The sequence below is a fragment of the Mus caroli genome, unplaced genomic scaffold (assembly GCF_978045245.1).
Source record: "Mus caroli unplaced genomic scaffold, Mus_caroli_1 scaffold_3, whole genome shotgun sequence".
Lineage (NCBI taxonomy): Eukaryota > Metazoa > Chordata > Mammalia > Rodentia > Muridae > Mus > Mus caroli.
In genome coordinates, this window is record NW_028227258.1 from 65012803 (window position 1) to 65154203 (window position 141401).

The 141401-nt window shown below is 44.6% G+C and overlaps 5 protein-coding genes, 1 long non-coding RNA gene and 1 other non-coding gene across 10 annotated transcripts; 2 read left to right on the forward strand and 5 right to left on the reverse strand.

The window, feature by feature from the left end:
* Nucleotides 1–7486: 7486 nt before the first annotated feature.
* Nucleotides 7487–8583, forward strand: Bola1 (bolA family member 1). Its single transcript, XM_021158729.3, has 2 exons — nucleotides 7487–7616; nucleotides 7887–8583. The coding sequence occupies exon 2, from the start codon at nucleotides 7890–7892 to the stop codon at nucleotides 8301–8303; it is 414 nt and encodes a 137-aa protein (XP_021014388.2). The 5' UTR covers nucleotides 7487–7616; nucleotides 7887–7889; the 3' UTR covers nucleotides 8304–8583.
* Nucleotides 8584–10161: 1578 nt separating this feature from the next.
* Nucleotides 10162–24014, reverse strand: Sv2a (synaptic vesicle glycoprotein 2A). The gene is made up of 13 exons (XM_021157958.3): nucleotides 23885–24014; nucleotides 19614–20573; nucleotides 18066–18246; nucleotides 16979–17130; nucleotides 16765–16898; nucleotides 16093–16182; nucleotides 15767–15877; nucleotides 15516–15604; nucleotides 14821–14985; nucleotides 14508–14641; nucleotides 12587–12793; nucleotides 11866–12025; nucleotides 10162–11481 (listed from the first exon to the last, which is right to left on the reverse strand). Exons 2-13 carry the CDS (start codon nucleotides 20233–20235, stop codon nucleotides 11298–11300), a joined length of 2229 nt encoding a protein of 742 aa, XP_021013617.1. The 5' UTR covers nucleotides 20236–20573; nucleotides 23885–24014; the 3' UTR covers nucleotides 10162–11297.
* Nucleotides 24015–27535: 3521 nt separating this feature from the next.
* Nucleotides 27536–32126, reverse strand: Sf3b4 (splicing factor 3b subunit 4). Its single transcript, XM_021157534.3, has 6 exons — nucleotides 32028–32126; nucleotides 31529–31657; nucleotides 30543–31085; nucleotides 30103–30309; nucleotides 28108–28281; nucleotides 27536–27945 (listed from the first exon to the last, which is right to left on the reverse strand). The coding sequence occupies exons 1-6, from the start codon at nucleotides 32059–32061 to the stop codon at nucleotides 27758–27760; spliced, it is 1275 nt and encodes a 424-aa protein (XP_021013193.1). The 5' UTR covers nucleotides 32062–32126; the 3' UTR covers nucleotides 27536–27757.
* Nucleotides 28432–28558, reverse strand: LOC115030721 (small nucleolar RNA SNORA19). Its single transcript, XR_003836319.1, has one exon. It is a non-coding gene; the product is annotated as a small nucleolar RNA SNORA19 (small nucleolar RNA).
* A 782-nt stretch (nucleotides 32127–32908) lies between the features above and the next one.
* Mtmr11 (myotubularin related protein 11) lies at nucleotides 32909–42941 on the reverse strand. The gene is made up of 17 exons (XM_021157532.2): nucleotides 42670–42941; nucleotides 42183–42273; nucleotides 41684–41805; nucleotides 41354–41414; nucleotides 41071–41213; nucleotides 40549–40627; nucleotides 40306–40441; nucleotides 40001–40088; nucleotides 39789–39877; nucleotides 39579–39703; nucleotides 37000–37066; nucleotides 36735–36805; nucleotides 36115–36281; nucleotides 35596–35769; nucleotides 34830–35012; nucleotides 34171–34464; nucleotides 32909–33519 (listed from the first exon to the last, which is right to left on the reverse strand). Exons 1-17 carry the CDS (start codon nucleotides 42733–42735, stop codon nucleotides 33364–33366), a joined length of 2112 nt encoding a protein of 703 aa, XP_021013191.1. The 5' UTR covers nucleotides 42736–42941; the 3' UTR covers nucleotides 32909–33363.
* LOC147005516 (uncharacterized) lies at nucleotides 33518–35842 on the forward strand. The gene is made up of 3 exons (XR_015046693.1): nucleotides 33518–33743; nucleotides 35167–35281; nucleotides 35624–35842. It is a non-coding gene; the product is annotated as an uncharacterized LOC147005516 (long non-coding RNA).
* Nucleotides 42942–43733: 792 nt separating the features above from the next.
* Otud7b (OTU deubiquitinase 7B) lies at nucleotides 43734–102069 on the reverse strand. Of its 4 annotated transcripts, XM_029475043.2 has the most exons (13): nucleotides 101748–102069; nucleotides 97618–97675; nucleotides 69082–69232; nucleotides 64804–64992; nucleotides 63720–63947; nucleotides 61099–61200; nucleotides 60341–60468; nucleotides 54193–54305; nucleotides 53697–53824; nucleotides 53120–53269; nucleotides 52536–52650; nucleotides 51635–51719; nucleotides 43735–50177 (listed from the first exon to the last, which is right to left on the reverse strand). In XM_029475043.2, exons 3-13 carry the CDS (start codon nucleotides 69164–69166, stop codon nucleotides 48969–48971), a joined length of 2532 nt encoding a protein of 843 aa, XP_029330903.1. In that variant the 5' UTR covers nucleotides 69167–69232; nucleotides 97618–97675; nucleotides 101748–102069; the 3' UTR covers nucleotides 43735–48968. The 4 variants fall into 4 exon arrangements, with proteins under 4 accessions (XP_029330904.2, XP_029330903.1, XP_021014036.1 ...); XM_021158377.3 differs by lacking the exon at nucleotides 97618–97675 and having other exon boundaries at nucleotides 101748–102068; XM_029475045.2 differs by lacking the exon at nucleotides 97618–97675 and having other exon boundaries at nucleotides 101939–102062.
* Nucleotides 102070–141401: the final 39332 nt, after the last annotated feature.

The following is a 141401-nucleotide window of genomic DNA, read 5'->3' on the forward strand; positions in this document are numbered from 1 at the left end:
ACAGATTGCAACATAAGTCCTGGGTCCCAGCTCCCGCTGACAGTCCCAGCCACAGAGAAGGCTGAAACAGGAGTTTGATACCTGCCTGAGCAGCATCCCAAACCTCCATCTCCAAAGAGAAAAAGTCAAAGCTCTGAAAGACTAAAATGAGGGGCTAGCCCAGAACTCAAAGGGACTAAACTAAGGGGCTAGCCCAGAGCTCTGAAGGACTAAACTGAGGGGCTAGCCCAGATTAGTGAAGATGAAAAGACAGCAGCTGGCAAGTTTGGGTCAGAGTCATGGAACACTTTCTGATTATTCAGATTGTTATGTAAGAAAATGTCTGGACGTTTTTAATGTATTGGGAGAACACTAGGAACCTCCAGAGAAATAAAGCCACGAGAAGAAAAAGATGGACGAATGGCAGGGTAAGGGATCTACAGGGATCGTTTGTACTGTTTGTATAACCTCGGGTGCACAAACAGAAATTGTTGTTGTCACTTCCATCTCGTGATCTCCCGCCCCAGCCTTGCCTGCTTGCCTCTCGCCATGCCTTATACCCAGAGTGTCTGCCTGCTTCTACCACCTCCTTAGCTCAGAGACGGGACAGATAAACAGGAAAAATTCGGGGAACCTAAGAAAGAAAAGGAATCCCTCACTGAGTCTGGCTCAAGTCTCTCCTGAGAGTGAGGCACTCCAGCCCAGTTGTCAAAACTGTGGGAGGGAAGTTGCCTCCACAGAGGCAACAGTTCTCGTCTGTACAGATGTTTCAAACAAGAATATTGAAATAGTTATGAAGCATGCTATGTCTATGTATGGCTTTTGAATGTGACCTTATTCCTTACCCAGATACAAATCTGAAAATCCAAAAGGTTCTGGACGAGACTCTTTAAAATAAGACTTTAGGGCTGGTGAGATGGCTCAGTGGGTAAGAGCACCCGACTGCTCTTCCGAAGGTCCAGAGTTCAAATCCCAGCAATCACATGGTGGCTCACAACCATCTGCAATGAGATCTGGTGCCCTCTTCTGGAGTGTCTGAAGACAGCTACAGTGTACTTACATATAATAAATAAATCTTTAAAAAAAAAATAAGACTTTAAAACGTTGTTTGCAGTAAAGACACCTTAACTTCTCTGCATCCTACTGTGAAGATGTGATCAGCCGTGATCCTATTCATTACTTCCTAGGCCCCACTCTTTGATCCCCTCCGAGTTCCTTAGCAACCGTGGAATCTAACCTCAAAAGACACCAAAGTCCCGCGTGCATAAGGACACGGGCGTGAAACACTCTAGAGCTCCTGTCCACACCTGCGTGATGATTCCCACTCGGAAATCTCTGCCAATGCCCTTCCTCTGGAACTCCAACTCCCCTTCATACTAGCACATCCTGAAATTCCTTTTTGTGGTGACGCGAAGCTCAGCTGAATCTGAAGGGGGCGCTCTGCAAGGAAGGCAGCCACTGCAAGAAGCCGCAGTGACCTGAGCCCGCTCTCCTGAGGTCATCCTTGCTCACAACTTTGCTCTCAGCTGCTTCCCTGGCTTCCTTGCTCATCTTTTATAATCCATTTTCCACGCTGCAGGCAGTGAGCTCTGCAAAATGGAAATTCGAAGCCAAGTAAGTCCGTGTCTAAAAATTCAGCGCTGGATGGGATGCTGTCTTCTTCCAAAATATCACTGGCTGATAAAGAACATGTTTGGTTTTTTCCCAGTTCTAGGCCAATACCAAATTGCTGACAAGCTTAGTGTCTGGTGAAGGTCAGTTTCTCATAGATGACACTGTCCAGATGTCTTTACTTTGCAAAAGGGCTGAAGGCGTGACTTTGCTTCCTCAAGCCCGTTTCTAAGGCACTAATCTATTCTGAGAGCAGCCCCTTCACAGCCTCACCACTCCTAAAGCCCCACCTCTTAATAGCACTTAATAGTAAGGACTGAGGGACAACATGGCTTTGGAAGACACAGTTGAAGCATGATAAATTCTAAGGAGAGGATTGGGTAAACTGGATTACCAGCTGCACAGTAGACAGGCAGGGTATATGAATCTTTGTTATGTTCAGTGTATAATTGTTGGGAGCTATTAAGACAACTCTTGATCTCTAAATTGGGCCTCTCCCCCCGAGAAGAAAAAGGGGTCAAGTGGGCCATCGACACATGGATTCCGAGAACAACCACGGGATGTTCCAGCCCTAAGTCATTGCCGATGTCCTGACCACACCCTGATACCACCAAGTTCCTGCTTCCCCATGTAGCTGCCAAAAGAAAGAATTTCTATTGCCCCCCCCTCCCATAAGTACTTCTCCTTTTGCTTGTATTGCCCTACCCCTCCCACTGATAAGTATGTGTACTTCCCCTTTTTCTTGTGCATTTAAGCCTTGGACCTTTCTTAATACATTTGGGGCTTTGATGCATTCCAGAACGGTTTCTGTGTCGTTATTCGCACAAGGCCCTCGTCCCTCTCTACCCCCCATTTGGTTCTTAGGAGGAGGTCCCCTCGAGACCCTCGAATAACTGGACCTGCTGGACGGGTCATATAATGGTATTGTAGGACAATAGAGGATAGGTGAGTGTTTATATAGTAGTTAAGGGTCGAATCTTCTGTACCCAAAGGCTGGAGAGATGACTCAATAATTAAGAGCTAGTATTGTTCTTGCAGAGGACCTGGATTTAGTTCCCAGCACCCACATGGTAGCTCACAAGAGTCTGTAATTCCAGTTTCAGGGGATCCTCCAACTGCTGCAAGCCTCCTCAGGCTCTAGGCATGCAGATGGTGCACTTATATATAGTCAGGCAAACACTCAGATACATAATTTTTTTTAATTGCAATTAACTGAAGTGATTCAGCAAAAATAATTATTTTGTCATTATTTTTTGTTTTTGTTCTTGAGACAGAGTTTCTCTGTGTAGCCCTGGCTGTCTTGGAACTCACTTTGTAGACCAGGCTGGCCTCGAACTCAGAAATCCGCCTGCCTATGCCTCCCAAGTGCTGGGATTAAAAGTGTGTGCCACCACACCCGGCTATTTTGTCATTATTAAACACACATTCAATGAGAGATACAAAACAATTCTAGCAAAATGTTGCCAGTGAAAAACAAGGATTGGTTACTGGGACCTGTAATCCCAGCACTTCTAATGCAAGAGAGGTGGGACTCCACGAGCTCAAGGCCAGCCTGGTCTACACACTGAGTTCCAGGCCAGTCAGGACTGCACAGTGTGACTGTCTCAAAACATGAGATTTATAAGGGGCAGGAGTGGGGGACAAAAGGTCAGTGGAGCTAGGTAAAAGGTAGATACGTTGTCTGCTGTTATGACAATACTGCAATTCTCCTGCACATCTTAGATGTCTCAGAGGCTAGGGAAGATGTCATTTTGTGTTAACTATCTTGAGTCTGACGATCAGTGTTATGGCTGTATAGCAAATTATATATAAACATAAAATTAAAATTATATAACATCTAGGAAAAGTCTCCTCTTGTTGCATCTCTAACTAAAAGTAGTTTTCAGCTGCTGCCTAGGGTCTGGAGAGAGAAAGTCATGTAAGAAAGTCACCCATAATTAGCAGGATCTGGCCCTTGCCTCTTCTGCCCACTCCCAATTGTTCCTTCTGGTCAAGAAGATGAAATCTTTGTTGTAGGTGGAACCTTAATGTTCCAAGCTACTCAAAACATGAATTATCCAGTCATTCAACCACTTGGACTGGGTGAGACACGTATACCCTTAGAAAGCCAAGCACATCCAGGCAGTGATGATGCATGCCTTTAATCCAAGCACTGGGAGGCAAGTGGATCTCTAAGGCCAACCTGGTCTACAGAGCAAGTTCTAGGACAGCTAGGACTAGAACAGAAATCCTGTTTCAAAAAAGAAAGAAAGGAAGGGAGAGAGAAAGAAAAAAAGAAAGGAAGGAAGGAAGGAAGGAAGGAAGGAAGGAAGAAAAAGAGAACAAGAAAGAAAATATATAAATAAATAAATCCAGGCTTACCTTAAGCCTTCTTAGAGACATTATTGGAATAACTATCTCTTTAATGAGATATTGTTTTCCTTCCCTTAATCCCCACTATACCCATACACACCAGGACAGTCCCCACAAACAGTCCTGAGGTTCTGTATAAACATGACTGAAGTGGAAACTTAGGGGTTCTTTGGAAAGTCAGTTGTGCTGGATGGTGCTTTGCTAGGGTGGACACTGGTGAAAGGATGGTCTGCTAAAGCAAGCACGTGAAAGGTCACATGATGGAGGATTCTTCGATAACGACAGAAATATATTGGTCTGCCTTAAGTAGTTGAGCTCCATTTGTTGGGACTCCATAGAGAGAAATGCACTAAAAAAACTTCTGGTGGCATGCTGCGGTTTCTTGTTGATTCTACAGACTGGAGCGACTGACAGAGTGATGTCAGCTCAGACAGATTCACATGCAAGGCAAGACACTTGCTAAGGCAAGACCTGTGGAGCACATGAGATGTCTAGAGGGAGTATAAAAGCCTCGATGGACAGTGGCAGAGGCTGAGCTAGGCTTGCTTGCATAGCTAAGTGCTTCTTTGCTGATCTTCTCGCTTTGCTGAGAGAGACACAGCTGAGAACTTTTCCTATTGGTCTTGGCACCCTCCTGCTGACTCCTGCTGAGGCTGCTGCTATCCAGACTGCAGAACTGGACTGCTGGTGTGTCCGTGAAGTGTTTGCTAGTGGATCAAGTTGCTACTGCTGACCTGTGAACTGAACTGCTGATTTCCAGACAACACAAAGTTGCTCCAAAGAACCTTTCCAAACAGGTCCGCTCCCCCTCAACCTCTATCCTTTCTTTTCCACTACCTCTGGTGAGTGGTGGGCTAGAAGAGAGGTTTAAAGCATTTAAGAACCATCATTAAAATAGACTTTGAGAGCCGGGCGTGGTGGCGCACGCCTTTAATCCCAGCACTCGGGAGGCAGAGGCAGGCGGATTTCTGAGTTCGAGGCCAGCCTGGTCTACAAAGTGAGTTCCAGGACAGCCAAGGCTATACAGAGAAACCCTGCCTCGAAAAAAAAAAAAAATAGACTTTGAAAAAAAGTAAAGTTATACGTGACCACTCCACAGTATGGTTTACAGGAAGGGTTTTATTATAGATATGAGAGAGAGAGAGAGAGAGAGAGAGAGAGAGAGAGAGAGAGAGAGAGAAGTAGACTGAGCGTGGCCACCAGACTGGACGTGGCTAGTGGGGAAGCAGGAGCTGAGCAGAGACAGAAGTGCAAGGGGAGATGGAGGGGGGAAGAGAGGGAAAGCAGAGATCAAGAAGTGGGGGATGGGAGTGGGGTTACCAGGAGGTGTGGCTGGGGGGGGGGAGGGAAACCTGTGGGCTGCAGGGAGTTTAGGGTAAGAGAGGAAGTGAGAAGGGCTAGCAAGGTGCTAGCCAGACTCTGAACTCTGAGCTCTGTTAAGAGGTACTCGAGATACTGAGGGAGCCTGGAGGCCAGCATAGGCTTTGGTATACTAACTGGAAGCTCAGGTAGCCATTTATCCCTTCTCTGCCTTTTGGAATTTGGGGAAGTGGAATTTCCTTGGGATCTGACAGTTGGGTCTACCCAGAGATGTACAACTGTTCCTTTATTCTTTCTTAGGATGCTGTCCGGAGCCTAGATCTTCTTTTTCTGGTAATTTAGGATTCCTTACTTTTTCTTTCTTTTTTTTTTAAGATTTATTTATTTATTATATGTAAGTACACTGTAGTTGTCTTCAGACACTCCAGAAGAGGGCGCCAGATCTCGTTACGGATGGTTGTGAGCCACCATGTGGTTGCTGGGATTTGAACTCTGGACCTTCGGAAGAGCAGTCGGGTGCTCTTACCCACTGAGCCATCTCACCAGCCCCCTTTACTTTTTCTCTAAAGCTCTGGTCTCCATCATGTGTTTGTCTTTCATGCCTGCTTAACTCAAACAACATGGAATTTTTCCTTCTTGTCTCCATTCTCCCCCTTGAGATTACAGCTATTGAGATTACAGCTTGCCTACCCTAGTATTTGTTTGGTTTTGTTTTAAAAACAAACAAACGTCTATAGCATTGTCTTCTTTTAGTAAACTTTGATCTTTGATCTGGCAGTAGTGGCGCACACCGTTAATCCCAGCTCTTGGGAAGCTGAGGCAAGTGGATCTTTGGGTTCAAACAAGGCCAGTCTGATCTACAGAGTCTGAGGCCAGCCTAGTATACATTATGAGTTTCAGGACAGCCCAAAGACAAGGCTGCTGTTGAGTCCCAAAGAAGCCAGAGACAAATAGGTAACTATGGTTTCTATTACACCAAAGTACACGCTGGCAGCAGAACTCGGTATCTATGGCTTTCCTTAGCTCTTCTCACCCTATCTCCAAACTGCTCCGGCCCAGGGCTTCCCTTCCCTTCTCCAGCTTCTGACTCCTATATTATATAACCCAGCCATTTTGAGCTTTCTTGGTTCTCTTGGCTCTGGCTCTGGCTCTGGCTCTGGCTCTGGCTCTGGCTCTGGCTCTGGCTCTGGCTCTGGCTCTGGCTCTGGCTCTGGTTCTCTCTCTCTCTCTCTCTCTCTCTCTCTCTCTCTCTCTCTCTCCATCTCTCACTCTCCCTCCCCTCCTCTCTCTCCTTTCATAGCCCTGTTCAGTCTGCTGTTTAGCTTGCTCTATTTTTTTTCCCTGCGCTAGACCCTTCCAGATGCCTCTGCCTGTGTTCTCCCTCACACACAGAGTAAGGAACTGCCTCAGCCATTCCTTGGAGTGGCCATGTGCTGATTTCATTCAGTTACCACATCCTGACCAAATGAGGTGAGAAAGTGGTCTTCTTGTTTCTTCTACACTGCTCTAAGTCTCTTGTCATTTCTTTGGTCCCCACGTGTAGGTAATATGCTTGCAGTAAACTGTGTGTATTCTCACCACACACTTGACACATGGTATCACAATGAACATTGTGACTATTTCTCTAGTGCTTTGTAAACTCTGAGAGCAGGGCTGTCTTTATTCTATCTCTCTCTCTCTCAGGAACGAAGGAATCTCCAAGAGGAACAAACCTGGGATCCTACACAGAAACGCACGGGGGCAAGAGAAGTTAGTGCAGCTCTTAGGGAACTATGTGAGGATCTTCATTTTTTTTCTCCCTGGAATTTTCTGTTTGGGACAGGACAGATTATCTTGGGAAGTAAACTGTCCCAGCAGACATTCCCCTCTGAATTGAGCAAGGTCCGCTGTAATCTCATAAGAATCCTGTTTTTGCTATGGAAGCACTCTATCAATAACCCAGGACAGTAATCCCAGCAGGTAGGAGGTAGAGGCAGGAGGATCGGGAAATAATGGACATTCTAGAGTGGTAAAGGCCAACCTGGTCTACATGAGACTTCTTTTTTTTAATTAATTACATATAAATGACTTAAGCTATTTGAGTTATAGATCAAGAAGCTACAAATCTTGTGCAAGCATCTCAAATTTACAGGAAACACTTTTGTTTTTATTGCTCTAATTCCCGACTTCGCAGGATTTTACCGGTCGGGAGGAGCAGGGACTACAATTCCCATAAAACCTCTGGGTACTGGGTAACGCCTGCCAGACGCAACCGGACTGCGTTTCCTAGCGAGCCTAGGCGTTTGCGTGGTCCGACCGGAAACTCGGTTGTTAGAACAAGCGGTGGTACAGCAGGCTGCGCAGCAAGTACAAAGGTACCACCCTAGGGTTCGGAGAGACGATAGGGCTCTGACTCAGCCAAAAGGACCAAGTTGTACATATTCCATTTTTCAGCTCCCAGCCATTTTTCCCCAGTGCCCTTAGTGCCTAGCGCTCTGGCCGTTCAATCGCCCTTGTCTCTCCGCTACTGGCGTAGAAGCCGCGTTAACCCGCCACGCAGAGTAGAGGCGGTTCCAGGGTGTGCTTGTCTGGGGTGCGTGGGCAGGGTGTGTGGACTCAGTCCCGTGTCCTTCGTTTTTCTGCAGCGAATGCTAAGTGCTCGATCGGCCCAGTGCATGGTCTCCATGGCCACGCGCTCGTGTGTATCGCGGGGCAGCGCGGGATCCGCGGCTGCAGGACCAGTGGAAGCCGCTATTCGCGCCAAATTGGAGCAAGCCCTGAGCCCCGAGGTACTGGAGCTGCGCAACGAGAGCGGCGGCCACGCAGTCCCAGCAGGCAGCGAGACGCATTTCCGCGTGGCGGTGGTGAGCTCTCGTTTCGAGGGGATGAGCCCCTTGCAACGGCACCGGTTGGTCCACGAGGCACTGTCGGAGGAGCTGGCTGGGCCGGTACATGCGCTGGCCATCCAGGCGAAGACCCCCGCCCAGTGGAGAGAGAACCCACAGTTGGACATTAGTCCCCCCTGCCTAGGTGGGAGCAAGAAAACTCGAGGGACCTCTTAATAAATACCCGGATTGGGAGAACGATCCGAATGGGTCGACTGAGAATAAACTACTACATCACTACTACCTTATTCCTTGATTTGTACGGACCAGGACCTCTGCCCTTTCTGCTAATGTACATCATGCAGAGGCAAAGACGCCTCTGGTGAAAGCTAAACTAGCCCAAGGAGAGAGCAGCCACTCCCTCCCTCTTGCCCTTGCCTGGGCTAGACTAGAGAAAGGTCCTGATGAATCGGAAAGGGCCATGATAATAAAAGAGAAGCTGGTGCATGAGGTCAAACGGTGTTCTTAATACCTGTTAAATTGGAGCTACACATCATTAGTGCGTATGGGGGCTGGGGGAGGTTGCATAACACCACTGCGCACTTGGGTGTCAGAGGGTAACTTTTAGAGTTACTCCTACCCCAGTCGCATGATTCTGGAATTGAACTCAGAGAGGCCATCAGGTTTACACAGCTGTTAGGTCCCTACAGACGTTCTTATGAGAAGAATTACCTGTAGGCTAGAGAAGGGATTCGTGAGGAAGTGAACTATCTGGGTTTTGCAAGGATACCAAAATTAACACGAAAAAGAGGGAATTCCTGCATTTGAAGCAGGAAAGGAACCGAAATAAACATTGGCTAGGTTTGGGGAATGGAGATGGCTCAGTGGTTAAGAGCACTGACTGCTCTTCCGAAGGTCCTGAGTTCAGTTCCCAGCAACTACATGGTAGCTCACAACCATCTGTGATGAGATCTGGCGCCCTCTTCTGGAATGTCAGAAGACAGCTACCGCGTACTTAACATATGATACACCTTTAATAATTACACACATCTTTAATTCCAGCATTAGGAGCAGAAACAGGCAGAAACCTCCTTGAATTCAAGACCACTCCGGGCTAAACAGACTCAAAAAAGAAAAGAAAAAGAAATGTAGCGCAGCGTGGACTTGAGGCAGGAGAATTGAGGACAAGCTGCAAAAGAAATTGCTTAAGACTGGGGGGCCAGAGAAGTGGTGGAGCATTTTTTCTGCTCTCCAGTGGATCCAGATTTGATTCCCAGCACCCACTTGGTGACTCACAAAGGACTGGAACTCCAGTTGCAAGGGATCTAATCTTCTGGCCTTGGTGGGTACCAGGCACATGGTGCATATATACATATGCAGGCAAAATGCTCATGCAAATAAAATATGTTAATGTCGATTTTTGCAAGAGTAACAAGGGCTCTTAACCGTCTAGAGCCAGCAGAAGTAAATATTTTTTAAACAAATAAAATGTAGATTTGAGGTACCCCATTCCATGTCGATGACAAGAGAAGGAATTGTTTCTCCAACACTAGTTTATCTTCCCCAGATAGTCAGTACGGAAGAATGAACGAAGAAGCCAGGAGCAGACACAGCCACTTTGGGTTTTAAGGGTTCGTACCCTTTATTTTTCAGCAGTATTTTTCATTTCTTTTTTTTTTTTTCACATCAATGGAGTCAGGTTTAGGGTTCCCCAGGAGACAGGAAGGTGGATGTGTCTCCCCTGGGGATGCAGTAAGGGAGGAGAGGGCTACGTCCAGCCACGGAATGGTGAGAGAAGGGTCGCACATTCACACACTGGGCACTGGAGGAGAAGGCAGTCCTTTGAGCACAGACACCAGAGTTAAACAGTCACCAACCACCTGGTTCAGTGTTACAAAATCGGAATGGCCTTAGGGTTGAGGGCACCAGACGTAGCATAAGGAGGGTGAATTTAGATTTTTTTTTTCTTTTTGTGGTTAGTTTAACTTCCTTTTAACTTTTTTTTTTTTAACATTTTACAAACAGCTAAAAACTACAACACATCACAGCTACGGTGGGAGTGGGGAGAGAGTACCAAAGAAAGCAGCCACACAGAGTAGGGTAGGACGGGGGCAGCTCTACCTACGAGGCTGTTCTGTGGAAGGGCAAAACGGGGAAACTGAGGCTTCTGGTCCCTGCATTAGGGGTCCCTCATGACCCAGCCTTTTTGAGAAGGGCTAGGGACGGACCCCTGCTTCCTGCCCCAGCTCCTTGTGCTTTCGGACCTGCTGGTTTGACCATACGTGCCTGGTTATTCTCCCTTTCTTTCCTCTGGTCCACTGCCTGTGTGAACAGGTCAGATGGAGGGCTGTGGCTAGTGGGTAGAACCTCTCTAGATCAAGGAGAGAGTGAGTCCTTGTCAGGTGCCCTCAGGTCCCCCAAGATTGCAGGACTCATCCCCAGCCCGGCCTAGGGGTTCTGCCTCCAGCCCCAGCACAGATACAAGATTCTGGGAGGTACTATAGAAAAACAGTGTTGTGTGTGTTCACTGAAACTACTACTCTTGGCTTATATTTGAACAGTAGAGTGGTACCCCTACCCCATGGTACACACACACACATGCGCACGCGCACACACACGAGTGTATGTATGCATCCACACACAGTCCAGCTAAGCTGCCTCAGAACTTACATATAAATAAAACTCAGAAAACTAATTCCATAAAATCCAGGCTTCACACTTGTAGCCTGAATTGAGGTGAAAATGGTGGCCAGAGGGCTGAGGTTTATTGCTACTCCCCAGCATCCTTGGGAGGCTAGAGGGCACCCAAGGCCTTCCCACTCAAGAAGTTCTTTTGGTCCAAGCCTCAGCCCCCATTATAACTCCATACCTGTGATTCACCAGGGCCTAGGCGGAGGGAATGAAGGGGAAGGCAGAAGTTTCGGAACCCTTGGAGCAGGGAAACAGCCCCCCTGCTAACACTGGGGGAGAGAAGGATGCAGCGCAGCCTTCTCCTTGTGCAAAGTTGAGGGTGGCAGCAGGTAAGGAGTACCTCATCCCAAAAGTGGAACGAAGGGACCGTCCCTGTAGTCCCTGCCCATCAGGGTCACACACATGCACACAGGCACACACAGCTAAGACACCAAACACGGGAGTGAGGACCAGGACAGCAGGGCAGGGTAGGGATAAAAGGAATTATTGGTCTCACAGTGTGCCTGCCATCCCTAAAGCCCCTGAGACAGCCCCCATCCCTCACTGCAGCACCTGTCCCCGGGTCTCAGGCAGCTTCAGAGCCAGAGAGCTACCAAGGGCAAGAGCAGCCGAGGCAAAGAGAATGGGAGCAGCCTTGGTGATGCCCACAAAGGATGTGAAGATGCTGATCCCCAGCACAGCTGCCAGCTTACACAGGGCATTCAGGAAGCCAAAGGCAGTAGTCCTGCTCAGTGCCAAGCCACGGGGCGGTGATGGTCCCGAAGAGGGAAGATGGGCAGGTGGGAAGGCAAAGTGGGGTCAGAGGAAAACAGTGTGCAGGAGCGGGAAGGAAGGATGGAGAAGTGACAGGAGGGGGTGGGGCAACAGACACGTAGGGAGACAAGAGAGAAAGGAGACAGAAGCAGAGGTTAGTAATTAGCAGTTCCAGAAGTGAAGACAAAAGCTCCCAGCTGTTAAGGAAAAGCTCAGCATGGATGTGTGTCCTACCCCAACAACATCCTTATCCTCCACCCTGTTCTCTTCCCTAAGGATATTCTCTCAGCTCTCCTCCTCACTTCTCCCCAGTCCTGTAGCTCCTCCCCTGCCGGCCCACCACACTCCAAACTACCTCTTGTCAGAAGGGTAGAGCTCAACAGTCAGCACGTCCAGCGCGTTCCAGGATGCAATGCTAACTCCCCCAAAAAGGCAGAGCAGAGCAATCATGGCTGACTCGCTGTTCCCAAAAGACAGGAAGAAGCAGGACACACAGGACAACACACTGGAACCAGCTGGAGCCAGGAGAAGAGATGACAATGAAACCCAACCATGGCCCAGCTTGCAACCAGCTGGCTTTGATTGCCACCAGCTGGCTTTGAGGCAACTCCAGATAACTGTGTCCCAGGGTAGCCAAAGGAAGGTTTTTCACTTGTCCCAACCTCTGTGTTTGTTAGTACCAGTTTCAGTAGCAGCCATTTATTCAATACCAACTATGAGCTAAGTAATGGGATGTTTTCTATGGACCTATCTGAGAGATCAGCCTTCTGAGAGAGGTGCTATTTCCTCTATGGGAGGTGCCATGATTGCAGGTGCAAGCTCAAGGTGGAGTTGAACCTCTCAAATCTAGCCTCAAAGTCTATACTCTACTTGCTTACCATCCTACCTATTTCTTTAACCCCCTAGAGTAACTTCTTTGCCAGATCCACCCCCATTTTGCAGCACCTCTAGACAAATCATGAAGGAGAAGGCTCTCTGGCCAATGGTTTCCGGCTGGAGATGAGACACTGACAGCCCACCCCAGCCCCCGCTGCCTCTATTCCCAATCAGCCAGCACCCAGCCCTCAGCCCCTTACCAAGCATTCTGAGCCTGCCAATCTTGTCCATGAGCAGAGCAGACACAATGTTTCCAGGAAGCACAGCCAGTGTCCCCAAGAAGCTGACAAAGTACACCATGTAGGCACCTTCGCCTGTCCCCGTCACATCTAGCGGGCAGCCTTCCTTATTGTGCAGGAACGTGCTGTTCACCAGCCGGCTGTTCACAAACTTGTACTCAAATAGGTCTAGAAGGTCAGGACACAGGGCCAACATGAGACCTGCTACGTCTGTGGAAGTTAGCAGTCAGGGTCTCTCAGCATTAGCACTGACACTCACTGCAAAGCATCCAATATCACCATGGGAACTAGCAATTTTCTCAGCAGAGGGACCATAAACAAGAAGCAGGCATGGCATATCTGAGCTTTATTAGTCTTTGTTTCTTGTTCATCCTTTTTGTCCACCTGTGCTGACTATAAACAGGAGCCCTGTTGCTGGCCTAGGAGCTGCTCCTGAAGAAAACATGTCAAGTAACTTTTTAAAGTCAGTCTCTCTTTGTGTGTCTCTCTTTGTGTGTCTCTCTGTGTCTTTCTGTGTCTCTGTGTCTCTGTCTCTCTGTGTCTCTGTCTCTCTGTGTCTCAGTCTGTCTCAGTCTCTGTCTTTGTCTCCCTCTCCCTCTCCTCCCCGCTTTCCTGCAAGGTGAGGAAAGCTTACACAATACTCCATTTAGAGGCAGGATGTTAGCCTGGCCATGGTGGCACACGCCTTTGATCCCAGCACTCTGAAGGCAGAGGCAGGCTGAGACCTAAGTTTGAGGCCAGCCTGGTTTAGAGAGTGAGTTCCAGGACAGCCAGGGCTACATAGTAAAACTCTGACTTGAAAACAAACAAGAACAAAAACAAAAACCAAACAAACAAAAAAGGGAGAAGAGGTGTTTCCGCCTAGCGGAGGACTCAGCCTTTCAGCTAAGACCATTACTCAGGCTTTTGTTTGTGGTTTGTTTCTTCTTTTTCTTACATATTTTTAAAAAGACTTATCTTAGGCTTTTTAATTTTGTTGTTGCTGCTGTTGTTGTTTTGTGTGTGTGTGTGTTCTCGTACATGTACCATGAACTCTCAGGGCCAGAAGACAATGTTAGCTTGTCTAGAACAAGAGTTGCAGGCAGGTGTGAGCTGCCTGATGTGGTTGCTGAGAATTGAACCTGGTACTCTGCAAGAGCAGTGAGTGCTCTTAACTGCTGAACAGTTTGTTGTTTTTGTCTTGTTTTTTGCTTTTTAAAAAAGGTCTCATGCAGCCTAGCCTGGTCTCAAACTCGATCTTTAGTAGGACTTGAACTCCCTGTCCTCTGTCCTCTGCCTCCGGAGCGTGCCGCCATACTCAGCCATTTTTTTTTTTTTTTTGGTTTTTTTGTTTTTTAATCACTAGGGATTAAACCTGGAGAGCATCCCCTGAGCTGGCCAGGTGCTCCTCCACCAAACTCGCCACTCTCAGCCCTTTCAAATTTTGATGCAGGACCTTACAAAGTCACCCAGGTTGGCCTTAAATTTTCTCAGACAATTTTCAATTCTCCTACTTCAGCCTTCTGAGGAGAGGAATTGCAGGCCTCTGCTAGGCTGAGCTAAGAAGTAGACTGATGCCACAATTCCCTCTTTTTCTTTATTAAATATCCCTTGTATTGTCTTTCGTTTCCCCAAACACCCAGTTTACCCTAACTCTTCAAAATTACATTAGCATTACCTCACTGAAACTTTATAATTACAGCTAAAGGTAAAGGAACTCGAAGTTTTCCTCAGAGAGTGGATCCCAGGAAAATACCCATTATATTTCCCAGATCACTGGTGGTAGCCAGTAAGCAACCCCAGGGCCCCAGGGCACTCTCAGCTTGAGAACAGGAAGCAAGGGGACAAGGAAGCCTCCTCCCTTCATCAAAGTCCCCTGGGCTGACACCACTGGCCACCTTACCAGTGTTATAGAACACAGTGTTGATGAACGTGCAGTTGCGGAAGAATGTGTTGCTGGATGTAACGTCTTCAAAGTAACACTCCTCAAACAGGGAATCCTCAAAGGACACTGACTTCAGACGCAGCCCGATGAACCTGCAGGGCCAAGATGGTGAGACACGCTCCCTCACTTTGCCCCTCACTGACTCATGCCCCTAGAGAACCCTGGTTATACATAGGCTTTGCCCTAAACCACCTTGTCTTGAGCTCAGACTCATCACCAAGAAGGAAGTAGGAGGAATAGGGAGAAGTGGTGTGGAAACACCCCCACATACTTGTCATTGAAGTACTGTCCCCCTCGGTGGATCTGATTCTCCAGTGTGAAGTTAAACGTCACATGCTCCACTCGCTCCCCTGGGAACACTTTGGTTCGGGCTGCATAGTCCACAGCCTGGAGATGGCGAATCATGTCGGGAAACCAGACAGTCAAACCATAGTAGCTGGGGAGTCAGAGGCATGGAGTCAGACGGGGCAGATGAAACACCAGAACCCCAATCAGAGAGGCAGATGAACAGTCTACCTGCATAGGGGCATACTTATCCCCAGCCTCATCCCACATATTCCCCAACCACCAACTGTGGTTCTGGAGACTTTAGGGTCTTCTACGCTACCCATTATACTCTCCTTCCCCATTCACTCTGAGGATTTAGGTCCCTCCCACCAAGCCCCAAGTGTCCCCGTAACACAACATCCTTACCTCACCATGTCACCACTGCACTAACTCTAACAGCGTGTTTTATCTCTTCCTGATAGAAGATAAACTAAGGAGTGGAACACAGTTTCTTATCCCAGGACATTGTCTGGTAAAGACTGACTGCCTGTCAGTTTGAATGACAAGTTTGATGACTTAATTTAGTAGAGGACCTGGAGCATGCGGACAGATAGCACCCTCCCTCGGGACTCGCCCTTCATCTCCTGTCTCATCCCTCTGCTTCAGCCAAGCACAGCCACAACAACGTAGCCCCCTCACCTGAAAGACATGGTGAACCACACACCCATCATCATCAGCGTAATGCGCCGATACTCTGGACTGAAGCAGGAGAGGAAATTCCCCCAAACCTGCACGGGACACAGTGAAGGCAAAAGGTGGCCACACTAACGTCTGCCTGCTATTTCCACTTCCCTCAGTTCACCTCCACACTCACACAGGCTCAAGCCCTCCCTTCTCCTCTTCCCCCACTCCCACTCCTCCTGTTGCCCTGCCGTTCACTCTATCATTACCTGACCCCCCAGGCTCAAAGCCCGTACTCCCCAGCGCTGGTACCAGGTTCCTGTGTCAGACTGGATCTCAATCAATTCATCCTCCTGATGAATCGTTTTAATGTGGGTCACCTGGGCACAAGAAAGGGAGTGAACTGTGACACGCTATTCCCCAACCCACTCCATGTGTCTCTTTCTCTCAGTAGCAAAATGGGAGGCAGGATGCAGCTTAACGCCCTGGGAAGGCCACTGAACCACAGTGTGGTCTGAGACATCTAGGAAATGGGCAACGTCCTGAAGGGTCCTAGTGGGGTTGTGGGGGTTGAGTGGGAAGAGTCGTGGCTTACTGAGAAGACGCGCTCAGGGTGGCCCTTGGCTCGCATGTTGGTGTCATGAACCTGCTTCAGTACCATCCAGGCTTCGTCATGCTTCCCATTCTAGAACACAAACGCCATTCCATGCAGTTCAGGAATGCCAGATCCGGCGTTACAGACCCCATCCCTTCAATCGGGCTCCTAGAGTCCCAAGATACAAAAAGACTCCCGCTCTCCCCTGCAACCCTGATCATATAAACATCAGCCCAAGCTGGGGTACAAAGGTACGATGAGACTTGGTCAAGACTTGGGAGGGGAGTTTGCAAGGAAACAGAGGACAGCATAGACAGCATAGATCCTTGGGGGCTCCTCCAGTAAAACAAAGGAAGCCTAAGGTGAGGGAAATGATGGACGCAGAAGGAGCCACATCCCAATCTGCTGGAGCCAGGAATAGCCTGACGGGAGATGTAAAGGGTGGGTCCCAACTTGAGCCTGCAGAATCGTAAGCCACCATTAATGAGCAGGTTTCCTGGTCTTTCCAAACCCCTCAGGAGACACATTTTAAGACAAAGAAGCAGATAAGATCCTCCAGAGTTATGGGCTTGTGAAGGAGGAAGAAGTCACCAGAGTGCAGCAACCCCACAGCAAGCATTCCACCCCCACCCCCACCCCCACCCTCCTTCTCCCCCGGAGCAATCCAGTCACCTCTAGGAAGAAGCGGGGACTCTCCGGCTGCGTAGTCAGAGCCCCAATGGCAAACACAGAGGGAAAGGCACACACGAGGACAAACACCCTCCAGCTGTGGAACTGGTAAGCAGAGCCCATCTGGAAACTCCACCCTGGCGGATAGTCACAGAGTCAGCAGAGAAGCAGGGAGCACGGCAGAGCTGGGAGGACTGAGAGTCTAAGGACAGCTTACCATAGTGAGGGATGATGGCCCAGGCCATTGCAGCTGCATACACTCCACCAATCATCCAGAACATACAGAGCCAGCTCAAATGCTCCCCACGTTTCTCCTGCGCCAGAAACTCCGAAAAATAGGAGAAGACTATGGGGATGGAACCGCCAATCCTGGACATTTCAAAAGTAAACATTAGGAAACAGCCATCTTCCCAATTCCTTTCCCCAGTGCTCTGGGACCTCAGCCCCCCCCCCCTTTATTCTCATCCCATACATTATGTCCTATAAGTTCCTTCAGCCACCAGCACCAGTCACTACTCTTGGGATGGCAGGAAACAGGTAAACAGGTCTTGGATCAACCCTGAAAGCGGCTATGAGTTGGGAATGAGGCAAGGTCACTGCAGAAAATGTGGTGATCCCAGCACCAGGGGCAGAGGCAAGGTGAGTGTTTCAAGTTCCGGGCCAGCCAGGCCTATATAGCAAGATTCTATTCAAATAAAAATGCAAAATCAAAACAAAACAAAAAAACCTTTAAGATGGATGTCCACACCTTTAATTCCAGCTTGTGGGAGGTGGGGGTAGGTAAGTCTCTGAATTTTAGACTAGCTTGGTCTATCTACATAGTGTCCCAGGCCAGCCATGTCTCAAAATAAAAACAAACCCAAAAAAACAATAACAAAACCCAACAACAGATGGAGACCGTGCAGGTGCAGGCAGGGGAAAACTTCAGATTCTGCCAAAGAGGGTGTCAGCAAGCTTTCTTAACAAACTCAGGAAAAATATGCTTTCTGGGAGGGGATAACTCCAGGATATGCATGAGCCCAGGGGCAAGGCTGAGGTCCAGTGGACTTCAGTGTAGACAGCCTCAGAAACAGAGGTAAGCTGGGGGACTTGGGGACAGACCCCGCATGGTATTCTGGATGGAGGTGGGCACTGGACATGGGTATCTACCCTGAAGATGGGGTAGGAAGTGGGAAAGGCATTCGTTCACTCATTTCACACAGATTTAAGGTGTGCCCAACATGCCTCACACTGTGCCAAGGGTAGACTACGGCAGTGACCAGGGCACAGTTCTTTCTTTAAGGGTTTAGAATGTGGACACTCACCCAACCCCGGAAAGGAGGCGGCAGAAGAGAAAGGTTCCATAACCCTGGACGAAGGACGAGAAGAAGGCGAAGACGCTGTTGACTGAGAGTGAGATGAGCAGACACTGTCTCCGACCCAGCCGATCAGCCAGGCCTCCCCAGAGGAAGGCCCCCACCATCATGCCCAGGTACACAATGAGGCCTGCGGAGAGAAGAAAACCCCAGGAGGGGGTGGGTAGGAGACATGAGCAGATATTCCTCAATTCTCCCATGAACTTTGTATTAGAGCCCCAACTCTAGGGGCTGAAACTCCTGTAGCAGAATGGACCTGAGAACATCTAGGAGGGAGGTGGGAAGAGTTGGTGAACAGTCACCACTGCAGACCAGGGCTCAAAGGCAAGAAGGCAAACATTTGAGAAATACACCCCTCACTTTTGCCGCTTCCTCTCCCTCCCTCCTTCCTTCCCTCCCTCCCCCTAACCCTCTTTCTTTCTCTCTGTCTTCTTCCCCTCCTCCAGAACACTCATCCCTAACTCACCCAGAAGTGAAATGGACCTGCCTAGACTCCTAGATACCTCCTGCATCCTCTCTGTTCTCCCAGGTTGTTTGAGGATGTCATTGTCATCGTGTTTTAGACTGTGCCTCACTGTGTTGCTCTGGCTGGTGCTGGCCTGGAGCTCACTGTGTAGACTGGACCAGCTTCAAACTCACAGACCCACCAGCCTCTACCTCCTGAGTGCTCCAACTAATGATGTTCGAGCTTTTTCTCCCAATTTGATACCCTCAAAGAAGATCTCTTGTTCCTTGGGAAAGAGGCTCCAATACAAGGTTTATCCTTTATCCTTCAAGCCCCCAGTACTTGGGAATTCTAAAATGCTTCCCGCCCCAGTTTTTTTGTTTCCTACCTAAAACCAGAATTGGGATTGATTTTTAAAATCATCTCTAAAACTTTGCATTTTGTCAATGTCCACCCCAGAAAGAAACAGACAGACAGACAGACAGAGGAGGGGGACAGGAAGGGGGGGGGGAAGAGACAGAGAGAGAGAGAGAGAGAGATCTATGGAGAAGCCAGTTGTCTATAATTTCTCAGTGAGCATATGAGATTTCTCCTTCTAGATCCCTGTCGGGAAAGGCCATCAAAGACTTTCCTGGTCTCTAGACACTCCCGTGTCTGAGGTGTCTTTACCCACATTACTCCAAACAGCCCCTCCCCATATATACCAAGGCATTTCAAAGCTGACTTGTTCTGCAGTCAGGGAAAGGCAACCCAGAAACAGGATGGAAGACTTTGAAGATGCCCCTAACAGTAGCCCAACCCACCACGGCCATATCCAGCAGTTAGGCAAACTACCACCCACTCAGACACCAATGAAAGCCCCAATCCAGTTATATTCTCTTTCACACACAATTTCATTTACCCAGCCTCCAGAAGAGGATGTCTACGGGGGGTGGGGGGGTGGGGGGGCAAGAATGGTGTGTGGTAGTCAGTGGGCCCTCTAGGTACAGCTTGCAAAACTAGTGGGACGGACTGGGTGGTTCCCCACAGCAGGGTGCTTGCAGGCTTCTTACCTAGCATGCCTTTGTTGGAGTCCGACAGGCACATGTCTTTCTCAGCACTGGGCAGCACAAAGCCCACCACAAAGACCTCTACACCATCTGCCATCAGCGCCAGACCCAGCACGAAGTAGAGTGTCCACTGGAAGCGGCCATGGCCACACTCCCGGAGGATGGTTTCATACTGCTGAGCCAATTCTTCCCGATCTTTACGCCGCTGCGCCTCCCCCCGACCCCCAGGGGGACCCTCCCCATCACTCAAGCCCCCTCTCACTCCAGCCAGGGGTGCCCCATCTGCCATACGTTCGCCTTTGCCCCCAGACTCTGCCCGGGGGATGCCCTGATATTCTCCCTCGTAGATCTCATCATCTTCATCGTGGCCCTCGGTGGCATCACTAGAAGCGCCACCTTCCTCCTCATCCTGGGCCCCTTCTCCGCGGTAATAGCCGTCCGCAGGGGCAGGGAAGTCGTCGTCGTCCTCCTCCTCCTCAAAGCGCGAGTAGGACCTTCGGGAATACTCATCCTGGACTCTGTCGAGGCCCTTCACCACCTTCTTGGCCGCGTGCTTCTTCACTTCCTTGGCAATGTCTTTGGCCCCACGGATGAACGCTGCTCGGTCTCGAAAGCCTTCTTCCATGATGGGGCTTGGGGCACTTCACTGGATCTACCTTACTCTCTGCTTCTTTTTCAGCCCTTTGCTCAGTGAATCGGAGGCGTCAAGAAGACCCTCTCTCCAGATGAACTGTGTTCCAATATCTTTGGGCTCAGACTGAGAGGAGCTAGGGCCTGGCCCGTGAGGTCCAGATGGGGGGAAAGGCAGAAAGGAGCTTTGTTCTGCACCAGGTTCAGTAGGGTGAGTGGGGGAGGGGGAGGGAGAGGGATTGGGGATGGGGAGCCAGGTTGGAGAGGCTAAACTGAGGAGCCAAGATATTTCAGGGAGGGCTGCCTATTTTTCTTCTGAGAGGTTCTGAAGACCTAGGAAAAGAAGAGAAAAAGAAATCTCACCAGAATAGTGAAAGAGGGCCAGTATGGAAACCCTCTCAACTTAGTACTTCCGGCTGCTAGCTATTGAAGAGAGATGATTAGCTGGGCCCACCCTGAGCCACCAGATATACAAGTCCCTTTTCTTTGATGCTGGAGGGTAGTAGATCCACGGGATTTGCCCTGACATCAGTCACCACTGCCCACATCCATTGCAGAGAAAACCCAGGAAGCAGGAGAAACAAGACTGTCCTGCCTTAGACTCCTGGGGAGTTCCATTTGAGACAGAACTGGAGGTTGAGGTGCAGAAGGACAAGCCTTCTGACCAGGTTCCTCAGCCCACGGATGGATCTGAAGGCAGGGCCTTCACTGTTCTTCCCTCAAAGTCTCCCAAGGGAAGATTTCTCTCCACTTAGCCGAGTAGGTAAAGCTCACCCTCCAGAGTCAGATAGCCTTGGTTTGACCCTGCATGAGTTTGACATGGCTCCCCTGGCTCCACTTATGTAAAAGAGGAAAGTGGGGGTTTAAGCAGCCCACTTGTGCTTACCCCAGGACCTGGCACAGAAAAGGTAATGAAAACCATGAGCTCTAATGTGGTGGTGACAGGAACATAGCGAGATGGCCCCTGCACTCCCCCTAAGATCCCTTAGCCAAGGAGTCTCTGCCTATTCTTTGGGGTGAACCGCAGAAAGGAACACTATCAAGGAGAATGCCAGTCAGATGCGAAGCGCATGACATTTGAAGTCCCCACCCCCACTTGCTCCCTGCTGATGGGCAGGCTGCCCCAGTCTGCCTGAGCCTCCGTGTCCTTCTAGTTAAGTAGTTAACGTGATGGCAATTGAATTGGGAAAGTCCACTTCTCAGAGTTGTGAGACTTAACCTCACAGAATTATGTTATTATTTTATTAGTTTGCTTCCTTCCCCATTATATTGAAAAAAGTTTGAAGGAAGCAAGTCCAGCGGAGGTTCATACTTCACTTCTGATGCCCAGGATTCTCCCTAGAACTTTGCCTGGGTTTAAACTAACTTCAAGAGCTGGAATTAGGTATATCCTTTGTAAACTAACAGGATAAGGACCCAAAAGGGAGACTTGAAGCTTATGTAGAAGGGACAAGAAGGAAGACCATGAGCTAAGAGGAAAGGCAACCAGCTGCCACCCCCTTCCTTCAGAATGTCACATCTAGAACTCCCCTTTTGCCTGTGGGGTAGGACTAGAAATGACTGGTTGCGGTCACGCTCCCAGTGAGAATCTAAGATCTATAGTTGTTCTATTCTTCCAGGGTCTCCCTTCCTAATCTCCCTTAATCCCTCTGGTTCTTCAGGAGTCAATGAAAAAGGAGTCCATAAATACCGCAGTGCGTAGGCAGCTGGTGGAGAATGAAGGGGACCTCCCCACCCCCCAAAATAAGACATCCTCCAAAGGGAGGCATAGGATAACCTCCTTCCGGGCAACAGAGGACACAAGCCTGGGTTAAGAGCAATATCATTCCCCTAAAATAATCTCTTCTGCTCCCACCCAGTCAAAGGCTTGACCAATCACACACACACACACACACACACACACACACAAGTGGAAAAGGGTAAATAATGCCTTGTCATTCAGAAAGATACACTGGCAAGGAAAGATGTAAGCAGTGGACAACAGTGACCAGGAACAGTGGCCTCGGTGTCACCTTTTCTTCATGGTTCAGGGGATTGCCATCCCCAGCGCCAAGGCAATTTGTGTTGGCTCTCTTTCCCAACCATGATCCCTCTTCAAACCCTGAAGGAAGATTTGGACCCACCAGGAGCAGTTTCCCATGCCTGTTGACATTGTTTCCCCTCAGCTGTGGGGTAGGAAAGGCTCCCCAGCCACAACAGCACACAGAGGCTCAACAGCCAGCGCCCCCCGGGGCCACCAAGCCCAGGAGGGAGAGAAAGAAGACAAATTCTTTGAGCTGGTGAGGAAGTCGTGCTATATTTAGCCTGCAGAGCAGCACAGAGTGGCTGAGCCTGAGGAAGAGAGACAGCACTGGGAGAGGTGGAGTTAAAGGAGACCAGACTGGGATTTACCAAGTCCTTTAAGGCTGACTGGCTTCACCTGACCGGAAGAAACGTGTCCATATTTTCTGCAGAAGGTGGAAAGGGCTTCGTAAGCAAACCTTTCAAGACAACTGCTCAGGTCCAGACGAGCCCCCTAATCAAAGCCCCTGCTTTGGAGGCCACCCAGGTTTCCATCCCATCCCATGCCAGGTCATTAAGAAGTGACAAGGTCATGAAGAAGCCGTCATTGATCAGAAGATTCCCATTGAAAAGGACAAGGGGCAGAGAAGATTCCAGAGTGCCCCCCACCCCCACATCACAGCTTGATAACTGACCGCAAGACTGACAAGACTGAGCCTCACCCCTACAATCTACCCCTGGGTTTGGAAGATGGGAGCATCCAGTTTGGGGCGGGGGGGGGGAGGTGTCAGCTGAGAATGTACACGGAGAAATGCTCACGGAGAGGCCAGGGATGTAGAGAAAAGGTTTCACATGCATAGGCTTAGGGACCGCCTCTGCCAGGATTGCGGAGACCCCCACCCCCACCTAGCCTCAGCTCGGGTACCAGGCATGAGGCCCTGGAACTGATTACATGGCTGCTCCCACCCCTGGTCCTGCTGCTGGACAGGTTCCCACCATCCTTCTGCGCCCCTCCCCTGACCCCCTCAGTAAGCGCCTCTAGCGCCAAGCCCCAACACCTGGTTGCTTCCCATGTCTGTCTGCCCAGTGTTTCATTCCTTCTATCCTTCACCAAGCCGATTCCTCTACCCCCTAACCCACCCAAGTCTAGGCAAGAGAGGCTGTACACATTCTCTGGCCCCAGCCAAGGTCATTTACCATGGGGGGGGGGGGTTGGGGAGGGACGTACATCAAGGTGAGGAGAGGATAGAGTTTGAGGGAACCTCAGCTTACCTAACAGCCCCTCACCAGGTTTATGTAATGGGGACTTTAAGCTAAGGTAGAAAAAAATCCTCGCATATATATATATATATATATATATATATATATACATATATATATATACATATGTATGTATGTGTGTATATACATACAAATACATATATGTGTATTGCACATATATATTTATTTATTCAAGTATATTCTCAAAGCAATTGAAATAAATGGCCCATTCCCCAAACCACCACCACCACCACCACCCTCACCCCTACAGCGGGGACAGTCACCCTCTCCATAAGCAAAGCATCAGAGATAAAATGGCTGCAAGGCTAGACGAGGATGCTTCTGCCCGGGGCGGGGTGGAGGTGAGAGGAGAGGGGTCTCACCTGAGCTTGGTTCCCCGGGTCAGGGAGTCCCCGGGTGAGGGAGGGGGTCCAGCCACAGGGCTGAGGCGGCAGCGGCGACTGCTCCTCCCGGTACCAGGGGAAGCGGCACTGCAGACCTGCCCCCCGCACGCGCTCCGGCCCCGCCTCCGACCCTCCCTCCCCCGCGCCAGTGAGCAGCGGGAGAGACCATTGTGGGGGGTGGGGGTGGCGAAAGAAAAGATGATGGGGGAGACTTAGGACACAGGAAGAAAAGATGAAGGAACTGGAGAGGACTGTGAGGGTGACAGCTGGAAATGACAGTCTTTCTCAGCCCCTTCCTCCCTAGCAAAAGATGCCAGGAACTAAAGGAAGACACTAGCAGTGGTTAGGGGAGTAAGTGGAGGAAATAGACAGGAGGTGATGAATGAGGTAGCCCCTTCCTTTGCACCCAAGCTAGGATGAGAGAACCCAGGAGTCCCAGCAGTTCTTGCTGCGTTAAAAACAACTCCCTCCCCTTCTACACTGCTCCTTGGAATTAAAAACCCTCTCCCAAACCCACAGCTTGGACTCCAGGTTCACCTTGCTATGTGAGAGGACTCAGAGATAACAAGGTATGGTTTCTGTACTCAACAGTCAGAGTCAGTGACAACTGGGTCCCTGTCATCTGTCTCCTTCAAAAACAGTCCAGACTGTTTATGTACAAGGACCTCCCCCTCCCCATTTCTATTCAATTGCTGGTAGCAGAGGCGGTGCTAGAGAAGGAGTTTGATCAACTGGACAGTTCCCTTTCCAACCACTCTCCAGTGACTCATAAACAAACAAACAAATCCTATCAATTAACAACCCCCTCTTTGGGGTGTGTGTGTGTGTGTGTGTGTGTGTGTGTACGCTCACTGGCTTGGCTTCTCCTTTTCTTGAATCTTTTCTGTTTTATTGTCAGATAACCTGGACTGACAGATCCAGAGGCGCTTCCAGGATGTACAACCTGAACCAGTCTACTCCAGATAAGACCTTGGGATTATCTGGAAAGGGCGCTGACCAAAGCACATCCCAGGTTTCCACCTTTGGTTCTGACCAAGTCCCCTGCCTCTGTGAACCACAGGCTTCTTGTCTAGAAAATGGAGTGTTTTGGACAAGGCGTCTTTTTTAGCTGTAATACCATGCATAAGTCTGCTCGGTTAAGTGTGGGTATAGAATGCTGGGAGACACTGAATACAGAAGGCTGGCAGCCTGTGTGCTCAGAGATTTCCCAGATGCCATTTGATATGCTGAATTTACTATGCTAGGGATGTGAGCCTAAGTTTTGTAGGACCCAATGCTGAATTTTGGAAATGTATGGGGTCAGTAAGGTTCACAATTAACTGAAAGTCATAATAGAAACTAATTTATCCTAAAAAGTTACCTCTCACCTAGACTGAAGATTTTTGTGTCCCCCTTAAGCCAAATCAGGACCATGTCAGTATAAGTCACCCAGTGACGTAAGGGAGTCAGAGAACTTGTATCTTTAATGGCATCTGGCCATCCCCAGTAGGATGCCAATGAATCCAAAAACTCTCCTGGCAACAACCCTCTGCCCCACCTCTACGAGCAGGGAGGCTTTGCCAATGCTCTAGAAGTACTCTCGGTCTGTCGGCTGGAGTACTCTTTCCAGGATGGTACTTGGAACAGCTCTGCCCACATGGGCCCCAGGGACTAGCCCTTTACTAGGCTTTCATTGATGAACCCTCTTAAGGCTTAATACATCTTTTAAACACACTATTCCCCATTTTAGGTTATAGCCAGGCCTTGCTGGCGGGAAGCTGTGTCTTCTCTTTCAGGTGATTCTGCATACTCTGCACTATTTACTAGCTTTGCAGAAATATAGTTCCCATCAGCCAAGGGTAGCATAAGCCTGTAGTCCCAGCTAAGCAGGAGGCTGAGACAAGTTCCATGCTTGTCTGGGCTACAGAATGAGTTTAAGGGCATCTTAGACCCTGTATCAAAATGAAAAGTACAAAGAGGGTCAGGGATTCAGTCCCCAGAACTGCAAGCAAATTAAAAGGGAAAATATGAAGTTTATTTTAAATTCCGAAGGAAGACTTAAGTACTTCATCACCTCCCCACCCCCTGGACAGGGCTCCACAACACTCAGGACATTCCCAGCTTCCACTTACACATTTCCTTGCCCAGCCTCACAACCTTGCTATTGTCTGTTGGGTTGACTCTCATATTTACATCTCTAATCCAAGTCTGTCTCCACCTGCTTTGTCAACTTCACTACCTGGATGCCTGGGGCAGCTCATATTCCTGGGCAAAGAGCCCACAGTATCCTCCCTTACCTCAAGGTTGTTTTGAAGGGTTTTTATGGTCACCAATGTAAAAGAGCTGAAAAGCACTAAAACCTCCAGGAGCCCAACCTGGCTCTGACCTCAGCCAGCCTTCACACAGCCTTAGTGCTAGATCCACCTTTCAAGATAACTCCAGCTAGGAGCATGGCAACCTCCCAATTCCAGCATTCTATTGACAGGCAGGAGGACAAGGCCTGTTGAGAACCAGGTAAGGCTTCTGGGTTAGGATTAGGCTAGATCATCTTCTTAACTCTGCCTTGTCCTAGGAACTATGTAGGCCAGACTGGTCTTGAACTCAAGAGACCCACCTGCCTCTGCCTCTGCCTGGGTCAAAGGCATGCACCACCATGGCTGACTAGTAAGACCATCTTCCGACCAAAAAACTACAGACATCACTATTTTCTGAAGAATGAACATTCGGACCAAGTTAGACGTTCTGACAGTTTAATACTTGCTGTGTTCATCCTGGTCACCAGCAAAGCCTTTGCAGGAACCATAAATTTTAGAGTGGAAGAATGGAGAATGTGAATGCAATTAGGACTAAGATCTAAGCGTCATTCACTGAACATCTGCTTTCCTCACTCACCCTGTCTAGCAATTACTTAAGACATTCCCATGGCTCCGGATGAAAGCCATGTCAATAACACTCAGGAGCTGAAGCTTCCTCTGAGCATGGTGCACATGTCTTCAACCCCAGCAGAGGCAGAGCTGAGTTCATGGCCAGCCTGGTCTACCTAGTGAATTCCAGTAGAGCCAGGGTTACAAAAACCAGCTCAAAATATAAAATGGCACAAGGCTTTCCTCCATGGTCATCTATTTTTCAAATATAAGCAAGCACATACACACATATGCACTACCCCTAGATAAGGTAGCCAATCATATATATGGGTGGATACACACACAGTACCTATTTCATTCACTATGACCAGCACAATCTTTCACAAGAATGTATCATCTTTCCCCTCTGGTGTCAAGGAAGGAAAGCAGAGCAAGTACCCAGAATGCACTGCTGTTGAGCTGTTCTCCCAGCTCCTTGGTTGTTGCAAAGCTGTAAAGCTCTAATGTGTGGACTTACCAGTGCATCATACCAGCCCCTCTCAATCAAAGACACTTCCAAGCCAAATTCCAGATAGTGCTACAATGGATGCCCTTGTGCCCATCACTCTTTGCTAGCAAATCACCAGACATTTTATTTCTGTTGCTAATGCCCCATACTATAACAAGATAAGCTCTATTCCAAGTACACGCAAGATAGATAAATCCTTACAATGTAAACACCGTCTCTTTTTCATACTGTTCCTCCCACAAACCCCGACTTCTCCTAAAAGTTACTTCACCAGAGAACAAACAAGAAGCATAGTTTTATTTTTCTATACACATGTAAAGAAATTAGGACCAACATTTTAAAATAAAAATGAAGAAAAATCCCCAGTGGAAAACATGACATTGGAATGGGGACAGAGTTACTGAGAAGGGTCAGTACATTAGCCTTGACAAGCTACAGCATCTCTGATTGGTCCAAGAAATGAAGATACAGGGAGGATAAAAGGAGACAAAGGATGGCAATTTACTGAGGAAGTGGGCCCCGAAGCGGACCACGAGGTGGAACTGGGGGCCGTGGAGTGGGTCTGGGTGGTGGGAGGGGCCCCCGCTGGTAGCCATAGGGAGGGGGTCTTGGAGGACCTGTGTATCCATGAGGGGGCATCAATGGAGGAGGCCCACGCATGCCGTGTGGAGGCATGGGACCTGGGTGACCTGCAGGAAGAAAAAGAGTTAACAGAAATGAAAAGAGGAAATGTGGAGATCAGTAGGGATGAGAACAGGAATGTGGGAAGTCAAAGAAAGGGCACCAGACAGGGCAAGGGGCAAAGAAAGCTGCACACAGGCAAGATAAGAAATGGACTAGCACCCACTCACCCATGGGAGATCCAAAAGGAGGCCCCCGGGGGGGCATGCCCATTGGAGGAGGTCCAGGATGAGGCATTCCAGGAGGTGGCCGAGGTGGTGGCTGCCCCCCAGAGCCGGGAGGCCCAGCATGGGGGTGTCCTAGGCCATGGGGGCCATGGTGGGCCAGCTGCATCTGGGACATCCCTATGGAGATAAACCACACAAGGAGACAGTGACAAAAAGGAAACCAGGGCAAAGAAAACAGAAGAGACCACAATGATGACTCAAACACAGTGACACCACTCTTAGCCCTTCTTATGGTAAAGCCCAGCCAGTGCTACGCACTCAGTCCATCTCTGTCTGAAGGTGACTGACAGCACTGGCTAAAGTAGCCATGCTGCTAATATTCCCCCAGGTTTATTTAGCACATCAGAAATATCTTTTCTCTTGATGTGAAGAAAAAAGACAATGAAATGTGCATTCATTTTCCTTCTCTGACTTAAACATAGAGATGGTGACAGCCAAGGATAAAACAAGCAGAATTTTTGCTTTGTAGGACAGGACTTGGAAGATATATGCCTGTGCTAAGACTTAATTCTAAGACTTAATTCAGTAAGAACTCCTTAGGAAGATCAGGCCTGGTAGCACATATCTGAATTGCCCAGAACACTAAAGGTAGAGGCAGAAAGATTAGTAGTAGCTAACTACATACCTAGCAAGTTGAAACCAGTCTGGGGCACAGGAGACTTTCAACAAAACAAAACAAAATTTAAAAAACCCGCTAAATTATAAAAAAAGAAAAGAAAATTGTAGCCTGCCATGGAGTGCCCACTTTTAATCCCAGCACTAGGGAGGCAGAAGTATGTGGATCTGTGTATGTTAGCTAGCCTAGTCTACAGAGTTCCAGGCTAGCCAGGGCTACACTGTATTCAAAAACGAGTCCTTAACAAGAGAGTGGACGTCAACTGCTCCAAGAAGAAAGTTTGGCATGTGTGAACACCAAACAGTAAACATGACAATGCCTGTAAGTTCGGCCAACCAAGAGGACCTAAACACTGAGCCGACAGTGAGACCAGGTTTTCTTCTGTAAGTAAAGGCAACAGAACAATTTTAAGGAAATGTCTGACTGGGCGTGGTGGCACATGCCTTTAATCTCAGCACTCGAGGCAGAGGCAGGCGGATTTCTGAGTTTGAGGCCAGCCTGGTCTACAGAGTGAGTTCCAGGACAGCCAGGGCTACATAGGAAGAAAATGTCTGAATACCCTGGAAAAGTTACTCAGTGAAAGTAGATGAGAACCTGAATCAGTGACAGGAAGTGAGTGCAGTCTAGAGCACTGGCTTGTGACCAATGACAAAAACATAAGCTAGACTTGCTCTGCAAAGTGGAGGACAGAACAGACAAAGCTGCAGAGCTGAGAAAACAGACAAAGCTGCAGAGCTGTAAACTGGGCTCCTACAAGTGAGAACTACTGAAGATAGTGTCAGAAAGAGGAATGTTAAGTGTGGGTTGAGCAGTGGCCTTTTCTAGTCTGCCAAGAACCTAAGACCAGAGACCAAGGATAAATTAGAACCTTCACATTTAACACTACAGATAAACAAAGAAAAGAGAACCAAGCAAAAAATCCACACAAACATAAAAAAAGGGAGCTGATCCAGGTTGCTATGGTTGACATTAGAAATATGTATGCCTTTAATCCCAGCACTTGGGAGGCAGAGGCAAGAGGATCTCTGAGTTTGACACTGCCAGAGCTACACAGAGAACCCGTTTCAAAAAGCCAAAGCAGATATGTCTTCTAGATTTGGCAACTGTGGAAGCAGAGGAGAGGTTGAGAGTTTTGCCAAGTACAAGCTATCCTTTAGAAAATATAAGAACTGGAAATAAAACAGGAGCACCAACACGTACAAAGTACTGTTTGTTTCTGAAGGAGGACTTTGGACTATTTTCATCCAAGACAAAGACTACCAGGAGAGGCAGTAAGAAAGCCCCTCTCACAAGCTCAGCTCCTTCCAGCACAGAGCCCTTACCTGGATGGGGCATCCCACCTGGTGGGAATGGGTGAGGATGTGAATGTCCGTGACCAGGATGTCCAGCCCCTGGAGTCCCTGCTGCTGGAGGACCATGTCCTCCAGCCCCAGGTGGCATAGGTGGTGGGGGCATGGCTGGGGTAATCCCAGGAGGGAGGGCCCCAGGAGGTGGCACTGGAGGTGGGAAAGAGCCAGGAGGCGGCATGCCTGTGTAAGAAATGGAAGACAGTTAATGTCTTGCAGAGCTCCAGCCTCCCCCCTGCAGGCTTCCCTCCAGCTTCACTCCGAAATCCATCCGCCAACTTCTTCCCTTCCACCAGCACGACTCACTCCTGCCTCACTGCCCACCAACTTAGCAGCTTATTCTACCAGGGCTGCTTCTGCCTCCTGAGCCTCCCTCCCAAGGGCCTCACTGGCACAGTCTGAACTCCAAGCTGTACCTGGTGGAGGAAGCCCAGAACCCAGGGATGAAACCACGGGATTGGGGGCAGAGGGCGGAGGGGGCGCATCGGCAAACAGCTGGTGAGGGCGGTCAGCCTGGGACAGCGGGTTCTGGGCTGCCAGGAGTCGTTCAGCTGCTGAGCCATGGCGTTCACCCTTAGAGTCCTTCTTGAAGGCATAAGACACAGTGATAGGACGGTTACACAGGTACTGCCCATTCATGGCCTCAATTGCTGCATCCGAAGCATCGAAGGAAGCAAAATTAATGAAGGCGTAGCCCTTGGAGTTGCCTGTGTCAGGGTCCCGCATGATCTTGGGGGTCTGTAGGATGACTCCAAAGGCGCTGAAAGTATCGTAAAGCAGCTTTTCATCAATTTCTGGGTCCAGATTTCCGATGAAAATGTTGGCTCCCACATCCAGGTTTTTGTTGTGAGCTGAGGCCTTGTTCACCCGTATTGGCTTTCCATAGAGTTTGATCATGTTCATAATCTTAATGGCATAGTCGGCATCTTCCTCGCTCAGGAATTCAACAAAGCCATAGCCTGGGGAATCAATGGAAAAAAAAATCACTCAGGGGAAGAGACTCAAAATGAAACATTAACTCCCCAGCCTCCAAACACAAAGAACACAGCAGATAATAGCTGGGCGGCAGCACGTGCACGTGCGGGGCAGAGGCAGGTGGAGCTCAGAGATCTGACCAGCCTGGTCTACAGAGCAAGATCTAGGACGGCCAGGACTACACAGAGAACTTCTGTCTCGAAAACAAAATAAAACAAAAGAACATGATAGAGGAATACTTTTACTTCTATTGAGAATGGTTCCAGTAACTAGAGCTAAGAGAAAATATTCCAGAAACTGGAAACTGAAGCTGAAGGGGAAAGCAATCTTTAGGTTGCTCATTCCAAAGGAGCTGTGACTAGCGCTGAGCCTCTTCGGGGCCGGTTAACCCTCTCCAGGGCTGATTCCTGCTCCGTACCCTACTCACCCTGGTGCTGGCCAGTGACTCTGTCCTTTGGCATGTGGGTGTTGACCACTGGCCCTGCCTGGAGAAAGAGCTCCCACAGCAGCGGCTCACTCACTTTCTCGTCCAGACCGCCCACGTACACCGTGGCATCTAAAGGGAAGAAGCAGGCGATGAGGAGAGAGTCGGCAGTGAAAAAGAAGACAAAAACAAAAAAACCGTCGCCTAAAGCCCTGAAATTCCCACTGCCACCGTCGTCTAGAAAATCTGCTACGTCTAATTTGGCATTCTTGCTGGTCCTGTACTCCCGGGAGGCTTTTGTCTTCTTGGTGGAGGGGGCTGATCTAGAAGCATCGCTTCTCACAGGCCTCGGCCTGCACCCGGCCTCGCGGCCAGCCAGGCGCCCAGAGGTCGGTCTCCCACCCCAGGGGGAATCTCGTCTCCCACCCCCGGGGGAACGCTTCCGGCACTAATCTTCCCTCCACTTCCCTGCTCCTATCTTGGGCTCTTCTCTCCCAATTACCCTGATTCCGTTCGGAGATCGGTCCGGCAGCCATGGCGAAGGGGCTCCCGCCGTCTCTAAGCAGCAGCACCGCCCCCTGACCTCAGTTACTACTTCCACTTCCGGGCCAAGGCTCACGTTGGGCAGGGCCGGCGGCGGGGGGAGGAGCCGGAAGCGATCGCGGCCATCTTAGGGGTCGGAGTCTTGTCTTTCGGAAGGGAAAGGCGTTCTAGGGCTGCTGCAGTAGACGGGGCGGAACGGACGGGCACCGTCTCGACACCGTTAACTAAAGCCCCGGATGCTTCCAGACTGTTAGAGGCTCACACGGCTCCCCAAGCGCACATTCAAGTGCAAAACCAGGCTTTGTACGTTCTGTGACGCAGAGCTGTGTGCTAGGCTAAGTGCAGGGCCAGGGCTGCCTTCTGGAGCGACCTATTATTAGTGAGGTCCACGGCGCTCGTGCAGACTCGCCCTCGGCCTAGACTTGAGCCTGAGGTATTTTGTTTTCCCCTAAGTGTCAAATCTCCGCTTATCTTGGGAAATCTGGGACACGAAACCGGGTTGGGTCGCGGGCTGGTATCGAAGCTTTAAGGAGCAGACATGGATCTCTTGAGTTAAAGGCTAGCCAGGTCTACAGAACGAGTTCCAGGACAGCCATGGCCACACAGAAAACCTGTCTCAAAAAACAGAGTTCCAGCTGGCCTAATAGACACGTAGAGACCATGTCTCACAAAAGGTGTGCGGACCCCTTCCCCCATATTTTATCTGAATTTCTGCCAGGCCACGCCTGACTTGGATCCTTTATTTCCTTACAATAATATGGGTGTTTTACTCAGTTCACACCCTCCCCCACCCCCACGGCTTTGCTGAGATCTTCATTCAACACAAGAAAATACCGGCAGTGTGTAGAAATACTGTGCTTTAATGAACTCCTTAAATAGAAACGCTGCTATGAAAATATACAGTGGGAGGAGACGGTTTCTCCCTTATTCACCTCGTTCCCACAGAAGACTAAGAAAAGATTTCAAAGTAGTGTAGAGAGGTTGTGAATGAGGCCTCTAGGACATCATTGTTGGGACTGATGAAAAGGACCTCTCGAGTCACAGTTTTGACGGCCATCCAAAAGGGAAAGAATTGCCTGGGAAAGGGGGCAGTCACATTCTGAACTGGTCTTGTTTCTTAGTTTTCAAATCACAAGAAATGAAAAGAGCCCCAGAAATCAAACAAATCGGGAGACCTTTAGGTTGGTAGCACCACCATCTGCTACAGAAACGGGCCTTCTGAGCTCTGCAGACTGGAATGCCAAGGTCAGACAGGAAGATGAGCAGAAACCCCTGCCCTGCCTCTCAGAACGACGCTAACAGTTTCCGCGGAGCTGAGAGAGGATGGTATTTGGATCTCTTTTCTTGCTGTGGTCCTCAGGAGATATTCTTGGTGTCCATTTTCTTAATAGTTCCTGAAGGCTCTCGAGCTCATGCTGAAGGCCAGAGACTGTGAGAGCCGAGGAGCCCATCTGGGGAGAGGCAAAGAACGACACAAAGGCACAAAGGAGGATCGGTACAGGGCTCGCTTCCTGGTTCCTTTTTTTTTTTTTTTTCTTTTCTGTTTTTTTGTTTTGTTTTTCCAATTGGGTTTCTCTGTGTAGCCCTGTATGTTCTGGAACTAGCTCTGTAGACCAGGCTGGTCTCAAACTCAGAGATCCACTTGCCTCTGCCTCCTGAGATCTAGGATTAAAAGGTATGTGCCACAACTACCCAGCTATTTTTCTACTAAGATCCTTGGTACTTCTAGAGTCTTAAATGATCTTTCCCTTTCTATTTATTTATTATGTAAGCACACTGTAGCTGTTTTCAGACACTCCAGAAGAGGGCATCAGATTTTTTGTTATGGATGGTTGCGAGCCACCATGTGGTTGCTGGGATTTGAACTCAGGACCTTTGGAAGAGCAGTCGGCGCTCTTAGCTGCTGAGCTATCTTTCCAGCCCCCATCTTTCCCTTTCTAACAGTGCTCTAGATTCTACATGCTCCAAGCCACAGGCAGTTTTCCCACCATCTCCTATCCCAAGTGGACCCCGTTTGAAAAATGCAATGCTACTCCCCAGTTGCTCCAGCCCTTTGCCTTTCCAGTTCATTCTCCCCCATCCAGTCTGTCTTCCCTTCTCACCTGGACCTCAGGCCTGCCCCTCAGGTAACAGCGTTTCCAGAACCTGATCTGTGGTCCCAGATATCCAGGCAGCAGTAGCCCAGGAGGTAAAGGGCAAGCTCCCCAATGTGAGGGGAGCCCCCATTCCTGGTCAGCTAGGCTTTCGGAGGATCTGGCAGGTCGAGGGAGCCAATGAGAAGAGACTGCCAGCAAGGAGGAGCTGTCTTGCCACGGACAGAGCTGATTCAGGGGGGTCAGGGCCCCTCTAGAGAACAGCCACATAGAACTAGGGGGTCCAGGAACCATGAGGCTTTGCTAAAAGAGAAGTAGTCAACAGACAACTGAGAAGTGGGAAGGGATACCTAGCTGCCCCTGACTCATTGTTCCAGTGACAAACTGCGGCCCCCTCCCTCTGACCTCCCTTCTCCTCAGCAGACTTTAGGGTTTTGGGCTTACTAGGTTGATTTTAGAGAAACGTATAATATATGGACATGAACCAAAATGAACACCAAAAGAACATTCTCTGCTATTCTAGAACATCTGTCTTGCTGAAGGCTGGCTGCAAGTGACAGCTATAAAAGATAGCGGTATCTTTCTCTGAGGGACTCGGATATCCTGTCATTCTCATCTAGTAGTGGGAACCCGAGAGACTCAAGGGAGTTGAAGTGTAGGTATCTTACCTGCTGTCTAGGGAACCTGCTGTCTGGGCAACGCTCCGGATCGTAGCCAGGATTAAGGAACTGTGATATCTGTTCCTTGCTGTAGCGTAAATCCCAGTCCCAGACAGACAGATGTAAATTAGCAGAGCTTCCAGCTAGGGGCTGGGAGTACTCAGGGGTGTAAACTTGTGTATAGGAGTTGAACTAAATAGAGGAAACAAAGAAACGGGTGATGGGTGCTTTGAGCTCAGGATTGGTTTTGTGGATAAAAGCCCTTGCCATTCAGACTGAGGACCTGAGTTTGATTTCCTGGAACCTACACAAAGCCAGACACATAGCTCAGGGTCTGCCATTTCAGTGCTACTACAGGATGCTGGGGGCAAGTGACAGAAGAATCCCTAGAAGCTCCTGGTCCCGCTAGCCTGGAGTAAGCAGCAGACAAGCAACAGGGACTCTGTCTCAGTAGGTGGAAGGTGAGTACTGATGCCTGAGGTTGACCTCTGACCTCCACAGGACTATGACATGCACACGGTCACACACATAAATGTGCACAAACTCAAAATTTTTAAACAAGGATGGTTAAACCAGTTTGTGTCCCTGTCCCACACCTGGAACAAATTATAAACCTTACCTCCTATTTCTGGCATCACATACAAAACAAAAATCTGATCCTAAGAGTGAGCACCCACCCCCCAACCCCTTCCCCAAACCTCAAGCTTCCTAAACCAAAACCAAGTTCCAAAGTTTGAAATGCTCAACAGGAAAAAATTAAAAAGAGGTCACTGACCTGTCCACTCTTCTTCCCGCGCTCCCAGGGAGTGTTTCTCAGAAAGGTGAGGGTGTCTGGAACCCTGATACTATCATGAAGAGCAAGAAGAAAAAACTCAGAGAATTCAAATTCCGCTGGAAACTGCTGGAGGAGCTGCCAGGTACAGTCGAGGAAGAGAGGAAACACCGGGGCCTGAGAAGAGAAAACAGTCGCATGGGGGCATCTGCAAGCATGGGGGCATCTGCAAGCATGGGGGCATCTGCAAGCATGGGGGCATCTGCAAGCATGGGGGTGTCTGCAAGCACCTGACAAAGGGGAGAACAAGAGCCCAGAACAGGACACCAAGGAGGTCAGGGATTAAAACAGGCAGTGAGAGTAGAGTAGGGGTTCAAAGCTGACTCTCCTGAGTGTCCACTCAGCCCAGCAACCCATTCAGACTGGGTTCGTGTCTAGTGGGCTAGGCCTTATCATTTTCTCACCCTCTTCCCTTTAGTAATGTTAACCCACTCCAGACAGAAAAACCTAAGGTGTCCTCACCTCCTCACTGGCTCCAGTTTCCCCAAGCCTGGTCAGGAAGGGGTGTCCAGCTGCCACCCACTCTCGCTGCACTAGTGACTGGAAACCAAACAATGTCCGGGCTTCCGGAGCCAAAAGCAGCTGGACGAGTGAGGAGAGGAGGCCATTGAAATCACGATCCCCAAGCTCTGGATGACAAAGAAACAAAGAAGGGGGTCCAAGAAACTAGGGCAGGAGGGAATGAGAAGAGGAAACACGGGGAAAGGGGGAGGGGCACATAAAAGAAAGTGGGGAAAGGCAGGAGTGAGAGGGCACAGAAAAGTGATGAGAAAACACAAATGAGTCAACTTCTAGAAACAGTCATTGTCAGAGAAAGCAGAGCCACACTTCCCAACCAGTGTTCCCAGTGCCCTTCTCACCCTGCCCCTTCCCCATCCACTGAGGAAGGAACAAGAAGGACTAAAACCAGCTTGGAACTAGGGACAGCTGTCACAGTAGGGGACTGAGTAGCTCTGAAGGATGAATTGGCACTCACAGGAAGATGCTAGTACTAAAGGGGCACAAGGAAGCTCCCTTCCACACCATCCAATCACAGGAAGGACAGAGGTAAGGAATGGAAGGAGCTGGCTCAAGGAACTCACCTTGGAGCACTACAGAACGGACCTGAGATGTCACTAATACTGAGATGTCGCTGGCCTTTCGAAGACAAGACCTGGAAGGGCGTGTGATGAAGAAGGAAGTAATGTATTGGAAGAGAAGCAGATTCCCAAATGCCTGCTCCTCCTCCTGAACAACAGTAACAGTCTTGGGAAACAGGTGGATTGATGGAAGGCCATTGGAAAGCCTAAGTCAAGAGAAGGTTGGAGAAGTAGGAATTATTAACAATGATTAGAAGGCTAGGCATACCTGACATAGTCTAACCACCGTGTTCCTTCCAAGGCTGAGAGCCATTTATCTTCAGCTACAGATGAGTCTAGCACAGAGGGAACAAGAAAGACAAGGAGATCAGAACCCAGGGTCCAGGTCTGTACCCAGATGTGTAGTGACAATTTTGGAATTTTGGTTCCTTTAAAAACAAATATAAAGCTGTCTTTTCATTTTAATCCCAGGTGTGGGGTGGGGGCTGCTGCAGATTGTCCACAGCAGCTGAATATGATTTGTCTCCTGCTCTAGCAGAGGCATAGTTTTGCCAGCTGCAGATAGTTTCTGCGATTGTGTGACATTTGATATTCTGGGGACTTTTCAGAGGGTATATAAATGCTAGAGCCCCTAGAGGTTGGTCTTTCAGGGAGGTTGGTTGAAGTTTGTTAGTAGTTGTGCTCAAAGAAAAAATAAAAGGAAAGAAATTAGATTTGGGGATCTCTCTCTCTCTCTCTCTCTCTCTCTCTCTCTCTCTCTCTCTCTCCTTTATTCTTTCTTTCCTATCTAATGATAGGGGCTGAAACTGGAGGTGGCAGAGGATAAAGGGTGGGAAAAAGACTAATCCACAAAGTAGCAAAGACCAGCTATACAGATGGGATAAGAAGTCTGGTTAATTCTTAGAATTGGGAACAAAACACTCATGGAAGGAGTTACAGAGACAAAGTTTGGAGCTGAGATGAAAGGATGGACCATCTAGAGACTGCCATAACCGGGGATCCATCCCATAATCAGCCTCCAAACGCTGACACCATTGCATACACTAGCAAGATTTTGCTGAAAGGACCCTGATATAGCTGTCTCTTGTGAGACTGTGCCGGGGCCTAGCAAACACAGAAGTGGATGCTCACAGTCAGCTATTGGATGGATCACAGGGCCCCCAATGGAGGAGCTAGAGAAAGTACCCAAGGAGCTAAAGGGATCCGCAACCCTATAGGCGGAACAACAATATGAACTACCCAGTACCCCGGAGCTCTTGACTCTAGCTGCATATGTATCAAAAGATGGCTTAGTCAGCCATCATTGGAAAGAGAGGCCCATTGGTCTTGCAAACTTTATATGCCTCAGTATAGGGGAACACCAGGGCCAAGAAGTGGGAGTGGGTGGGTAGAGGAGTGGGGTGGGAGGGTATGGGGGACTTTTGGGATAGCACTGGAAATGTAAATGAAGAAAATACCTAATAAAAAATTAAAAAAATAAAAAAGTCTGGTTAAGATGTGTGTGATGCGTGCCTTTAATCTCAGCACTCAGAGGCAGAGGAAGACATACCTTTGAATTCGAGAACAGCCTGGTCTATATAGTAAGTTCCAGGACAACCAGACCTATACAGTAAGACTCTGTCTCAAAAAACAAAACGAAAAAACAAACAAACAAAAAAAAACCAGAGCTGGGCAGTGGTGGTATATACCTTTAATCCCAGCATGTGGGAGGCTAAGGCAGGAAGATCCCTGAATTCAAAGCCATCCTGGTCTACAGAGTGAGTACTAGGAACAGTCAAAGCTGCACAGAGAAACCCTGGCTCACAAAACAAAAACAGAATAAAATAAAATGGTTTGGTAGTGGGGGCTGAGGAGATGGCCTGGTGATTAAGACTGCACATTGCTCTTCCAGATGAGCTCTTTGTTTCTCAGAACCCTGACAGTGTATCACAGCTACCTGTAACTCCAGCTCCCAGGCTCAGGCAATCCAACACCATTAGCCTTCACAGGCGCCCCCAAATACATGGCACATACACACACACATACACATGATTAAATATAAAATAAATTATAAAATATATGGTGCACTCAAGAGGCAGAAGCAGGTGAATCTCTGAGTTTGAGGCTAGCCTGGTCTACATAGTGAGTTCCATGACAGCCAGGGCTACAAAGAGAAACCCCATTTTGAAAAAAATAAATAAAATAAATAAAAAAACAATTTACAAACAAAAACCCATCCTACTTAATTAAAAAAAAAGTATAGTAACAGTTTCCTAAGACTGGGTATGAATTATGAATGAAGGCCTTAGATTTGATCCTGCACATTTTAAAAAGGCTTTTATGGGTATACAATATTATAAATAAAATTCATTGTACACTTAAGATGGGTAAAGTGAATTTCATAAAACTTTTTATTTTCATTTTTTGTTTTGAGATAGGGTCTTGTGTATATAGCCCAGGCTGGCCCTTAACTCATAGCAATCCTCTTGATTTTACTACCCAAATGCTCTGACTACAGGTATGTGCCACCATACCCATATTCAGCCAATAAAGTTTTATTTTTAATGTTAGGGATCCGGGTGTGGTAGTGCATGCCTTTAATCCCAGATGGGAGGGAGGCAGGTAGATCTGAGAATTTGAGGTCAGCCTGATAACACAGTGAGCTCCAGGTCACTACACAGAGAGACATAGAGACTATTTCAAAATAAATTAAAAACAAAAAAAAAACATTTGTGGGAAAACAGGTTATTGGTAAGTCTGTAGGCAATGAAGATGGGATAGAAAAATGAAAGATCAGTGGGCTAAAGGATCTATAATATGTAAAATAGTAAACCAGGTTAGGGTTGAGGGTTCAAAGGTTATTCTCACCTGGCAGGCAAAGGGCCCTCAGTTTCAAGTGGGCAAGTTGGACATCGGCAAGACTAGGCATCTCATCCATGGTGTCTACCAAGACAACATCAGAATGCCCAGCCTGTAGCATCGACTCCACTGCTCTGGAGGGGAGAAAGGAAGTTGGGAATGAAGGAAAGGGGTCTTCTCGGAATACCTAGCCCTTGGGTCTCATCAAGACCCCCTCACCTGATATCTTCTTTGTTAGGGTCACTTGCTATATAGAAGCCTCCACATCGAAGAAGGTCACTGCCTCCCGGGTGGTGCCAGGACAGGCGCTTCAGATGAGCGAGAAGAAGGTCATTGTGAAGGAACTACATTTAAGCTACCTTTGCCCCCACGATGACCTCACAGCAAGCCCTTCCATCCCTTGTCCCCTGACCCTCTAGTTTCAGACTGACCGGTCCACGGCCCTGATGGAAATGTGCAAATGCTCTTCTGACTTCACTGTCCAGAATTCGATTAGGGACCCAGAAGTAACCTGAAAGACTGCAAAATGAAGAGTGAAGTCACAGCCTTTCAGTGACCTGTGCTAAGAAAGCAGTTCTAACAAGGACGTTACTTTGGAAAGACCATTCCAAGAGATCTCGGGTTTTGAAACCAGCGGTGTCAGAGTCTGGAGTTTATGGGAAGAACTGGCTTGGAGGATCAAGGACCTCTGGGAAGATTGGGAGAGCTGCAGGAGAAGGGCAGATTGAGCCATCACCTGGTAGCTACATCGAACCTCTCATTGACCGTGCTAACCCTCCAGCCTCTGGCCCCTTGCTTCTTGCACTCTGTTTCCCAGTCTTCTAAAGTCTCCAAGAGAGGAATGGGTGGCTTTCTAGAGCCAGAAACCTTGCCTGGAAAAAGAGTGAGAAACAGAGTAAGAAGAAATATTCTTGTCTAACTAGCCCCTTCCATTTCAGACTTGCTTCCCATTTCCTTGACCTAAAGCATCGTCGCTTACCAACTTTGCTCAAGGTTATTCCTCTATACTGCTGGACTTGACTGCTCTGAGCTCTGGCTTGAATGATGGCCATGGTTACCTGGGGAGGAGAGCATATCCTATCCTTTAGCCTCAGACTGAAGATGTAAAAAGGTTGAATAGAGCACGTGTTTCTCTACTTACTGCCTTTACCACCAATATTGAAGAGCAGCTAAAACGGATGCTAGAGAAGGGGAACTCCACAAGTGGTAGGTGCTGTGGCCAGAGGAACAAATCTAAAACCACAGACTCATAGAATATTAAGTTGGGAATTAATTAGGACTATTATCCAACTCTCCCCATTTTGCAGAGGTAAAAACCCATAGTTAACTGCTGCTCAGAACTGACAGAGCCAGACTATAGAGTTCAGGCTGCTCCCCCTCATGAGACTGTCACTCTTCTCCTTAAGTGGAGTGGCATGAGAAATGGTGAGAGACCCTGGCGCATGGAGGGTGCCCTGAGGTTTCTAGGTGAGAAGGGTTTTTCTAGGTAAAGGGTTCTTACCTGGAAGGCCTGAGGTGCCAGCCCTCCAGCCTCAAAACCAACTCGAAGCAGCCGGAAGTCCCGGCCATGAAGCAGAAGCTCTTCCGGAATGAACTTAAGCTGAGACCCAGGACGGAGAAGCTGCACTCTTGACAAGCCGCTCACTGAAGTCGAGAGTTAGCGTAGAGTGACCATGGGATCTCTCTGGGAGCATTTCCTCCACTCCACCCTGCCCCAGCCCTCAGTCTTCTGAGAACAGAAGGTAAGGACTCAAATGCCCCGTTTACCAAACCCTCAAACTTACCAGCCTCTAATCGCCCAATGTTGATCAGGGCAAAATCATGTTCACTACTCAGAGGAGTATCCTAAAGGAAGCACAAGACTGATGCTACAGATATGACAGCCATCCCTGTCTTGCCTTGCTGCCTCTGCCCCTCCCCCGTAGAAGGCAGCTTCCATAGAAATAATTCTACCATTTACTGATACATTCACAAGAAAAACAGAGCATTGCTATGTAGCCTAGGTTAGCCTGGAACTCTCTCATGGTCTTCCATCTCAACGCCCCACCCCCCACCCCCAACTGCTGGGACACCGCACCCAGCTTCCGTCTTTTCTATTACACTAACCACCTCACCTGATTTCGCTGCCATCCACAAGGCTGGAAGGTTACCCTAAAGTTAGTGCAGATCAGAGTTCCAGGCAGGTCTAGTCCTGGCCCTTTCCTTCGTCCTGGTGCCCATGCTAGGATATGCTCCCCTAAAAGGGAGAAAGAGAAGCAAAGGTCTAACTATCCCCAATGCTGCCCCACACTTCTATGTGGCTACTTGTCTATCCTTAGAATGTAAAATTGAAGTAAAAGAATAGACTTTTTTTTTTTTTTAACCTCTAAAACCCTGCGTAGAACGTGGCACATATACACTCACTGGTCTTTGGATAGTTAATAAGAAAAGTGGTAGCCGGGGTGAGAAAGCAGAATGAACAATGTCCAGGCCTTCCACTAGCTCTGAGGAAGGAGGCAGGAGAATGAGTCTCAGAAACACTTTGAGGAAAGGAATAGGGAGTATCTTTGGTGAAAACAAAAAAGGATGGGGTAGGAAGACTTTTAAAGGAATCTAGAGAGGTCATTTTATTACCTGGGAGACAACCAGAGGCCAGGCAGCTGCCAAGCTGATGACTGCTGGGCTCCGGCATCCTGCTCCCTGGGTTAGACTTCGGTCCAGAGAGCTGAGCAGGGGAGAGAGTTAATCTGGGACACCCTAAACTTAGAATCTGGGATTTCTCCAGTAGCTGCCTTTGGAGACCCGCATTGAGTTCATTTGTTCGGGTTCTTCCCCCCCACACACACACACACACTTCGCCCCCCCCCCCCTCCTCTGCTCTGCTCTGCTCTCCTCTCCTCTCAGGGAAATTGAGATCACTGACTGCGGCTGGCAGACAAGACAAGGAGGGGCTGGTTAATGGATAATGAGACAACTCGAGACTGAAAAAGGCAGACGGAGCTCCATGACAGTTGATAAAACAGATACACCCTCCTCCTCTGGATCCTTTCCTTCCCGCTTAATTTCCATAGCATCCCATTCACGCTCTCTTGTTAGGTACCCTCCCATTCCTTCTCCTTACCCCCATCTCTGGGTCCTCCTTCTGGGGGACAATGTTGAAACTCTGGCCCCGGCCCCCCCACCACATTTCCCTGGCTCCATCCGGGAGTAGAGCAGCTAAGGGTGGGAGTCCTCAAAGATGCTTGCTCTCTTTGGGGAGAGGCTAAATCCTAGAGGTGGGGAGAAAGAGGCTGGGGAGGACGCGGCGGTAGCGGCATTTCGGATACCAGGAGCACAGTTCCGGGGGTCTTATTTGAAAGGTGTGTCCTGCCCAGACAGGGGAGGCTCTTTGGAAACTTCGGTGACTCTAAGAGAACAGGCAAGATGCCCAGCCCCTTAAAGGAGAATACGCACTTTTTTTTTTTTTTGAAAGTAGAAAGGAAATGGAGGACCTTAAGAAAGATGGGAGGAATGGGGGAACTGGGGGATACCCAGGTTCCCTTAACCCACATTTTAGTCTCTTTCTGTTCGTGAATATTAGTGGGTGTGACGAGCTAGCTCTCTATACTTTTTCAATGAGAGATGAAACACTAGGAAACTCAGTTATTTTGGTTTCGTTTATTCATGGGTTTTGTGATTTTGTTGATTTTCAGCCCCCTCTGACAACCTAACGGGTTGAGAAGGGGACATAAAGGGAACTGAACCTTGTGTCCTTTTCTGGAGAGCGTGACAGGCCCAGGGGCAGAATGGAGTGGATGGAAATTGGTGTGTCTGGGATGCAGACATAGCACAGGTATTTTGGTGTGTAAATCTCGGCAGTGGGGCGGGAGCTAGAAAACCCAGAAAAAGATCGTGGTATATCTAAACCAGCCTTTGCGACCGGCGAGCGCACCTCCCCACTCCCGCAGCCACCTATTCCTCTGGAAAGCCCTGCCCCAGGTACATGACTCCGCCCCTCCAACCCAGTCACCAGATCTCCTAATGAATGATTCATGTTCTGGACTTTGAAAGCTAAGGACTGGAAACCTCTTTTCAGCTCCAGGATCACATTTCCCCCTCCTTCCCTGCTGAATTTAAAAAGCAAAGATGGGGCTGTAGGGCGCTGAACAGAGATGCTAGGGAGGGCAGCTTGAGGGCAGCATGTTTCAACACGGAGAAGACAGGAAATGAAATACAAAATAGGTGTTAATGAGCTGCTGTTTTATTGTTTTTGCGTCTGTACAGAGGCAGCAATCCTTAGGTGGGGGCCCTGACATTCAACACTCCCTTCCCCACAGCACACATCCTTCCAGCCTCAGCTTCCAAAGTTCTCTTTGTTGGCTGCAACTGTGGAAATAGTGAACTAGCATGAGCAGAGACTGGAACAAACAGGTATGTACTTGCTAGTGAGCCGGTCTAGACGCCTGATTGTAGAAGTCCTAAAGACTGCTGACCACCACCACCCCACCACACACCTCAGTGTCTTCTGGAATAAAGTATGTAGTAAGGAACAGCTTAGGAACAGCTGTGCCAAAACCCCATGACCTACTTTTCTTCTCCCCACCACTTTCCTTCGAAAAGCCTCATTCTCTTCTTTAATATCTTGAGGTATGGGAACAGCAGAATATAGAGGGAATGGTCATCACCTAACCAGAAGCACAAAGGGGTTGCAGTTGAGCATTAGGTTAACAGGAAGACTCTCACCACCTGCAGCACAAATGCAGACAGATGTCTACTGGATGGACTGGATGGAAAGGGGATAGAGAGGCAAGGAGCTGTGTCAGATTTTTCCATTTTCAGACCCCCGCTCTGGTTATAGGTTTGTGCCAGGAGCAAGGGCTGCTGGGAGGAGTAGCTGGAGGAGGAAGGTGGAGCTGAGTGACTCACAGGATGAATCATAGATCCAGTTATAAACACAGAAAGAGGCCAAGGTCCTTCCCACCCCACTGTTTAGACAGCTTCTATCACTTCCTCTACCCCCAACTCACACAGCCAAGGGAAGGAGGGGGCACAGGAATTGTACATGGAAGCATGCTAGTATTTTGCTAAACAGCTTAAGCATAGGAGGCAATACACAATAACTTGTGACAGGGTATCCACAAGATATTCAGACACGAGTGCCTGTATGACTCATTGAGCCTGCAGTCCACAGAGATTGAGGGAAAGAAGAAAATATTAGCAATCCAGGGTATGTATGTTTCCAGAGCAGATAATGGCTTCTAATTCTGTCCTCTTGCCTATGGCTATGTGGCTGGGTACTGGCTCTTTGAAAAAGAGGACACAGTCCAGTCAGAGGTGTCTGAGTAACTCCTAGACAATCATTACCCAAATATTCCTTTATTGAAAGAAAAATAAAGTACCTGGAACCTTGGACATGGGAGTGAAAGGAAGAACAGCAAGAGCAAGATCTCAGAGAACGGGCTCTGTTCTCGGCTCAGGATCACCTCCCAAGTGTACAATATAAAGCCATGGTCATTTCTGCTTTACTAGTCTATGGACTTTGGAAAGCTATGGAGAGGGAAGGTACTTCTATTTTAAGGCACAGCATGGAGCTTAACACCATCCCTCACTCTTAGAAATTGCATCTTAAAAACTAAATAAAAAGATATAATTTATATAATTTACAAAATGCAGTATGAGGAAACCCTTTTTCATTTTTTTTTTTTTTTTGGTTTTTTGAGACAGGGTTTCTCTGTGTAGCCCTGGCTGTCCTGGAACTCACTCTGAGACCAGGCTGGCCTCAAACTCAGAAATCCGCTTGCCAAGTGCTGGGATTAAAGGTGTGCGCCACCACTGCTCGGCTTCAATTCTCAGTTAAGCCAGCGTGAGTTAAAGGGTTTGGAGGTGAGTCCTCTGGTGTACTTGCTTTAAGTTGGGGATGGTACAGAGGATGCAGGGCGGAGAGAGTGTAATCTTGTCAAGTGGAAAGGAGGGAAATAAGAACCCTGAAGATCTCTCTCCGTTAAAACTTTAGTAGGACCCCAGATGCCCTGGATTATAGAGTAATTGCACTTAATGTAAGCCTGAGAGATGAGGACTTACCTCGTCTAGGACCCCCACCCCCATCACACACAGGACCCTTGTAAATAAGGAAGGTTTACTCACGTGGATGCTCCCCACACAACCCTCCCTTCTCCCCACCACAGTATCTACATGGGCTTGCTTATTCTGAACAAGTCCATCTTTGTTTTGTTTCCCAGACATTTCTTAACTCCACCCCTACTCAAGCCCTCCTCCACCCTAAAAAACACAGAATAAAAATCTCACCAGCCCTCATTAAAAAATAAATAAATGTTGTCTCAGAGTCCCTCATCTTTAAAATTGATGCCTCAATGGTCACCCTCCGTATTAAAACTAATTTAACAAAAAGTTAAAAGACCCAATACCCATTTCCCACATGACCTTAGACCTCTCTTCCCTCTCCCTGGAACTTTTTTATTTTCTCTTCAGAAAGGCAAGCAGAACTAAGATTGGGTACTATATAAATAAAAACAACATGATACAAGTTTTCTGATTCTCTTCATTTGTCCTCAGTTTTTAAAAACAGGAGTGTTAAATACAATCTAATAACAGATCAAGTCCAAACACAGCAGCCCAAAGGAAATGGAATTCCCGGGTTTGATTCTACAGGAAAACCCCTGCTTGGCTGTTTGCATTCCCACCCAGGCAGGTAGGCATCCTAAGTATGTTGTGGGAGAAGGATGACAGAAGTGCACACAGGGTGACTGCAACCAGCAGTGCACACAGGGTGACTGCAGTCAGGAAGAGGGGCTCACGGTGAAGGTTTCACCTGCATTATTCAAGCTTCAGAAACTGGGACAAGTCTAAGGTGATGCTAGCAAGGCACGAGGCATTCACCCACCACTCACTGGGAGACAACTGAAGGAGTGCTTAAAACTCACCAATCAAGATAAATACTATCTTGATGCAGTATTTAAAGAAAATAAAAATTTAAAAATGTAAAAACATCTTTATGAGCATATCACAATTTAAGTAGACAGGATTTGTCCTCATATTTGTTCAATTAAGGGCTCTTACCTCTTTCACCTTAATACCATTCCTGATACATCCTAAGATTTTGATGTTTTGTTCAATCTGGGTTTTTAATGCTTATATACTGAAATTTAAAAAAATGTCTGGTATGATGTGATCCCAGAACTTGGCAAATTTGAAGCAAGATCATATACATTTAAGGCCAGCCTGGGCTACAGGATAGGATCCTATCTAAAAACAAAACAAAAATAACCCTCAATTTCCTAGTAGATCTTTAAATTATGCACCTGCCAGAAATGCTTATCTCATACTAGGTTTCAGCCAGTAGAAAGCTGGGTGTGGTGGTTCATGCCTAGATATCAGCACTCAGAAGACTGAGGCAGGAGGGTTGCTATGAGTTGGAGGCTAACCTGGGTTATATAGCAAGTACCAGACTGGCTAGCCAGGGCTACATAGCAAAGATACAAACAAAAAATAGTCAAAAAATGATGATGGGAAATTATTAAATCAACAGATTGGAAGACTTGGAAGTGAGTGACTTTCAAACTTTCTGAGGGGATGGGGGACAACTTCTTAAACTTAATAATTCCATAAAGAAGTCTTGACTAGCATTGTTACCAAAGAGAGCTGTGTGATCATTTTTCTGACTAGGCAGAGGAAACATGCATTGGAGTCCCAACTCACACACGCACAAACATGCACATCTAGCTATTTGTGACTTAAATCAAATTTGGGGATTACATTCCATTAGTGGGTGAGGACATACCTCAGCAGAGAAATTAGAGCCTAGAAACAGCCCCGGGTAACACTCTGGACATGTGCAGTGCACTCATAGCCTTCTTCATTCGCATCCACAAGTGTATATACAATTGCATAGATGATTTTTCCCCAGGAAAAAAAATAAGGAGAAAGGACAATTGGCGTGGGATAGTCTTGGGGTTTAAAGCTCTTAGAAACAGCTCTGGTCAGAGCATAAGCTGTCCAGACTTGTGCTTTGTGCAAATTGCAAGGGAGCTCTCACCACTGGGTCCAGCCCTACCCCTCTGGAGACCAGGGCTGGCTCAGGAAAAGGGAGATACCCAAAGGCAGGTCAGATCACTGGGACCGTGTGGCCCACGGCACTGCTCACTAAAATAGAGTTCTCTAGCTACCTTTCAAAGTGGCCCCTAGCCCCCATCCCATGCTTCAACACCAGCCCTAATATCAAAAATAATTTTTCTTACAAAGTATTTTTTATTATTTTAATAAACTAACCACAGATTAAGGTCAGCTATGGCTTAACAAAAGAAGCCAGGATGTTAAGTTCATTCCCCAGAAGTGACAGGAAGGAGAAAAAAACCTCTTAGCTAGGGGCGGAGTCAGTAACTTTTAAATGCTCTTTGTCAGGGTCGTGTCTTTCTTTAAAAAATTAGTAAAATAGGTTGCTTTCTACAGAAACACAGCAGCAGAGGATAGTGCTCTATAGAGGTTTTTGGTATTGTTTCAAACAGTCTAGCCAAACATCTGGGCTCCTCCACCCCTTCTCAGGTGCACTCAAACCCACATGTAGTTATTGCTAAGTAGTTAAAAAATAGATCACTCTGCACCCGTTCACCTGAAGAAACCCCATATACAAGGTCGCTTCTTACCACTCTTCTCTTTCCCAAAGGGAACTTGCTTTTAAAATAAAAAAATATTTTAAAAAAAATCACATCTTAACTTAGCTGAGCTCAATCCTTAAAAAGGATGAGGAAAAGGTGGGGCAGCAGGCAGTCTCCCCTAAAACTAGAATGATGACAGATGAGTCTCTAGAAGAACATAAACTTTCTAGGAAAGAACGCCCTTCAAGCTCCTCTTTCCATTTCCATTCACTGGGATGTAAACTACCCTTTGTGTGTAACCAGGCCAAGCACATACATTACTGCCTTGATCCTTCAGGAAGAATTTATCCAACCCTAATATCTACCTAATTCAAACCAAAATCAAATTTGTTCGGTATCTCAGATTCACTCAATACTCCCAACTACACCACCATGTGCTTTTTTTCTAAAGTCAATGAACTTTGGTCTATTTTTTCCTTAACTGACTGAGAACTTTCTTTCCAGGTTCCTCCCAGAAGGTGTCCACCCACCTCCCACCCACACACACCTAGTATTTCCCTACTTTCCCTTGGGCCCTGGGATTGGGACAGAAGAGGTTATGAGCTTCCCCCTTCTGCCTTGAAGTCTCAAGTCAACTGTGTGTGCAGGAGCAGTACTGCCCTGGGGTAGTGCTAGCTAGCCCTGCCCTGCTCCCACCAGCCTGCCAGCACTCCAGCCCCCACACACCTCTCTGCACTTGCCCCATCAACACAGGGGCTGGGTCCTGATGAGCCAGAGTTGAGCTTAACTTTCTTTGTTTAGCCCCTGTCCCCACTAAGGTTCCAGCCACTCAGAACCTGTGTGCCAGCAGTTCCCCACCAGGTTCCCGCTCCCGCTCCCTCCGCCTCAGTTCTTCCCTGTAACAGCAAGAGCACAAGTTGTTTGTCTCAGGGTGTCCATAGAAGCTGCAGTTCGGTTGTTTGCATTTGGTCTGGGTTGGGGGAAGTCCCCGGGGAGCTCCAGCCCATCCATCTGGCTCTGGGGGCTCTCTGTAGCCATTGCTATAGGAATCAGCCACACGGAACTGGGGTGGTAACAAGGCACCCCTGTGAACTCCATCTTTGCCTGGCTCCAGAGCTGGGATGCTGTCCTGGTGGGGGTATGGTCGCCCAGGAGGATACTGTCTGGGAAAGGTGGCATATGATGGAAGGCCCCCTACACATGGCCCCCCTGCCAACTGCCTCCGGGGTTCCTGGCAGTGGACTCCACCCCCAGAAGGCCGAGGGATAGTAAAGCCCCCAGGGTAAGCCGTAGAGAAGGCCATCGCCTTGGACTCTGCAGGGGAGTCACTGGGTTGGTCCTCCCCACCGTCCGGCTCTGGCTTTTTGGCTGGAGGAGGCCCACTAACTAACCCTCCATTCATGATCTTCCTCTCAACCTCCTTCTGCTTCTGCTCTGCCAGGAATCTCTCCTCAGCATCTGCAAGGTAACGCTGGATCATCTCCTCCTGATACTGGTGCCGGTGGCCCATCTTCAGGGTTCCAACAAAAATGTACTTGCCCTCCCCTTGCATTGCAATCCTCAGAGTGCTCAGGCTTTGCATCACCTCCTGGCTATACTTGCTCCCGCCATTGCCAACAGACTCAGACGGGGGCTTCTCAGACACAGGCCCGTCCCCAGCAGCCTCTTCCTTGCCACCCTTCCAGCTCTTCAATGTGTTGTTCTTCTTCTTCTTTTCTAATGTCTCCGTACCACTGCTTATTCCAGACCCACTCCCCAGCCCTCCAGGCTTGGGGCCCTTGCTATGCATCAGGCCCCCCATGTTCTTCTTAAGCTTGCTGCCCAAGGTTTTGCCAAAGCTGCCCAGTTTGTTAGCCACGGAATCTGCTCTCTTCTTGTCCTTCTCCCGGTCACGCTTTGACTTCTCCTTCCGCCTGCTGCCCTCGTTGCCGAGAGAACTGCTGCCAACCGACTCCTTATCTGACTCCCCAGACTCAGGAGTGGACCTGGGTTCATCTCCAGCTGAGGCTGTGGGGGACTCAGGCTGGGCTAGGGGAGCCTACAAGAGAAGAGCATTGACAGTTACCTCTCTGGGCTGGTGTAGGGAGCTCCCACAGACAGGAACCCTAACTAACAGCTTAAAGAGCTACCTAGAGCCCTGCTATAGGGGTTAGTCCCATAAAAAAGGGTAGTATACTGGCTAGTGTTTTTGTCACCTTGACATAAGTTAGTGTCATCTGGGAAGAAGGCATGCCAGTTGATGAGCTACCTCCATCATAGGACCTTTTCTCGATTAGAGCTTGATGTGGGAGGGTCCAGCCCATTGTGGGTGAGGCTTCTTCTGGGTAGGTAGTCTTGGGTTGTATAAGAACATGGGAGAGCTGGCTAGGAAGCAGCATTCCTTCAGCCTCTGCTTCCGTTTCTGCCTCTGAGTTCCTGCCTTGGCTTCATTAATGATGGAACGTTATCAGAACACGTAACCTTATGAGCCCTTTCCTCTCCAAGTCTCTTCTGCTCATGGTCTTTACCACAGCCATAGGAAGCAAACTAGGACGGTGGTAAATGCAGCATGGACTCACTCCACTGTGGAGTGACTGTCTAGCTGCAGAGAAGGTTACTGACAGGAAGAAGGCCACTCAAGAGGCGCTGCTCCTCTCTGCCTTCAGCCTGTGGTCATGGCTAGGGAAAGATACTTGTCTAACAGCTAACTCTCCGAGCTCCCTCACTGCAGCCCAAGCTCCTTCTGTAGTACAGAGATCCAGATCCAAAAGGAGCCTGAGAGCATCACAGCATCACAGCACAGTGCATGGCCTCTGGCTGAGCAGGGGCCTTTGCCTTTCTTTTTGTCTTTCTATCTGTCTATCTATCTGTCTATCTGTCTATCTGTCTTTCTATCTGTCTGTCTGTCTTTCTCTCTTTCTTTCTTTCTTTCTTTCTTTCTTTCTTTCTTTCTTTCTTTCTTTCTCTTGTCTGTCTGAGGCAGGGTCTCTGTATAATCCAGGTTAGCTTCGAATTCACAATCCCCCTGCCTCAGTTTTACCACCTGTCCTAGTGACAGTGGTAGACAGTCATTCCACAGATGGAGTTCATGCTGCATTTACCACCTGTCCTAGTTTGCTTCCTGCCCAAAATACTGGGAGACTACAGATGTTTGCTACTTTGCCTGGCTGGAAAAATATTTTTTCAGATACCAGAATGTTCTTTATTACAAGTCTGTTTATGTCAAATTCTGTTCAGAATTAAACTCAAGGAACCCTTAACTAGCCACAAGCAGCCAAGCCTGAGCACAGCTTCTATACAACCTATACTCTAGCTTGTGGAGGACCTGATTCCAGTCTCCAGGAGAGCCAAATCATAACAGTCAATAAGTAGCAGAATTTGACTGGAGACGGGTGGGCATAAGGGGCAGTTAGGACGGAAGAGGGCGTGTTAAGCTGCACTAGAGCAGATTCTCTTTGTTCTTCTCATTGCTGACAGTGAGGACACACAGGGGCTCTGGGGGGAAGCAGTGCTCACTTGTGAATCAGAAGACAGTGGGATCCACTTCACATTCATATAGCTATGCAGCAGATGTAACTTCACCTCCAGAGACAGAATTATACTGTGAAAAGGAGGAAAAAAAATTAAACAGCTGTTCCTTCAAAGGCAAATAGTCCTTCAGAAAGGACTCAGCAGTGTCTAGAGACCAGCCATCGGTAGCTGCCATTATTCCTGTTGTGGCATCATTTAGCAAATTCTAACCATCGGGTGAGGATTCTTTTGGTTTTTCTTTTGTTTTAAAGTCAGGGGCTCACTATGTAGTCTGTCATAGCCCTGAACTTGCAATGATTCCCCTGCCTCAACCTCCTGAGTGCTAGGTGAGGTGTGGGCCACCATGCCCAGCTATAAGGACTTTTTTTAAGTACTAGACTCTCTCAGTCAGCTCCCAAAGTTGCAAAGGCCCCAAAAAGGAAGCAATGAGTAGGAGGGCAGGGATAAACACACACACACACACACACACACACACACACACACACACACACACACACACACACACACGGAGGCACGCTTTAGTGCTAGGTGAGAGAGTATGTATTTTCCTTGCTATCTAGCTGCCAGAAAGATGAAATTTAAAAGCAGACTATTTTGGTCACTTGTTTAGAAACTCCTCTGACTTTGGCTTAGAATCAAATAGGATTTGGTTGTCTTGCTTTTTTAATCACTATTTTGGGGATTCTGGGATGTAGTAGGCAGGGACACTCGCTCTGCGCTAAGAAAAGAAGACAAAGCAGCTGCAGATGCCAGTGTCCCAACGACCGGCCAGCTTTCCATCTCTCCACCACTGAGCTCAGAAGAGTGTGGGTATGTGGCACTGCATGTGGAGGAGATCTCAGCTACTGTATAGAGAAAGCATATGGAAATGCAAAGCTGGCCTTACCTGGCCAATCGGACATTGTCATTGTCATCTTTGCCCCACTCCCAGCCCTTTCCTGGGTCCACAGCAAAGTGCAGGGGCAGCAGCTTGTGCTCTGAATCTGTGAGTGGGATCACAGCTGGGGAGGGAAACACATGCTGTCAGGAAGTCTCCTGAGATGGGAGAAGGCAGATGCACACACCCCGATGTCACCTATGATTAACTGCAGTCTATCTACCCACAACGCTTAGAAATAAATTACATCAAACACCAATGAGCTACTTCTCTTTACCACCCAGGATACATTTTAGCCTATTAATATCCTGGATTCCCTGCCAGTGAACCACCTTACTCTCCACAGAGATAAGCGCACCCTGTACCTAATACAGACCTTTACACGACAACAGCGGTGACAGAGACACCCTTTTCACCAAAGCACCCCCCTCTTTTTTAAGTTAAAAACTCTTGGTAATGTTGTATAGCTTGGTTAAAAAATAAAAACAAAAACTGGCACCGTCTGGCCTTCCGTTTCCTCAGTCGCTTCCTCTTCCTTAGCTATCATTCCTACTCCTGAATAAAAACCAGCCACAGACAGCTGGGCGAGGCACCTTGTTCCTTGGCACCCTCCTTCTGCTCCATCGACACAAGCGCAGAGAAGTGGGCCTGATCATAGGCGAGCACCAGAGGGGATCGGTGACACTGGCTGGCTGGAACCTCCAATGGCAGATAGATCCCTCCAAATGGGATCGGGGCAAATGCTGTAGGAGACCATGAAGGTTGTTATTACCAACTGAGCCCTGGCTACTTCAGGGTCTACCCTACTTCTCTCTAAAAGACTTATTTTTATTATTTTAAATCATGGGTATTCGTGAGTGTTTGTGTGGGGGTATGTACAAGGGCGTGTGAATGTCAGGTTCCCTGGAGATGGAGTTATAGACAGCTGTGAGCTGCCCAATGTGGGTGCTTGGAACTAAACTTGGGTTCCCTGCAAGAGCAGTGCAAGCTCACTGAGTCACTTCTCCAGCCCTTTACTCCCACTTTTCAGTTGAGCATCCCATCCCAATTAATCCCAAGAGCTTTTGTTTGAATCTCTTGAGAAGTTTTACTGTTTTAATGTATAGCCCCCACCCCAAGCCTCCACACATAGGAAGTTTGAGGGAGAAGGAAGATAAGTAGCCAACTCACCTTCCCCTCCAGAGTCCCTCAGCATGGTGTCTGCCACGACCACTATGGGCCTCTTGAGCACATGAGCAAGGACGAAGACATGGAATTCCTCTAGGCTCTCATATACCGGCTCCTCGGAGCTCTCCACTCTACGGTTGTAGGAAAGAATGGAGGAGACACAGCAGAAGGGAGAAGGAAGAAACAAAACGAGTCCTGAGACCAGTTCCAAAGTGAAGGAAAAGAATGCCCCACCCTGGTTTTCTAACCCCAAAGCTTCCACAACAGATCACTCTGTGCTACATAGTTGGTGCTACTTCCATTTTACTAGTAGGGGAACCCAAGAAAAAGGTAGGGGGCCAAAATGGTTTTGTAGATCTGTAAGGGGCTGGTGATGTGGGTAAAGGTACTTGCCACCACTCCAAAGGACCTAAGCTCAATCTCTGGGATTCATACAGTAGACAGAAGGAAAGAAATGACTCCTTGGATGATCCCTGCTCCCTCACCGAGACACACTTACCCACCACCACTGGCTCCGTTGGAACCCAGATGCATTCTGGGTTCACTTGAAGCAAGTTTGATCAATTCATTCCATTCCTTCTGCCACTCATCTTCTGTATACACCAGCCCTGACTGTAAAGAGACCATGCAGTAATGAAGGCACGGGTAAGAAGAAGAGGCTTGGCTCTAAAAGGCAATACCTATCCAAACCCTCCTAGTGTTACAGCCGTTCTCTATTCTCTTAGCACTTGCTTTACACTTGTACTAAACCAAAATTTTTCTCCTTTTCAGAGTCAAGAAAATAGGTTGGCTGGTTAGTTGATTGGTTGTGAGACAGGGTTTCACTGTGTAGCCCTGCTGTCCTGGAACAACCTAGGTAGACCAGGCTGGCTTAGAACTCTTAAGAGACTGGCCTGCCTCTGCCTCTGGAGTGCTGGGATTAAAGGCATATAACACAATGCCCCATTTTGTTTCCTTTTGAGATAGAATCTTATGTATTGTAGACTGATACTGAATTAGCTATGTATGAAAGTTGACCTTGGAATTCTGAGCCTCCTGAATCTATCTCCCAAATGCTGGGATTATAGGCACATGCCACCATGTTTGGCAATCTCCCACTTCCTAGTCTTCTGTTCCTTTTCACTCATTGCAATCTGATCCTATTCTGCTCTTTATGCCACTGCCCCATCCACACACTTCACCTGACTAAGATCCAATAGACTCTGGCTCTCATCTTTCACAGCCTTTGTGTATCTCTTTTCCTCTTTAAACATTCTAATTTACCTTCCACACCACTGCTTTCACTTATTCTCTGAACTCCCCTCCCCACAAAACTGGAGTTTCGGCAACAATTTGAGTCTTGCTTTCATCAGGGTGATATCTTTACAGGCTACAATCATATCTACTATATCTATGTGTGCGGGACTCTAGGATTGACCCTCCGAGACCCAAAACTCCTTTTAATTTCTTTTCTTTTTTTTTTTTTTTTTTGGTTTTTCGAGACAGGGTTTCTCTGTGTAGCCCTGGCTGTCCTGGCACTCACTTTGTAGACCAGGCTGGCCTCGAACTCAGAAATCCGCCTGCCTCTGCCTCCCGAGTGCTGGGATTAAAGGCGTGCGCCACCACGCCCGGCTGTTCCTTTTAATTTCTATGTTCACATATCCAGCTGTTCACTGAAAACCACCACTTATCCACAGTGGCTCTAAATTCTGTATTTTAAGATGTAAAACTTAACTCCTGTCTCTCTGCATGCAACAACTATCACCCAAATACCTAGACAAAAAACCAGGGAGTTACTAAGCCGTCTCTTCTCCCAGTCACTATATACCTACATGTCCCTATCAACAATTACTAAGCATAAACTGCAAAGCATCTCTCTCTCTGACTTTACTTAACTCCTCAGATCCAGTAGTATTGGAGATATTATATTTTTTCCAGTGATCAAAATTAATGGTTTGTTTCCTGATAATAGTAATTCTAAGAATCTTCAGTGCCCATGGTATACAAGGCCTACCTTCCCCCTCAACCCCCTCTAAGTAGTTGCTCCTGATAGTTAGTGCCTCATTCTCTTCTCCTTTATTCCTACTACTTGCAATGACCACTCCCTATGCTCCTGGTAAACAATGGCTAATCTTTAATAGCAGACCTTCCTCTGAGGAGTCTTTCTAAACCTCCCTAGCAGACCAGCCCTTCCCTCTTCTGAACATCTCTTTGAAATGCTCTATGTTACTCTATAGAGACCATATCTGAGTCAGGTGTAGCGGCATACATCTCAGCATGCAGGAGGCAGAGACGGGCAGATCCCTATAGGTCCCAAGCCTACCGGGGCTACCAAGAAACCACACTTGGTCTAGTTTGCTCTATGTCTTTAAGGGTCTATTTTATTCTATTGCTCTACAAGAAAGAATCCTGTTTTATGAAACATGGCCCAGTGACTATTATATGACCAATAATCAATAAATCCATGCTACGTAGTTATAATTTTTTATTAAAGGATAGTGTACACCAATACAAACAATTTGCTTTGTCATCCTGTTTTTTTGAGGCAAGGTTTCACTGGGTAACCCAGTGCTGCAGCTTAGGTGAAACAGTCCTTGCTTAGCACACAGGAAGCCCTAGTTTTGATCTGCAACATCAGATAAACTGAATATGGTAGCACACTCCAACAACCATGGATAATCCTGGCACTCAGGTGGAGGCAGGAAAACTAGAAGTTTAAGGTCATCCTCAGCTACATAGTAAGTTGGAGGCCAGATTAGGCTAATTCAGACCCTGTATTGAGGAGGTAGGAGAAGAGGAGAAAAGGCCTTAGGATGTGATGATTTGAAAGTTAAGTTTACATTATCCATATTTTTTGTTTGCTTAGCATAAAACTGAGTTCCATTGCTCAAGTGCATCCTGACAGAGTATCTGCAATCACATTGAACACATGACAGCAGGAGAACAAATGTACTGGGGATCAGTGCCACTGTGAGCATATTTTACTTTAATAAAAAGTAAAGAAGTTTGTAACTTGTAAAATGCTATCATAGATTTCAAGTAAAAATAAAAAGAACAATGCAAAGTTTACATAGGAATGGATGCTCCTTGATAAACATATCCAGGAGAACCTGCCTCTCACTCCTCCTCTATGTCACCTACTCCTGCTGGTGGTTGTTCCTGTTTGTTTTATTCTTGGTTTGGGTTTTCAAGGCAGGGTTTCTCTGTGTAGCCCTGGCTGTTCTGGAACTTGCTCTGTAGACCAGGCTGAGATCTAGAACTCAGAGATCTACCTGCCTCTGCCTCTGCCTCTGCCTCTGCCTCTGCCTCTGCCTCTGCCTCCGGAGTGCTGGGATTAAAAGCATATGCCACTACATCCTGGCCTTTCTTTCTTTTTTTTTTTTAAGGTTAATTTTATTTTTTGCACAAGCATTTTGCCTGCATATATGTATATGCACCACATGCTTGATGGTGCCCAGTGAGGTCAGAAGAGAGCATTGGTTCCCCTGGAACCACAGTTATAGACAGCTGTGAGCTCCATAACTCCTCTACAAGAATAAATGCTGAGCTACTGTTGTAATACATACAGCCACTAGGTGGCAGGCACTCATAACAAGTTTTACCACTAATTTCAACACAAAACAAGGAAGCCCAGAAAATAAAGGCTTAAAGATATTAAGCCCAGAAATTAAAGGCAATAAAGATTTAATTTGGGTTTTGTTATCAGAAAGCTAAAAGAAGCATCTCGGGCCATCGCTTTCTTGTCTCCTTCCTGCTCCCAAGTAAGGGCTGAAGTCATCAAAGTCCAGCAAGACAATCATGCATGGCACATTTCCAGCCTGAGGTTTGCAATATGCCAACGCTCCTTCACCAGCCACCATTTTCTGTGCACCCCCAGAAGAAAGGGCAGAAAACAGGAAAGAACTTGAGTATTTCTGGCTCTCCTGAATAATACTTTCATAATCTAAGCCTGTATTTAATAGATTTAATAATCAGATCGAGCACACTTTACTTTTGCTAACACTCCCACTTAATATTCGCTATGTTCTGATGAGGTCTTTTCTAGTCCCTGGTGTGGTCAAAGCTGAGGTTCAGTTATAACTTACACTCAGCAGGAAGATAAAGCTGATTACTGATTTGGTTTAAATTCCAAACTCAAGACCAGCTTGGATCTAGTTCAGGAAAAGCAGCTTTCTATAAGGACCACTCCTGCTTTGGGTGATAAGAATGTCAATTTGTAGCCAGGTGATAGTGGCAGCACCTTTAGTCCCAGCACTCAGGAGGCAGAGGCAGGTGGATCTCTGAGACTGAGGCTAGTCTGGTATACAGAAGGGAGTTCCAGGATAGCCAGGGCTACACAAAGAAGCCCTGTCTCAAGAGGGGAAAAAACAATGTCAACTGTGTCTTTTCCCTGTGGATTCTACCTCTGGAGCAAAAGTGGATGGTCAAGGATATGTGTATAATTTTTTTTCAAAGATTTATTTTGTAATTATTTGTCTCCATCAGTCATATAAGTGTGGGTGTCCACAAAGGCCAGAGAGGGTATCAGATTCCCTTGAGCAAAGCTTCAAGTGGCTGTGATCCACCTAATGTGGGTACTGGGAACCAAACACCTATCCTCTATGAGAGAAACAAGTGTTCACAACCACTGAACTTTTTCTCCAGCCAAAACAATGGGTTCTTTGTTTAAGGAAACACAACAGTGTGTGTGTGTGTGTGTGTGTGTGTGTGTGTAGCTGTATTATGGATTCACAGAATCTGAACTTTGGTCCTCATGTTCATGTGGCAAGAGCTGTATCAGGAACCACTGTAACTTCTGAGCCCCATAATGACATAAAACTTTACGTTACATCTTTAGATGTAAAATTCCAAGTGACTGAAAAACAAGATTTTAGTTGTATATTAGCACTAGTTATAATGGGACAATGAAAGTTGGAGATGGAGGAAGACACAGGAAAACAAGAAAACCTCTGAAAAGACATTCCCATATCCAGTGTCAGAAATAATTAGTTAAAGCATGGCAAAAAACAAAAACAGAAATAACCCAAAGTCAGGGACTATACAAATGGCCCAACAGTTAAGAGTACTTGCTGTTCTTGGAGAGGATGTAAGTTCAGTTCCCAGCACCTACACTAAAGCTCACAACTGCCTGCAATTTTAGTTCCAGGAGGTCTGAAACCTTCTGCTGTCATCCAAAGGCATTTCCATGCACATGTACAAACATATACATACATTAAATAAAAATACATAACCAGTTACATACGAAAACACGGCATACTAATATAGAAGATACACACACGGGGCGGGGGAGGGAAGGGAGAGAAAAAGAGAGAGAAGGAGAGAGAGGAACTAAAGAAACAGTGAAGCCTATTTATGTAAACACATGATGTCATTCTTATAGGAACAGTTCAGCTTCTATAGAGAAGCAGATAACAAACATAGCATCATGCTCTGTAGCCATATGTCACTCTAAATTCTGTGCTTGAACAAAGAAAGTAGCTACATCCATACCCAAAACAGGCAAGGCCGTCTTTCAGTGAAACTTTTAAAACCTAAACTAAGAAAGAAGTTGTCGTTTTCCCAGTTCCTGGTGTAGAGATGGACCATAAAACGCCATCACTACTTCCTATATAAAAGTAATCACAATGCCTGCCAAATCCGCGAACAGTAATATTTAAAATCAATTTAACAAGTATCTTTTTACATTTTTTACCAAATTAAAGCAAAGTTGCAGACTGTAAAAACATTCAAGCATTTACATAATTAAAAACATGGGTGGCAAGGAGTTAAAGGTGCCAGCCACCAAGCCTGAAAACCTGTTCCATCTCCAGATCCCACACAGTCGAAGCAAACCGACTCATATACGTTATCTTCTCACTTCCACATATGTGGCATGGCATGCACACATGCACGTGCACATGAAATAGATAAATAATAAACAAACACATTATTTTTTAGAGAATTAAAAAGAAGCTGGAAATTATGATTTACCCACACAATCCCAGCAATTGGGAAACTGAGGCAGAAGTGTTGCAAATTCAATGCCAGCTTGGACTGTGTAGTGAGTTCCAGGGTACCCTGGGTTACAGAGTAAGGGGAGAGGAGGGAGGGGGAAAGGAGGAGGAGGAGGAGGGTGAGAGAGAGTAGAAGAGAGGGAAGGGAAGGTAAAAGAAGGGGAGGGGACAGGGTCTCAAAATTAATCAGGCAGGTGGGATAGCTTATCAGAGAAAGGCATTTGCCACCAAGCTCAATAATCTGAATTTTGACCCCTGGAATCCATACAGTGGAGGGAGAGGACTCGCACAGGTGTCCTCTGCCCTTCACATTCACATTGCAGTGATGCATGCACCATGTACCCAACCAAGGAGTGAATAATCCAGCCTATATTAAAACAAGCTACAAAAATCCTATGAACTTATCTGAGCTCATTAAAAATGAAACCAACAAACAAACCCTCTGCTACGACCTCTGAGTACTGCAAGAGGCTTGTGTGGGAAAGCACTGCTGTGGGCAGAGGCCTCGGCCTGCTGGGTTACCTCACAGCTGAGTAGAAGCTACTTGCTATGGCATTACCTGCATGCTCTGTCATTTTCAGGAGGACACAGAAGACTCAGTCTTCAGCACCAGAGACACTCCTCTCTGGTTATGGTGGGGGACTTTGGAAAGAAGGTGCCCCCAAGCTCACCCACCTCTTTATTCTGCTGTGTTTGCTGCCACCTCCAGCGCCTTCTCAGTGCTTCCTTCTCCACCCCCTTCTCCATCAGTGCATACAGTGCTTTCCTCAGCACCAAGTCTCTATCATGGAAACCCCACATCCCTGTGGGGAGAAAGCAAGGCATAGGACACTTTGTCTCCACTCACTCCCACTTACTAACCCAGCTTTTGTTTTTGTGGCACTAAGGACCAAACCCAGGGTCTCAAAAAAGGAGCAGGATAAAATTGATTCCCTCGACTTCTAAGAGGAAGCCGTCACTCCCCAGCAAACCTAACAAACCAAAATACAACAGCTAGTAAAACTGGTATGACACCACACACCTACGAACATCATGGAATGGCTAGAAAATGGGAATCCCTTCCAAAGCTAACAACAAATACTCGGAGTTATGAGTAGGTATAATAATTTAATGTGTCATAAAGGCCAACGAAAAACATGTATTTTTATACATTAAAAGACTAGTTAAGTATAATTTTGCCACTATACACATAGCCACATAAGCTTGCTTCCTATGCTTATTACTTCGAGAGCTCAGCTCAGAGCGGAGCCTACAGTAACCCAGTGTTCTCCCATCTCTAAAGATAGGAAGCTAAGGCAAGGTTCTCCCATTCCCCTAAGTCTTGGCGTGAACCACCATGTCTACCTGGGATGAAGGGTAAGATGAAATCCTACACATGACACTTGCCTCAACTGCTTTCTGTCTACAGGGAGGGAGGCCATTCTGAGACTCACCAAGAGATGCTGCATGCAGGAGGCAGTTCCCATCCCCAGTAGTTGCTAAAGGGAGCAGCCTCTGGCAGGTGGAGTCCACACTGACCCACCAATTCAGACGCCCTGCAGACATGGCAGCAGGAGAAAGGGAGAGAAGCAAATTAGAAAGACTGCCAGTATAAAACTACTAGTTCTTTTCTTGAGACATGGTCTTGCTACATAGAGCAGGTTGGCTTTGAACTCCCGAACCTTCTGCTTGAGCCTACGAATAGATACTGCATGCTCTGTATGATGCTGATGAAGATGATGATGAAAAAGATGATGATGATACATGGTTTCCTATAATTGAGACTGAACTTTGAACCTACTATACAGCTGAGGCTGACCTTGAACTCCTGATACATCTGCCTCTATATCCTAAGTGGGGAGATTACAGGACTATAGCACTAAGCCCAGCCTATATGACTCTTTATATCTTCTTTACTTACAGGTAGAATCTGTTGAGCATGGGATCATTAGGCAATCAATGTATGAAGATGTTTGTTTCCCACAGTTGGTGAGCAGGTATGTACTTCTGTTATCTGGTACATACAGACCAGAAATGCTTCTAAGTGTACTATAATGGTCAAGGAAGCTTGTACAACAAAGCATTACTTGATACCAAATGTCAATAATACCCAGGCTGAAACTGTGAGCTACTTAGTGTGGCTCTGATTCCCTCTCTCTGGCCAGGAGACCACTAAATACAGTAACAGCAAAGCTCAGCTTAATTGAATCAACAAAGAAAAAACTATGCAAGGTAGGTGTGTGTGTGTGTGTGTGTGTACACTCTATCATCTATTTATGTGTATATATCCTGTATCATATGTGACAGCACTCAGCAGGTGTGTGTTGTGAATTTAAAATTATAAGCAAAAAGTCCAAGTACATAAAACACCCAAGTAAATTACATTCAATTGTAAACAGCAATCTTACAAATTCATTTACAAGAAGGAATGATTTTACAAATGACACTTGAAAGTTTTCTTGAGCAATTAAAGTCTAGAAAAGGGAAAAACAGTTTCTGATTTCACTAACCCAGATAAATTGGTAACTTCTACAAACAGTTACAGTTAACACTGGATACAAAATGGAAAGGCTCCCCATCCCCGCCCCACCTCCACCTCCAATCTTTCTTCCATAGGAACTCGAACTTTTTTTATATATTTATTTATATCATGTATCTGAGTGTTTTGTCTGTACGTCCACATCCCACAGGAATGCCTGGAGCCCTCAGAGGTCAGAGGAGGGTACTGGATCTCCTGGAACTAGAGCTGCAGACAGTTGTGAGCTGCCATGTAAGTACTGGAGACAAAGCCTCAGTCTTCTGGAAGAGCAAAGGCTCTTAAGTGCTGAGCCATCTCTCTAGCCCGCCATGGTGATTTTTTTTTTTTTTCTTTTTTCTTTTTTGAGACAGGATCTCACTATGTAGCCATGGCTGGCCTAGAGCTTGATATATAGACCAGGTAGACCAGACTGGCCTCAAACTCATAAAAGATCTGCTTGCTTCTGAATCCAGAATGCTGAGATTAAATAAAGGCGTGTACTTCCAAGCCTGGTCCTTTTCAATCTCCACCACACCCATGAGGATTTCTTTTTTAATACATACATTCTTCCCCAAATTCCCAGCTGCCATATTGTTTTACACTAGTTACTTTTTCTTAATTACCTTTATTTAGTGTGTGAATGTATAAGCATTGGCACATGTGCATGTCACAGCACTGTGTGGAGGTCAGAAGACAACCTGGGGAAGTCAGTTCTCTCCTTCCACAATGTGGGTCCCAAGGATCAAGCTCAAGTTGTCAAGCCTTGGTGGCAAGTGTCTTTACTCACTGAGTTATCTTGCTTACTCAAACTAAGTTAATGTTAATTTAAAATGGTGTCGATTAAGAAAGTAAACAAATGTAAGGAAAAGATTCACATGAATGGATGTGACTTTTAGTGCATTATCAACAGCCTTGGTCCTGTTTTTGCAAAGGTGCTCCATAGCCAATTGTAATCAATTATTTTTGTTCACATATTGAGTTTTGTGTATCAATTACTAAGCCCTTTACATACATATCTGGTTTCTCTTCTATTAAATAGGAAGTTTTCAAAGTATCTAAATTTCATTCCTATCCCTTTCTCTAATACCTGGCTAGTTTTTATTCTTTATCTCAGTACAAGTACCAGAGTCCTATCTGACAGAAATCAGATCTCACACTTAAAAAAGAGGCTACTGGAGCTAAAGGGGTCTGCAACCATATAGGTGAAACAACAATATGAACTAACCAGTACCCTCCCCAGAGCTCGTGTCTCTAGCTGCATATGTATCAGAAGATGGCCTAGTCGGCCATCATTGGGAAGAGAGGCCCATCGGTCTTGAAAACTTTATATACCTCAGTACAGGGGAAGGCCAGGGCTAAGAAGTGGAAGTGGGTGGGTAGGAGAGTGGGGGAGAGGGTATGGGGGACTTTTGGGATAGCACTGGAAATGTAAATGAAAAAAAAAATCCTTAATTAAAAAAAAAGAAAAAAAAAAAAAAAAGAGGCTACTGATGAAGGTTTTATGTGGCTGCAGGCCAGAATAGAGGAGATATCACCGAAGAGGAAACACCCACTGACCTGCCTGTTCCAAGGCAACCAGCATGGACTGCTCAATGAGGTCTCGCTCTATGAAGCTGCGGAAGTCTTCTTTGTACACAGTGAGATCTGGAAGCTGGAAGGCACAGATGGGCATTTCCAGGGGGTGCTCACTGCTCCCCCCACCCCCACCATTGGAGGAGACATGGGAGCGGGCCAGGGAAACAATGCTGGAGCTGGCGTGGGAGATGCCCCTAGACAGGCGTTTTTCTGCAATGAGAAACGGAGTCACCTTAGAACATATGCAACTCTCTCTGAGAATTCGCCACAGATGTTTCCAGTCAAGGAAAAACTGTATCTAGCCAGCTACTTCTCAACTTTGTATTTTTTATTAAGCCAAACACAAATAGAAAAATATACAAAATGACAGGGTTTTTTTTTTTGGTAGACTCAGTACTATCAAAAGTGTATTCATCTTTCTAGCCTTGTCTGGGGTTTCCCTAACCTTCCTTTTCCTATGACTTTATCTGTGACTCCTATTTTTCAACATGAATGTGAGGTGTTCACTTAGCAACTTAGTCATTTTTTTTTTAATGGGAAGAAGAACAAGGAAGAGAATTAGGCTGGATTTTGGCAAAGAATCTCTCTAGGGTCTCAGAGGATGTAGAAAGGATCTCCATTAAAGAAAAGATCAACAACATCTATATGACTTACTGTAACTTTTTGATATACATATTTGTCAGAAATTTAGAGTCAAATTTTAATATGCCAGAGAGCAAAACACTAATGTAAACTGTGCTTCCCCAAATAATTTTGTTTTAAATACATGGCACTTGCAATGTCCCAGCCTATGTAACATTATGAGCAAAATTGGTCAGTGCAATATTATATGTTTTCATAGCTTCAAGTATTTGGGTGATTATCACAAGGGGACAGGAGCTCTAATGCTAGGCAGCTGTCCTCTTCCAGTACTGGCCAGAGATGATGCAAAGAATGAACAACTGTCTCAGGGTTATTTACAGATAAAGTAACCGCTGGGTTTGTCTGGGAAGAGAGTAAGGAATGAAAATCTCTCTAAAGGAGCACACAGGCGCTTCCTACTCCACCTTAGTCCTCAGAGCAATACCTTGAATGACGTCATCCTGTCTCTGAAGGATGGGTCGAGAAGGGCGAGTGGGCTCTCTATCCGAACCCCCTTTTTCAGGGGTCTTAGGGCAAGTACTCCCTCCACTAAAGGGTGGGGACAGGTTCCCAGCATGGACTTGACGCAACTGTTCAAAATCACTGAGGGCAGCACTCACATCCCAGTTCTTTCCTAACAGGAGAAAAAACAAGAAACATATAATAGACCCAGAGTATTAAGAAACTAGGGGAGACACAGAAAGACCATCTAAACAGCCTAGCACAATTAAGCAAGCCAGGTATGGCAGCACAAGCTTATAATGCTAAAAACTCAGGAGGCTGAGGCAGGAGGATTGGAAGTTTGAAGCTAGTCTGAGCTACCTGAGACTCTGCTTCAAAATACCTCATGTCAAGAATAAACCTAGTAACATCATATTCATGTACAGTACAATTTTATTTTAACTTTCTTCTCCTTCCACTTTAATTTTCCTCAATCTGAAATACCAATTTTCTTTATTTTCTATTTCCTATGTAAGGCTCACAATGGTAGAAACTTTGTCTCTAAACTCAAACCCTTTAGAGACTTAGTTACATAAAATGAAATTTCTCTTACAGACCAAGGAAACAAAGCTTACAGAAGTACCAAAACTTGTTCAAAGTATCAGTTAGCTTGCAGTAGGCTCTAGACTCTAGGATGCCTTAGGGCACCTACAAGTGCATGCAAAGTGTGTGTCCAGTGCAGAGCTGCTGGGTAACACAGGCACAGGAGCTGTACAGCTCCTACTTTAAAGCAGCACTCTATCTGAAAGGACGCAACATGATGGAGTTTTTCAGTCACTTTCTCTATTTAAATTCTTTAACACACATTGATGGACTGTTTGCACTTCTGTTACTCTAGCTGCTACAGCCTTGGTTTAACTTTTCACCCAGTATCCTACACCTCCAATCTACTCAAGGAATCTCATGAGATTCACTTTTCTAAAGCACATTCAGTTCTGTGTTCATAATCTTTATGTAATGGTTTATCACTACTACAGAAGGCTCCTTAGCCCAATATTGAAGGCTTTCTACAGCCTCTCTTATTTTCTGCCTTTTTCTCTGAAATTTATTTGTGAAAAATATAGATTATAATACTAGTATTCTGTGTGATTGTTTCCTCCAGGTTGGATATGATCATTACCATCTGACACCCTCTTCTGGCCTCCTTGGAGATTAGGCATGCACATGTTAGACACTTATCCATACATATAAAATAAAACAATCTGGGATTATTACTATCATCATCATCTCCTGGTAGGGGAGATGGTAATGAGTTAATAAGGTTTATAAGGTTCCTCCTCTGCCCAAGAATACATAAGCATTTAACAGTTGCTAAGAAGACAGATCTTTGGTGGTATAGCTGCCCGTAGTTATCCATATGCTTGGCATGCTACCCAAGCTCCTGAAGTAACCTCAGATGAGCTCTGGCTCCGCAGGTAGACTTGGGTGAGGTGACTTCTATGATCTGTTCCCTTTTATTAGGGATGGATAGAAATAGACTTCCCCAGAAGATGTTGTGCAATGGTGTGCCTGCAGCAGCGTGCTGTTCTGAAGGTTAAATGAGTTCTAAGCACACAAACGGTGCTTTGTGTGCAATCTCGCATGCGTTACTACTGCCATTGTCACTGTTGTCTAACCCTCCTGTTAAGCTCTACTAACAATTCATGCTTGCTGACTTAATTCTGCCCCTCTCATCTCTCACTCTTTATTCTCTGTTCTGGTCTCCACTGGCCACCTTGCTGTTGCTAGACCACATCAAGACTGTTCCCCACCCAGGCCTCTCACTGACTATTCTTACTACATATAAGACACTTTTCTCCAGCATATCTACATAGATCAGTCTTTGTAAACTTCAGTTATCCACTCAAATACCATTTTCTTAGTAAGTCCTACTCTGACTGCCCAGTTTAAAATCCTGTTCACCTCAATACTCTGGTTATCATTTTCCATAACCCTCCATGCCCTCAAACATAATGCATATAAAATATATACATACTCCTTGTATACTGGCCACCTTTCCTATAACATTAGGGTACGGGTTTTTGTTTAGTACAAGCATCCAGAACGAGACCTGGCATCTAGCAAAAACTCAATAAACATTTGCTGAATAAATGGAGAATATTTCCCCTAAATCAACTCGTGTACTAATAAACAGCCTATCTTGAGAACTAGATATGCACTTCCAACTGTCAGGAAACTCCTTAAAGTCATCAGGACCTCTTAACACTAGCATGTCCAGCACCAAATGTTAATAATCTCTCCAAAACTTGTACCCTCTCTTCCTCATGTGGCCCCCTAAATCAGTAAGAGCATCACAACTTCTCCAGTCCCTAGCCTCCAGCAGGAGCTCCTCACTATTGCCCAGACCCACCGTTCTTCTCCCTCCCCTCAGTTACTCAGAGGGTTGTTTAGATTAACTCTCCAATCCATTCCTTCTTGTCTGTTTTTATTGTCTCTGCCCTAATTCAAGTCTTTATAAGTTCACCTGTGTGGTATATATGTATAGTGTGTCCTTCCTTTGTTCCTTTAAGAAGGAGACTCTCTGGTAAGATTTTTAATGAGTCTCTGCTCCTAATCTCTCTTCTCTCTAATTTATTCTTTGTACTATAACCAAAGTTAACGCTTTCTTGTTTTGTTTTTAAGATAGGGTTTCACTGTGTAGACCAGGCTTGTCTTGAACTCACAGAGATCTGCTTGCCTCTGCCTCCCAAGTGCTAGGATTATGTGACACCATGCCTAGCAAAGAGTTAACTTTTTAAAGAATATTAACACGCTAAAGAAAGAGATGACAACAGTAATAACAAGTTCTTTGATTCCCTTTCTAAATGGTACCTTTTGAAAAATATATTTATTTTTTATTTTATGTGTGTGAATGTTTTGCCTGCATGTATGTATGTGCATCACATGCCTGCCTGGTGTCCAAGGAGGCCAACTCACAGTTGTGAGTCACCATGTGGGTACTGAGACATGAACCCAGGTTCTCTGAAGAGCAGCAAATGCTCTTAACTGCTGATGCATCTCTCTAGCGACTAATATCTCACTCCATCAACTCCTCTCCCTCTCACCAACACTGCAGTCACCATTACGTCTCACCTCAACTATGGTAAGTTCTTACCTGGCTTTACCAATGGCCTATATATAACCTATTGAAACAGGTTAAACCCTTAAACTCTAAAAACTATTCTTTTTGTTGTTGTTGTTGTTTTTGTTTTTTTGTTTTTTTCGAGACAGGGTTTCTCTGTAGCCCTGGCTGTCCTGGAACTCACTTTGTAGACCAGGCTGGCCTCGAACTCAGAAATCTGCCTGCCTCTGCCTCCCAAGTGCTGGGATTAAAGGCGTGTGCCACCACGCCCGGCTAAAACTATTCTTATACTATTAAAAACTTTACTTCCAGTGAACTTAAGGTATAAATTCCTGACTATGGTGAACAAACGCTCCCATACTCTGCTTCCTGTCCACCCTGCCAGCTCCTATCACTCACGAATCACTCTTCCCATCTTGCTCACTACTCCATTACATCACTCTCTCTCCTCTCAGGGTCATTTTATTAAGCGATTTCTCCTGGGTAGTCCTTCCTGAAAGCTAAATTAGATTTCCCTCTTCATACTCATGACACTCTTAGTTTGTTTTTGTTTTTTGTTTTTTTTTTTTTTTTCAATTTTATGAGTGTTTACAACATGCAAGAAGTATTTGTAACATGATCATTAAGAGCCACACTCTGAAAACCGGTCAAGGTTCAAATCCTATGTAATTTCACTGCAATTATATAACACATCAGCTGAGAGAATAATATACCAAGTACTTTGCATATACTGGGTACACTACACACACAATGAAACACTTGTTCTTTTAAGAGGATGATTTTATTTTTATTTTTTCCTTAATTTTGAGTGTGTTGTTGGGCACATGTGTGGTATATATGTGTGGCGTGTGCATATAAATGCATATAGAGGCTAGAACAAGTGGGCAGTATATATGTATAGCGTGTGCATAATGGCTAGAGGACAAGATCAGGTATGATTATTTTAGTGGGCTAATCTAACTTTCCCCTTGACTTACCTGAATATAAATTCACGAGGAAGCAAGCACCTAATACGTACAAGGTGATTAGGGAAATTGTGGTTTCAACAGAAGCAACTAAAGTGGAGGGCATACAGCACTCAAAACATTTTTCTGATCCCTTTAAAATGTTGCAAATCACCCTAATGGGATTTTGCTTTCTCTTTTCTCACTTTCTCCTTACCTTCTAGAAGATCTCGAGCCAGCCCTGGCTCTGCACCTGTGGAACGAACAAAATCCGACAGGACAGCATCCATGTCCAGGGTCATGGGATCATCAAGTACTCTCAGGCAGCAGGGTGTGAGCAGAACATAGATCCAAATCCAGGCCCTGACCTGAAAAGGAGATGCATGCACAAGGCTCACATAACCAGAACAGCATCATCACAGCCTAATTTCAACAGTCTCTAACAAATGCTAAACTGCTCTGGTTCCTTCATTCCAACTGAATTTTCAAACAAAAAAATAAATAATTTTTTTCATGAAGAATCACATTTCATTTCCTTGTTAACAATATTTTAATACCTACAGTAACTACAAACTACTCAACAAAGCTTTGCTTCTGCTTTTTTCGTTGTTTTGGTTTGATTTTTAAGGAGAAAGGCACTGAGGATGAAGCCCAGGGATTGCATATACTAGGAAGTGCTCTATACCCACCCGAGTGCCAAGTCTGCCCCTCCAATCTAAAGGGAGAAGGCAGCAATCTGCTACCCTGGAAAGCTCTCCGACCTACAATGTTTCCTAAATGGCGCCATGCTCATGTCCCTCCTGAAACATATTGATTATTAAGGGTTTTTGGTTTTGTAGACAATGCTTCGTATGTAGCTCAGGCTAACCTCAAACCTCTAGCAATCATCCTGTCTCAGCCTTGTGAATGCTGATATTACAGGTATGTGCCACCATGCCCTGGCTTTCTTCTGAACTTACTTTAATCACTCTCTGCCTAGCCATTGATTTGCATGTCAAATTTTTGGAAATAGGAAGTTGCATGTCTTCTTTACCGATCTATCCTCAGGATGAATTACTTGACACAGTACAAGGCACACTGGCCCTTAGTAGATACTTATTAAACAAAATAACGCTATACAGCAGATGACTTCAAAGCTGACTAAGATTCTCATGCTAGTTGAGAAAACAGGAAGAGTAAACTGAATGCTGAAACTACTCAAAATACCAAACTATTCCACACTCTGAGTGGAGATCCCAGAGGCTCATCCCAACAGTCACTAACTGCAGAACTCAGGAAACACAATCAGAAAGAGTTTTCTCCCAGGACAAATGAGTGCCAGTTTACCTGAGAAAAGATTCCTTCTTTCAGACTTGACTTTAGCAGAAACTATGTCCCTGACCTGACAGCCTGGCACCATGTCAACATTCCTCTGAGGTTAATAGTCCCAGCTGAGAAAGCAAAAATAGGGTGGAGATCCAGCTCTGACCACACTCACTAGTCTTACGGTGCTCTGTAGAAGGGGCTCGTTCATAAAGTGCCCGGGTATCCGACTGTCGCATTGCACCCACTAATCATCTTTTTGGAAAAGACAAAACCAGAATTGTTGAAAACAACAGATGACTCAGACAGTACATTCCTCCGAAAACCTAAAGCCTAAGAATGACCTCCAAGGATTTTTTTCCTTCACTCCTCTTCTATCCCTGAATACAACTTGTTTAGTAGTATGATCTGATTCCATTTGTCTACATTTTTAGACCTAGTAAGGCAAACAGCAAATTTTTGTGGGTTGTAGAAATCATAAGTCTCTAACCTGATAATTGATTGTTTTGTTGGTGGTAGTTCTTTGGATTTTTTAAAAAAGAGAAATCACTATTTCTTTTTTTTTTTTTTTTAAAGATTTATTTATTTATTATATGTAAGTACACTGTAGCTGTCTTCAGACACTCCAGAAGAGGGAGTCAGATCTCATTACGGGTGGTTGTGAGCCACCATGTGGTTGCTGGGATTTGAACTTCGGACCTTCGGAAAAGCAGTCGGGTGCTCTTACCCACTGAGCCATCTCACCAGCCCGAAATCACTATTTCTTATAGTGCTCTAATAATACAAGAAACCAATGGATACAGAGCATGATTTATTCATATCCCTAGTCCAATACTGAGCAAGGTATGTATAATATAATAGGCAGTTATAAATACCTAGTGACTAAATTCATTATAAACAAATGTCTAATTTGCATGTGTTTCGCTATCCTAGGCACCAAGCCAGCACTCCAGCCTGAGGTAAACAGCCCCTGCTGTTAATCTCCCACTAATCCAGAACTACGTGAAGAACTTCTGGCCAAGCTTTCTATGAAGTGACCCAGCCCCCTTGCAACTTGTGCCTAAGAATTGAGTTTCAAGCTCTCAGTGACAGGGAGATCTCTAAGGTCTGCCCTGCGCAGGACAACAGACAGCATGGACTTCTACAACTTTCCCCAACTTTACTCTGAGTAAAGTGTTTCAACAACAACAACAACAACAACAAAAAGTATTGAATTTCAAGGCAGGCAAGTGTTACACATTTCTAACATCAGCACTCAAGAGGCAGAGGCAAGAGGATTGAGAATGCAAAGCTACAAAGAAAGACCCTGTCCAAAAAAAAAAAAAAAAAATGAAGTGCTTTCAGAATTCACAGGTGAATGAAAGCTTCTCATCTCCTGATGCAAGTGAGAAGTCTCTCCAAAGCCCATTGTATTCACCACTTTGTCACAGGACATGGGCACTGTCAAAGTAGCAAACATAAATAGTCCAAAATTAAGAGACTAACTCCAAAATGAACTTAAATCTTTACGCTTAAAAAATAAAATAAGGTAAGCTTGTGTGGTGGCTCAGGTCTTTAATACCAGAATTCTGCAAGCAGAGGCAGGCAGGCAGGTAATTCCGTGAGTTCGAGGCCAGCTTGGTCTATGTAATGAGTTCGAGGGCAGATAGAACTATGACACCCTGCCTCAAACAGACAGATAGTCAAGCCACTGTAAGCTACTATAACAGCTTTCTGAAAGGACGTGGGAAATATGCAACAGCACACACAGCGCTCAGTAGAACGAAGGAGACTGAGCCACAGGCATGCAAACAATTTCCAGCCAGATCGAGAGAGGCTCCTGAGGGAGAAGCAAACAAAAACCATCAGTGTCATGGCATCTGGGATCTTACATGGAAACAGAAGGTAGGCCACTCAATTCCAAACATCTAAAATAAACAAATAATTCCTATCAGGAAAGACTGGCTCTTCAGCAAAAATGTGAAGCACTAAAGCAAACTTCTTGGCAGTTCATTCTTGTATTGGATTCTCCAATACAAGGTTGGACTGTGACCTTCGCCCAACAGAAGGACAGCAGATCTTGTTACAACATCACAACACCTGGCTGATGCTTCTCAAATTCCAAGTGAGGATACTGAAGCCAATTACGAAGACTCAGCTAGCCCTGTCTCAACACACAGGAAGGAAAACCCCAAACAAAAAAACAAACACAGCCTTCAGCTTTTCAAATAAAAGGGAAGCAGCACTCAAATATTTGTTGACTGTGTGGTTTATAGACGGATTCAGTCAAAAGCACCCAGTTTTCCTAGTGGAAGGGCTGTCAGCAATTATTCAGTCCCATGTCTGACCCCACCAAAGAACTCTTCTATTACACCTCTAGCAGATCGCCCAGTTCCCAAGTGAATACAAGCTCTGACACGGAGCTCATTACTTTCAGATCCAACTGTAATAAGTTGTTTTTTTCTAAATAAAAGCCAAACCTATCACTACACCCCTCCCCCTGATAATGTTCACATACTGGTTCTTTTTTTTTTTTTTTTTTTAAGTCCATTTGAAGAGGTCGAATACCCAAAGCCAAGGCATTTTTTAAAAGATTTTATTCATTATTTTATTTATTATTATATGTAAATACACTGTAGCTGTCTTCAGACACACCAAAGGAGGGCATCAGATCTCATTATGGATGGCTATGAGCCATCATGTGGTTGCTGGGATTTGAACTCAGGACCTTCAGAAGAGCAGTCAGTGCTCTTAACCGCTGAGCCATCTCTCCAGCCCCCACATACTGGTTCTTATTCAGTTCTACTGAACAACAAAATTGACTCCTGAGAATGATGACTTTTCAATGGAAATTAAATCATTTCTTTACAAAATTACTTGTTGCAGACCAACACCATTATCGTGAGCCAGGCGCTTTATAAACTCTTTGCCTGGATCTGTATTTACTTGTACCTATATTCATTTATAAATGTTGGTGCTGATCATAACTATAAACTCCACATGCTGCATAAACAGAGTATCTTGCTCAAAATTCACTTCTGCATCTTGCCCCTGCTTCCACTTCCAGGCTCTCCTGAAGACAGAAACCAAGAACAAGCTAGTATTCCTTAAGCTCTTTCCATGACGACTCGCCAGCTGTACACTCAGCAGCACACAAGGCTAGCAACACCTCCTGCCAACTGCCACCTACTATCATATTTGCTCAACAATGAAAACAAAAAGCCAGGTGAAGAGCTTGTCTGAATGTAGCAAGTCTGAATGCATATCTTCCTGCTGGCCTCCATGACACAGAAAGGGAGCTCAGCGGCACTCAGGGTTAGGGAACACAGTCACAGGCTCAGTGTTTCCTCACTTCAAGTCCTGCCATTTTCCTGAGAAATGTTAATGCTCATCTGTAATCCATCTACCTTAGAGTTTCATACTATCTAAAACCTTTCATCTCTATTGAGATCACTCAGAACCATTTTCACTGGCAGTCTGAAATGCTAGCATTTTACTCTACATTTTTTTCTTTTCTTCTCTCTTCTCTTCTCTTTTCTTTTTTTAAAAGACAGCACCACAACACAGCCTTAATGGCCTAGAGCTTCCTCTGTAACCCAGGCTGGCCTCCCACTTGTAGTGATCTTCTTACCCTTGCCTCCTGGGTACTAGGATTACATGTGCAACCACCACACCCAGTTTCCAGCTCTTCTCCATTCTACAGCTACTCTCTTAGTCTCTACAACATCTACTCCCTTAACCACATCATGCTTGGGACAATAAAAAGTCCATCAACTGCCAACGGAACATTGGGCACTATGCTCAAGATTAAATATGAACAGTGAATGAGACACAATCTCCATGCTTATAAAATATCTACAGTAAAAAGGAAAAAATTATAAATTCTCACAATAATAAATACTGGAGACGAGGATGTTATCTCCCGTAAGGCAGGAGAAGCCGCCACAGGGACGTAGTACTGAACTAAGAACTGAACAGTGAGCAACTAGAGAAACAGCCTGGGATTAAGATAGCTCCAAGCCGACAAAGCAGTTTGTGAGAGGTGAGAGCTGTAGAAAACACAGACAGGACCTAGCAGACCCTGGGAAAGTTTGAGGTTTTCAAATTGTGAGCACAGGTGGAAAAGAATCAGAAATGAATTATTAACATACCAGAATGATAAGGTTTTAAAGCCCTTTGCTGTTGGTGTTGTTGCAATCATACTGATTCTGGTGAGAAGAACCTGAGACAGCACAGCAGACTTAGGAAATTAATGCTAAGAAGATATGATGAACTAGATCAGGATGACAGCAGAGAGTAGGAAACCTGAATTGACTCTCTTCTTACCCCTTCTTGCAGAACTGAAAGGGAAACCAATGACTGATCACTTAAATAATCTGCAAAAACCTAGTTTCTTTTTTAAAGATTTATTTTCATTATATGCATGAGTGTTTTATCTACAAGTATGTATGTATACTACATGTATGTCTAGTGCTCAGAGGTCAGAAAGAGACACTGGATTCCTGGAAATCTAGAATTATAGATAGTTGTGAGCCACCATGTAGGTTCTGGGAACCAAACTTGGGTCTTCTCCAAGAGCAGCAAGTGCTTTTTTTTCCCCTGGGCTTTTCGAGACAGGGTTTCTCTGTGTAGCTCTGGTTGTCTTGGAACTCACTCTGTAGACCAGGCTGTCCTGGACTCAGAAATCCACTTGCCTCTGTTTCTTAAGTGCTGGGATTAAAGGCGTGAGCCACCACTGCTGGGCATCAGCAAGTGCTCTTAACCATTAAGCTGCCTCTACTACTCAAAACCTAGTTTCTCTCTTTCTTTTCTTTTCTTTCTTCCTTTCTTTCTTTCCTTTTCTTTTCTTTTCTTTCTTTTTTAATTTGTCCACATAGCTTTTTAATTTGAAATGTGAAGAAGAAATGTACTTGTGTACTAGGTAAAATGGATTCATATAAATGTTTTAGTTTAATGAATTTACAAAAATTTAAAGACCCAAAAGTAATTTGTTAGGCATTTTTATAGATTTCTTATCACTGTGATAACAAAATTCAACAAATTGTGTGGCTTAAATACCGCTCTGCAGTCTTATACTTTTTTTAAAATTAATCATTTTGTTTACATTTCAAATGATATCCCCCTTCCCAGTTTCCCCTCTACAACCTCCCCATCCCCTACCCTCCCCACTTTTCCTCTATGAGGGGCTCCTCTACCCACTCACCAACCCACTCCTGCCTCATTGCTCTAGCATCCCCCTACGCTGGGGCATTAAGCCTCCACAGGACCAAGGGCTTCCCCTCCCTCTTATGCCAAACAAGGCCATCCTCTGCTACATATGTATTTGGAGCCATGGATCCCTCCATGTGTACTCTTTGGTTGGCAAAACCTAGTTTCTTTATTATTCTGTTTTGGCTACCCAGCTTGGATGGGTCCTCTACTCAATTTCTCTACCACTAGATAGAGTTACTGAGCAAAATAAGATCAAATAATTCTGTAGATCAATATGCCAAATAAAGTATATTTAGTTTTCTCTCTTTCATCAAAACACCATTGTCTTCTACTTGACTCTGCTACACCATGAAGTTGTCTCAGGACAGTCTCACACCTTCACCATTTTTTCTGAGCCTCCTACTCAAGAAGCTGTCTCACTTACTCTTAGCAAAGGATCTTGCTCTCACTGCAAAGAAATGGAAAAAAAAATTATATAAAGCAAGGCAAAGGGCCTCCTTCAGGTTTCCTCTCTTTCCCTTCATGCACATTTGTGTGGTGTAAGAGTGATCCCATAAACTCACATGTGTGGCTGCTTAGACGACAGGGAGTGGCACTATTGGAAAGATTACAAACATTAGGAGGAAGTGGGTCCCGGGCGGGGGGCGGGGGGCGGGCACTGAGGCCCATGCCAAGCCGGGATTGTCTCTCTGTCTCTCTTTCTCTCTGCCTATGGAGCAGTTTGGAGCTCTTCAGCTACTGCTCTAGCACCTGCCTAAGTACACCACGCTCCCCACCTCTGAACTGTAAGCAAGTCCCACTTTAATGTTTTGTTTTATAGAAGCTGCCTTGACTATGTTGTCTTCCCAACAATAGAAGAATGAATAAGATGTCCTACTCAAATGGCTTCCCCAGGGAGGACAGTGGCATCGCAGGGCTTTTCACAATCCTCCTCCTCCTCAGCTCTCCTAGGTCACCTCGGGGACTCTGCCTGCTCCTGCACTAAGGTTAAGCATACAGTTCTAGCTAGAAGCCCTCCACTTCTTACTCTGTAGCATCTCCTTGAGAAACTTCATTCTCAATCCTGGCCACCCAAATGCTGATGATTTTAAAGATATCCAGAGTATCAAATTCTTTCTGCCTTGCTCGAGAAGCCCCAGACACTTCAAGTTGGACACATTAAAAACAAATTCTTCCCTCATCTCTGTCCTCCACCCTTTCCGGCTATCACAGTGTTTTCTAATCTAGCAAAGTGGAGCACTACTTCAGGCACTGGAGCCGCAGCCAGGCAGGCATGCTATGCTTTCCTCTTCTGCCTTACACTCACACAGCTTTTCAGACTTACCTTTATATAGTCTCTTAAGTCCATCCAATGCCTTTAACAAGCTTTTATATCTCTTTTGAAAACTGGGACCCAATGTTTCTTTTTACAAACACTAATCAATGTCTATAAGTACCTACTATAGAGAATTATTTAATATAAATATGACAATATATCCCAGTGCTCAAAATTCCTCAAAGGCTCCAATGAGCAAAGTTTAATATCTAAATTCTGAATATCACACAGAAGCCCTTCGTGACTGGGCTCTCCTTCCCATTAGCTCCATCAAGTATACTTCAGATCTCAGTCGCTGTATAGATTGTTCCCTGCCTAAAGGACTGTTAGGCTCTTTCCTCTTCTTAAAAACCCACCTGAGTGCCACCTCATTTGCAAAGTGTTCTCTGGACTCCACTTTTCCCTTGGTATTCACAATAAAACTTTGCTCTCCACATCTATCACCATTTCCCCATAGCACACAGATTTTGTTTATTTTGTTTGTGTCTCCACCAAACAGCAACAATATGAGGGCAAAAACTCTCCTGTGTCCCATTCACTACCAGGTACACAATTTTCATTTCAATAAACTGAAATATATTTGTATAGTACCCAACTATAGACAGACAAACACAACATACACAAACACACACCAGTATTACACATAGGCAAATTTACATTGGCTTATCTCAAAGACATTTTGCTAAAGACTTTATTTGGTGTAGCCTCTCTTCCCTAATGACTGTTTTAACTCAGACTAATCCTGCATTAAAGTCCATCTGTACATACTAAGTCCCCAACAACTTAGTAACAGAGGAAAGAACCTGAAAATAAATACTGGTGGAAGGTACTAGATCTCTGCTAAAATGCTTGAGAAACTCCTGACCCTACACTTACACCATCCTCCCTCTGTCCTCACCCTGCACTCTCTCTGGCCCCACCACTGCACTAGAGCAGCCTCTGCATCCTCTCCAACTCCTCTCAAACCTCACTGAAAAAAAAAAAAAAAACATTTAAGACTCGAGAACTTTCAAAGGTCAGAGACTCCTCCATGCTTATGATGTCAACTCCAAGGAATCCAGACACAGAGAGGAGGGCAGGGGCACACAATCCTCCTAAGGTGGGAGGAGAGATGAATGGTTGTTTTGGCAGGCTGTCTTGGGTTAAAACAGGTCTTTCCAACATACAAAAATGTAACCTTTCAGAAAGAAACAGAATATGGCCAACTTCTACTCTCAAGGGACCCATGTAACATTTAATGGAAACAAAGTCAAAGACTAAAGCTTTAGAAATTATTTCACATAAATTTTCAAACAACTCTAAGAGGTTTGTATCATTGATCTCATATTACACATGATAATGACAAGCTCAGAGACTTGGGGATTCCTTCACCATCGCGCAGTACTAAGTAACTAAGCATACTATTTACAGGTCAGTCCACCCACAGCAGAGACAGCGCCTACTGCAACAGCACACTTCACCTGGAGAGGATGGAAGAACACAGCCAATCTAGTCACTCATACACGAGCCCACCCTCACTGCTCAGACCCTCTCAACTCCACAAAGAATTGACTCTGGGTTCAAACACTTCTTGTTACAAATCTGGATCTAACATTTTAGAACTATGTAATCCTGGAAATACAATTTTTTTTGCCACGTTTTCTTCACATATAAGATGGAAAATACACAGTATTTAACTTTTGTTTAGATTATAAATACTTACAATCTTTAGAGTAATACCTGATATACATCCTTGAGAAATGTAAACTGCCCACTTTGTGCCCAAATCCTTGTCACAATACTCTTAACTCCACCAGAACCCAACATAGCTACCTATCTTTCTTCCAGAGTTCACTCCTCTCAAATCAACTTCTCCAGTTCTACAAGTCTTTTCTTGTTGTCTCATGTTTTCTGTTTGCTTTGTGTATGTGTGTGGGGTGGGGGTGTATTTTGTGTTTTGAGAAAAGGTTGTATATAGCACAGGCTGGCCTTGCATTCTCTGTTGCCAATGACCTTGAACTAGTAGTCTTACTTTTCCTATGTCACAAGCATTGGGAATAGAGACTTATCACCATACCTGGTTTTTGCAGGGCTGGGAATTCAACTCAGGTCTTCACGCATGCTAGGCAAGCACTTTACCAAGTAAGACACACTTCCAGCCTTGCTCATTTTTGTTTGGATTTGTTGTTGTTTGTTTGTTTGTTTATTTGTTTTTTAAAGACAAGTCTCACTACATAGCTCAAGCTAACCTTGAACTCATTCTGTAACCCAAATAGGCACGGACCTTGCAATCCTCCTGTCTCAGCCTCCCAAGTAGCTGGGATTATAGGCCTATACTACTATGCCTAAAGCAACATTTTTTGTTTGTTTTAGATTAATGTATACTTCACATAATTTTTTTCTTTTTCCTTTTAGTTAGGGCTAAGAACGGCCCACGATTGGGTTTTCTTGGGTTTTGTTAAATTTGTCTTTGTCTTCTGAGTTAGGGTTTCTCTATGTAGCCCTGGCTGTCCTAGAACTCACTGTGTAGACCAGGCTGGCCTTAGAGAGATCTGCCTGCCTCTGCCTCCTGAGTTCTGGGATTAAAGGCATGTGCTACCACACTCAGCCAAGACTAGGTTTTCAATAAAGTCAACTTTTAAAATATCCTACAAAAACAAAAGTTCTACTTGAGCCCTTTAAAAATTGACTGCTTAATTTCATATACACATACCACTACTAACAAAACAATTTCAAATCATCAGCCTACACTAATTGTAAAACACACTCTCTCTCAAAGGTCAATTCGCAAACCTCTGGTAAATAACACCCAGCCCCCTACCAGCTATGCAGTTCCAAATTACTGGTCATTTAGTTGTCAATTATTTAATATCTAGTGACTGGAAAAGTCAGAAAGAAGGAAAAATCAGCCGGGGGTGGTGGCGCACGCCTTTAATCCCAGCACTCGGGAGGCAGAGTCAGGCGGATTTCTGAGTTCGAGGCCAGCCTGGTTTACAAAGTGAGTTCCAGGACAGCCAGGGCTACACAGAGAAACCCCGTCTCGAAGAAAGAAAAACAAAAACAAAAAACAAAAAACAAAAAAAAAAAAAGAAGGAAAAAATCAAACTACTGTACTATCTGTGTTAGTTATCCATACAAAACCAATCTATTTCATAAATCTCTTTCGGTAAATTAATTTCCTTCCACATACTGGTAATAATTTTTGGCTTTCATTAGACAAAGAAGTTTTCCTTTTATAAAAGTAGATACTTCAGAGACAGGCACAGCGGTATATATTTGTAATCTTAGCATTCAGAAGGCTGAGTCAGGAGGAATATTTTGAGCTCAATGTCACCCTAAATTACACAGAGTACCAGATTAGCCAAGGCTACATATTGAGATCCTATTTCAAATAAGCAAAACAACAAATTAGATACTTCAGCTCAAAGATTTTTTCATCATTTTCTTCTTTTTAGTTCTGCATCTATCTTTTCTTACCATCTCTAAGCCTCCTTTAGGCTCTATGTAAACCACTTGCCATTGTTATTAGCTGGTCTTTTAGACACTTCCACCCTACCTCCAACTTGATTATTAGTAATTTATTCAAAATTTGCCAATCTAGTCTATCATCTTATAGTCACCGATTTAATGGCTGGGAATACAAAGAAGAGGAGCCACAGAACTGCCTGTACTGAGTGTGAACCCATTAGTGTCACTAGAACAGGAATCTATACAAGAGCAACCACTTTACCCAGAGAAGTGAGAGACCTCGAGTCTTTAGGGACAACAGGAGCATAGAGGACAAGACTACATTTCAGTGGAGATCCTGGATATTGGCATTCTTACTTAATGTTTTAAGTATCCATACTTAAAACAGACTTTAAATTATTTATTGGTTTCAAGTACTAACCCATTTTCTGATGTTCCCCATTGATACCATAAGGGTACATATGAACAAATATAATTTATATGAGTATAGCTATGAGTCCTCTAAATAACTTTGTAGTTTTATTTGTGAAACACTTTGACAGATCATAAAAACAAGTTTCAAATTATAATAGTACACACCTGTAATTTCAATATCCAATAGTGATGTGGGAAAACTCCCAAGTTCAAGACCAGGCTTAGCTACCTAGTGAGTTCTAGGCCAACCTAAGTTTTATATATATATATATATATGACTCTGTCCCTCAAATATTTTTAGTTAAATACTTTTTAAGGTTTTTATTCTGTGTTTTCTGATAGCTGACACATATACTCAGAGGCACTTGTCATGCCTAAATGATACCCAAATGGCAAGGCAGCTGGACCTAGGGGTTCTGATTCTGACTCAGGGTTCATACCAGTTCTCCAAAAGATTTATGAGAAAATCACATCTGTTTAGACACAAACTCCACATGCCTACTGACACTGTTTCTTAGCTGTTACTATTCTTACTGACAACGGCTACCCACTCCACAAGTGCACACATATCCAGGCTGCAGTAAAGTACACTCTCTAATCCAGGTCATCTCCAGCTCTACCTGAGTCTCTTTCACTTGTGCAGGTTGCTCTTCTTGTAGTATTCTGCTTTTCTTTTAAGAACAAACAACTTGGGGTTGGAGGGATGGCTTATGGTTAAGAGCACTGGTTGCTCTTTCAGAGAACCTGGATTTGATTCCCATCAGCCCCACTGAACCTGTAATTCTTTTTTTTTTTTTTTGGTTTTTCGAGGCAGGGTTTCTCTGTATAGCCCTGGCTGTCCTGGAACTCACTTTGTAGACCAGGCTGGCCTCGAACTCAGAAATCCGCCTGCCTCTGCCTCCCAAGTGCTAGGATTAAAGGCGTGCACCACCACGCCCGGCTGAACCTGTAATTCTTTTAATCTCTGCTGGCAACAGTAAGATATACAGCCATACATGTAGATGAAGCAACTATACACATAAAATAAAATAATTTACATAGTTAACATTCTATGTGAACCAAAGTAGGGAGGCTCAGAAAGTCAGTGCTTTCCAGTGTCACACTTTAGAATCATGAACTTTTAGAGATATCTTATCAGAGACCATTTTATTCCATATATCAAGTTACAGATGACAACAACTTAAGAGTCAAGTTAGTAAAGTTTAGTCATTGTCCAAACCACAGGGCTAGCGAGTGATAAAACCAGTTCTCAAAACATAAATCTAGTGACGATAGTAACTGTTACCTGATGTCACATATCACCAGCTTTCAAACTCCTAGCCCCCCCGCCCGCCCTCATATTCAGCTAGATCTCTGGCTTCTACAGATACGCCAAAGAAAAAGATGTGTACTTTAAAAGTCAATCCCTTACGCAACCCATATTCACAAAAAGAAATCATCTGTAAAGACTATCAGAGAGGCATAGCAGAACAAAGCACTTCTGTGTGCCAACCAACACTAAGATAGGAGCTCCACTTGGAAGAGCTCTACAACATCACATCCCTAAGGCCCAAAGCAAGAGGGTAGGATAAAATTATGTATCATAGAGATATTTCTATTTTTATATTGGTAGTTTGAAGCTAGAATATACTTTTTGAGAATAAACCTATTTTAATTGAATACACTTGCCTTATACTAATTAAAAAAATCACTGCTGAGTTTTGAACAGGACAAAACATAATCTAAAACCAAGAAAGAAACAAAACACCAAGTTTTAACACATTTCTTCTGTTTGGCCCTAGTGGAAAGCCTAAAGCATCAAAGCAGGTCTCCCTACAGTTAGTTATTCAAGCTAGTTAACTTCTTAAAAAACAAAACAAAAACCACTTGTCCTCTTTCTTAGGAAGGGCCATCACAACAGAGTGGCACCCAAGTGTAAATTCTCCACTGATGGATACTTAACCTCCTAACTCAATGCCAGACAGGCCGCAAGGTGAAGGAGAATAAAATATATAAGGCAATGCTGCCTTCTAGAAGTTTATAATGGGCTAATTCCTAAAAAAAAAAGGGGGAGCAGATTATCAACCAGCTTCCTTTATTGAACAAATATTTACCAAGTATCGGAAATGAGAGACAAAAACAAAATAAAACATATTTTAAAAAAGCAAAAGAAACCATAAAGGGGAGAGAGATCTTCAAAATCTACTAAACTGATTATTATAGTTGTTTGTTTCTCTCTAAGAATGCCAATCATTGAAAGTTACCTATGAAGTCCTTTTTTGAAATACCTAATCAAAAACTTTAATTAAAGACATTGTTTACTCAATCTTACTACCTTGAGAGCCAGACAGACACTGATCCTGACCAACACATTTGCTATCTATTCTACAGGATCCATATTAGAATAATGTGGTTTGTCTTATCCCCAACTCTATATAAACTGTTTATGTAGATAGATGCTTCCAAAAGAATGTACTAAAAATGTCTAAGGTCAGGTGTCGTGGTGTATGCCTAGCAATTGTGAAGGCAGAAGGATGAGGAAATTCAAGGCCATCTTCAGCTACCCAACGGGGAGCTAGGCTACATGAAACCCGGCCTATTTCCTTCACTCCCCCAAAATGACAAGTCTTGTTAAACTTGTTTTAGAAACTCTATATCATGTGTACAAATGTGATGCAAATAAGAAAACTGTTGAACCCTTGGTGGACGTGGAATAGACAGAAGTAGCCTAGGCAACCCTTTACAAGAATATAGCATCAGACCAAGTTTTCAAAAGAAAGATCTTTGCCTTTTCCTCTCCCATAAAAACTACAAAAGCATCAATTAGTACACAAGTTAGTATCTCATAGTTTCCTTAAAACTAACCCCAGAAATCAAACCTAAGAATGAGTTGTAACCATTATTATTTTTAGTGGTAGTAGTGTTGATAGTAGTAACTACTGGCTGTAAAAATAGAAAAGACATAAATGGAAATATAGAAAAGTATCTCAAAAATCAAACTCAGTTTTACCTAGAATTCAAAAGCAAGTACTCTCAATTCTACCAAAGGGTCAATAATTTACGACTAACTCAAGCAAAACAAAAATTACAAATTTCTCAAGCCGGGCGTGGTGGCGCACGCCTTTAATCCCAGCACTCGGGAGGCAGAGGCAGGTGGATTTCTGAGTTCGAGGCCAGCCTGGTCTACAAAGTGAGTGCCAGGACAGCCAGGGCTACACAGAGAAACCCTGTCTCGAAAAACCAAAAAAAAAAAAAAAAAAAAAATTACAAATTTCTCCTTAAATTATTCACTTAATAGACCAAATTGATCCAGTCGGAAAGTATTAGATAGAGATCCTCTATAAGAACTTGAAACTAGGGCTGGAGAGACGGCTCAGTGGTTAAAAGCACCAACTGCTCTTCTAGAGGTCCTGAGTTCAATTCCCAGCAACCACATGGTAGAGCAGTCATCTCTAATGGGATCAGATGCCCTACTCTGCTGTGTCTAAAGAGAGTAACAGTGTACTCATATACATAAAATAAATAAATCTTAAAAAAAAAGAACTTGAAACTACAAAACTTCGTTAATTCCATCCTTTCTTCAAAAGCATTACCTATAGTTAAATGCTTAGTACACCTTTTTTGTAATAATTTTTATTACATTTATTGGGGCTGGGGGGATGGGGGTGTGTGCATGTTCCACAACTTGTGAGAATCATGTATAGCTGAAGTACCAAATTCAGATCAACCTCAACAGTGGCAAACACCTTTACTCAGTAGCCCATTTCACCAGCCCCAGGATATAATTTTCTAATGAAGAAATACTTAACAAAGAGGAAATGTCTGAGGAAGGTAAGCTGGCAATATGTGGCACTTTTCACAGCACTTTTTAAAAGATTTAACATAAAGTAGTGTGGGTACAGTGGCACTTGACTGTATCTGGTGTGCATCCGAGTAACTCAAAGGCAAATGTGACAAGATTTATGTTGAAGTAGATTCCTAAGGAAAAATTCATATAAGCCAAACTGTGTGCTAAGGAACTTCTGGAAGACTGTAAAGCCTGAGGAGCAGTTCACAGAAGACATCTGTGATAGAAGAACACAGGTCAAAATGATCAAGCCTGTCCCAGGAGTGGATAATTATCCCCGCTAAACAAAGGAGAGTATGTTTTCCTCCAGCAAAACATTATGCTAGAGGTAGAGATGGTTTGACTAGCCAGGAACACTCCCAACAGCCAGGTATGGTGATCAGGGAGGTCAAGACAGCCTGTCTGACCCTGGAAGCCAGCAGGTACACCAAAGGAGAGCAAGACCATGTTCCTCTTTGGCCCTGGGTAGTAAGTAGGTCATAGCAGATTAGTTCAAGCCCACAGGATCCAACAGGTATGGAGAAATGTAGGGAGGCTAGGTAGAAGAGCTCCAGGATATGAAAATGTAATGGCTCAGAAAGAATGAGCATTCAGGGACCTAACTAAGCTAAGTTAGCACCCCCCATTTATGCTTTGTACCCATCCTTGATCTACAGAGGAAGCAACATTTCATGCTGTATTAGACCCTAAGTATGTTTGACTTTATTATCTTTAGTTGTTCACCTCTGGGATCACCTGACATTTGCACAGAACAGGTGACAATGGACATTCAGAGTGCTTCACCAAGGTCATCTTTGTAGCGCACTATTTGTTATGAGATGGCGGTGCAGGATGTCGCCTTGCCCTGCCCATCTTCTGGAAAAGGTTCTGTTATACAGATGACATAATGCTAACCTCTTGAATATTTGCAGATTTGGAAAGCCACCAGAGACACACACACAGTGCCTCTAAAGGAAAGATGATGAGAGATCAGTCTGCACTATGTGCAAGGGCCAAACACAGCTGTAAAATTCTTACAGTATTACAGTCTGGTAAGATGCATATAATACTTGACAATGGTATTGACAAAATCCTACAACAGCCTGTGCTTACAAATGTACTGAAGCTACAGGCATTCTGGGCACTCTTGGGAGATGGGCAGATTTTCATGCCCCATCTTACCTAAGCTGACTGTCCTCTGTATAACTTAATAAGAGCTAAAGAAAAGAAAAAAACATCCCAAGTAGAAGAACATGACAGTGCAGTGTCATGAGCGTTATATGGGACTGGGACAGAAAGGTTCAAGATGCTTTTGAACAAGCTAAGATCCTTGTAGGACAGACAAGACAGCTGTGTGCCCCACTACCCCAGTGTCCCTTCCTCTTAGAAGTCACCAGTTATTCAGACAGCTATAGCTGGTGGCTATGCCAAAAGCAACCTGAGCAAATTGTTCCAACTGGATTTTGGTCTCGGTCATGGAGAGGATGGGAAGCTATGTACACAACAGCCACTATGAAACTGACTGCATTCTCAATATCAAATAGCTCTAATACTTACAAACTTTGATCCTACCTAAACTCTAGAACACAAAGGAAATCCAGATTCATTATAATGTTTTCTAGTAATTTCTAAAAGAAATCCTCGTGCCTCTTTTGAAACTATTGAATATCACTTATCTCAGGTACATGGTAACAATGGCTATAATTTAAATGAGTATTCTCAAGCTGCTCACAGTTGAGATCCAGCATTCAGGAGGCAGAGGTGGGCAGATCTCTTTGAGTTTGAGGCCATCCTGCCTGGTCTACAGTGAGTTCCAGGACAGACAGACAGTATAATTACACAGAAAAAAACATATCTCAAAAGATCAAAATAAATAAATTAAATTAAATTAGTACTCTCTTTAATAATGTAAGGTAAGGAATCAAGTTAGAATACAGATAAAACTGATCTGGGCCATCCAGAGGACACCCCGTTTTTTATGTTCTTCCCATTCTCAAAACTCTTTCCTAGACTTGTGATACAGAAAGTATTTTCTAATTGAATAAACTGAGGAAGGTAAGTGAAGGCAAAGTATTGTTGTTCACATAGTCACCAGGGAAAAACAAACATCCCATGAAGACTACATGGCACTGTTACGAGCGCATTACTCACTACTGAGCGACAAGAAAGAACATGTGAAGGAGAGAAACTTTCAGGAAGCCAAGGAAACAAAATCTTCCCAGTCTTCAACACAGTCTAAAGCGGGCTACTGTCCAGTTCACTCCCAGGTATGAGTGGTGAGGGAGAGAGAAAAGGCAACATGGGGCAGGTGGGCTTGTCAGCACAAAGACATATTTCTTTCTCGAATTCATCAAGAGTCTTTAGAACAAAGAAATTTGGGAGATTCCACCTATTTTTATGGCTTGACTTACATATTTAAAGATTGTGCAATGTATATAAATGACACACATTTATGCACACATTACCTCTGGAATCCACCGAAGCTGCATCTAAACCCCAGCTCTATTACTCTTCTGCTGTAACCCTGGGCAAGCACTTTAGCCTCTTTATAACACACGCAAGAACCTTATACTTTAGTATTCTTAGCACCTTTAACAGTGCCTCAACAACAGCAGTGACTATTTTGAATTAATTCATTTGTGTATAAGAATATCTACCTTAAGCAGGGCAGTGGTGGCACACGCCTTTAATCCCAGCACTTAGGAGGCAGAGGCAGAGGCAGGCGCATTTCTGAGTTCGAGGCCAGCCTGGTCTACAGGGTGAGTGCCAGGACTACACAGAAATCCTGTCTCAACCCCACCCCACCCCCACAACCCCCCAAAAAAGAATATCTACCTTAGGGTAATAAATGAGCTATAAGGCACCAGGTTTAAGTCAGGGTAGGAGCTATTATCAAACAGTAACACAGTCTTCCTTTTATTTTCCAGCCAGGTCAGAGGTTATAACAGAAACCCTGGCAAAGAACAAAATGGGATAGAGGTCCTACAAGCCAAGTGTTGGAAGGGAAGGTGACCTGGTCAGAAAACCCAGCAAACACACAGTGCCAGACCCTTACAGTAGAAATATAAAAAATGGTGATTCCTAAAATGTTATTCTGAATCTTGAGCATCTGTCAACCTTAGATAAAACCGTGGCCAAAAGGAATACATAGGAGGTAAGGAAGAGCACTATCTTAATGTGTCTGCTTCTTGTTTTAACACAACTACAAGCCTCTAACCTGTTAGTATAAATATCCACCTGCTTCACAGTACTCACTTCCCTTTTAAGGTAAGACCACCCATGTAAGTTGCTCTTAACTGTTGACAATTACGCCAGAAAGAGTTGAGTTTAAGACCTACCTCTATTCCAAAACCACATTACCTACAGCCTGCTAACCCAAGCAGCCATCCCACTTGCAAGGGAAAAACTTTCATCTTTAAAACTGAGAGACAGAGAGAATATGCATTTAAATTCAAAATCCAAAGGAATCTTTCCCTTTGAATACAAAGACATTCTCTCAAAAGACAGCACTAATTGCTTGTTACAATGCACTCTGAGCATGACAGCTGTAAGTATCCAGTTAGTGTTTAAGTGCACAGAAAACCTATCTAGAACTGAAACAGCTTGTGGTTAGACATCATCATAATGTGGTCTTTAACTTCCCATTACATTTCCCAGGCATCTGATCTCCATTTTTAACCACCACCTACCTCCTCCTAAGCAATATGATACGGTAAAAGAGAACACCGAAGGACAGTCAGGAGAGCGCCAGGCTGAGCTCTAGTGCTTACTAGAAGCAAACAAACAACTGACTTCAACTCTCACTTCAGTACTAACTGAAAACCTTATCTCTCCTGCAAATATTTAGTACTCACAACCAATTATTAACTTCTTTGTGCAGGTGCACAGTGTGTTGCAGGTACAGACGTGTGGTACAGACGTGGGTACACACATGCTTGAGTATGTGGAGGCCACAGGACTACATTAGATACCATTTTACTTTATTTATTATTTGTCTACTTGTTATTTGATTTGAGGCAAGGCTCTTACTGCCCTGGAACTCACTTGTATGCTAGTTGGGATGGCCAGTACGACCCAGGGACAGACCTGCCTGTACCCCCTCCCCAGCTCAGGGGTTCAAGCATGAGCACCACCACTGCAGCTTTTCTATATGGCTTCTAGTGACCAAACTCAGGGCCTCACACGAGTGATGGACAAGCACTTGAAGAAGTGAGCTATCTCCTAAGCCCTAAATACTAATTTCTTAGTGTGTATAATCCTATACCAGAGGCCTAACTTTTCAGAAAGCAAATATACAAATAGTGTTTGTTGTTTACTCCTGCCTTGAACAAGTAATTCAAATTTTCTGGTCTTTGTTTTCCTCAACTAGAAAATGACTGTAACATATAAAATTCCTTTAGTTCTAAAATGCTCTATGGTGATATATATGCTACATATTCTATATTTGTTTCTCACATTTCAAGTGTGTGTGTAACCAAGTCTTATTTAACCCAGAATGTGGGTTCCCACAGGACCTAGCCTCCTACTCTTATTGCTTATTTATTGGGTTCTACCTTCTTACAGTCACTTCGGTGCATCTATTCAGAGCCTAGTATACAGAAAATGCTCAGGAGACAGGGATGTATCTTCACCCCTCAGGAAAAAAATACCAACAGAAATTTACAGAATCTTAATTTTCATGATGAACAAGTAAGTATATGATGATGTGAAAGAGAGGAAATTTTAGATTGCTGGAATGAGCGACTTCTTTATGCCAAACAAGTAGGAATTTATTTGGGGGATCAAAAGAAGCTAGGATAAGGCAACTCTCCAGTCTAACTTTCCATGTCTGTTTTCAGTTTCATGAGAAGAGTCATGAGAAGAGTATCTCTGGTCAGTAAACAACAGCAACCAAGTACTGGGGACACCAGACTTGTCCCCTAGTAAGGAATGGGAAACCAAAGAGATGAAGGAAGGGCCTAACAGACAAGTGAGCTACTCCTCGTTCAAAGGAAACAGAAGCAAATGCTCACAAAGGGCTTTAACAACAAACAAAAATGTGTTGCCTAAAATGTGCAGTTGTCAGCATCACACTTTTCCAATGTTTGTACCTCAATTCTTCCAAGTAGTCTAGCTCCACGTAACATCAAGTTCAACTAACACTACAGCCTCAAGAAGAAGCCCCCTTTTCTTTGGTGTTAGCTGTAACTCATTTAAAATAGTCTTGACTTAAAAACAGAATACAACTACTCCTGCAGAACACAAAATTGCCATTTTCAGTTATATTTCACATATGATGTTACCCAATTAACTGTCAGTATCTAGCCTGGAGCTGACACAGACCCCTATACCAGGGTTTGAAGAGTTCCAGAAGATGCTCCTGTCCTCAGTCCGATCCTGCAATCCCTGCTTCTTTGCTCTTTCCCCGACTTCAGCCTTCTCCTCCCCCAACCTAGGAATATTCTGGGAACCACAGAGTAATAGAATAGTCTGGGGCTAGCGCTCCTTTTCTCTTCCTTCCCCAAGTCCCTAAGAAGTCAAAGGCCAAAGGCAATTTCCTCCAATTCCAGATCTACCCTATGGCGACGAGAAAGGGGCACGGAGACAGCCAAATCAGGCCGTGTGGGCCAGGGCGAGTTATTTACGGGACATGTAAACTTATCAGATCTAACAGTCACAGCAAACGTCTTCATCAGAGGTTTCTTGGCCAGAGCTAAGCAAGTTCCCAATCGAGCTCTTTCCCCGGCTCTAATTGTTAGCATTGACTCTGAAGGTGTTAACTGAAGCCGCTCTAGCCCCACACAATCCCTGACAAGCTTCTCAGCACCTCATGCATGTGATCCAGAACAGACACTCCAGCAAATTTCCACCTAACAATAACTGTAAAGATAAGTAGTTGGAATAAAATTCAGAAGTACATTTCAGAGACACAACTGAATTGGGTTTACCTACTTCAAAAACTTCATGTATTGTACTTCAGAACCCCAGAGAAAATTAAACGTCATGTTAAACATATAAGTTCAAGTATATAAAATTACCAATATTTGATTGTTTTTAGTTTATATATTAACAATTTCAGTTTATCTTAATATTTAACTCTTACTTGGGGATAGGGGAAATCACTGAAGCTCAAACAATGTTATATTAGGACTCTATACTGCAGAATATGCTTTTGAAGATTTTAAAACAATTGTCTGTAGCTTTTGAAACATCCTGTTCTCCTGAAAAAACAAAAAACAAAAAACAGGCAGCTATGGCACAAGCCTTTAATCCTACCACTGAGGCAGAGGTAGTGGGATCTCCAAATTCAAAATCACCCTGGTCTACAGGACAGCTAGGGTTACACAGGGGACACACGTCTTGAAAGACAAAAAAAAAAAAAAAAGTCACATGTTGTAATCTGGCAATCCCTACAGTAGACAGGTTTACACAGAAGGATTGAGAATTCTAGGCCAGGCCAGTGTGAGCTATATAATAATGCTCTAGAAAGAAAAAAGAAAAGGAAAAGGAAAAGGAAAGGAAAGGAAAGGAAAGGGAAGGATAGGAAAGGGAAGCTGGAGGTGGGACACGTGGTTATAAAAGCACACACACACATATGTACATACATATGTATATAAGAATGTGTGTATCAAGTTTACTTCTTTAGCAGCCAGTATTTCTTGGTCCTCGGCAGTGTTTTGTAAGTAATCAGAGGGGCTGGGGTTTTGTATTGTTTTCTTGTTGTGTGTGTATGAAAGACTGAGACTGTGTGTGTTAGGGGTTGGGGGGAGTTTTAATCTCCATCTCTATCTAGTGAGGATGTCAAGACCTTGGTGACTAAAGCAGAATCTGATAGCCACTGAGTGTGTCTGGCCACAGGAGCACAGGAGAATCAAAAGGCACCAGGATCAATTCCCAGGAGTTTCCCAACTCGGATGATATCACCTATCGACTCCTGCTTCAAATTCCAAGGAATGTATGCTTTCATTCCCTGTAGGAAATTAGTCCTGAGTGTACTTAACGAATATCTCAATACGTTTTTTATTACAAAATGTTTCTTCGTAAGCTTTATTTTTATAGGGCCATCTTCAAAATTTAAAATTAAGAATTCAGTAACACAATGGACACTTATTTTATTTGTTAATATGACCATTTAATCACTAGTCATGACTAATGATTACTAAATGCCTATCCAGTGTTAATTATTGTGGGTAAGACCCACAAGAAAAACAAAAATAAAAGAGACTATTTCTGTTTTTAAGGCACTTACAGTGCTTAGAAGAGGTATACCAATGCACAAATAACCCAAAGTATGAGACTATGCAAACACCACTTGACAAATACCAACTAATAGTACAACTCAGCAGTGGGGCAGCCAACCAGATCCTACTGGAGGACAGAAGAAAGACTTCTGTGAAAAGACCAAACACTGAAGCTTGAAGGTTGGTTAGGGATGCCTTAGCAGTGGAAGGAAGAAATAAGCTTAAGATTGACAGCTGTATTTATAAAATATTTTAAAGACCACAAGACATACTAAATCAAGTATGATAAAATATTAATTTTCTTAAAATTTGGGTTGTGAGCTTAAATTACCTGTTGGGGCTTTCTCCCTAAAATTTTCTAAAAGTTTAAAATAGCTCATCAGATAAAATTGAAAAGCCGACAGGTGGTGGCATACAACTTTAATCCCAGCACTCAGGAGGTAGAGGGAGGTAGATATCTGTGAGCTTAAGGCCAGCCTGTCTGCAGAGCAAGTTCCAGGACAGCCAGGGCTACACAGAAAAACCCTGTCTCATAAAAGAAAAAAAAAAAAAAAAAGAAAACAAACAAACCAACCACACTTTGAAAGGAAAGCAGGTAGTTGGGACACTGGCAGAATTACAGCCTGGAGAATACAGCCTTTGCCTAGCATGCAAAGGTGGCCCTGGAGTTGATACCCAGCACCACAAGAGGAAAACCAGAAATAAGAGCCATTAACAAATGCAATAACAACACTCAGAGGCAGGATAGTTCCCCTAACCTTTTAAGGCACTGTTTCTCAACCTTCCTAATGCTGTGACCTTTTAATACAGTCCCTCATGTGGTGGTGGCCCCCAACCATAAAATTATCTCCAATGCTACTTCATAACTGTAACTTTGCTACTGTTATGAATTGTGATGTAAATATCTGATATGCTACACCTGTGAATGGTTCATTCAATCCCCAGCTTCGCCACACACCCACCCCCCCCAACCCAAAAAAGGGTTGTGATCTGCAGGTTGAGAATCACTGTTTTAAGGGAACATGTGACTCTTGTTTTAGGCTGAAGAGCTTCAAACACTTCATACAGTATACACAAGAAGTGTCTAGAACAGGGTGGAGTAGTGGTTGACAATACAGGCTAAGAATGAAGTATTTACTGTCATCCCAAGGCAGATAGTTGAGGCGAGTGAGAACCACCTTCCCAAATAACTCAAATGCCGGTGGAGCCAAGTCATCTCCCCCAAAACAAAGCAAAGGAAACTTCCAGCTACAAAGGATTCCAGACAAGGACTGACTGTGAGTAGCTCTTCTGTACCTCCTTTCTCCCCTCCCCCAGAACTCACAAACAAAAACAAAATGTACCCTTGCCCACTTGAGAAAGAATCAAGAATTGGCAGCTCTGCTAAAGTGGACAGCTTCCAAACCAAAGCCCTTCTCTGGGGAAGACATTGACAGCTCAGAAAACAGAAGGAAATCGCTAGTTAGTCAAGATCTGAGGAAAGGCCATCAGAAGGTACCCATCCATCCTTCCACACTCCCTGATGTCTTAACTTCCCCATGGGAATCAGGAAATTAAAAATGTTCTCTATCTTATCCTGTTCTTCCCCAGCAAAGAATGACAAACATGCAACTTTCATATTAAAACAAACTTCCACAATTTTTAAAGGAAGAATTCAAATCTGAGTGCAGTGTCTGATTTACCACTGCCTGTTTGTTTCCGTTTGGTTGAGGTTTCCGTTTGTCATTGTTGTTTTCTGAGACAGAGTCTCATTCTGTCCTGATACTATGTTACCCAGGCTGGGTTCAAACACCACAAAGTCCTTCTACCTCAGCCTACTAAGTACTGGGATTATAGGCATGAGCCATCAAGCTGGCTGGGACAGGAGGACAATGACAGGGTTATACTACTGTGGCACAGGATAGCCTCAAACTCACGATCCTCCTGTATCAGCCCCCATAAGTGCTGGAATTACAGAAGGAGGCCACCATACTCAGCCATAGCCTATTCCTAATAACAAAAGTTTCACTGGCTCAACTTAAAAATAAGTTTAATAGAAAACAACTTAAAGGGAATTTAGTGGGAAAGAAAAACAGATTTACACACTCAGTAAAACCTTGACTCCCTTCTACATCTACCTATTACAGCCGATGAATCTCCAACACACTGCTCCTTTCCCTTCTGGGTACCTAATTGACCCAGGTCAAAAGTCCCTCCTCAGGGGTACTTTCAATACAACAGTTTGTCAATCAAACCTTGGGAAGGACCACTGTTCTCTTTGGTTTAAAAGGACAGTGGAATGGAGGCAATAAGCTATTCTGTGGTCTAGTACAACACAAGGTAGGAGAAGGAAACAAACACTGAAATAGGGCTGGAGAGAAAACAGTGTGGTGACCTCACATTTATTAATCACCTGCCAAAGGCCAGCCACTGACAATTCAATTGTACACTGAGCTATGAAAACTACTCTGGTTCTGATGAAAGCCCCAGGTAGTCTATTTGAAAATTAATAAGAAAGCACCATAATTCCTCCAATTCTCGGACTCCAGAAACTTCACCAACCAATATGCTCTGGTTAAACAGGAAATTACAAGGTCCTTTGCGTCGTTCTCTTAGAGCACACTTTATACACCACTGAGATAACCTTTCTTGGATTTGAAACTTATCCCCATATGATTATAATCCTTTATTACCTCATCATTTACTGCACTATGAGATAACATTCTCCAATGGTAGAGCACATGCCTAGCATGCATGAAACACTATGTTCAATTCTCAGCACCACAAAATAAACACAGGTCAGGCATGGAGGTTCATATCTGTTCTTAGGAGCACTTAGGAGGCTGGCAGAAGAGCTGTAAGTTCAAAACAAGCCTGTGTACTTAAATTCCAGGTCTGCCTGGATTACAGAGCGAAATTCCATTTCAATAAACAAATGGATGCATGGACGGATGAACGGAAAGACTGACAGAAGATAAAGCTCCACATGATCCAGCCTTGCCCCTCCCCCCCCCCCCCCGTAATATCTTCAATACCACATGAAACAGTCTATTTCATTCCTCTAAGTTTTTTTTATTCCAGCTCTATTCTCAGCCTAGAGTGTGCTACCCTTGGTCTCCTGTAGGCTATGTGCTTAGCTCACCATTCATGGGCACGTCCTCTCCTCTGGGAGGCTCTGTCCTATTGTTGCATGCCCAAGGCAGAACTGATCTGTGGGCCTCCACTTTCTACCCTGTAACTTTTATTACAACATTTATCACACTTCACTATATCTATATTATTTACTATTTTTCAACTAGACCTGTGACCCTTAATAGAGTTCCTCGTGTTATGATGACGCCCAAGCACAAAACTATTCTGTTGCTAACTTCATTAACTGTAATTTTGCTACTGTTATGAATTATAATATAAATATCGGCTATTGAGGATATCAGATATACAACCCTTAAAGGGGTTGCAACCACAGGTTGAAAACAGCTTAACTAAACTCTTACGCTTCTTGTGAGTAAGAATTTTTCTGACCTCTTTAGTGCTTAGGACAGAGTTTATAAGATGGGAGACATCCAAAAGACACTGGATGAGGCAGAACAGAAACAACCAAATAAACAGGAAAGAAGAAAGAAGAAGCAACTGGGATAGCCTAGAGAGGAGAAATGCTAACTTAAACTCACTGCCAGTCTTCACCATGCTGCTTTCTCTAAAGCCCAATTCTCACACAACTACAGATATCGCATCTTTGCTGATAATCTCCCCTGCTTCTACACAACTTTAGGTTCCTAACTCTGACAACCAAAATAGCTCTCATGTGGGCATGTGCCACTTTAAGCCAATATATCCCAAACTGAACTCATTATGTTTTCCTTAAAAATAAAGAAATCTGAGGCTGCAGATATGGGTAAGCATTTAAGAGCACTTGCTGCTCTTTCAGAGGACCAAGGTTCAAGTCCCAGAACCAACATCAAATGACTCACATCCACTTGTAATTAGTTTTAGGGAATCTGGTGCCCTAACCTGGCCAGGAGAGGCATGCATGTGGCACAGATACATAACAAGCAGGCACTCCCACATACATATGAAATTTTTTAAAAATTTAAAAATAAGGAAATTTCCGTACCGTCTGGCTGAGTCAATGTCTCCTACAGTGCAGGCCTGACATGGTCCTACCTGACTCATCACCATATCCTGCTATCTGTTCCTCACTAGTGTCAGCTTCCCTCACTATCTCATTTCCATTCTTCTCTGTGTTCTACCTCAAGACTCTTCTCAGGCTTCATCACATCCCAGACTCCAGAGAGCCATGTCTTTTCCCTTTAGAACAACAAGCCAGCTTGCATCTTACTGTCATATTACCATTCTAATAAGAATCCTTCATGGGTTCCCTAGACCCTATTTTCCACCTTTAACATACATTTATTAGTCTATCGTTAAAAGACTGACTTTCTCCCACAGACACTAGCCCAAACAACGTAAATGTCACTACTACTCAGATCAACCTAGTCAGTGTCTTTAGAACATTTTGACTACTGTCCTGTTTCCAGGGTTTTGTTTGAGCCTGTTGATTTCTTAGGGTTTTTTGTTTGGTTTTTTGATTATTGGTATCTGCCTTTTAAGATGTTATACTATGCTGCTAAAGCCGATCTGAACACCACAATCTTTGATCTTCAGCCTCTCGTGTGCTAGGATTTGGTATTACAGGCAGATGTCATTATACCTGGCTTTCCTAATGCACTTTTTAAAAGCACTTGAAATTCTGTTAATTCCTCTGTGGTACCTTTCATAATTACCAGAGTACTCTACTCCTAAAGTATCTATAGTATAAGGCCTGGGCTGTGCAATTAAATGAAATTAATGTAAGCTTTCTACTTAAAAAAATGTGCCTGGCATGTGAATCGAGGCTCAGCAGATAGCTATTCTATTTCTCTTCCTTGCAACTGAACCCACAATCTTAAAGGACACAAAGCTGTCATTCCACCACCACCCCCAGCCTACACCGGTCCTTCAAGCACTTAGTATAGAACTGAACTCACAGCAGGTAAAAACAACAAGTTTAATTAATTCCTCTTACCCAAAACTATTTCTTAGAAGAAATTAAGGGATGAGACATAACTAAACAAAACAGTTGAGAATAATCCCAGTCTAGCTGTGCATAAGATTCCTGTCTTTTCTGCCTCTGGTTTCCAACTCAGAAATATAAGCACCTGACTGGAGGTGAGTGATAATCGGTGCTCATGACATCATAGGGTTTTGTAATGACTACATGAAGGTGGGGGCTGGCAGGGATAAGGATGGCAAAGTCACTAGAGAACAGCTGAGCGCTTCTGTTTACTGTTTAATGTAACAATAAACATCTCTCCCTTTTAATTAGTCATATTATCAAAATTTTTCCTACAGGATATCTTGAAGATTTTTCAGTACTCAAGACCTTATTAGAGGCTTGGTGGTGTACATCTTTAGTCCCAGCACTCCAGAGGCAGAGGCAGGAGGATCTCTCTGAGTTCAAGCTCAGTCTGGTCTACAAAGTGAGTCCAGAGAAACCTTGTCTCAGAAAGAAAGAAAGACAGACAGGCAGACAGACAGACAGACAAGAAGAAAGAAGCAAGCAAGCTACCTAGCTAACTTACTCTTTACCAATGCAGTGTAATGCAGTGAGCCCCCAGATACTGTGAATGAAGATTCACTCTAGCTAGAATATAAGACAGTATCTACCAAGTGTTCTTATGCAGGAAGGAGACAGTCTGAGAGGCCACATTTGACCTTCAAAGATTTTCAGATTAGCATATATTAAAATACTTAGTATAGTTTAAATTACCCAAAAATGGGCTATTAATTTTGTGGATTTCTAAAGCCAAATATTTAAGGCAAAATAACTGTATCTTATTCTTCCTATAGTCTTTTCATAGCTACCAGGTAATATAGGCTTGGAAACGTAAATTTAACATCAGTATAACCCCAAAGTAGTAAATCTGGCTTTAAAAATAATGCATTTTAAGAACAATAAATTCCTGCATAAATTGTTTAATTCTTAGGCCAGTACTCTCTACATTAGCAGAACTAAAGGCTCTTGAAACATATCATCCTTACCACAAGCTTTTGAGCAGAACCCCGCCATAGTCTTGCGATTTTTCCACAGGCTGGTGCACTATGAAACAGGGACAAGCAGAGCTCAGACAGCAAGGTATGCACATACAAAGGCTTCTGTATGGGATCTTCCGTCTACCTCTGAGACTGTCTCTTAGGGCCAGGATGGTACAGAAAAGCAGCAGAGCAGTCACAATGTACCGGGTCCTGCCTGACTCTTGTCCCTGAGTTCCTGGACCAAAGGGCTCAATATTTCTCATTAAATCCACCCTTTGTTCAAAGACCTACAATGACTCTATTGACCCTTCTATCCACATCCAACAGGCTGGCCTCTGAATCCCTTCCACCCTCTTACTCCCCATGACTTGACCAACCCACATTCTCTCCAGTCACTCTCACATACAACTTAGTCATTCATACATACCACCGCTGCACATTATACATTCTATACTTTATTTGGAAAATCCTTTTGTTTGGGGTTTTTGAGACTGGATTTCACACATCCTGGACTGGCAATGAGTTCTGATCTCCTGCCTCTATCTCCCAAGTGCAGGGATTACATATATCTACCACCACACTCAATTTGTTCAGTGCTGGGAACAGAATCCAGGGATTTCTGCAGGTTAAACAAGCACCCCCAGCCTCTCAGAAAATCTTCTTTTATTCCTAACACAGAGACCATTTTTTTTTTTTTTTTGGTTTTTCGAGACAGGGTTTCTCTGTATGGTCCTTGCTGTCCTGGAACTCACTTTGTAGATCAGGCTGGCCTCGACGAACTCAGAAATCCGCCTGCCTCTGCCTCCCGAGTGCTGGGATTAAAGGCGTGCGCCACCACGCCCGGCTCAGAGACCATTTTTTCACTGACTTAAATGTATATACTTATAGGTAATGACAGAGAAGTGACTGGGCAAGGTCGCACCACACTGAAGAGAGAAGAACTGAAGTTCATCTAATTTCACAGCCTGTGCTTTTACATTACTAATCCATACCCTCCCAAGTCCATTTCAAAGCATACTAACTTAGAAACCTTCTGTCTAATCTTAATTCCTAGTGTTACTTCAAGTTGTCTTCAGCCCATACACACTCCAGTACAGTACATTACACTTGGTTTTGTTTAGACAGTTTTCTACATTTAAAGAGTCTAAACATCTTACATTTATGTCACCATCATCCTCTGCCCTGCTCCATGCCCCAAGTATCACGTCCCTGTCCCTCAGTCCCCACTCCAAGGGAAAAGACATCTTTTTTCATCTTTCTATCTCCCCAGAAACTGGAGCTTAGAGGTCACTTTATCCAAGGGAGTGTTCAATCATTATTCAGCAAGAATTTTCTTTTTAAGTTCTCTCTTCTATTATCTATTAAAAATTCAACTGAATTCAAAAATTCATGAAAAAAACTGCCCTGTACAAAATTTTAATTGTATAAATTTATCAGGCATTAAAATTCCAGTCTGCTATTTCACTGTCTTTACGTTCCATAGGAAATATATTTCTGAGACCACATTTGCCAAGATTGTTTTCCCCCTTTCGTGGGGTTAAGCGTTTGTGGTAAGAACACTTCCTTAGACACACATACTCATGCATACAGTCTCTCTGTCTCTGTCTCTCTCCAATAGTCTCAGCCAGCACTGTTAGAATACCTGAAGGATTTGGGAACCCAGAAACTTTAATAAGCAGTATAATATCCCCATAACAAAGTAGATATTTACTTTTGATACTAAACTTTTCCACAATAACTCACCTGGCTGCATATAATGTACCTCAAGTTTCTAAGAAGTCGTCTAAGAACTGAGACTAGCAGTGGATATATTGAGCTGCTTGTTCTATACTCATTCCTAGGTTTAATCAAACTCTTCAATCCATACCTGGTAGAGTAACGTATACAGTTCAACAAAAGGAAGTTAGATATAAACAGAAATTACCCATGTGTCATAACTATGATTGGCACCAGCCAACTCACAGGGATTAAAGCCACTATTAGCAGTTAAGACTCCAAGAAGATACCTGTCATTTTTTTTTAAATCCCATTTTAGGCTCCAACTGAGATGTTTTTCCACTAATAGGTAGAAGGAGTGGGGAGGAAAAGAGAGATTAAAGCAATTATTACTTCAAGAACACTTCCAAATTAGTGACATAGCTCCATCACAGCGCATCTAACACTGCACATCAATCGTTGGTCACCGTGCCTTACACAACTCATCAGAGCCCACTGTTGGCCACCCTGCCTTATACAACACACCAGCCTTGTTTCTTTGACAAAGTTTTACTTTTTTTCTCTTCCACAGAGAAAGTCCCTGGTACTAAATGAAAGGGATAAGACAAGCCAGAGCACTGAAAATAAACAAACCAACTACAAGTCGTTTGGAAACTACCTACCATCTTTACCTCCCACTTAAACATATGATGTCCAAGACAGACATCTATTCAGTTCTAAATTATTCACGTTAATGGGTAATGATTGGCAGAAAGGTGCTGATAATCCAAAATGAGAGCAAAAAAATCGAAAAAGAAAAATCTATTTTGGTTTTGGAATATGTGTTTTCAGCATATTTACCTTCTCAATTATGCCCAGCATGAGCTAATATTTGTGTTCATGTGCAATCTCTAAGTACACAGAAACCAGCCTGGATTACAAAGGTGCTCTAAAGATGCCAGTTCACTAGTAAAGTCAGAACAGACTGCATTCAGTGCTGTACAGGAGGAACAGCAATTTCTTTTATTTTACATTCTCTTTAACCTTCAAAATATCAATAGACTAGCACAGAAGGTTAGTAAACTTAAAAGACCTGCTTGAAAAACAATGAGGGTAAAGAACATAATTAATTCCTCATTGTTTACCTAGAATGTGTTCATTTGTAAGTTATATACCGCCAACATTTAACTACAAGTCTGATTCTCCCTGGCAGACTTCTCCATCCCTCAGGAACAGAATCCCATTGACTAAGAAACACATTTCCTAAATGTCTTTTTAGATATGCAACATAGAAAAAATAAAAATAGAAATTAGCTACTCCTTTGGAGTCTTCTTACCACCACTTCTCCTTATTTTTCGTATCCACCTGACAGGTTTTGAGACACAAAGGGATCCAGCATCCTAAAAGACCTAAGTATATTGTAGGAAAAGCCAAAGACCCACAAATTACCAGCTTCTAAATAAAACACCCTATGTAGTATTCACAAAAAGATAAAGAAAGCCAAAGTCAAAGCGGGTTAGCGATTGGCTTTGCAGTCATGAAAATTCCCTAAGAAGTTTTTTTTTTTGGGGGGGGGGGATAACCTCTTAGATCAAATCTCACCAGTTCGCTTCTCTCAACTTCCCCATTTTTACATGTGTCTTGTGCCCAGAAAAGACACCTATGTTACAATGACACTCTATCACCAGAGAAGAGAGACCGACTCTGAGGGCTGGTCCTTGTGAGCCGACAGGCTAAAAATACGCCGGCCCAGTAAACAAATCCCATTCCATCTCAACAGGAGCCACACCGTTAACCTAGTAATTATGAGAAGAGTGCGATCACGCAGCCCCCAGCTTACTCATCAGCAGCTTCTAAAGTTTCCATCAGCGCACAGTAACTTTTTTTTTCTGAAGTCCATAAGCCTGCCCTAGAATTTCTACACCTACACTCACCACAGTCTCTCTCTCCTCTCTCCCTCTCCCTCTCTCTCTCTCTCTCCTCCCTCCCTACCCCCCTTCCTCCATTACTGGACGCACCTCAGTTTGGCTATCGTTAAGAACAAACTTGGCTTTTCTTTTTTACTTTTATAGTGACTTTAAAAGAACTTTATCCTACTGGGGGGGGGGGGGGAGGCTGCATCTAGACCACCCTAAAACTCCGCCGTCCGTCTCCCAAAGTCTAGCTGACAAGAGGGGACTATCCAAACTGCCCAGCACAGCTCGGGAAGGGACAGGAACCGCCGTCCGGGGCTGGGAGCGCGGGACGCAGGTGAAAGATTGGCGTGAAGGAGGAAGGTGGGGACCAAGCAGAGAGCGGGTGCTCAGGGGAGATGGCTTCAGGTGAAGTCTCGTCAGAGAGAGGGGGCAGTGGAGCTCGACGACGCAGAGTTTGGGGCGCTGGAGAGGCGGGAGGAGCGGGGAGGAGATGGGGAGGGTGTCAGGGCTGGGGTCTCCGTTACCCTCGCGACTCTCGGGGCAAGGCTCTAGGCCGGGGCGGAGCGCGGGGCCCGGCCGCCTCGCCTCATTCCTCGGCAGTGACCCCGGGGTCCGAGCGGCCCCTCCCCCGACGACGATGGAGGCGGAGGCGGACACTGCGACCGCGGCTGTTGCTCTCCACAGGAGATGGAGCTGGAGCCAAGCCGGGACTGACCGGAGCTGGCCTCTTCCCAATGGCTTTCCGCCGGCTCCACACCGGGTCGCCACTCCGACTCCAGCGGCTGGTTCAGGATCGGTGGCTTTCGGCCGTCCGGCCGGAAACAAGCGCCCGTTTCCGGCCGGAGCGGGTTGGCGGTGACACCCTAGCCGCCCCCGGGCCTCCTCCCGCCCGGCGCGGCCGGCCCCGCCCCGTCCCGCCCCGCCCCGCCCCTCCCCGCAGCAGCCCCGCCCTCGGGACCGCTTTGAGGCTGTGGCCGGTTTGGCGCTTGCCCGGCGCGTGACCCCGCGCGTTCTTGGCTCGCGTCCCCGAGCCCCCGGGCTGAGGCACTTTTGAGCGGGAGCTGGGAGCTCGGCATGGACTGTTAAGACTTTGGGGTCGCATCAGTTGGCGCCAGCCCTAAGGGAAGAAATGGAGACCGGCGGAGTAGCTTTCGAAAGGTGAGAAGGACAAAAATACTTGAGAAGGTTGAAATTCTAGTTACTCCACGCAATCCTGGACCAACCAGACTGAATTGAACATCGCTTCTTACAAACCAGCCCCACCCAGCTATGCATTCCCCTTGTTCCTTCACTCCTGACGTGAACGTACCCTTTTCTATATTCACTTGCATAACAATACTCCCTTAGTAACATCCCGCCACAGTCAGTAAGTTTTTTAGTTAATGTTGTAAAAACACATTGTTAATGTGTTTTTACAACATTACAGCATAATTCAACGCCTTTACTTATTGAAGCCCTACTGTGTAAAGGCACTGTATTCCGGAATACTGGAAATAGAAAACGCAACAAGACATAAATCCCAAGCATCAGCAATCTAACAATTTAGTATTAATAGAATTCACTGAAATATTTTATATAAAGCAAAACGAACATATATGTCACGGAAGTTACAATGAGCTGTGCCTAGGAGCACACAAACAAGCCATCTCAACCTTTCATGTTTGTAAAAGAATATGGACTGCTTCCAGAAGAACTACTTTATTGAAAACACAAAAATGGGCCCAAGCTTATGCTATACTCTAACCAAATGAATCCTAAAATTTAACTCAGACCTCTATAATCCACACATTCAAAGCAGTGTTTATTATCAAAATTATGTTCACTGGGTTTATGTAAAAGCATAATACAGTTGGCTCTTCATTTTCCTCAGTATTCGCTGAGAATTTTGGTTTCTAATGGGGAAGGATAGAGCACAGAATTATCCAGACTAGGAAACTGACACCTGAAACAGGAAACCCACTGGACAGCTGTATCTCTTGAAAAATACCCTTAAGTTTAGAGTTGAAAGTGTAGGGCTGAACCTAAGGCCACATATACATATCTCAGCCAAGCAAAGTAGCTGGTGCCTTTGGAAGATACCACAACTTACAATGCAATTTAGCAAGCCAGAGCTTAAAAGATCCAGGGAGTACCGATTATAACTACTATTTCTTGACAAGTTTGAGGAGAAGAGGGTGGGATTTAGTCTCACTGAATTCTGTAGATCATACTAGACCCTGCTGACTAACTAAGTCTGACGTGGGAAGACAGAACTCTGCAAAACTGAGAGCTGCTTTCACAGTCATCAATTAACTATGTTTAACACACTTTCACACACTCCTTAGAACCAGGTATGGAGCTCAAAGGCTCTCTCCACCTTAAGTACAAGGCAGATGGGTTGGTTTTGTTATTGTTGTTTTGTTTTGTTTTTTTCTTTTGTGGCAATGACCACAAAACGTGGTCCAGATTAAAAAGCTGAGCCAAGTTGCTGGTCAAAGCCATTTAAGCCATCGCACATTGTAGGCCTGCCTGGAAATTTAGGGATCAGGAAGTGATGGGGTTGCCGTTGCTCTGTGCCTGTTTCTTACTCCGACCATCCATCAGGCATTGTTGTTTGTGTAATTGCTCAATGGGCTACTTGTCTTGGCCAGCTCTGTCTGTGTGGGTAGCAGTGTGGTCAGCTGGGCTGGAAGCCAGGCCACCTGGGTTCTGGTCCCAGCTCAGCCAGTCCCTAATCCATTAAGTGACTCCCTTCCCATTCCTATGCTGTCCGTTTCTTTGCCTATAAACTAGGAGCGGCTTCTCTTTCAGTGTGCAGACACTGAAAGATGCACAGTGTCCAATGCTCTGAAAGCTACCATCTGATAGTAAATAGTCACAGCAGCCTGAGTACAGCGGAGTCTCTCTTTTTTTTCTTTTTCTTTCTTTTCTTTTTTTCCTACCAGGTAGAATAGTATGGAAAGGATGGAAAAATCATCAAAGAAAACCCCAGCAGTGTACACAAGGCCACGCCCCTCATCCTCCACAAGGCCACGCCCCATCTGCCGCTCAGCTCACTGTTCTTTTCCACCCTGACAACTGTTTTTATTTCCTCGTCTTAGTGATTCTAAGCTTCAAGAAGCTCTGGGAGCTTTAACTTGCGTTCACCAACGCTGCTCCAAGGAGAGTCAACACTAGGCTGATGGGTGCGGTGAGGGGAAATATTCAGAGAAAGCTGTTTTGCAACTAACCAGGAAGAAAAAAAGGAGAAATTATTTGCATTTATATGTCTTTGTGGTAGAAAAGAAAACCAAACTGAAATAACTTCCTTTCTAGTACTATGACTATAATTTAGACCAGTGGTTCTAGGATGCCTTTAAAAAAAAAAAAAGATATATATATATATATATATATATATATATATATATATACTGTACCTACTTAGGAATGTCAGACTAACTCAGAATTTTTGTAGCTGAAGACCATAAATCCATATATATATATAAGTTAAATCCATTCCTATCCTCTGACCCAGAAATTCAATTCCTCAGTATTTACCCACTAGAAAGGAAAATATGTGTCTATTAAAAGCTTGTAGATAAATGCTCCTAACAACTTTATTTCTAATAGCCACTCAATGACTCAATGGAAACTTTATTTCTAATAGCCACTCAATGGAAACCTTTCAAATGACCACAATAAAAAATAGACTCATATATGTATGTATGTATATATATATATATATATATATATATGAATTTTTATAAAAAATAAATAAGGTACCTTTTTAAAGATTTATCTGATTTTTATGCATTTGGGTATTCTCCCTGCATGTATGCGTACCATGTGTGTGTGCTGTCCATGGAGGCCAGAGAGAGAGTGTCAGATCTCCTGGAACTAGAGTTACAGATGGTTGAGAGTCACATAGTGTTAAGAACTGAACCTGAGTCTCCTGCAAGAGCAACAAGTGCTATTTACCACTGTTTCAGCCCTCTAGCCCTTCAAAAACTTCTGACTATTGATGTTTGCTCAATTGTAGAACCCTTATATAAGGCCCTGGATTTGATACCCAGCAACACACACACACACACACACACACAAATTGTTGAAAGAAAAAAGGCATTTTTATGAAACTCAAATTCCAAAACAGGCAAAAATACACAATAGTAGGTACCAGCTATGGCCAAGAGAGAAGAAAAATTAAAGGGACACAAGAGGATTTTCTAAAGTAGTGGAATGTGCCATGCCTTACTAAAAGTAGCCGTTACACATGTATGTCACAATGGGGATTTTGTCTTAATTTTAAGGTATTGTGTTATTATTTTACATCTGTGAGTGTATCCCTGCATGGATATCTGTGCACCATGTGCCTGGTTGCTATGGAGTCTAGAAGAGGGCAGTCTGCTTATGTATCATTGCTAGATCTACCTCCTATTACTAAGACTCCAATGCTCCAGTGATCTCTCCTCACCAAAGTGATACCAACACATGGCAGCATAACTGTTCTTGGCTGTCAACTTGACAAAGCCTGGGAGGCTGGAACCTCAAATGAGGATTTGTCTCCATCAGACAGGGCTATGCACCATCAGACTGGGCTATGCACATGCTGGGGGCGGGGGGGGGGGTGGATGTTTATTTTTCTTGTTACTACTAACTGATAGAAGAGGGCCTAGCCTACTATCAATAGGCCATCCCTGTGCAGATGGCTCTGGGTTGTATAAGGAAGCAGGCTGAGCAGAACCAGGCCAGTAAACAGCACTCCTCCACAGTCTCTGCTGCAGTTCCTGCTTGAGTTCACGCCTTGACTTCTCTCTGGGACTGACTACTCTAGTCTGTAGGATAAAATAATCTTTCTTTCTTTCTAAGTTGCTTTTGGTAATGGTGTTTTCCATGGCAACAGTAAGCAAACTAGGACTCCTAACCGAGGTCTGTCTCCTTCCTCTTTGCTGAGAAAGCCTTGATTGCATTCAACAGCTATCCTTCTCTGTGTGACTCTGAACTTCAGAGGAGGCTGGTTCTGGTGAGAGGGGTTGCTGGTCAATCATGAAACTCCACTACCCTCTGTTTGGCTTTGTTTAGACTGGGAATTGAATTCTGACCAATATGAAGTGCAAAAGAATTCTGCTGGAGGCTTTTTTGGGGGTATTGGGTAGGGAGTATTTGTTCTTACAAAGAGACATGAAGAAAGTATTTTTTTCCTGCTGTTTGAACTGTTGTGCTGATTGCAGACTAGCCTGATACTCAGAAGATAGCAGAGGAAAAACAAAAGACTCTGGACCTTTGGTAAATGACTGATTTATCCAACACTGGCGTGGCTCTACTGAAAGTTTTTGTTGCATAAGCTAATACATCTGACTTATTGTCTAAGCCATTTGAATTAAATTTCTATGACTTAAAACTCAAAGCATCGCTGGGCGTGGTGGCGCACGCCTTTAATCCCAGCACTCGGGAGGCAGAGGCAGTCGGATTTCTGAGTTCAAGGCCAGCCTGGCCTACAAAGTGAGTTCCAGGACAGCCAGGGCTATACAGAGAAACCCTGTCTCGAAAAAAAAAAAAAAAAAAAAAAAAAAAAAAACCAAAACCAAAAAACTCAAAGCATCTCAATTGATAAGATGATATTAGTTCCTTGACATTATAAAGAATGCAGAATTCCTTAGGCTCCATTATAAGCTCCTATGCAGCTCAGCTCAGTCTGGCTCTAACTCCAGAATACATGAGTTTATTCATCTCCATCTCTACCTCTGTGTTCCTCCTCCTTCTCCACCCATGGTGTGCTAGCGAGTATTAACAGCTAGCTCTCCATGGGGAAAAGGCATTTGCTAGTTTCCAGGTGCACATCTGCACCTGCATTGTCCTACTGTGGTGTGATTTTAGTGACTAAGGTGTTGGGGAAAGCACCAGTTTGATGTGACCTCAGCACACCACTGTGTTAACTCTCAACTTCCTCCTCTGCTGAGATGTGTTCTCTCTATGGAGGGCTTAAGGTGTAAACTCTACCACTCCCTTTAAAGGGCTGTATGCAAAGCTCCAAACTGTAAATGTCTTTACCAATCAGTTGGAACTTGACAACTGCTTCGAATCATCTATTTCCACAGGTGTTTGTGCATAGTTAACCCTTTCATGGATTTAAAATTAATAAAGAACAAATGCACAAATGTACCAGAAGAAGAGTTTGTCAGTGAGTGGCACTAGATTACCTTTGTGCAATTCTAAAGACTTTCCCAGGATTAGGCATTAGGAAATCCCTCAGAGGAACAGCTCTGCCCTGCCATGACCCAAGATCAAACTACTTTATGGCCAATAAGACTTACCAGCTGCCAATTAGTGTGAGCACAATCCCTGGTTGAGCTATGACAGGACATTAACTGAAGAGCCCTTGGCAGAGTTGGGTGTGTTCTTTCCTGACAAATCCCCCGAGGATATTAGAAGGACTTCTTCAGGCCAGAAGAGGCCGACAGGTTGGTAAAGAAGAGAAGCCAGTTCCTTAGGCTGTGGGGAGTAAGCACTACCTTACCCGATTGGAATGCCAACCAGGGGGGCCAGCTCCAGCTCCACCTTGCAGGTGACACACCCCCAGACTTGGAGGAAACAAATAATTAAGTCTGCTAACCCATTAGCCAAGGCGATGAGGAGAGGCCCAGGAATGAATGACTAAGTCACTCTGGCCCCTGACTAGGTCAGCACTGGGAAGCAAGCCAAATTCAAGCGTATTCAGGGGCATAGAAGAGAAGTGATTGCATCAAACTCTGACTGCTGCTTCTGGGTACTTGCTTGAGCTCCTTTAAAAAAAAAAAAAGTGATTTATTGCTCTTGTTAAACTACTGTACACTAAGAATGCTTTCCTAAATTATAAATGCATGCTTATTTTGTGCATGGGAACTCTTTCTAGTTGGCATTTACTGGGCTTTACTAGTGTTGTCAATGGTTGCTTTCCAGTGTGACATACTGGAGCATCGTGGCTATTCCTAATGCTGGTCTGTGGAGGAGGAGGGGGAGTGTGGCAGAGAGAAAGTAGCGACTACTGAGTGAGAGGAAGAGAAACCCAGCTGAATAATGAGGCCTGATAGAAGGAGGTCCCAAGTGCTAATCAGCAGTGCCAGCCCTACCCTGTGGACTCACTACCCCAAGGAATGCTCTTCCTCAGGTCACACAAGGTGGCAGCTTCCCTTTTTCTGACAATGGATGACATAGGATCAAGCAGTGGCCAATTTACACTAGGCCTTTCACGTTAGCAATAAGTCCTCAGCAAGATGTAAATTAATACAGTATATTTGAATCTTGCAGCCATTTCCCATGTCTACCGTGTGCATCACAAGTCATTGCTCTTATGGAGTTTTCATGATCAAGCCACGAGCTGGAAGTCACATTTTTTCAGCTTGACATAGGCCCTTCGTGGCATCTGTGTGCAGGGAAATGAACTGTCAGCCGGGTGGATGTACGGGACCAACACAGGCAGCCTTTGACTGTAGGTGTTTGTTCATGAAAGAAACACAAGGGACTGCCTTGGCTGCCCACAATCTGTAGTCTCTTTGTCCTCTCTTCATTTAGAAAACTGGTACCTTTCGTCTGCCATCAACACCATCAACAGCTTCTCACACTTAGCAAGAGAGTACGGTGGCTAGTTTTTTTTTTTTTTTTTTTTTTTTTTTTTGGTTTTTCGAGACAGGGTTTCTCTGTATAGCCCTGGCTGTCCTGGAACTCACTTTGTAGACCAGGCTGGCCTCGAACTCAGAAATCCGCCTGCCTCTGCCTCCCGAGTGCTGGGATTAAAGGCGTGCGCCACCACGCCCAGCGCGGTGGCTAGTTTTAAGTGATGCACAGCCCAGCAGGTTGATTTTGCTCTGGCTTATTATTCTCAAAGGGACCCAACAGCCTCCCCCGCCCCCTCACCTGCACATTTACATTAGGTAACACTGCACATGGTTAGTACCTGTGTCCCCACTTTAGATTAACATTGTGTTTTTGTTGTGTAAATCTACTTTCTGTACCTCTTGCATCAGTTCCTTTCTCTCGGTTCTCATTGTCATCGTCCTAGCTCACTACCTCTGACCTTCCTAGTCCACAATGGGTCTCTTGCTTTGATACGGTCTTTTCTCATCTACTCGGATGGAAACTCTGATCTGGCCATATCATTTCCTATATTCAAAATTGTCTTCAATTGTCCATGAAGGGACATTTATCTATGGCCAATAGTGACAATATACTATTCTCTCTGTTATAATTATTGTGATTGGCATTAGAATCCCGAGGATTGATAGATTGCTTTGGAAACTGGGAAAGAGATATTGTTATTTGAAACAAAGTCACTCGGCATGATGTCTTAGGCCTGTAATCTAAATCTTCAGAAGGCTGAGACAGAGGATTCAAGTTGGAGACCACTATAGGCTACAATGAGGTACTACAAAGAAAAACAACATCGATGCCGACCCATCGACCCATCGGGGAGGAGAAGTGGCTCAGATAGACAATAAAGTGATTCTTCACACTGCCTCCGTTAGCTAAGAGAATTGGAAGAAAGCAGTGGGCATTGGCAAGCTTCTGCTAGGTCTTCTCATTACCTAGCAAGACACATTAAAGAATCCCTTCCTGTTGTGGGGCAGTGGTGGCGCACACCTTTAGTCCTGGCACTGGGGAGGCAGAGGCAAGTGGATTTCTGAGTTCGAGGCCAGCCTGGTCTTCAGAGCGAGTTCCAAGAGAGCCAGGACCACAGAGAGAAACCCTGTCTCAAAAAAATAAGACAAAACAACAACAACAAAAACCCTGTCTATCATAGCAAAGTACATTAAAAACTGGAAGCCACCTGGAAAGCCAAGGAGCCTTTAAAGGAAGAGGTTGGGCACAAAATGGCAGCATGGGATGTCACTCTCACCCTCCAAACCTTGCACGAATGTCTTCTGTAGAGCTGCATCACATCTCATGCGATACAGAGCTGATGGGGAAGGCACATTAGCAACCAGGAAGCGCGCACAGCTCATCCTCAGGTCCCTCAGTCCCTGCGGAGACTGGGATGTTGGCCGTGAGGTAGTGCTATCTACGCCCATTTCCCTTCCACTTAGGATGATGGGATGGGCCCAGGCCATGAGGTTTTCTGCTCCTGTCCAGCTGTGATCATTAAGCAGCGTTTCTTCCTTCCCCAGGTGAATGTTCCGTGAAATCTTTGCCCCTCTGTCCACAGAGTGGAATCTGGGTGAACCCTTTGAACAGCCTTTTTCTCGCTGAAGAAAAACACCTGTCTGTTCCCAGACTTATTGCCGCCCACACCCTTCACGGACAGGCGTCCCAGGAGTAAACTTTGCTAATAAGATTCCACATAATTAGTAGAAGTAATTGGATCCAAAGAGAGAAATAATGGAAGACACAGTCGTGGTGTCCTATTTATTAAAACCAATGTCCTAGCCTTCCTGAGGTCCGAGGGAAAACAGGAAAATGACAAAGGAAGAAGGTAGGTTAGAATAGGCTTAGAATAGAGAATGGACAAAGCAGTGCTCACACGAGACCCTGGGTAAAGGGCCTCCCTTCCTGGGCCCTAAACTTGAAAAGGCCTCATTTTAGTGTTTCCTGGCTACATTTGATGAGGAAGCCCAAGACCACCACATAAGTGCCCATCTTGGGTCTGGAAACCCCAACCCAGAAGGCCTAAGCCCACCGGAGAGCCTGTTTAAGCCTGGTCCCAAAGCCCAAATTGCCAGGAATGAACATATCACTGATCAAATTGTGTACCCTGTGCTGTCACATCTTGGGGTTCCAATAATTCTACATTTGAATTCAACTTTGCAAGTTGCTATGAGGAAATATTTATCAAGGTAAGAGACTAGAATATACTTTATCTAACAAAACATATTAACTTTGTCTATAGCTTTCAAATATTTACATATCTAATATATGGACCTCTACTCTTGTCCCAAGCCTCACAAAATTTGGGGGTAGACTTATTTAAAACAAAATTAAAAGTCCTTAAGACTCGATAACTACATATTTAACAGTAAAATGTGTCCCTATAATTTATTAAAAACTTGTCAAAACTTAAATATTTATTTAAAGTTATTGATTTATCTTGAAGTTTTTTCTTAAAGTAAGCTGACTCCTATCATATCTGTGTATAAAATCATATTCCTCACAAAACTTTTGTTGTAAGTAAATAACTGTTGGCACTTGCTGATTATCATAGGACCCAAACAAGAGTTTGGATCTCCCACATATATACCCAGTTTCCTGCTACACCCACACCCCCACACCCCTACACTCACACACTCCAATACCCACACACACCTCCACCCTCCACACTCCCCTACCCCCACATGTCTACATCTTCCACCCCCACATTCCCCCAAACCCTCACATACCCTATATACCCCCCACAGCCTGCACCCCCACACCCCCACACATTTCCCACACCCTACACACACCCCTACATCCCCCAAACACCCACACACGCACACACCCCACACTCCCCACAGTGGGCTCTCTAGCCAATTCTAACCTGTGTTGAGGCAACCTACCCTGTATCTTGTCTTCCTGCCCCACTCCTCTCTTCTTTCCACAATCTACATTAGCCAGACTGAAACAAAGAATGTGTGTGTGTGTGTGTATATATGTATGTGTGTGTGTTTGTCTACATGTTCTCATGTGTGTGCATACATGTGGCACCAGAGGTCTATGCTATATCTTTCTCTCCACATTATTTCTTTCACATTCATCTGTAGTTTATGTGCACATGTACCATAACATGAGTGTGGAAATCTAAGACAATCTCCTGCAGTGTTTCAGGGATCAAGCCTGTGTCATAAAAGGCTTAATAGCAACCATCTTTCCTGCTGAGACTCTTACTGGCCTGCTTTAGTTTTTGAGCTGGGAGAGCACATGTATGGACGGACTACCTGGCCGGCAAGCCCAAGTGTCTTCCAGTGTCTGCCTTCCGATCACTGATAGAGGTGCCCACTGCCTGGCTTTTACAGGACAGCTAGGGATCTAACTCAGGTCTTCATGCTTACACAGCAAATACTTTCTAACTGGACCATCTCTCTAGTCCCCCAAACAATGTGCTTTTAAGTGCATAGTTTTCAAAGATTTTTCTGTTATTGGGGATTAAGTTTAATAGCAAACTTCTCACCCTTTCTCTCAAAATAAATACAAATTTTTTTTAGGGACTCTGCTCTCCCTTTGTAGAGGCCATATCCTTTCTTAGGAACATGATCTGTTTGCTGTATTAAATACTACACTGTTAAGGTGTTAGATGTCTAATTTTTTTCCCTAGTGGCGTGAAGAGGAAGACACGGCATGGGCCTGGTCCTTGGGGCTGGGAGGAGTTGAGTTGGCAGTGAGTGTAAAGCTTTGTCTGGGATGGCATGGCAAGGGGTTAAGTATTAATCTAGAAAAGCAAGTTCCTGCCATCTCATCAGTGTAAGGGTCAAATCCAGAGCCTGAAATAGAAGATGACGTCACAGCTGAGGACCTCGGCATTTCAGTCCCGTGGTAACAGCAGGTATGGGGTGAAAGGGTCCTGTGCTGCTCTCTCTGTACAGTCAGAGTCTCAGGGCTCGTGTCCCGTGAACACGGCACAGACGACACGGAGCCACAGCTCAGGAGAGTCCGTGCGCTCCGAGATAAGATGTGGTTAATTCTGTAAGCAGCAGTATTTATGGAGAGCATTAGAGATCTGCTAAAATGTGGGTGTGATCGGCCACTTCAGCAGCTTTCCTAGAGAGGAAATGGAGGTGTGTAGGTGGACATTTAAAATTCACTAAAATTACAGGCACAGAGGTTACCTTAGGTTACCTTAGACTTTCTCTAGCCACCAAATACTATATCCAACCCACTCATTTAGAAACACAAATAGTCTGTCATTCAAAAGAAAAGTTTAGGCTGTCTGCTCATTTACTCTTTCTGTCTCTGTGTGTGTGTGCATCTCTCTCTCTCTTTCTTTCTCCATCTATCTCTGTCACTCTGTCTCTCTGTCTCCATTTCTCTATCTTTTTTCCTCCTTCCCCCTCTCTCACCCCTTTCTTTCTCCCTCCCTGTCTCCCTCTCCCTATCGCTCTGCCTGAATCTGGACCGCACAATGGAGACAGTGAGTCATCAGCTGCTCAGTCTCCACCTGTGACAAACGCTATACCGTCTCTTGCCTCAGGGGCAGAAAGCTTCCGAGCTGGTTGAGGGAACATGCAGAAGTGACCACATACTCAAAGCACACAATCCATGGACTGCAGAGTGTAGCACCCAGTCTGGAAACCCACTGGAACAACAGATAGCAGACGTGTGGGCACAGACACCAGAGGCCCTATAAAGACACCTCAGTGTCTCTGAATAGCATTCTGAAAACTGCAAGCTGTGCAAGAGTGTCCACCCTCTGGGCAACTGCTCTGGATCATTCTCCAATCACTTTCAGTTCATTAAACTAAAGAAACCCATAGCCTGGTAGCGGTGGCACACACCTATAATCCCAGCACTTAAGAGGCAGAGCCAGGTGGGTCTCTGAGTTCAAGGCCAGCCTGGTCTATAGAGCCAGTTCCAGGACAGCCAGAGCTACACAGAGAAACCCTGTCTTGGGAAAAAAGAAAAAAAAAAAAAAAGCCAGCACCACCACCATCAAAAGAACCCTATCCACGCTCATCTTAACTCTTGTCCAAGGCTACATATGTTTAAGAAGTTGAGAGAGAAAAAGAGAAAAGTCTCAAAGTATGAGATTGGCGAAGAGTTCAAGGGACTCCAGCTCCCTGCTTTCTCTCTCTCTCTCTCTCTCTCTCTCTCTCTCTCTCTCTCTCTCTCTCTCTCTCTCTCTCTCTCTCTCTCTATGAGATGAGAGTCCCACTGTGTTACCCAGAATGGACTTGAATTCCTAGACTCAAGCAATGTTCGAGAGTCCAAAGAGTCTGCCCAGCAGCACTGAGAATCAGCATCCACCATGACATTATTGTTTTTCCAACATTGTAGCAAGAAGTTTATCCCAATGAAATGGTGGCTGACAGTGAAGAAAATTAGAGAAAATCCTTTTATCTGGTAAGTTTTCTGAAAGCAGAATTGAGAAGTACTCGTTTCAAATGCATAAGGGCCAAGGTATGAATACTTACCATTCCTATTTGAAGGCATTCTGGAAACTCTTGCCACAAAACTGTGGCAAATACGTGGGATGACCTGGATGTTATCCATTTGATTCAATCTTTCTGCACTGCATGCATATCAAGATATCACGAGGTCGCCCATAGATACATACATTTACTATCTATCAGCTAAAGAAGGTTAAAGGTGCAGTGATGTAAGTGGCATAGGTTTTTCCCGGTTCCTCTCACACGTGTTGACGTGTGTTGACAGAATGTGACTAGTTCAGCAGAGTGGAGGGTTATTTCCTCCATCTCTGTGATGGACCAGCTCATGGTGATGCTAAGGATGGGTAGACAATTGTTTCTCCCTGGATTGCCAGAACTCACCACATGGGGCAGAGGTTGAACATCCTATCCCCTGAGTTAAGCCTAGTCCCTGCTTCACTTCTCTGAGAAGCTACGCACTACAAACTCCAGGTCTTCTCCCAATAGAGCCAGTTTGACTTTTATTGTTTTTTTTCCTGAGGCCAAAACAAAACAAAAAAAAAAAACAAAGCAAGCCACAGCAACCATTTCTCCTGGCAGGAGTGTGAACCTGTTTACAGGCTCTGCATTCTAAGGAATAAGGGAGCCCGCAGGCTTAGGAGGGGACATGATCGTAAGTAGGAAGAGGTCAGTAAAGAGGATAAAGGGTTTAGAGTGAGATGATAAAGACGGGGACCAGATGGCCTGGAGAAGGCTAAACAAGGGGGAACGCCGGCCTCAGCCCTCAGTGCCCCCAAAGACTACAGACATGGTTCTTGTTCATCTAGCTGAGTTTAGGATGTGACCAGAATTATAAACATAATTATACAAGTTTGAGAGGAAAAGCCTCGCAGAAACAACCATAGAAACAAACCTAGGAATAGAAGCCTGAGAGAGGCTGGCTCGGTGATTAAGAACACTTGTTGCTCTTCTAGAGTGTTAGGGTTCAAAGATTGCCAGAGAATGATACCCCAGACTCAAATAGTAAACAGAAGCAAAGAGCGTTTATTCAGTGGAATTTTCTGCCTGCAGGGGTCTGCCCTTTCGGCAATGGAGAACCCCCTAGTAGACTCTCAGGCCCAGCTTTTATTGTCAGGGAATTCCAGGGAGGGCTGTGTGCCCTTTTACCTTAATTGGTTAGCCTATCTCTAGGGGCCTGACTAATTCTATAGTTGGTTAGGGGGTCACTTATTCATCTACCTACCTATCCTTACTTCAGGCCAGGTGACATGGTGTCCTTGGATTGGCTGCCCGAGGCTGTGATTGGCTGACCACAGATTCCATGATCCCAGTTCTCATTTCTGGGAAACAGAAATTTAGGCCTTAGTCTCTCAAACTGCCAGTTTCCAGCGTGTCATGAAGTCAGTCTGGCTCTGGCTAACTCAGTCCTCTCAAGAATACTGGAATTCAATTCTCAGCTCCCACAAGGCGACGTAAAATGGTTTGTAACACCAGATCCAGGAGGTTCAAACGCCCTCTTCTGGCCTGTGTAAACATTTAAGCTTGTGGTTGGTGCACCTACATATATGCACACACACACATACATGTAAAACTATAGATAAATTTTTAAACAGAAATAAATGTCAGCAGCTACCAGTTGTGTTATCAACAGCGGATGCTACAGGCCATGTGAAAAGATGAGTTTTCTTTCACTTCACCTCACCCACAGCTCTTCTCTTAGACCCAGGTCTTCAGAGATGTTTTATAACCCCCACAGGTAAATTAAAGAAATAAAAACAGCCGGGCGTGGTGGCGCACGCCTTTAATCCCAGCACTCGGGAGGCAGAGGCAGGCGGATTTCTGAGTTCGAGGCCAGCCTGGTCTACAAAGTGAGTGCCAGGACAGCCAGGGCTACACAGAGAAACCCTGTCTCGAAAAAAACCAAAAAAAAAAAAAAAAAAGAAATAAAAACACTGGACAGATCGCAGGAAAGACTGCAACCCAAAACAAAGACATTCCCAGAATTCCCTGCAGCATTTCATCAAGGTTTTTTGGTTGGTTGGTTGGTTGGTTTTTGTTTTGGTTTATAGTCTCCTTTTGCCTTTGTGGGCTTTTACTGCTTTAGTTCCTCCTGTGAATAAAGCCATAAAGTATTTGTCATTTCTGTGGCTGTATTACTTTACTTCGCATAATGCCCTGAAGTGTTAGGCCAGTGGCTACATCCTCCCTCCTTTTTTTTTTTTTTTTTTTTTTTTTTTTTGGTTTTTCGAGACAGGGTTTCTCTTTATAGCTCCGGCTGTCCTGGAGCTCACTTTGTAGACCAGGCTGGCCTCGAACTCAGAAATCCGCCTGCCTCTGCCTCCCGAGTGCTGGGATTAAAGGCGTGCGCCACCACGCCCGGCACATCCTCCCTCCTTAAGGCTGAATAGCAACAACTATAGGTATATGGAGGCGATGTGCACACTCTGCCGGTGCACACTCTGTTCTGTGACTTAGAGTTGCATATTAATAACCTCCACACATCAGCCATTTCTGTAACATTAGCTAAACGGTTGCATTGATGGTAAGTTGGGAAGCTTAGCTCTCTTCTGTCTCATGAAGATGCGGAAAAAGGACAAGGGAGAAAGTTCACTCTGTAAAGTGCTTGCTACACAAACATGAGGACCCAAGTTTGCTTCCACATACAAAGGCTGGACATGGTGGAGCTCACTTAAAATCCTAGAGATGGGGTGACAGAGAGATAGGAAGCTCTCTAGGGCATGTGCTCAATGAGCATAGATAAAGCATCAGACTCCAAACCAATGGGAGACCCTATCTCAAAAACATGGCCCGATCTATGGCTCAACTGTTAAGAGCATTTGCTGCGCCTACAGAAGATCGGGGCTCAAGTCTTAGCACACATATGACAGCTTACAATTCTCTATAGCTCAAGTTTCAGAGGATCTGATGCCCTCTTCTGGTGTTCATGGTACATACATACATGCAAGTAAAACACTCAGCACATATAATGTAGACTTTTTAAAAATGAGACCAAAAAAAAAAAAATCCCACACAAATAAGACAAGGTTGACAGTTGTTCTTGTGAACAACACTTTAAGGTTGACCTCTTCTGAATACATATACAAATACTCAACACTTACACGAAGATACCAGAAATATTTGCTTATGCAGATGATTAGAACATTGTTATGAGTTTAATAAAAAGTTTGTTTTTTTGGGTTTTTTTTTTTTTTTTTTTTTTTTTTTTGGTTTTTCAAGACAGGCTTTCTCTGTATAGCCCTGGCTGTTCTGGAACTCACTCTGTAGACCAGGCTGGCCTCAAATACTAAAAAGCTTTTAATGGGTTTTTATTAAAGCCCTAGGGTTGCTTCCCAGGCATAGAGCACTTGCCTTACATGCACAAGGCTCTGGATGCCATGCTCAGCAACAGCCACCACCATTATAAAAGAAGACAAGGAAGAGAAGGAGACCCATAACCCGTGTAACAATCGCCTACATCTGCTTCTGCCTTGACACTCACATTCCCCATGTCTGTCTTTTAGCATCAGATCCCACAGTCAAAGTGTTAGTGCACTGGCCTCCTTTTTGGGTGGCACATACCAATGTCTGCAGACTGACCACCGTCCTCAGACTAGTCAGGTTACCAGTTAAGTGGTAATGCCTCATACCAACTTTCCCAAAGTGACCTGGGTAGTAGTTGTTGACGTTGATCTTCTGGTAGAGTGTGCAACCAGCATTACCCAGCCTCCTGGAAGCATCCAGTATTCACCCAGGCTGCCCTGGCCGTAGATTATGTGACCTCGAAGTTTCCAGATCTTCTTCAGTCTGGTTGAGATGGGGTCACCTAAAGCAAAGAGTGACTCCCTGCTTGTGGCAGTTGCTGGATAGCAAAACAGTTTGGGGCAGGCAAAATGGCTCAGGGGTAACTTTACAGCCCAGCGAACCCAATAACCTGGGTTCAATCTTCGGGACCCATGTGATAGAAAAGGAGGACTGACTGACTCCTAAAAGCTGCCTTTTGAATACCCAAACACACACACACACACACACACACACACGCATGCACGCACAATCAATATATCAATGCAATGTAATAATAAAAATTTTGGTCCCAAATTCATGCACATTCAGGCAACACTAAATATACTTAGTGAGAGAGAGGGAGGGAGAGAAAGAGGGAAACAGAGAGAGAGAACATGAAGGTGGAAGGGAAAAGTGGTAGCAGATAGGAGAGGAACTGAACAGACAGGAAAGGGGAATAGATTTGATCCAAACATATTATGCATGCATACATACATACATATAAATATTTAAAATGTTACAAATATTTTTATCTCCTTGGTATGTCAGTCTTCTCTGATGGGCTTTGATTCCTTGCTCATCTGTTTACCTTTTCATGTAGTTCATTATGCCATTTTCAAATAGACCTGTTTGTTTCTCATGTGTACACTTCCTACACTGTCACATTGCCTCCAGAGCGTGGGGATCAAGGCATGTGCCACCGTGCCTGTGGATTGTGGTTGTTTTTTTGAGACAGGTTCTTAGGTTGCCTGGCCTTCGACTTGCCACTTAATGGATATTATTATTATTAGTCATAATTATTATCCTGAATGCCTGATATAGAGTCTCCTGCTCTCACCTGTAGAGGCACAGGTGCTCTCAGATAAGCATTGGAAAGACCAAGAACATCACTCACACGGGGTTGTCTCCTCAATGGAGGAGATGTGTACCTGCTTTCCACTCGGAAGGCTGAGAGTGGATGTTGTTAATGACCTGGTGACCTTTGTGTAGGGCCAGGCCCCACCCCAATCTCCCAGAATGTTTATCCCAGACTCTTCCTCCCTAGACATTTATCTTTAGTTTTGCTTCTTGGCCAATAGGACCCATCCTTGGGGGAGATGTCACATGTACTTTATAGCCTGGATACTTATACACTATCTTGGTCAGAGACCACGCTAAATCCTAGGCCCTTAAACTGTAGAACCCATCTGCATGGTTAGAGGTCACGTGTACTTTGCAAAAGAGCTTCAAGGTATTCACCCTTTAAGCTTTAGTATGCACATGGGAAGGAATAATTATTACCAGAAAACTGTTTTCCAAAATTGTACTGTACTTAACGATGTCTAAAAAAAAACCACCCAGTGTCAGACTCCAGAAGTTTGAGCCAACACCGGATGACTAAGTCATACTGAGCGGACTTTCCTTCTTGCTCATGCCTCATGCAGTCAGTGTCCCTGCTGGCCATGTCCCTACTGACCATGATGCTTGCAGGGACGATCGCCCCCCTCCACCCACATTACCTCCTCAGTTCTGAGATTACAGGCATGGTCCATCACAGCCAGATTCAAATCTTTTCTAATTTTTCTTTTGAGATGATCATGTATCTTAACTCTACTATCTAAAGGGTATAGTGAATTTTACTTATAGACTTTCTAAGATTGATAGTAAACCATTTCTATAATCTGGTCACAGTAAGTCACTCACTGAATTCCTGATATTTAAGACTTTGTGCTTTCATTCATAAGAAAGGATGGCCGGTACTAATCTTTTTGGGTGCTATTTTGTGCAGTTTGAGAGTTCTGTTTTCATCAGGTTGTAAACTGACCCCGAGAGTTCTTTTTCTTTTCTGGGCTAAGTCATAGTTATTTCTCTGTCTCAGATTTAGAGTATAAACTGTATGAAGGTAGGAGCTGTGTCTGTCTCATTAATTGATCTCTGAGCTGTAAGACTTGACAGGAAGTAAAGAATATAGGATCAGCTGGGTGTGGCCGGGCCTGGGATTCCAGAAGTCAGAGTCATCGTGAGTCATGTTGGTATACACTGAAGACTTCAGGGCAGTCAGGGCTGATGAGACTCTACCTCCCCACGCACCCCTCCACTATTGAATATTAGATAAACAGAGCTCTCTCTCTCTCTCTCTCTCTCTACTTCAACCTTTCAAAGCCTTTTATTGGTAATGATTGTATTTCTTTCTTGTCTCCCTTACTAAATTATTGTATGTTTCACTTGGGCTTAACAGGAAGAATCTAAAGGATAGTTGTTGAATAAATTAAAGAACATGTCAAGTGACTTGATAGAGGAATGTGCCACCATACTTTAGGTGACCAGGGTCAGGCCTACAGCAGACTTTTCTCAGTGACAGGCCCTGCCCTATGCTCACTGATTTATGCTTGCTGATTCCAGCTCAAGTGAATTCTGGGAGCCTACAGGCCTGGTTCCTCCTGCCGACCTCCCTCTACCTCTGTAAAACTCACCTTCCTATTTCTCATTCCTCCGGGCCTAAGCTTTCAGCCAGCAAGTCACATAAACTAATTCTCATTTACAGAGCAGCAGTTAGAGGATCCCAAAGCAGCGTGTGCAGACAATAAATGTGTAGTGTTTTTATAAACAAAATATTGTGCTTTTCCTGATTATTAAGCTGCATGCTTATAATAGAAAAATGAAGCACCAGAATCCACAAGGAAAATAAAAAGCACATGCAAAACCCAGATAAGTCATAACTCATAATATCTTTATTTTAATAGGGTGTAGCAGTCAAGAGACAGTCCCTACTGCCTGAGCCTGAGTCTTGACTCTTTACCGTCTACTTGTTTGGCCTTAGGGAGGTTATTTAATCTCTTGCTGTCTCAGCTCTACCACTTGAGAGACAACGATAGGGACGGTAGTCATTAGTTCTGAGTAGATTGCATTAGTTAGTATACGTGCTTACCGCAATCCCTGGCTGGTGGGAGCTATTAAGACAACACAATTGTCCTGATCTCTGAATTGGGCCTCTCCCTCCCCTGCCCCGAGAAGAAAAGGGGGTCAAAAGAGGGCCTCCAACGCACTGCTCCGAGAACAACCACAGATTGTTCCAGCCCTAAGTCAGTGCCAGATGTCCTGACCACAAGATGTACCCTGCTACCACCAAGTTCCTGCTTCCCCGTGTAGTCGCCAAAAGAAAAATTTCCGCTGCCCCATCCCTCCTGCTGAGAAGTACTTCCCCTTTTGCTTGTGTATTTAAGCCTTGAGCCTTGCTAATACAGTGAGACCTTGATGCTACTCAGACTGCTTCCATGTGTCGTTCATTGCACAAGGTTCTCGTCTCTCCCTCCCCGCATTTGGTTCTTAGGAGAAGGTCCCCTCGAGACCCTCGAATAACTGGACCTGCTGGACGGGTCACCTGACCATGGTATGGCCTCTGGATTTTCTATTATTATTCTATTTCTATTATTATTTCTATATATTATTTTTACTATTATTATTAACTACTCCAAATAGTTAAGACAGACCAACCAGTGGGCAAAAAAGGGATATACCTATAAATATACTTACTTTAAAAAAATTGGAAACAAGACTAGAGAGATGGTTATTTTTTCATCTATATATTCTTTACTTCCTATGTATAAAAAGGACTCCTTCTGGGGGCCTAGAAAGATGGCACAGCAGGTAAGATCCCTGACTGCTCTTCCAGAGGCCCTGGGTTTGATTCCTGACACCCACATGCTGGCTAATGACTACCTGTAACTCTAGTTCCAGGGCATTCAATGCCCTCTTCTGGCCTCCACAGGCACCAGGCACATACATGGCACACAGACATACATGCAGGCAAAACACTCATACACATAAAATAATTTTTAAAATTCTGGGATCATTCTATACCTGCGCTTGCTTTTCTTTCTGTGGCACTGGATACAGAGCCCAGGTCCCCACTCACACCAGGAAGAGCTCTGCCTGACCAAGACCCCCAGGACCTAGTTATACCCTTATTTGCTTTTGTCACTTCAAAGTACACCATAAGTATCTTTCCACAGTTTAGTCTTCAGCAGTATACTTGTAGACAAACTTCCTAAACCCCACTTGACCACAGTCCTCACCACTCCCTATACCATCACATTCAGTTACTTGATAACCATCTAAAGGCATGCGAGACTTCTGTACACCCAAACATGATTTTGTAGCAATTGCATATTACTTCCTTTGTGTTATGACCATTCCTTCCTACTCTTCCTTCTCTATCTCCCTTTCTCCCTCCCTGTCCCCCCCCCCTTATTATTATTATTATTGTGTATTGAGAATCAAACCCAGAGCCTTAACCATGCTAGGCAAGTGCTCCACACTCTACTATTAAGATACATCCCTAATCTGTTTCTTTTTTTTTTTTTTTAAGATTTATTTTTAATTGTATGTATGCCTGTGTGTCTACATGTGAGTATGTGCACATGAGTGCAGGTGCCCTCAAAGGCCAGAAGAGGGCGTTGGGTCCTCTGGAGCTGGAGTCACTGGCAGCTGTGAGCCACTTAGTGTGGGTGCTGGGAACCAAACACTGGTCCTTTGAAAGACTGATACCTGCATTACTGCTGAGCCATCTCTCCAGCTCTACCACCCCCAGCCCTTATTCTTAGCCGGTCTCTATTGTTAGACATTTAAGTAGTCTAACTCATTCTCAGGCATGGAAGAATGTGTCCATCCACCCAGCCTTGAGAGGCTGATCAGACCTTGTGTTTGTCACAGCTGGCTAGCCCACCTAGGGTGGAATCTTCCTACCAGGGTAAAGTCCATTGTCCCGCCACATCTGCTGCTTCCTCCAAGAGGCCACTACCTGCTGAGAGCTGAACTTGTTTTCCTGATGAGATCCTGGCAAAGTGGGGGATGGGTTCCTCCCCCCGCCCCTCCCCACTTTATGAGCTCAGGCTCCTAGTAAACATTGGGCATTAATCAGAAACGTTGTCTTGGTCTCATTCTTCTCTTGCTGTCCATCCCACACAGCCCGAGCTTTCCTTTCAGGAACCCAGGAACCCGCGGCCGCTGGTGGCTCCAGAAGAACAGTCTTTTTAAATTTTTACTTTATGTATGGGTGTCTTGCCTGCATGTGTGTCTGTACATCACATGCTATATGTGTGGTGTTCAAGGAGTCCAGAAAAGGGGATCAAATCCCCTGAAACTGGAGTTACAGTTGGTTTTAAGTTGACATGTGAGTACCCAAAACTGAACCCAGGATTTCTGCAAGAGCAGCCAGTGCTCTTAACCACGGAGTTATTTTCTCCAGCCCAGAATCTTAACCCTGTTCTTCAGTGACATCCACGATTATCGAAGTTTCCCTATGCTTCAAAGATACTGTTATGGTATGTAATTAGAGTAAGAGACAGAATATTTTTGGTCTCTGCTAACCTCTGTCATTAAAACCCAGAGTTAGCATGAGTCTAACTGCTTTTGCAGTTGTAACAGTAGGTGTCACCTGCTGCTAGTCACGGTGACCCTCACAAGATCAGCATTATTCAGTATTATACTGAACAGAACTGAGGGTCGGATGGGTTCAAGAAATTCGTGTAACGTCAGATACGGTGGGTAGTGCATGACTGTAACCACACCTGAGGAGGTGGGAACAGGGTGATTGTAAATTTGAGGGTGGCCCAAGAAAAATAGTGAGACCCCATGAAAGGAAAGAAGGAAGGGAGGGAGGGGAGGGAAAGAGAAAAGGGAGGAAGAGGAAAATATTGTGTGAAGGTACATAACAATAAACATAAAAGTCAAAATTCAAGCCCAAATTAAAAATAAAGCACACATCTAGGTACCTCTAATAATTCTCTTTTGTTTAGCACTTTTATTTAATGCTTTGGTTTTTTGAGTATTTTGTCTGCCTGTATGTATGTGCAGAACATGTGTGCCCGGTGCTCATGGAGCCCCGAGAAGGCATTGGATTGCCTGGTACTGACATAGATGGTTGTGAGCGGCTATGTGGGTGGGAACCCAAACCTGGGCCCACTGTGAGAGCAGCAAAGGTTTAACAGCTGAGCCCGCCCTCCAGTGCCTTGCTTAGCACTTTTAGTTTGTCCTAAAGACATCCTTATAGACCGGCCCTAACAAGGGTGTGGCTACAGTGAAAAGGGACTGTAACCAATTCATAGATTAGGCCAGGACAACAGCGCTCACCAGAAAATGTGCAAAAAACAAAGGACCCAGGAGCCCATTGAGTTCTCCCGAGGTCGGAACCAGCACCCTATCACTCTCAGAACTTAAAATCGCTCCCGTAAGCACTTTCAGCTAGATGTAGATGAAAGTACTATAGATTTTCCGCTTGCTTAGGCTTCTCTGGCTGCAGCAGGAATGCCAATGACAGAGCCACGACGGGCCCTCTGGCCAACTCCAGCACAGCCTCATTCAGCAAGTTTGTCCTTTTTCTGCTGTTGCTCCCAGCTGACAGAGCTACTTTTAAAAAGGAAGTCATTTCTGCAAACCCATTTGAAGCAAGCTCATCCCTCTCTGGTGGTTGACAGATAGGACTCTGGCAGAATAATCTAGAAATCTCTTTTCCAGGGCTAAAATAGAAGTGCTTGAGTTTTTAGTTGCTTTTTGCGTTGTTGTGCTAGTAAAGTATAAATATATTAGCGAGCCTTGGTTTATCCAAAATAACATACTTCGGATGTTGCAGTTTTTAATTTTATAATTAATAATGGATTTTTAAGATGTCAGCGCACTTTGCAGTACTGAAATTCAGTGCATGATTAATTTAAGCAGCTTTCTTCATACATCACACTATTGATAGCCATCTAGTACTTAAAGACTTTCTGATGAGCAACATAAGCTGAGTGTAAGAAGACAGTAGGTATTTGAATCCGACTAAGGGGCAGAGGGTGAGTACAGGATGGGGGTCACGGATACCCCAGCAAAGTAAGGACTTTTGGAACAAAAGTCTTTAGACTTTTGGAACAATCAGTCTTTAGAAAAGAGAAAAAACAGTTTGACACCCCATCTTGTAGGTTACATCTTTTTTGGTTTTGGTTTGTTTTTTTTTTTTTTTTTTTTTGAGCACATGGAAGAGTGTTTTTGTCTGCAAGGACATGTGTGCCTCACGTTGCTTGGTACCTAGAGAGGCCTGAGCAGGGTGTCAGGGGAGGGGACCTGGAATTAGAGGTGGTTGTTTGCCACCATGTGAATGCAAGGAACCAAACCAGGTCCTCTAGATGGGTCAGTGCTCTTGACTGCTGAGCTAGCTCTCAAGCCCCCATGAATCTCTGTTTCAACACAGGATACCTTACCATGAAGATTCTGGCCTCACCATACTGTTGGTTTTATCATCATCATCATGGAGATATGAAAGATTAAAATGCAGAAAAATTGCTAACTATAGAAAAAATGGAACAGTCATTGCCATCCATAGCTGACGGTTGTAATGACACCTTCTCTTCCTGTGACTGAAATGGCCTCTGCTTTGTCTCCTTCACGCGGCCTCCACAGAACTGCTGGCCAATAGGGATAACAGCAGGCACTCCTGTTGCCTGGCCTTCTGATGTCTCAAAATCAAATATAGCGTTTATGCTTTTAATAAGAAGGGCTGGAAAGGTGTCTCAGAGGTCAAGAGTACATGCTATAATTCCAGAGCATCTGAGTTTCTTTCCCGGAACCCACCTCAAGCAGGTCACAACTGCCTGTAGCTTTAGCTGTAGGGGGATCCAGCACCATCTCCTGGCCTCTGTGGATACTTGTGGGTGCATGCACACACACATACACAATTTAAAGGGAAGCTTTTGTTATTGTTTTGTGGGAGGAAGTTGTTGTTGTTTTGTGATTTGTTTGGGGCTTCTTTGGTTGGTTTGTTTGGGATGTTGTTGTTGTTGTTGTTGTTGTTGTTGTTGTTGTTGTTTTGAGACCGGATGATCTCACTATGTATCCCTGGCTATCCTGGAAATAACTCCCTATGTAGACCAGGCAGGCCTCAAACTCCTGGAGAGCCACCTGCCTCTGCCTTCCTCGTGTCGGGATCAAAAGTATGTACTACGATACCTGACAAGAAAAGTTTTGTATAAATGGTTCAGTGAGATGAGGAGACAGCCTTATTCTGCTACAGTAGCTTTTATTGGGACAGAAGTTAAATTTCATCTTTTTAAAATTGCATTACAATATATTCTTAGTTTCTCTCTTTCTTTCTTTCTTTCTTTCTTTCTTTCTTTCTTTCTTTCTTTCTTTTTCTTTTTTTTCCCCTCATTACAGTGAACATATTCTCCAACTTCAACCATACTTATAACCTGGGATTAACCTTGCTTGATTAATAACAATTAGTTCAAAAAATATATGTGCACCTGTCATGTGACCGGCACTTTTCTTGATAGCTGTGATGTATTAGGGAGCTGGCAATAGTTCAGAAGATAAGTTTGGGCCTGTTGTTCTTTTATTCATTGCAGAATATTAATCTTCATAAATGAAGTTGACTTGTTTTCTTTTCTTTGATACTATACCTGTATGCCTTCTTTTCAATGTTAGTTTAACTTAAATAGATACAAATGTTTAATTGCTTTCTATGCTATACACATGTATACATAGCAAATGAATTTATCTTTTTTGTTTTTCTTTTTTAAAAAAAGATTTATTTACTTATTTCATGTATGTGAGTACACTGTCTCTGTCTTCAGACACACCAGAAGAAGGCATTGGATCCCTGTTACAGATGGTTGTGAGCCACCACCATGGTTGTGATGGTTGCTGGGAATTGAAGTCAGGACCTCTAGAAAGAGCAGTCAGTGCTCTTAACTGCTGAGCTATCTCTCCAGCCCTTGTTTTCCTTTTTTGGGATAGGGTCTCATGTAGCCCAAGCTAGTCTCCAGCACAACATCTGGCTACATTTAATCTGAACTCTCAGTCTCCTGCTTCCACCCTCTAAGTGCTGGGTTGGAGGTTTGTGACACCACCCCTGTTCTATACAGTGCTAGGGACCAACCCAGGGCTCCCTGCATGTAAAGTAGTATTCTACCAACTGAGCCACAGTCCCAGAGAAACAGATCTTCTTCTTAGAGGTTTTCTATAATGTACCCATAAAGTAGCCGGGCATGGTGGCGCACGCCTTTAATCCCAGCACTCGGGAGGCAGAGGCAGGCGGATTTCTGAGTTCGAGGCCAGCCTGGTCTACAAAGTGAGTTCCAGGACAGCCAGGGCTATACAGAAAAACCCTGTCTCGAAAAACCAAAAAAAAAAAAAAAAAAAAAAAAAAAAAATGTACCCATAAAGTCATTTAGACCTGGAACAATTCTTCTCCTTGCTTTAATAGATAATACTAGTTATTATTGTTATAGTAGCAGCAGCAGCAGCAGCAGCAGCATTTAGCTGTGCTTCATGGCACATTCCTATAGTCATAGAACTTGGAAGGTAAAGGGAGAAGGACCAGAGATTCAAGGCCATCCACAGCTAAATAATGAGCTGTATGAGACCTTTTCTTTTAAAAGGTTTAAAATAGGAGCTGGAGAGGGAGTTTAGCCGTTATTTACTATTCTTTCAAAGGAGTTTAGTTCCCAGCACCCACGTCTGGAGGCTCAAAATTGCCTGTAACTCCTGCTCCAATGAAATTAACACCCTCTCCTGGACTCTGTGCCCACCTGTTCACACACCACACTCACTCACACACACCCACAAAATTACACACACTCATACACACACACACACACACACCCTGGGTTTGAGTAGTGGGATTTTTTTTTTGTTTGCTTGTTTTGTTTTGTTGTTGTTTGATATTTTTGTTTTTGAGACTGAGTCAGGTTTGTATCCAAAGTTGGCCTCAAACTCAGCATCTCCCTGACTCAGTCCTGCCCCTGCCCCCAGCACTGAAATCAGAAGGCTTGCCCCGCCCTTTCTTTTTCAGAGATGTCGGTGGGGTGCTTGCTGGCTGGCTTGCTTGCTTGCTGGCTTGCTTGGGTTTTTTTCTGTGTGGTTGGTTTGGCTTTGGTTTTGCCCTGTTTGTTGGAGTGCATGTCTGTTTTACTGACTTTTTCCCACCTTTCAAGTTTGCAACATTTCTACTGTTGCACCACCTTTGCTTCACTTTCGTTTAGTTATCTATTTTTATTACACTCACTTATTCTGTGCTGAAGGGGTATATCCACACCCGATCCACGCCGCAGCAAGCCTGTAGAGGTCAGAGGGCAACTTTTAGAAGTTGGTTTTCTCCTCCCACCAGGAGGATTCCAGGGATCAGAGTCAGGAGGTCAGACTTGGCGGAGAGCCCCTTTCCCTGCAGAGTCATCCAGCTTGTTTTGTTATTTGCTTGTTTGTTTAACTTTTTATTGAGTCTTTGAATTTCACATGATGCACCCCATACTCATCTCCCCTTCCTTCCATATCTGTCTTCTGTCCCTGCAACTTCTCCCCAAAAGAAAAAAAATCTCAATGTGGAAGCTGCAGTGGGTCACAGTGTGTCCCTCAGTATACCCTTTTGCCCACACAGTTTTCCTTGCAAATGTTCATTGCAATGAGTCATCATTGGTCTGGTTTCTACAACACTATCAATACTGAATCCTCACCAGAACTCCTTTAGGATATCCTGTTGTTGCCCTGTGTCATGGAGATCCAGCAGCTTTGGGTCTGCAGGACCAGCTCCTTCACTTACTCTAGCAGATGGGGTAGATGTTGGGGTGAGCCAGCTCATAGCCTTGGATCTGGATCTGGGTGGTAGACAAGCTGGTCAGCCACCAGCTCTCCTGCACCCACACCACCAGGTGAAGTGCAGGCCACTCTCCAGCATACTAGCCACTGCAGGGCTCGCCTGTGCCCCACCACCATCAGGACCAGCTCTGCTGTACTGCCCAGGCAAAGTGCAGTGTCTGCTCTCCCAAGTCCTGCAGTGGGCAAGGGGTGGGGCCGGCTTTTTGCAGCCCTCAGACATCAACCTGGCCCTGGACGAGAGCCCAGACCAGGTATATCCCCATGACTTTTGGTGGCAATATGGGACACTGATACCAACACAGACCCCTGCTGTTGCAAGACCACAGACTGAGACCTGGCTCTCAACAGCAGTATAGGCTGGGACATCACCATGTCCACTTACATCAGGATGTTCCTCACCACCCTCCTGTCTCCTGTTCCACCCCTCTTCACAGTGCACAAACCATTCTGCTTCTCTTCCTCACCCATCTCTCTACCACACACTTGCTCATGATAGTGGTGCCCACCCCTCACTGTGTGGCAGGTGGACCTCTGGGTATCTTCCCCTTGTTTTGTTTTAAGTACCACTTTCTATATGCTAAAAGGTTCTGCTTTGGTATGTCTTCAGTGCTGTCTTTAACTGTAATCTTCATTTACCCTTTAACAGGAGAACTCCATTTTCTCTTGCAGACACTGGTTAGTGCTATGTTCCCCCACCCACTCCCCTCACACTCATTTTAAGACACTCTTTAAGCCCGCCTGCATCCCCTGGGCTGAGAATCAGCAGGCCTTCCCCTGTTGCTGATCTCTGGATACGTCTCTGCCTTGTAAAGGTCATTTTGCACATTTGCTGTTCCTGTTCAGTTGACACCTTAAAAGATGTTCTGAGGCCTCTTATCCTGGCATTTGAAACAATAGTTCTCCAAGGAAGAGCCTTCAGCCTTTGCATCTGCACCACCAGTGGCATTAGTTAAAAACAGTTTCCTGGGCGCCATCTAAAATCTATTATGCTAGAACGTCTAGGTGCAAGGGTCAGAGATACCTATTTTAAACAAGCACCTCCAGGATAAGTCACTTATAGTACTGTGACATACAGCTGTGCTTTAAATGGCACTCGGGTGAGCTTCGGTTAGGTTCAGAGCAAGTCAACTCCTCTGACAGACGTGGTATGGATGTTGTCTGGCTTGAGCTTGCCCAGGACTTGTGCATGTTGCCATTGGTTCCTTATTAGTCATGGACCAGCTCTGGCTCTTACATCCTTTTGCCTCCTCTCTCCCACAATGATCTCTGAGCCTTAAGAGGAAGGGGTGTGTTATAGATGTCCCATTAAGAAATAAACATTCAGGGATGGCGAGATGGCTCAGCAGTTAAGAGCACTGACTGCTCTTCCAGAGGTCCTGAGTTCAATTCCCAGCAACCACATGTTGGCTCATAACCATCTGTAATGGGATCTGATGCCCTCTTCTGATGTGTCTGAAGACAGCTACAGTATACTCATAAGATAAATAAATAAATCGAAGAAGGAGGAGGAGGAGGAGGAGGAGGAGAAGGAGGAGGAGAAGGAGAAGGAGAAGGAGAAGGAGAAGGAGAAGGAGAAGAAGAAGAAGAAGAAGAAGAAGAAGAAGAAGAAGAAGAAGAAGAAGAAGAAGAAGAAGAAGAAGAAGAAGAAGAAAACATTCAGTTGCATTCAGTTGTCTCTTATGACCATGTATCCAAGAGTATAGGGTCAGCACTAACTGGACCTAATGGTTTTCATGAATGAATGAATGAATGAATGAATGAGAGAGGAGAAGGAGGAAGAAGAGGAAGAGGAGGAACAACAGAGAAAGAATACAAATTGGGTAGGAAGGGAAGAGGTGGCCCAGGAGGAGCTGGGGGAGGCATAATTATTACCAAAATACATTCTACAAAATCCTCAAAATATTAATTTTTTTAATTTTAAAGAAAAAATCTGTATTGAGGGTAGAGGTGTAGCTCCATAATGAAACTTGTATTTTTTAAGGATAACTTTTGCTTTATTTATGTATATGAATGTTTTGCTTGCCTTTAATATACATGCACTGCATGTCAGCCTGGTTCCTGTGGAGGCCAGAAAAGCACATCCCATTCCCCTGGAACTGGTTATGGATTGCGGTAAGCCACTGTGTGGGTGCTGGGAATCCAACGTAGCTTCTCAGTAGGAACGGCCAGGGCTCCTGACTCCTGGCTCCTGACTGCTCTCTCCAGTCGTGCTCCTGACTCCTGGCTTCTGACTGCTCTCTCCAGTCCAGAACCTGTGCTTTTGATACTTGAGTTCCTGGGTTCAATCTCTAGTGAGCGTGTGCATATACAGAGGAACAGGACTTGGGCAGAACACAAAAGAATACTCTTGTGAAACATTTATTCAATTTATTCCAGAAAGTTCTTAAAGGGTGTGGTCAAAAGGTTAAAAACTAGAGATTAACTTTGGTTCCAAAGTAAATAAATTTCCAGCAACTAGCAGTCTTCCGAATCAGAACAAGTTTCCTGTCAGTTACTGAATTCAGCACAATCATGACATAGTCCAGCAGATGTGTGGAGAAGGGGCGCAAACTGAGGCTAGATGGACTTTATAATCTTCCAACCCTTAGGACTCTTGAAATGTTCTCATTATAGATGCATGAGCTCAGGGATGGTTATGAATACAGGACTGTCAAGGATTCGGCTATAATTCATGAATTAACAGAAAGTTACAAAAATTAGTCTGAGTAAACCACTCATTTTTTTTTCCAAGCTTAAGTACTGTTAAGGTTTATTTTAGCTAAAATCTGTGCTAAGGAGCAGGAGAAATAGTCTTCCCCACAGAAGAGCTCCCAAATGTCCTATCCAATATCAAGTGGTCAGCCCTGAAAACGTACATGGAACTAACATTATCTGGTCTGAGCATATTGTATTTATAAATTAGGGTGTGTGTGCATGTGTGTGTGTGTTTGTGTGTGTGTGTGTGTGTGTGTAACAATGAAAGGAAGAAGCCATGAATTGATGAAAGAAAGAAATGATGCAATTGTATTTTAATTTCAAAACATACAAATCGTTCTTTAAAAAATTGGTCTTGGGCTGGTGAGATGGCTCAGTGGGTAAGAGCACCCGACTGCTCTTCTGAAGGTCCAGAGTTCAAATCCCAGCAACCACATGGTGGCTCACAACCATCCGTAACGAGATCTGGTGCCCTCTTCTGGAGTTTCTGAATACAGCTACAGTGTACTTACATATAATGAATAAATAAATCTTTAAAATAAAAAAAAATTGGTCTTATTGACTAACAGACTGGATATGTAAACAGGACTCAGCATTTTGCTGCATACTGGAAACACACCTCAGTAACAAAGAAAGACACTACCTCAGAGTAAAAGGTTGGAAAACAATTTTCCAAGCAAATGGAATGGTCCCAAGAAACAAGCTGGAATAGCCATTTTAATATCGAATAAAATCAACTTTCAACAAAAATTTATCAGAAAAGATAAGGAAGGACACTTCATACTGGTCAAAGGGAAAACCTTCCAAGATGAACTCTCCATTCTGAACATCTATGCTCCAAACACAAGGCTACCCACATTCATAAAAGAAAACTAAAGTTCAAAGCACACATTACACCTCACACAATAATAGTGGGAGACTTCAACACCCCACTCTCAGCAGTGGACAGATCATGGAAACACAAACTAAACAGAGACACAGTGAAACTAACAAGTTATGAACCAAATGGATATAACATATTTATAGAACATTTCATCCCTTGCAAAAGAATGTAACTTCTCCTCAGCACCTCATGGTACCTTCCCCAAAAGTGGCCGTATAATCAGCCACAAAACAGGCCTCAACAGATAGAAGAAGATTGAAATAATCCCGTGCACCCTATCAGATCACCACGGACTAAGGCTGGTCTTCAATAACAACAAAAACAACAGAAAGCCCACATACATGTGGAAGCTGAGCAATGCTCTACTCAATGATAACTTGTTCAAGGAAGAAATAAAGAAAAAATGTAAAGGCTTTTTAGAGTTTAATAAAAATGAAGACACATACCAAAACTTATGGGACACAATGAAAGCAGTGGTAAGAGGAAAACTCGTAGCTCTGATAGCCTCCAAAAAGAAACTGAAGAGCGCTTACACTAGCAGCTTGACAGCTCACCTGAAAGCTCAAGAACAAAAAGAAGCAAATACACCCAAGAGGAGTAGACAGCAAGAAATAATCAAACTCAGGGCTGAAATCAACCAAATAGAAAACTATATAAAGAATCAACAAAACCAGGAGCTGGTTCTTTGAGAAAATCAACAAGATAGATAAACCTTAGCCAGACTAACCAGAGGGCACAGAGACAGTATCCAAAGTAATAAAATCAGAAATGAAACAGGAGACATAACAATGAAATATATCTTAAAATAATTATTCTGTTTGTTGAATACTAACAGCTGAATGTATTAAAATCATGTTCTAAAAATATCATGGAAATAATATTGATAATTTTTCTCAGTGTGCTTGAAATTAGCATTTTCTTAATGCTTAACTTCAAAGAGTTTTTGCTATTTTGAAACTTTTAAAATATACTTAATGATAAAATAATTTTTCTCCTAGAAACACTGATAATCTTTTTAAAATAAACTTATAGTTAGACAATGTACACAGATATATTTTAAATACTCTCTCACTATGCCAGGTGGTATCATATAAGGGCTTGAATATATTTCTTAATGATTCATTTTTAATATTTTTTGCTTTTTTACTATACTATTCCCAAAGAATATTTTGTATGTTTTAAAACAATTTAGTATTCAACATTCGATATAGAATCTTTAGTTATGGGTAGTATTAAATGTTCATTAATGATATTTTTAGAGTATGAAAGGATACAAATATAAAAGTTGAACAAATTTTTATGTATTATTTGATTCTCAAAATACTAAATATTATTAATATGCTTGATGTATAGAATGCATTTAAATAATAAAAAATTAAGAAAAATAAAAAAATTAAAAATTGGTCTTTTCAAAGTTGTAGCCAGGTAGCATCTGGGTGATCTATTAATAGCTCATAGTAACACTGAAGGGGAAATGTAGTTTTTCCCAGACAGCTTGCCTTTCTGCTGTCAGAGGCTCCTGAATCTGCCTGCTCATGGCCTTCTTGTGCCCTGCTAAAATCCCCTGCCTCTCATCCAGACCACTGTAAAGTCCATCGCCTTTGCCACACAATCTACTCAGCCCAGCCGCTAGACTAACAGTTCCCAGTATCATTTTCTCTGACCGTTAGCAGCCTCACAGAAAAGTCTCCCACGATCCATTGTGTCCTCTTCGGCTCCGGAGGTCTCAGCTGTCACCGCCCTGGCCCCTTCACCGGCCTGTGAACAGAGCACACCCACCTCAGGAATTGTTTTCAGTGGCTATCCCCATCACCCAAAAAGCTTTTTTCTTTTTCATTTTTAAAAACGTGTATTTACTGTTTTGCCTGCATGCATGTCAACGCACCAGGTGTGTGCATTGCTTGCTGGGGTCAAAAGAGGGTATGGGATGCCCTGAAACTGGCATTACAGCTGGTCGTTAGCCACCGTGTGGGTGCTGGAGAACAACCTGGGTCCTCTGCAAGAGCAAGCGTTTATGACCACTGAGCTCACTCCAGCCACCGACCGACCATCCAACGGACCGTCCGACCGACCGTGGCAAGCTCGGCAAGCTCGTCTCTGGAATCCATGTGGCTGGCTGTCTAGCACTTCCTTCAGGATTTTGTCCATGTAGCTTTGAATGATTTTGTGAATACTTGCTTAATTCATTAATTTTTTAAAGACAGGGCCTCCTTATATTGCCACCAGGCCGTCTGGAATTCTTGGACTAAGGCCATCTTCTTGGTTCAGGCTCCTAAGCTCAGACAGCAGCCTCAGCCCTGAGCAGCACTGAGTACCCTATTTATACCCGGGAACTGTGTACTTCCAATACTCTCCGCAGCCTCCCTCCACCTCCCTTCATGAATCTGTTTTTCTCTGTAGAATTTATCACCATATAATTATTATATATTTTATTTACAGTCTGCCTTTCCCCACAAAGCTGAGTTGTATGGGATTAGGTATTTCTATATTTTATTCACAGTTGTATTTCCATGGCTACTAGCACATATCCAGTGTTCAACAATGCTTACTGGAAAGAAAAAAAAAAAAAGCATTCTGTACAAATCCAGTAAGCAGTGTCACGAGTTAGATACAGGTAAAACACAAACAAAGAATAGACTAGAATAAATCACTCAATTTATGCATCTTTATTCAACTAAAAGTAGCACCATTAAATTAAACATCCATGTAAGAATTAGTAAGCTATTCTCTTTACTTCCTTACTCTCTCAGGTCCCGTTACTCCAACATGCCTTCCACCTCTACAGAAGAAAGCAGAGGCTGTGTTGGATATGCACTGCCTGACATTAATGCAATATACAACTCCAGTCTGGGCTTGGGGATCAGCTGGGAGAATGCTAGTCTTCCGTGCACAAGGAACCAGGCTCCATCCCCAGCAGCATCCAACAACCTGGGATGGTGGCACATGCTTACAGCCCCAGTATTTAGTATGTAGAGGCAAGAGGATCCTGAGTTCAAGGTTCTCCTCAGCTAGTGAGTTTGAGGCCAACTTGAGCTACGTGAAATCCTAAAAAACCAAACGTGATGAATTCCACTAGGAATTAAAGACAGGAAATATGGGCTGGAGAGGTGGCTCAGTGGTTAAAAAGTATCGGCTGCTCGTCTGGAGGACCAGGGTTCAAGACCCAGCACCTACATGGTGATGGTTCACAGCCATCTGTAATTCCAGTTCTAGGGCATCTTCTGGCCTCTGTGGACATGGGACATGCATATACAGACATACATGAGCAAAGTATTTATATGAAAAGAATTTTAAACTTAAGACAAAGGAAATATTCCCTGAATCTCCCACCTAAGGAAATGATTTAATCCAGACAAAAGAAGGAATGAAGAAGCCACACACAGGACCCATACTCAAAGACAGAAGAAAGAAATGTTCTGAAAAAAACCAAACAAACAAACAAAAAAAAAACCAAGGACAGCCACTCTGCCCCTTACACCATTATGAGGATCTCAGCAGTTCTAAAACAGAGGTGTGACATTGTTAAACTTTTATCATCACTCTGTTCCAAGAAATGAAAAGCAATGTACAGCGACTGACTATGACTGGAGGAAGAATCCGTTATGTAAACACTAAAACTGGAAGTGCCTAGAAATTAAGGCCCGACCCCCACTCCATCCCCTCACCCCTGCTCTTAGGTAAAAAGCAAAGGTTGGGGGGGGGGAGTTGCTCAGTGGTTAAGAGCACTAGCTGGTTAAGGGCACTAGCTGGTTAAGGGCACTCGCTGGTTAAGGGCACTAGCTGGTTAAGGGCACTAGCTGGTTAAGGGCACTAGCTGGTTAAGAGCACTAGCTGGTTGGTTAAGAGCACTAGCTGGTTAAGAGCACTAGCTGGTTGGTTAAGAGCACTAGCTGGTTGGTTAAGAGCATTAGCTGGCTGGTTAAGAGCACTAGCTGGTTAAGAGCACTAGCTGCTCTTCAGAAGACAGGCATTTGATTGCCTGCATCACCGTGGGAGCTCAAAATCCTTCGTAAGTCCAGCCTTCTGGCTTCTGTCATCCACAGGGGGACACATGTTGTTGTTAATATTTCATCTCAACTGGGAGTTCCTACCCTGCCTTTGAGCGTTCCGTTCCCAGATGAAAGACACATAATTTTTATATTTACAATAAGCAGTTAATGCACCAGAGCTGGTGGATATCTACTGTCTAAGCTATTAGAATCTACTTCTCCATCAATAACCCCAAGCTATAACTTGCCATGGCCCATCTGGGCAGCTCTTAATTCCCATTGGCTGGCCCTCATGACCATGTTTTCATGAGTCACCCTCCCCATGGTCTTCACCCCTCTCCATTTTCCTCTCTTCTCCTCTGCTCTCTCTCCCTAACCTCTAATCCCTCCAACACTAGGCTGTTGCCATTTTTATTTAATCAATAGTTTTAAATTAAGGAACAAGGTGTGCATAACAAAAGCTGGTAACCATGAGAATTCACTTGTAGGCCTGGATCTTGGAGTGCGGGGCAATGGGCTATGCACAGATGGCCTGGCCTCCAGTTGAGCTGAGGTCTTGAACTCTGGTAGAGCCCGATGGGTGGTAATTCCCACCTACATGGGACAGAAGGCATTCCCTCATGTCTCCTGAACCCTTGGCTCCTGTCAAAGTTACTGCCACCAAAACCCCCCACAGTGCCACATCTACTTCAGTAGTGACTCGTGTGACAAGCCCAAAAGCTTGGACGCAGTCTCAAGGTGAAAAGTTCACGGAAATTTAGTCTCCTGGAACCGTGGCATCCTGTAAAGCAAATGCTCCAATTCTGTTCCTGAGTTAGTCAGGTGTATGACCTGTGTGCTTTTCTGTGCAATTACTGATTGTTGTATTGCAAGTGCCTTTAAGGATTGATTTTGACACATAGCTAAGTTAGATTAGCCTCTACCAGTGTTCCAATGTCCTAGGCAGTCCTTGAGCAGACCCTGAGCTTGGAATTCAGTAAGAATGTTACCTATTCAGTAACATTCAGAATTACCTCTAGTAGAGACAGTGAAAGTAATCAGGCATTACAATTTACTTGAATAGAGCTATTAATATTAATATTATTAGAGCTAGTCTACAAAGTAAATACTTAGAACAATAGCCGAGTCCCTCCCATACACAGGAATTTACAGTGGCCTAGGAAGAAGGTGGGTTGTGGTTTTAGGAGGAACTGAAGTATTATTCATGTAAGGGTTAGTAGAACTGAATTCCCCTGGTGCATGTTTTTCACTAGGCCCAGAGGAATAGCATAATCAGGTATTCTAAGGGACCCCTGGTGGTGGGTTTAACAATAGACTAGCATTGCATCAGACCTTTCAACTGGCTCCTTTGTTTAGCTGATCTTAAATAATGGCTGTTCCTAGCTCAGTTGTAAACACTGCCTGGCTCCCCCTAGCTTCTTATGCTTTTTTTTTTTTTTTTTTTTTTTTTAATTTTTCAAGACAGGGTTTCTCTGTGTTCCCCTGGCTGTCCTGGAACTCACTCTGTAGACCAGGCTGGCCTTGAACTCAGAAATTCGCCTGTCTCTGCCTCCCAAGTGCTGGGATTAAAGGTGTGTGCCACCTCGACCCTTATGTATGCATTTTCTTTGTTTTGTGTCAATGTACCTTGTAGGCGGATGTATTTGCCTAGCTTTCTTGTTTTTCTTCTGTATTAAAAGTCTGATGCTTGCTTTGAGACATTACATTCAGATATCACACTCCCTTGTGTCCCTGTCTGTTTGTCACCCTTTTCTCGCCTACCTGTCCAGAACCCTGATTTTTCCTACAGGTTGAGGGGGTCCGACTGAGGCCAGTCCACAGCACCACAGGAGAAGCATGTGGCTAACGGTCCAAGCTATGCCTTGTTCCAAGCTTTTGACCATGTAGGCTATATTCCAAGCTTCTGACCTTCAGGCTAGACTCCTCCCAGTTACTTAGCAACAGCAAGATAACAAACCCACTATAAGAGGGGCTGCTTGGCCCCACCTTGCTCTCTCCCTTTTACTCTCCCTCTCTTACTCTCTAAGCTTTTACCTCTCTCTAAGCTTTCACCTTTCTTATTCTCTAGCTCTTTTCTCTCTTTTCCTTTCTCCCTCTCTCCACATGGCCATGGCCGATCTATCTCTCTTTTACCTTCTCTCTTTCCCCCTGCCTTTCTACAATAAAGCTCTAAAACCATAGACTGTATCTGTTCATCAAGGCCCTCCATGCTTGGATGATGGGATAGGCTTTCTTCTAACAAGCCGCTTCTAACCTCCTGTCAGAAGGCCTTTCTATGCTCCAGCCACGGATCAGACTAAAGACTCTCACTTGTGTGGGAACCTCTCTCCCTCTGCCCTCTTCTCGTATCTCTGGGGCTGAGAGTGTTGCCCTGGAGCCCCTATTCTGTTCTCAGTTACTCTGCCATATCCAGCATGGGATGCCGGAGACTGAGAACCTGGTACTAGGGGCTGCCCCTTGTCCATCCCCCCGTGTGGGATCAGTGGCTTCACACAGCCAGATGCCCACCAGGGGCTGTGTGGAAAGCGTCCAGCAGTCCTCCCACACAGGAACTCTGGCCAGACACGGGCTCTCTCCCTCCCTCCTCTTTCCCCTACACCTATGCCCCTCATTGGAGTACAGAAAGCATTACAATGCATAGTGTAGCCCTCAACACACACACACACACACACACACACACACCAAACTTTAAGACAAATAATAAACAGTAGCAGAGACCCACTGAGATAAATCACTCCTAAAGCACATACAGCCACTAGCAGTAGAATGTACTCCCACCCCCCCACTGCCCACCTCCCCCCTTCCTGTTTCCAGCTCAACCTTCCTTTCACTCTATAAATGTGAGTGTTCTCCAAAGCAGAGACCTGGGCTTGTGTCATCAGGGAATTAGAAATCTGGTTTCCCAATAGCATTCATAAGCTCAGGCATGGTGAACTTGAATGTTGCTATGTATTTTCAACAATAACTGAAAACTTAAAATGAATGAAACTCAGAAAATGTATTTGTACATTCTCTGCTATTTGTGGTAACAGTGGAAACTGCTATTTCCATTAAAATTTCTCAGATATTACCAGGAATTATATTATTCATCTTCAGGTTTAAAATCCAGTTTTATCCCTTAGAAGAAGTAAGATTAACTATCTAACCATCTATTCTCATTTTTAATATACCATTTTTATTAATGCTTTGAAATTTTCTTTTTTTTTTAAAGATTTATTTATTATTATATCTAAGTACACTGTAGCTGTCTTCAGATGCACCAGAAGAGGGCATCAGGTCTCATAGGATGGTTGTGGGCCACCATGTGGTTGCTGGGATTTGAACTTCGGACCTTCGGAAGAGCAGTCGGTGCTCTTAACCACTGAGCCATCTCTCCAGCCCCCTGAAAATTTCATACAATATATTTTGATCATATTCTCCCAGTTCCCCTGTTTTTTATTTTTAAAAAGACAATACTATGTATTTCAAAGGGATGTGTATGCAATAAATACATACAATTTTGTCAATTAAAAATAAAGTCAGGTGGCAGCACTCAAGAGGCAGAGGTAGGTGAATCTCTGAGAGTTCAAGGCCAGCCTGGTCTACAGAGTGAGTTACAGGACAGCCAGGGTTACACAGAGAAACCCTGTCTTGAAAACCAATAAGTAAATAAATAAATAAATGGGAGGCTGTGTATAGTGGGGCACATCTTCAGTATACCAGTATTAAGAAGGCAGAGACAGGTAGATGTTTGTGACTTAAAGGCCAGCTTGGTCTACATAAGAAGTTCCAGTCTAGCCCCAGCTACATAGTGAGACTGTCTCAAACATAAAAAGAGGAGAAGGGAGATGAACAAAGTACCATTTACATCACTGAGTTGTTCTAAGAAGCAGACACAGAAGCCACTTAGAAAAGAGCCCAAGATTGGTGTCATCTTGTTTTATTTCTATTGCTGTGATAAACACTATGACCAAAGGGAAAGGGCTTGTTTCATTTTACAGCTCCATCGTGAAGGGACACCAGCGCAGGAACTCAACGCAGGAACCTGGAGGCAGAACCGGAGGCAGAGGCCATTGAGGAAAGTTGGTTAATGACTTGCTCCCACAGCTCCCTCCACTGCTTCCATATACAACCTAGGACCACCTGCAAAGGGCATGGCCCCACCCACAGTGGACCAAGCTCTCCTACATCAATCATCAATCAAGAGCATGCCCCACAGATTGTCTATAAGCCAATGTGATAGAAACATTTTCTAAATTGAGAGTCCCTCTTCCCACAAGACTCTAGTTTGTGTTGAGTTAATAAAAAATGTACGGACTGGAGAATGGCTCAGCGGTTAAGAGCACTGACTGCTCTTCCAGAGGTCCTGAGTTCAATTCCCAGCAACCACATGGTGGCTCACAACCATCTGTAATGGGATCCTATGCCCTCTTCTGGTGTGTCTGAAGACAGCGATAGTGTACTTATGTGCATAAAATAAATAAATGAACCCCCCCCTTAAAAAAAAAGACCCTATACTTTATAACAGAGGAATGGATACAGAAAATATGGTACATTTACATAATGGAGTACTACTCAGCTATTAAAAAGAATGAATTTATGAAATTCCTAGCCAAATGGATGGACCTGGAGGGCATCATCTTGAGTGAGATAACACAATCACAAAGGAACTCACACAATATGTATTCACTGATAAGTGGATATTAGCCCAAAACTTAGGATACCCAAGATATAAGATACAATTTGCTAAACGCATGAAACTCAAGAAGAATGAAGACCAGAGTGTGGACACTGTGCCCCTTCTTACAAGTGGGAACAAAACACCCAGGGAAGGAGGTACAGAGACAAAGTTTGGAGCTGTGATGAAAGGATGGACCATCTAAAGACTGCCATATCCAGGGATCCATCCCATAATCAGCTTCCAAACGCTGACACCATTGCATACACTAGCAAGATTTTGCTGAAAGGACCCAGATATAGCCCTCTCTTGTGAAACTATGCCGGGGCCAAACAAACACAGAAGTGGATGCTCACTGTCAGCTATTGGATGGATCACAGGGCTCCCAAGGGAGAAGCTAGAGAAAGTACCCAAGGAGCTAAAGGGATCTGCAACCCTATAGTTGGAACAACATGATGAACTAACCAGTACCCCGGAGCTCTTGTCTCTAGCTGCATATGTATGGAAAGATGGCCTAGTCGGCCATCACTGGAAAGAGAGGCCCATTGAACTTGCAAACTTTATATGCCCCAATACAGGGGAATGCC

Excerpts from the sequence above, each read along its gene's own strand:
- Bola1 (XM_021158729.3), top strand. The coding sequence starts at position 7,890 with ATGCTAAGTGCTCGATCGGCCCAGTGCATGGTCTCCATGGCCACGCGC.
- Sv2a (XM_021157958.3), bottom strand. The coding sequence starts at position 20,235 with ATGGAAGAAGGCTTTCGAGACCGAGCAGCGTTCATCCGTGGGGCCAAA. Across the intron at positions 18,247-19,613 it reads CTCCAACAAAGGCATGCTAG|GCCTCATTGTGTACCTGGGC; the intron begins GTAAGAAGCCTG and ends TTCTCTCCGCAG. Across the intron at positions 16,899-16,978 it reads GGCCATCATCCCTCACTATG|GGTGGAGTTTCCAGATGGGC; the intron begins GTAAGCTGTCCT and ends ACTATCCGCCAG.
- Sf3b4 (XM_021157534.3), bottom strand. The coding sequence starts at position 32,061 with ATGGCTGCCGGACCGATCTCCGAACGGAATCAGG. Across the intron at positions 31,086-31,528 it reads AGTCACTGGCCAGCACCAGG|GCTATGGCTTTGTTGAATTC; the intron begins GTGAGTAGGGTA and ends TTGATTCCCCAG. Across the intron at positions 27,946-28,107 it reads TCCTTTTGGATCTCCCATGG|GTCACCCAGGTCCCATGCCT; the intron begins GTGAGTGGGTGC and ends TTCTTCCTGCAG.
- Mtmr11 (XM_021157532.2), bottom strand. The coding sequence starts at position 42,735 with ATGTGGTGGGGGGGCCGGGGCCAGAGTTTCAACATTGTCCCCCAGAAG. Across the intron at positions 40,442-40,548 it reads AATAACCTTGAGCAAAGTTG|GCAAGGTTTCTGGCTCTAGA; the intron begins GTAAGCGACGAT and ends CTCTTTTTCCAG. Across the intron at positions 36,806-36,999 it reads CGGTGGTTAGACTATGTCAG|GTCTTGTCTTCGAAAGGCCA; the intron begins GTATGCCTAGCC and ends ACGCCCTTCCAG.
- Otud7b (XM_029475043.2), bottom strand. The coding sequence starts at position 69,166 with ATGACCCTGGACATGGATGCTGTCCTGTCGGATTTTGTTCGTTCCACA. Across the intron at positions 64,993-69,081 it reads GGCTCGAGATCTTCTAGAAG|GAAAGAACTGGGATGTGAGT; the intron begins GTAAGGAGAAAG and ends TTCTCCTGTTAG. Across the intron at positions 51,720-52,535 it reads GACAATGTCCGATTGGCCAG|TATAATTCTGTCTCTGGAGG; the intron begins GTAAGGCCAGCT and ends TCCTTTTCACAG.